Raw genomic sequence first — 144,179 nt, 5'->3', positions numbered from 1 at the left:
TTTGTGATACAAATATTTATACGCTTCCCCATAGCAACAGTGCAGAAAAAAAGCCACAGCTAAATGCTGGGACAGAGATTCCTCTTCTGCATCCTGATTCACTTATTTAAATAAATGGCTGTATAAAACTACAGCTTCTTAATTAGAGTGACTTCTACCCCTATTGTAAAAACATTAAAAAGATACAGAAGGCAGCAACTTAATTCCATTCACGATTCATCAAATTCAAACCTAATTCTCTTATTTTAGAATGGTTTCCTTAAATTCTGAGCATCATCATAATTATACGGGAATCGGTGAGGAATGTAGAAAACTGGAAAGGTATTTTTATTCTCCGATTTCTGCAGGGCTTGCCAAAGTCTGGAAAAAACCCAAGCACATGACTATTAATGATGACTAGATGGTTAATCTGTTGAAAAAATTCTGTACAAGTGGGACTACTGTCATTTATCTTTGAAGGCCCTCATAATTTTAACTGAGCTAATCTTATCCTAGTATTCTCTTATGCTGGCAATCTTATGCTAGTATATTTAAAATATATAATGAAGCAACAAATTTCCCAGCTTCTTCAGTGGGCCAGTGAGTAGAAAAACCTCTTAAAATAGCTTCACATGGTGCCATGGCACATGCCGCCTGGGCAAAACCAGTCCAAATGCAGTCACTCACGTATTTCAGGAAATGAATCATAGGCAATGTGAGAATCCCAAGAGCTGCATATTTCATTTCTTCTTTATAACTTCTAATACCAAAACGTATTTTGCAGTACCTGGCAGCACCAGGCTCCCCTAAGAGCTATCACTTCGGCAAGCAACATGTGGTGGCACCATTAGACAGTGAAATTCTTTGCCAAGTTCAGGCGGAAGAATTTTTAAATTTTCTTTTCTTTTACTGTGAAAGGAAATGTTCCTTTTTACTGGGAAAATATTTCTGTAGGACATCTGAGAAAGGGAGTGGGTTTTTTTTTTTCCGATACTGAGAAAGGGAACTGACAAGGTACATTTTAAGATCACCTTTCCCCTGATGGCCCCCCAACAGGCCCATTGACAAACCCGTGGGACTGAGTTAACTACTCTTCCATCAAGGAGAAATTTCTTTGTAAGTTTTAAGTAGTGTTTTAAAAATATAGAAAGAGGGGTATTAAAAACTTCTCAATCTACTTTTCAAACCTACTACATATGTAATGACAACGAAAAATAATGCTCAGCTGAGGGGTACTAAAAGCCTCTGTAAACTAACCAGAGGCACATAGCTCAGAAATGGGTAGGCTCAAGAAACGGTTCCTCATTTCGTATCACCTGAGGGTTCCTAGTGAAAGGTTTATGCTTCTGTTTTGCAAAATAGGTGGCTGGTGCGTGACAACTGATCGCACAGCCTTGCTCCCTAACAAGCGAGGCTTGGCTCTGCGCAGCACTTTGGACCACGTCTCCCTCCCGCTGCGTGGCCGTACCAACTTAATGGTCTGTTTTACACAGCATGCTTAGCAACAGTAGCCTGTGCACGCAATACGAAAGCGAAGCATATGTTTAAACCAGTATTAGTTTACTGTAGTGGGGCTATAGTGTAGTTTCTTCTAAAATTCTACTGTTAGGAATTGCTCTAAATATTTATCTGCTGTAATTCAATAGATTTGCTATTTCCATTTTATTAAGTTTAAATTTCTTTGTAAAGCACACATAATACAATTAGACAGTACTTTCAGTGGAAACAGCAAAAAATCTTCCATGTGGTTTACAAATAGGCTTCCCAATTAATTAGATTTCACTACATTTCAACATTAAGTTTTCTGAAAGCACTTCAATAAAACATAACCGATACTTTCACACCACAAATACAGTTGCCTACCCAGCCTGGAAATCAGGCTGCTACTTCTGTGTGTTCGCAACCAGAAACACAAATTTTAGTACACAGGGTATGACTGTAGTTGTCAACGACTGCTAACTCCAGTTAGAGGGTCTACGGAAGTCTGATCTCGTTCTTTAGCGCTACGAACAATACTACTTAATATATGCAAGTAAAAGAAATAGCTACAAACACGAACTAACAGAAATATGCAGTAACACCACAGACCTCGACTAAAACAAAACCGGTTCAGTTGCCAAGGGCTTCACCGCTAGCAGCGCTAGGGCTTTGTTCAAGCCGCGGCCCCACTGGAAATTCAGGTTGCTTTGGCACGGCATGAGGAGAACCGTGGCCCACCTTCATTTTCAAACCCTGCGCACGGAGCCCACGGACAATGAGATGCTTTGCACCTCACTCAGCGCAGTAGGGCTGCTTTGAGCGAGAGCACCGTACGCCCCGGCACGAAGCTTCGTTCTGCCCCTGCGGCTGAGAAGCGTGCGCTGCCTTTCACAAACCCTATCTTGCAAATCCATCTGTGACCTTCTTTCTGCACGAGAGGATGACAGAGATAAGCACTGGTAACAGCAGAAATGCTGGGTTATTTCACACATGCACTCATAATCTAATAAAACACTCAACTTTCCTATATGGTTTCTATGGGACAGCCAATGTTTTATCACGTGGCTTACAGTCTTCGCTCTCCTCGCTTCTGGTTGTCTGTTTAATGTTGATTTCTTGCGTTTGCTGAGCTCTGTGTCGAATGCTTAGGACACTGTTATTTTCCAGTTATGCTTGGTCCTGGTAAGCCAGCTTCTAACTACTCTTAATTTTACCGCTGCGTGTGGTAACACCAACTGACAATTCAACCACAACCTGAGGAAAATAATTTTAAAAAATAAAAAGCATTTAAAAGTGAAAAATCAATGAAACCAGGAGTTAATGACTCACAGGTTTGGTGCTTTTCCATATACATACTCAACGTATACATGTTTGTATATATGAAAAACAGACACGTAAATAGCCATATAGTTAAATATAAGAAGACATAAAGGCAGACGTTTCTAATCAGCAACTCCATCTTCCGCTTTTCCTGTATTCACCATGTAGAACGGCTCATTAGCAGTTCACCGCTTAAAGTGCAGTGTTACATGGTGTCTTTCTCACTTTCTCAAATTAATTATAATATGAAAACATGATGGATATATATTAAAATTATTCTCTCCTAATGGTGTACAGTCACCACAAAGGTAGTTTCTTGGGCCTTGAGCTGTTTGCTGACAACTGCAAGAACTGTATCAACTTAATCTGTAAGTACCAGTCAGTTGTAGAAGAGGCAAATTAACACCTACTTTAAAACTCAGTAAGCCTCTTCTGCATCTAATATTTTATTCTGCATAAAAATGTAAGAACTTATTTAATGGAAATTTGTTCTCGTTGATGAGAATGGTGGAAAATTGTGGTAATTTCGTATCTAGAACCACAGACCTTCCCTCAAGGTTTCCGCATGTGGCATTTAACGCTCTCTGCAGGAAATGCAGCTTAAGGACTTCAGTTCTGGGGTAACTTTTAACCCTCAGTTCTGACTCTGACCGGTTTTTCAGCAACCTCTTAGCTGCCATAGCTAGAGATAACTGATGCTTGCTTACAGTAGCAATAAACACCTTCTATACCAGTATATTCCTGTTTATAAATCTACACAGCCAGAATATAACACTGAATGCTTATTTTCAGTACAACCCCTTAAGTCTTCTTGAAAGCTATTGATTTCCGGAATACAGTTTCCTCCCTACTTAAGTAATATGATAGAAGACTTGTTCTTCAAGACTTGTAGGAACAATTTTGCAATTTCCTTATTTAGCAGAGCCAAGACCAATGGCCCTGTGATGCTGCAAACCAGTGAAAACAACTCTCTATAAAGAAAAGCCATACATAAGCATTAAACAGCCAAAATGCAGATTTTTGATGAGGAAGTGAGAAGAATTTTAAACTAAAGATAACAAAGCAACAAATGCTGAATTACATAGCTCTCATGAGAAGGACTCTGTAAGCAATTACAATAGTTTAACTTTCTGAGGACTGAAAAGTTACCAAGCACTGCAACTATTGTTCTCCTTACCTCTAGGCTGCATCTGGAATATTGTGTTTAGTTTTGGGCCCTCCAGTATAAGACCTTCACCAACCCTAGCCATGGGACACGAGACGGGCAGGGAGTTGATGCAGATGCCCTGTGAGAAGAGGCTGAGACACCTGCCAATATCTACAAGGAGGTTAGCAAGAAGATGGAGCCAGGCTCTTTGCTGAGATGCACAGCAAGAAAACAAGAAACAAAGTGGTCATAAAGAAATAAGCCCAAAAAGAAAAAAAAATAGTCACTACAAGGATAACTTAAGCACTGCAACAGGGGCCCAGGGAGGTTTTGCAGCCTCTGTCCTTGGAGGTTTTCAAGAAATGACTGGAAAAAGCGCCAAGCAACCTGGTCTGAATTTGGTGTTGACCCTGTTTTGAGCAGGGGGTTGCATTAGAGACCTTCTGAGGTCCCTTTCCAGGCTGAGAGATTTTTATTGTTGTTCCTACAGGAATTGTGGCAGAGATGTTTGCCCGGACTCTACAGATCTGGAGTGGGAATCTGCTACAACAAATAGCAGGTAACAGCAAACAGCAAAAAAATAATTCTGTTCTTCCCTTTCTTGTGTGCCTAACTCATGACAGAATACCAAGTTAAAAAAGCTTGTGTTAATGAAACAGTAAGTTTGCAAAATTAGTAAGCGCAGAGTCAGGAAAACTTGCAGAATCACCTAATATGTGCCTTGGAGTAGTGTGCCTGATTAATAGTACTGTGAGCCATGGCAGACAAAGCAACCCCATTTGTAGTAGATTTTTTCCAAGACTTTTTTCTGATCTAGTTCACATTGTCTCTGATTTAAATTGCAAAGTATTAATTAATACTCATTACATATTCTTGCTGTATTAGTCACCCTTTGCTGAACCTTATTTTAGTTCAGTAGATAGTACAAAAATGTGGAAATAATAGTAGAAGCCACATTAGGTAGTATCATAGTATTTCTTCAAAAGTATAGCTTACATATTCTGACCCTCAGAACATTTATTTTTCTCTTAGTTTAGTTCATACTTTTAAAAATTCACTTCTTTCACCGTATCTGACCATATAGTTGCAAAGTGAAAGAGAAATACACAAAGTTGAACAATATGTCTGAATGCCTAACAAAGAGTGTGTGCTCTAACCACACTCACAGGATGACAGGCCAGCCTAGCAAATGCTCTCCCCTTCAGCTTAGGCAATTAACCTCTCACCCAATAAGCAGCCAGTCAATACATTTTTGAGTCAGAAACTATTGACTAGCTATGAAAGCAATGATGCAAAAACATCCAAAGTGACATGACCTTGATGGCGTCCCAGAGCAGAGGGATGGACTGCACGGTTCGTCCAGATCTGTCCCCGTCAGTTGTACATTTCTTTAATTTTGTGACCTGGGGCAAACAGACTTCACTGCAATTTAAGGGTGCAGTTTGTCCCTGGGTTAACAGCACGTCAACAATGTTTTAATGATTTCAGGGTCAGCTATGATAAAATTTATTTTCTCAGGAGTTTTGGATAATGTTAATTCCCAGTTTGCAGTTACTAGTTACAATCAAGAGAAAATGGGTAAAACAAACCATTCCTCGTCTCTGAAGCTTAGCAAGTTTTTGCACTAAACAAGATGCCCCTGAGCACACACTTATCCTTTGGAAGAGCAATACCCAGCACTTTCAGAGTTTAACTAGGCCTCTGGACACAAACCCCTAATTTACGGATATGCCTGACACTGAAGTGTAACTGCAGACATAGCTGAGTTAGCCTTACACCAACTGTAATAGCAGTAACAGCCTGGCTAAGAACCAGGTTGCTCAGTACACAGTAATTTACTCCTTAAGCTCACATACTTCGCACTCACCCTGCCTCCTGATTCAGGAGGCACAGCTGAGAAACAGCGAAACCAGCGTCTGAACAAAATGCCAGCACCAGTGGCGAGGGACTCGAAGGCGCTGTAGTGAGAGCCAACAGTCCTTCCTCCTCACGCGTCTGCTTGAATGATTAAGTGCTCGGGTGATGTCAAAACCACACATTCTTCTGAGAGAATATACATTTCAGTCTAACGCTTTCAAGACAAGCAAAGCTATGTGAGCTCTGTGCTTCCATTTTTTCCAGCTTAAGACTCAAGGGACCTGCTGGGTTATAGACACAAGCCTCCCTCGAGTGCATAAACCCACGCAGCTGTAGAGGTTTAGCCCTGCGGAGACCACACATCATCTATTCCAGTATTATGCATGCCAAAACCCACATAGTTTTTGCCAACATCCTTTAACAAATTCTATTGTACGGAAGGCAAAAGACTAGTTTAAACTATTTAATGCCACAAAAAGAACAGAGGAAACATCAAGAGCATGAGCACATCTCCTTGTAATCCGTGCAACAGCAGGGAATAGACTGGGAAAGCCGAGATGGTCTCTCAAAATTAATTATGCCCAACCCTCAGAAGAAGGAAAAAAAAACCAAAAACCAAAAAAACCCCCTCCGTAACGCCATCACTTTCTGGCCACAGATGTGGCCATCGCTGGAACCCAGGCACGCAAAGCCCAACACCTAAGCGCCCAAAGCACTAGCGCCCTGTCCACCCTCTGCTCTGCCAGCGGACACAGAGGCAGGGCTAGCCCCAGCCCTAGCCCAGCTTGCCTGAATAATAACCCAGGCCCACATTTCTTTCCAAACTGGTTAATTTGTGCATCCATACAGAGCCGCACTGAGTTTCCAAAAATAAGTAATAACAACAACAAAGCTCACTCCTCTATATAGGAAATTAATTAAGTAATCAAGATTGGACTCCAGATAAGAAACAAAGAACCCAACTCCAGGCACTGTTTTTGGAAATTTCCGTCTGTGACATACATCTGATAAATAGCATATAAAACATGGAGGGTGCATGGCTGTGCTCTGTCCTGCTACCACACACCAGCCAAAACGCCCTAAGTACAAAATTTCCATCTGTCTTGTAGCAGGCAAGAAACTTCAGCCTAACAAATACGTCGGATGACACCAGAGAAATCAAATAACTGAATGGTGTAAGTAGAACATATTAAAATATACTTGAAGTATAAATCACATGTTTAGAAATTAGACTTCCACACGAAGTGCTGGGCAGATACATAGCAAAAGCAACCACTCTCTTTAAGGAGTTTTTTTTTAAGAAGGGATTTGCCTCTCAGTTTATCGGCCATATCAGCATGGAAAGTGAGTTCAATTCTAAAGTTATTGTTACCACAGTATTCACAAAATAATATTTCATTGCAGTAAAGTAGGAAAAACTATTCAATGTTTAAATTATTTGGTAAAGAAGAACTACTCTCAATTCTACCCAAGAGTTTAATAGGCAAGGAATCCAAGATCAGAAACAGAAGGGACCTGCCAGGCCACCCTACTTGTTTTCCTCCCCAATAGGCTCTCCTGCCCCAATTACTTGTCCTGACATTATAAATTCCAGTAACATTTTCATTCTTGTCTTTCTCTTCAAAGATAAGCTTTCTTGTACCTCCTGTGGGGGCTCTGCTATTACCTGCTATTGCCTATTCACAACCCAGTAAAAAATCATCAACATAGAGCTGGTAACCAATTGCTAGTTACAGTCATTTTATATATATTCTGAAGAAACTGGTTCTACCAATTTTCAAGTGTATCAAAGGCCCCTTTGCAACTACTTTCAGAATGGTTGTGGCACCACTGACAGAATTGCTTCTTGCACCAAAGACACCTGTGACAAGGCAAATTCCCCTTCTGCCAAGCACCCTGCTCCCGGGGAAGACTATGCACACACGGAACAAGAGGCAACTTGCTTTCCATTAATTAAACTCTGGGCTAAGCATAAGTATGGATCAGCTACAGGTATTGATTTGCTTTTAAAAATATATTTAAGTCAATATCTATCTGACCAGATAAAGTCACATACCTATTGAGATCAAGTCAATTACTCAAATTAATTATGGTGGATTTATGGTTTGAGCTGGGTCAGGAAGTTCTTGAGCTAAGCACAGGCCGAGGATGGGAAAATATTATGGGGAAATAATGTTAGCCCTGCTCTTTGCTCTGTCTTAGGCACCTGGTTACTGCCACTTCGGGGTATGGGCTAGAAAACCCATTGATCGGACAACCCTTACACAGATATGCACACGTACACGAAGGACACATACAGCAGCTTATTAAACTTGCCGTTTTCATTTAACACACACAACTGAATTTGAAACGTTACTCTTAGAGAACTACAAAAGATTGTCTAATAAGCACATAGGAGAGTCAGAATAAACTTTGAATTAGCTTGCACAGATACTCTGAAAATGAGTAAAAGGTTAGTTTGGTAGCTTATGACTCTGCATGTCTTCAAAACAAGTAAAATTATAACAGCTGACATAATCCTAAATCACAAGTATAACAATATTTATAAATTACTTTGCTATGCCTGTAATAATTTTAAACAACCTAGCAAAAGGTAAAGGTCTGGTTTCCTTGAAGGCAATAGCAAAGTTCTCATTTACTTCAGTGAAACCAGAATTTCCCTTTACATGCTTCCTAGGTTACGAGTGAACAAAACGCTTTTCCTTTTTTCCAACAAATTAGTGGGAAGAAAACTTCTTTGCTACAGGTTGTTTGCTGCATTTGTTCAGAAGTGATATAGTGCCCGATTGGCGAAGCTCCTGTCCGTCTGTCTGCTTTTTCACTAGAAAAACAAAGTAGTCCGTGAGTTACATCAATGAGATGCTGTACTCATCAGTACTGCCATGCCCTAGGTGCTCTTCCTCCGCAGCCCCCTTTTCAGAGCTATCTGTATTGCTATCAGATGCCCTAACAAAATGCTGTGGTTTTCTCCCTCTAATACTATCACCAATTTCTTTGCAAAGCTTTATGAAATTCTTTTGCAATAAAAAGCAAGCTATGGAAAATTAAAACTATATAATAGCTGCTATTTTCAGGCTGAAGAGACTTGAATTTTTAAACATCTTTGTAACATTAAGACAAACAACGATCTGTAGATATGCTGAATATTAGTGTGTACTCTGTTTCTGAGATCTGCTTTAGTGCCTTGGAACACCCTACACTGTATCACTAGGCAATTACAGAAAAAGATTTTAGGATGAGGTTTCCATTGGAAAAAATGTAGGAATGACTTCTGACTACTTGATTTTATTATTTTCAAGCCTTGCCAACCCTATAATCCCAGTTTCTCTCCGTTAACTTAATTTTTGTGCAAAACAATACATAAAGGCACAAGCAGATTACTTGTATTATATAAAATACATAGACATTTGTAAGAATTGATTTTAATAACATTGTAATTTTTAGGTTTCGAACTTCATAGTAAAACTGTCACCTTCTAAACAAAACTTGAATAATTGCAAAAAAGGCTAAGCATACTGAAATTGTTCTTTTACTTTTTCAACATGAACCTTGTATCTATGTGGCCTTTCCATGCACAGAATAAGTCAATTTTTATACGCTTTGGCATCACTCCTTCTTATTTTTTCTGCTTTTTCATTTCTGTCAAGTATTTTTGCTTTCTTTATTAAAGCATTTTATTCCCTTTCCTTATTTACTCCTTGTCGATTCCCTCTCCTGTGTTCTGCTGTCCTAGTTGTACCCTCTCCCTCAGATTTTTTACTTCTAATTTCTTGAAACTGAGAAACTGCTCCCTTCTGCATCTAAATTCACTGGTCGGCCAGGGTCAAACCTGCTGGCAGAAAAACTGCCAAGAGGACTGGCCCTGGAGGCTGGCAGCTCCCCAGTGGGAAGAGAGCCACACTCTTCCTCCCACCTTCATCATCCTGCTCCGCTTTTCAGGAGCGGTGGGAAGGAAAGGAAGAACAGAGTAGCACAGCACTGATTTGCTCTGAGGGGCTGGATACAGCCTGGCAGCAAACCGAAGCCTAGAAATAAATGTGTTGAATAGATATATACTGCCTCAGTCCAGCCTCTGTTCTAGACTGACCTTCTTCTTTTGCTTCAATGGAAATTAGAGCTAATGGTGCCAGCTTCAGCATGCACTGAGGGATTAACTATTGTGATTCATGTTAAATTGCCACACTAATTCTCTCAGACCTCAAGGCTTTGCTTTGAAATGTTTCTTATACATTGCAAAGTGCTTTCACTGGGTACCCTGGGTTACCAGTACCATCACATCCCTATTTCTCAATTTTAATCTATTGCAACAATAAATATATTATCTAGCATGCAACAACAAATATCTAAACTAATTTCTCTTCAACACATTAGCTGTAGCACATTAAAACTGCCCTATTGCTATAGAAACACTGTACAACGTTACCATTTGTCAGAAAATATATGTTATCTTATAAATTTTATGGTAAGACCTTTATAAAATAGGTTGTTACATCTGTCAAACAAACCAGGTTTCAAAAAACATGCCAGTAAGTGCTGTCAAAGGACTGTAAATAAATGTTTAAGACATCATATGAGTTTTGCATCAGTAAAGTGAGTTAATATTATCCAGTGAGTCACCTAGTTAATTCACTGCAAATTTATGTGATGGTATAAGATGGAAGGTGAACACACGTTTCCACAGATCCTTCAGGGCAAATCAAATATGCAAGCTGGGACAGGACAAATAATTACAAAATATTAACAGGCTGCAGAAATCCATTTTCTGCACTCTGAGCTTGGTAATATGTCAGTGCTCACATGTTCATGTTTCCTTCTTGGCACTGGAAACAGTCAGAAAGCAAAGAGTGAAAATCCCATATACCATTATAGGGCCAACAGAACTACCCACGGCAGTCAGTTACATCCTTTTCTAAAATAATAATTCACAACTGTAGTGAAAGATTTCTTCAATAATCTAAAGCAAATACCTCTCACATACTAAAAATAGAGTGCATCATTTTCCATATTAATAGGAAATAACGGTAATTATTAGTAGTGTAAGGAAATACATCAAAGGAAAAGAGTATGCCCAGTAAAACGAAATGGAATTGTAGGCGGTGGTTTACAATTAGCCAGTGTAAGAGCGCATCTACAAAAGGTACTCAATAGCATCCACACACACAGATTCTCATTCTCTCTGTACCTGTATACTGCCTCCATACTTATATAAAAAAGTATAAAGAAAATGCACACACACAGAAGAACAAATAAAGACTACTTTAACAATGCTAGTTTCACAGGAATGAGCAGTGTCAGTACAATGCTTGTATTTAAAGGGACATTATCAACAATATTAATGGGAGGCTTTTAGGTTTTGGTTTCCATGTGTTGGTTTTTTTTGGTTTTTGTTACCTTGAAAATTCTCTTCCTGCTGCCTTCCTCATTTGTAACCTGTGAAATCTGGAAACTGGCCAATATTGCTACCATAATGTTATGGGGAATTCACACTTCAGATCAGCAAAGGAGTTCTTCAGCAGACAGTGTACCCTAATGACTAATTAGCATTAAGCATTAACTTAAAATATTTTATATATGTTATTCTATATTACTAATATTAGTCTCATCTATAAATAACCTTCAAATAACTATATTTGAATTTTGCAATCTTCTTAACTTTTGATCAAAGACATGTATCCCATTGAAACTGCCATCTGCTGAACTTGCTTCTTGACTTTGATCTTTCTGTGACATGGGAATAATCACAAATACTATTGGGAAAAACATAAATAACACCTTAACAAAATTTTCTCTCTTACGGAATCTGCAGTGGGTTCAACTAAAAAGAAGAAAAAAAGTCTTTGTCCTGTGTTAGTGCATGAGTGAATCTCTTTTCTTGATTTCTGCTGATCAGTGAAAATATAGAAAATACAACTCAGAATTACTAAGATCCATATAAACACTCTCGTATTAGGTGTTTCTGCAACAAACTGGAACCTCCACAGCGGCACTAAAAATAATCTTGGTTTTGAAGCAGATACGAAAATTCTTCTGATTCATGAGATAAGCTTAATACTAATTGATACAGAAAGTAAGCAACTGCTCCCATTAATAGTTATAGCAAAGTTTTAACTGTGTTCACTTTCGTACAGTTCTCGTGGAAACAAAAGGACTGATCATTCCCAGAGAAGTAACTGGATGAACTAATTAATGGTTTGGTCTGATAATTTCAACATCACCAAGTTAAAAACAAGTAAGGGAAACTCTGGGTGTGTCCCACCTGCGGTAGAAAGGTGTCTTCTTACCACATGTGAGCCGAATTTAGTCAGAGTTTCTCAACTTGGCAGACCAGCTAAATTCTGGGTTTGCTCAACAGTACTTCTGTCTTTCATTTTCATTAAGATTTTACCTCACCACTAGTTACCAAATGTGAGCTGGAATGTGGTAAGAACAGACCTTTCCATCTCCCCAAAGATGACCAAGCCTTTTTCAAGAGAGAGGCTGATTAATTTGATAGCATCTCTCAAGTCAGAAACAGGAAGGACCAAGAGTCACAAGAAACTTCTCTATTTAGCAAACATACTACTCCTTTGTATATATAGAGGAGTACTCTTACCTTCTGAAAAAAATCCATTAGCTTAAAAGATGCTGATAAGAAACCCCATCCTTTCAGGGAAACAGATTTCCATAGTTTTTCAATTTATTTCAAACTATTCAAGCAAAGAGGGCACCAACACAGAGCTTCTCCTCAACAAGTCTCCAGCAATCCTGTTTTGTTTCAGGCAGCCCTGCTCTTCCAATAGCAGGCAAAACTGTCTTTAACCATCTAGGCTGCTGCCCAATGTTTTTCAACTCCTCTTTTTTCTTCCTAGGTAACTAAAAGCAGTTCACAGGCAGAACTGTACAAAGCCTTTGGAACCTGCATGGCCAAGCAGACGGTGACCTGTATATGTAGCACAGACGTACAAAAAGACCTCTGGGGCAGGAATTTAACACTTGTGCATTTTTAGAGAGAGCTAAGGCAACAGAAGCCCTAAAGTGCATAAGCCCTCTAAGTGCTACAACTATATAAACACTGCAATATAAATTGTTACCTACCACAGACAGTTCTTTTGTCTCAGCGTCTGACCTGAATCTTAAAAACCTGGGTTTGGAGAGCCATTCTGGCAGATGTACCATCTGCTACATGAGAATTACCGAAAGAGTTATGAAGACTTTTAAAATCCTGCAACTTTTTCCCATCTTTTTCCCATCAAAAGCTATGGCATCAGCATGCACGCACATGTCTGCTAACCTTCAAAATTCTCTCTTTGCATTGAAATTTAAACACCTCCTAATCCATCTTTGAAGGAACTATGATTGGTCACATCCCTGAAAGTTTGATCAACCAATGTAGATGTCATTAGAGCAAGGTTGCCCAAAATACCACCACATTTTTTGCCTAGCTTTTTTAAAAATGGTTTTAGTATTATCTCTGTTTACCTGGGGATCAATTGTAATCAATCGGCTTCTGTCCTTATGTAAAATCTCTGAAGAAAGCACTTGCTCTAGTATCAAAAATTGGGTTTCATCTCTGAAAGGAAAAATCCTTGCTTTGTGATCTTGAATGTCTTTGTTGCTTTTCCCTGGGGTTTTGGGGTTTGCTTTTTTCCCCTCCTTTTTTCCCCTAAATGGAGGTAATGACTCTCTGCACCTCTCCATCCTTTCTGTTCAACTGTCCCATTGATTCATTCCAGACTTTCATCTCGGAGATGTTCCTTTCTGGCTTGTCCTCTTCTTCCAGAATAAGCCAATACTCTACCAAAATTTCAGTGTCTGACAAAGTAAGAATTTCTGCCCAAACAGTACACGTTTTGAGTGTTTCCTCCTCCGCTCTGAGGGACCAAGGAGAGGACATAAAAGTGCAGCAGACCCTTCAATTGAGATTTGCAGTATGTATTGCTCTGGACAGCCTTGCTCTAAGATAACAAGGTAGAAAGTACAGCTATGGCCAGGCCCAAGGCAACACCCCTGCAGAAATGACCTACCATGCACTGCTTGTTTCTCCACACACATTCCAACTAGATCTTCCAGATGAAACAAAAATTGAGGCAGTAGAAAAAAAATTAGTATGCTGGAATATTAATATTATCATTATCTGAGAAGCAGTCAAAAAGAAAAAAAAAATTATTCTAAGAAAAGAAAGGAACCAGACAAAAAATTCGTAGATTGGCCATGCGGCCCTAACAAAGACTCAAGAAGTAAAGCAATGTCAAACCCCCCCCCCCCCCCCCCCCCGCAAACCAAAATAGCCAAACCCACAACAGCAAAGCCTGTAAATGAGGAAAAAAAAAAACCCAAGCCAAACAGGGCAACTAAACTACGAAACTTCAGATTCTCCAAATGCTTCTTAACAAAGCAAATCTTTCTCTTTTCAATCCATTTCACAGGATATATAGCCATAAGCAGCACACATCACACCTATTACTGGGTGAATAACCTAGTGAACTACAGAGGAGCATAATGCTCTGAAATGATTTCTGAAGTTTTACTTGCTGTCAATAGAAAAGGAAAAAAGAAAAAAAAAAGAGTACTATAGTACCTTAACGTATAAAATATCCTATTTGTTTCTAGTCCTGTTTTTCCATTGAATTTTTATTTATTTTACTAAAACTTTAAAACACAATAAAGCTTTAAAAAGTATCTGTCTGAATTTAGTTCTTTCACCAGATATTTTCCTCCTGGCTTCTCTAATTCATTTTATATGAGCTGGCGTCTTAGAAAGCATACTTTGGTATGCAGAGCCTAACCGTACCACTGACACCTCCTGACAGCCTGCTTCTCAGGAACAAAAAGATATTATCTCACCAACAGACCTGCTCTAAACACTGTTCTCTTTTGCACATGAGCCACCTATCACTGCATGCCATGTCACTTTAATTCATGTAACTGTCCATCAGAGAGAACCAATGCTGAGAGTACATACAGGAAAACTTATTCTTTTGTTTAAGCATACAGCTATTTATATAATGGTACGATGCTTTGCAGGTACACAAATGAATTTGGTTTTTATAAAAATTCCCGCTGAATATTGGAGATTTCAGTCTCTTATTAAATAAACACAGAGCATCGGCATAATATTGCTTCTGTAACACAGCAATACCAAGTCTGACACCTATGCAATGATGTATATATGCCTGTCTATAGAAAGCTACAGTATTTGCCCCCTGATTTCCAAAAGTTCCTAGCAGAACTTTATATTAAGTTGACAAAAATATGTCAGACACTTCAGTTTAATACTTATTTCAGGAAGAGAAGGTTAAGCAAACTCCACTGTTGTCTCCTTTCTAAATTACCTCAGAATACATTTTAACACTTTATAATAATCTGTTAAAGGTACACCATCCTGTCCTTTGTACGAATAATAAAAAAAGGTTACTTTCAGGTTGGCAAATACACATTTCTTGCAGTTTTTACAGCATGTAATGAATGAACTACACACTAGGCAATAAGAATCTCAAATATTCCCCATGCTAACTGAAAAGGATGCTGCATACTAATTAAAGACTGACATGCTCTTTGACCCTAACCATCTTTCCTTGAACACAAAACCTCTTGTATTTCCCAAATGTCAACTCTTGCTGCTTTTCCATAGAAGCATCTGAGACTTCAAATGCAGCAGAAATGCTGTGTTTATGATGCATCACAGGAGAATGAGAGAACAGGCAATGCTCACATGTTGACTGTTGCAGACATCCAGGTTAAAAAAACCCAAACATCCTTCATGAACACATCAGGCCTCATTTGCTCCACTTAATGTGCTCCCTATTTTGCTTACATATTGAAAAAAACCTTCATATTAGTGTGACTAACCTTCTTATATTCATTTTTCTTTGTTTAATCACTTCACAGTTCAATCATTTCATAGTTCAGCTGTTGTTGCAAATGAGATGGTCTATAACAGATTTGCTGGCAGTCTGAACTACATGTAGGTTCTGTCCAGAATGGCATTTTCCCCAATCTTGTGCTAGAAACAAATCTGATTTAAAGAGAAAATGCAATGGTAATGAATATATTTTATACATCCATTTCAAGTGCTTTATGATCTAGCATCCTACTCTGAGTTTCTCAATTCTCTAAATATCTGCCTTCCCTTCTTTGTTCTTAATATTTTCACATTTTGTACACACACCAAATGTCACCTTCCAGGAAGACTAACACGTGCTATCCTTACGCAGTTTCACACTGTGGATGCGTATTCCTAACAAAGTACAGCCTGAATACTTCTTTTGCTTATCCAGTACCCAAAGAGTTCATATGTGCCCTGTCCCCTCAGCTAGACTAAAAAGGACTTGGAATTAGGTAAATGGTAAATTTGCATATCAACAAAACACTTCTGACAACTCCAATTATAAATGGGTAGCTTCCTTTTCTCCCTTCAATGCCTGTCCATACGATCATTCACATTGTCGCTGATTCAAAGCTGTATCCTCCCACATATTCACAGTTGATTAGGAGTTACATTTGAGAGTCTTTCAGCTGCACAGCTAACACAGGACCGCCAAGAACAGCTTTGCTTCTGGATGTCTCTGAAAGGGAAGATTTTGGTACTACAGTAGCAAACAAGGGGGTTACTTTTCAGATGTCAGAACCACAGAATTTTCCGTGAGGTCAACACTGTAATTTGAACACTGATGTGTGTACCTGGGTAATTGCAGGCAAGTACCTCACTACAAACTCTAATGACTTGTTCTCCAGTTAGTCTCCCCAGAGATAAGCTTATATTGAGTATAATTATCTCAAGTAACCAAAACATCAAAATAAAATAAAAATTTCAAGCTCAAGTGTTCAACACACGTGCATCCACATTGAAATAGGCATCTGGACAAGCACACAACAAAAATAACCCCACATCATGAATTGACAGGAGGTATTACTACAGAATAATTATTAAATAATTCTTCTTTAAAGCTCAAGCTACTCTCTGAATTTCAGGGGTGGGCAACAACTGTCTCCTAAAATCTGCAACTCTCACAGTGACAGTATGTCACTTCAAAACCAGCTGAATCGGATGTGTGAAGGGCAGGGGCCGTGGAGAAAGGGATCATGAAGTAAATTCCCAGCTACCAGCCAGTTTCAACAAAAGTTTTCAATTTGCAGAGGTCTCAAGGACACTAAGTGCCTCTTCATTTTATGAAAATTAGTAGCTCAGTATGAAGGGAAATCCAGACCAACAGCCCATCACTGAAAACACAGTTGCAACTCAGTTCCCGCTACGGTCCAGCAAGTGCCAGGCTGCCAGGTGTTTCATCAGGCCGTGCGCACAGCTGTATATGGGTTCAGGCAAGACAGAACATAAATCCTGAGGAAATCAGGCTTCATTAGTTCTGCTACTCAGAAGCAGATTGAGCATAACATGAGAACATGCAAATGCAAAATTTTATTGTACAAGAAATCAGTCCAATCTCCTTCACAGTATCTGCCCCCATCCAGGCTTGAGAAAAGTATTTTCGTTCCCATCCCTGCTTACAACCTGCGTTTATCGGAGAGTTCTGCCATTTTCACTGGTCACTCAGCATACAGGTACTGAATTTTCTGATTTCTTTTTAGTTTTATCTAAGAAAGACTGCAAGATGCTGTATTTTCACCCTTTTTGTCTCTAAATGAAAGCTATTGTTCTACTTGAGAGAGCAAGCAGGTAAAGAAATTTTAGAACATTTTTTAAAGAATAAAACTAATGCAAGCATACGACAGAAGGAAACTGTCTACAACAACAACAAAAAAGTCAGAGTAACTACAGCTTACTGCTTTGATAAACTTGAAAACACTCACAGTTTATAGAAATTTAGCTCTCCAAGGAGCCAGGAGAATAATATCTGCCATGGCAACCAAACAGAGCAGTCTTCTGGCACTTTCTGAATGAGCATTTAGGAGGAGATTAATTCAATACTCCAAATGATGAAAGGGCTCTTGAGATCCATAACTGTCTCCCACAAATTACCCTTATTGTATAACTGGATGTTTAGAACAGATTGCACATTATCTATATTGAACTAGAGCTTTCACAGCAAATTTATATGAAACAGATTAAGCCCACATGATGTGTCACACTATTTTCACCCACTCCTTTCAGGGCGTTTACAAAAATGGGTACTTTATTAAATGGATCATTGCAGTTTTGCAGGATTTATTTTTAAGCTTATTTATATTTGGAAGCTACTGTAAGCCTTTTTACTATACAACTTTGAAATTCCTGAAACATGTAAAAGCATAGAAAACTACAAAAAAATTTACAATATAGTATATAAACAGACCGCAGAAAGACTGCCACATAAGTGAGCATTATATTCTTTTTTATGCATTTCATGCTATTTTGAATTTACAGGAAATTCAAGTGATGCATACCTCAATAAATAATTATGCGTCTTCCTACTTATATGTATCAAACCACTTTTTTCATCAAATGCAGCATCTGATGAGCACCAGACAGCTCAATGAAGACAAGTGTCTTATAGAAAACATTTTAGAAGAGTATATTAAACATCTAGCTGCTTCATAAGAATCTAAATTACTATGGAATCTTGCCTCCCAGGATAAAAGTAATTTAGTATTTTGTTTACTGATTTCCTTATATTGCAAACAATCATACTGTACAACACACAAAACAGGAGAAACTTGTAATAAAACAAGATTTATAGTGCAAATGCATTTACAAATGATTACAGCATAAAAGAGCTAGTCGGCTAGTTTTAGGAAAACAGAAACACCTGTTGTCTCTTCTGAGACACTGCAAGTTCTTCTCCGCAGTCTAGCAATGTTCAAGACACAGTACTAGATGTGGCACTTCGGGACATGGTTTAGTCTAGTCTACCCTTGATTGGTTTAGTGTGGACTTGGTAGTGTAGGTTAATGGTTGGACTGGATGATCTTAAAGGTCTTTTCCAACCTAAACGATTCTATGATTCTATGATTCATTTGCTGTATTAAGTGAATAGCTTTCCAGCTGTTTGCAGTTAGGAGTAACACCTGGATGGCACAGATTGTTATGGAGGACATACACCTAAAAATCAGTCTTAGCCAGTCTGATAAAAGTTACTTAGAATCATAGAATGCTTTGGGTTGGAAGGGACCTTTAGAGGTCATCTAGCCCAACCCCCTGCAGTGAGCAAGGACAGCTTTAACTAGATCAGGTTGCTCAGAGCCCCGTCCAACCTGACTTTGAATGTTGCCAGGGATGGGGCCTCTACCACCTCTCTGGGCAACCTGTTCCAGTGCTTCACCACCCTCATTGTAAAAAACTTCTTTCTAATGTCTAGTCTAAACTTGAGGTTAATGATTATAAATAGCATTGATTTGGTTTTGTATTTGGCAACTGAAATGAAAGGTGAACTTTTCAAAAATTTCCAAAGGCCACACATAATTTGTAGTGATAGACAGTGGAAATTAGACATTTAATGCACCACCATTTCTGAAAACCCCACTTTCAGCTTTTGATTACATTATCATACATTATTGCTGCAAAATCCCTACCTTCTTGACAACTCGGAATACATTAAGCAGGCAACAGAGAAACAAAAAGTAGTGAGTGTAATTACAATTTTGAAGATCCAAGACTTACGTAGAACTACCATTTATTTGCAAATAAGACAATTCTGAATTTACACTGCTTAAGTATAGATTGTGCTCTATACTGTATATGGAGGAACTGTGTATCCTGAATAATAAAACAGCATGTAAATGAAGGAACAGCGGTTAGGTTCTAAGCAGAGAAGAAAGTATTCACCTTGCCACTAAACAGTGGGGGGAAAAAAAAAAAATCAGGCAAAGCAACCTCACTCACTGAACATCATCTAACTCATCACAGACGGAGTTAGAAATATTGGGGGGAATAAAAATTGCAGTGAAACCTTTAATGATGATCCAGAGCACAAGGAGCAGAACTGTGGTTTGGCAAGTTCCCTTCAATTTACTACTTCTCACTTTAGTCCAACTTTAGAATCATTATATCATTAATAAACCTTCAGCATCCAAATCGGGATTGATAATTAATGCTGTTTAAGTTTTAGAAAATCTTTCAAAACATTAGGCATTTTAAGCATCAAACATCACCAAAAAAACCCTCTGGTCTAGATCTCTTGAGAGTAGGAGGCTCTCAAATCTAATGGAGTTGGGCTGATTATTCCAGCTGAAGACTTTTGTGCTTCTTGAGTCTTGTAAAAAGTAATGAAGTGAAACAGATTTGTACATTTCACCATTTAGACTCAACAGGAAAGCTACATAGGTTTTAATACCTATATTTTAGAAAACAATTGAGGCTTTCAAAACCCTTATATAATGACAACTCTCAGAGAAGTACATCTGCTGATTAATAAACCTCCAAAACAAACCAATCTTTTCCATATAAAGAGAATTAAATAGGTTACAATTTCAAGTTAATATATTTCCATGGAATTAAAAACTGTAATTTGAGAATTCTGTCCCCAAGGATTTGCAGAAATACTTACATTATTCAGTAAATTGCTTCTCCCCAACAGTACTGCCTCAATATCGTTATTTTCCAAACCTACTCTTCACAAACAAGCTAGACAAATCTCCAAAATGTGTTAAGAATTTTTAATCTACACATTCATGAAATAAAATGTGTAACTAGAGAGCAAAGAATCATTCACAAATGTGAAACTTCTCCCAACACCAAATTCCTCTGTCTCCACATCAGTTGAATCTCCTCTGAGTCTTTATTATGCCTGCATTCATCCCTCCCTCTCTTCCATTAAAAAACCCAACACCCATAAATGTCACTGTTAAAATAATCTTTCTAATTTGTCCCTTTGACTTTATTAACATTCTCTTTGGCTTACTGTTCCTTTGCATGAAACTAACTTCTGACTTTCAGAAGTTTTATAATCCACTCCTCATGCACTTGCTTCTCTCTGACATGGAGAGCTAACTCTTCTCACTGCTTTGCCTAAGAAATGCCATTATTGTTTCCTTGCTAGCACTTCTCCCTCAAAAATCTTTGTTTGTTCTTTCGTATTGCCATACAGGTATGGAAAAGTTCTCCATGAGCACCCATAAAAAGTATCCTGAAAAAAAATCACTTTTGATGTATAAAGAACATTTCATAAAACCATGATCAGGCATTAGTGAGTCATCATGATCACGTCTTCCTAGGGGGCTAAGAGCTCTTCATTAGATCTAACTGTGATTAGATCTGCCAAAATACCTGTTGTTTTGGGGTTTTTTTTTCACCATGTCCTCCAGAGTCTAATTTTTGCTATCATTCTAATATTGTAGTTTAATGTAACAGAAAGTATTAGATAATCTTAGCTGTAGATATCACTACTTGTCTCCTAGAATAGTCACGGTGAGAAACTGGAAACACAGTATGAACTGTAACATATTTAGAATATGGTGTTGGGGAGGGAATATATTTTGTAGGAGTGAGTTCTTCTCATGACTGAGTAAAGATGTATTGAGAGCTGTACTCCACATTATGAAAGTTTTGTAGTTCCAGCTATTCTGAATGAATGTAAAATTTAAATTTAGTAAGATGTTCTCTGAAGCCAACCTTGTCATTTCAACACCTTTCATGTCCTTAGGAAGATGGCTGATTGTTGCCTTGGAAACAAAAACTGCTCTCTAGTGTGTTCATTTCAAGGGATTCAGTCAATTTGAAGTCAAAGTGCTAATTTTATACCTGCCACAGGTGCAAAAGTTCTAAGATTAGAACAGAAACTGTTTGTGTGCAATGCCGTTCAACACCAGTGTACCTCTATCTTTTTTTTGCACTGCTCTTAGTGAACTACATCATTCTTGTGTAATACTCTGCAGGAAACTCAATGGCATACTTTCCCTCTGTGTAAGACGGTGATTATGATAATGGAGGAAACAAACCTAAAAGTGAAAATGGAAAGACCTTTAGGCATAAACAAACAAACAAGTGGATACAAATAATTTTAGTCCTAAGTGTTCTTTAAACTGATCTCAGATATTTATTAAAAAAGAAACAGGATTACAAGCAAAACCACCCTATGCTCTATTTTTAGTCACAGATTTTTTTTTTTTTTAAATGTATCTATGTTTAGATACATTGATGAAATTTGGTGAAATTTGGTATTGGTGAAGATGAGGACTACCACTTAAAAAGACATTCCGTTCATCCATTTCAGTCAAGCCATATTGTTTAAATAAAGCTTAATAAAAGACATGGATAGACACTACCAAGCAGGATCTTTGATAGCGATGGTACATTTTCTGAAGCTCAAATTCATCCTTGCGTTAATGAGCCCCATTATTCACCCTCAAGTAAATTATGACATATCCAATTTTGTCCCTTACTTGGTCTAAATATAAATGCTTTAATTTTCAAGCAGGATTTGCGTTAAGGACCAAGTTCTTAGCTGGTGTTTATCCATCAAGATATTCACACTTTACCCTAAGGGACACTTGTCCCGACATGCTCCCTGTACAGTTTACAGAGAGGGGTGGGTCCCTTCATAGGTTGCTCATAACTCGAAGTTAGGTTTCTGCTCTGAATTATCTTCCAGAGGAGCCTCTTTTTCTGCTTTGTTCAAGGAGCAGGGGAGACTAGCATATCTAAAACAAATTCTCCCAGTATGTTTATATAATATTCAGTGCAGATATTTTAATTATATTAGCTATGATAGCAAAATGCTAGTACTACACAAATACTTCCAATTAGTTATAGGAGTTTAATGCTGTTAAAATATTTTTTCCTCCTCACATGCACAGGGTTCCTTAACTTCTATACCTATCCACTGACTTCAATGATTTAAGGTGTATGGCAAGTATCTGTACATGTGGATATACCAGGCATTAGGATTGTCCTTACACAGTACAGAAATGTTGTTGTTTGTCCAATAGCCAAAGTAGCTAATATCTTGAGTGTATAAAAGCGCATGAAGTTTATCCAGCAGCATGCATCTTCTCAAAACAATATAAGCGTCAAGCTCATTGCATTTGTGCAATGATGCTTTTCTTATTTTAATTGAACCATGTTTGGAAAATAACATTATATTATCTGACATTGCTTACATATTAACAATGTTACTGTAATTTTTTTTTTTTTTAGTTGAGTAGTTACAAAGCACAACCATAGAGCATTCATTCATCAATCCAGCCTTCAGAAACTGTGGTTTCCACTCAGCTGTAAAAGAATCACTGGCTTGACCTTCTTAAATCTGCATTCTTTATTCCCAGTTGGTGAAATTAAACCAGACTCTACTCCCATATTCCAGGGCTTAATATATCTAAAAATTTCTCTGGACCAGCCTAGCCTTTCTAATCAAACTGCAGAACTTCTACCTCAAAAAGACACATGAAAGTGAAAGTTATTTTACAAGAGGTGGAACAGTCATACAGATAAAATTATATTTCCACATAAGCATATGCAGTATCAGGGCTATAAGCTGCACATATAGCCAGAGGGAAAAAAATTAATACTTAAAAAAAAAAAGAAATAATAAATAAAAGTTAAATAAAGCAGCTACAGAAGGATTCCATATCACAATTATTATCAAAATTGTCACTGACAAGCTGATTCAGCATTACCAAAAAACAGTTATAAAGGACATATGGTTATGTACAGACCCATATGCACATGTAGGTGTATAAGGACATGTATACATGCACAGCAGTTAGTGTATTAGGAAAATAAAGATGTACTTCAAATAGAAACAAGAGAATTCACAGTTAACACACATTTCAACATGATGACAAAGGCAGGAATCGCTCATTTTTTCTACTGTGAAGACAATGAAATTGCTTGATTTTTTTATCAATGCGAAATTAAAAATCAAATGAAGCAACATCTTAGGAGTGTGCCATGTGCAACTAACTACCTTTCCCATCACTCCTCCACCTCCCTCAACTTTCAATTTCAGGTTTCAGCATTCAATTTTGTTTGCACCAAGCTTTCTTTCCAAAGCTGCACATTCTGTTCCCATTGAAATGAAGGCCTTTGAGAACTGAGTATTTTGAGTGCTATAACCAAAATGTGTGTCTAATGAGGGTAAATTAAATGCAATTTCATCTAGTTGAGAGGCTGGGAGATTTTGTTCAAATACTGAATATTGTGATGAGTGAAGAGCACAATTCAGAATAGATTCTTTTCTTCCTTAGTTCTTTGTTTGTGTCCTAATAAAATCAATGTAAACAAACTGCCTAGTGGAGCAAGGCTGGCATGGGTACTTAAATGACTTTTTTCAGCTTGTTTCTTTTCCTGGATTAATTCCATTGTCACTGGGTGTAGAACTGTGGAACACTCATAGTGGCAAATAAATGGATGTGTACAGGGACTTTCAAATGCCTAACAGCTGATTAGAGTTCAGGGTGAACTGCAACAAGGCAAAGAGTACATTTAATAAATCAGGTTCATGAAACTCACTGCATTACAGCCTAACAATGCCTCTCCCATGGACATTATAAACATTAAGGTAAGCGAAACAAAGAAATGCAAAACTGAAAAGATCAGAAGAGTGTACACACCACAATGAATGAAGACAAAAACCCTTTCAGAACAAAGCACAATGGACAGAGTAAGAAGAAAAGCAGGTACAAAATTTGAGAGAATAGGGCAGGAAGGGGAGAAGAGCATTCTTATACCAAACAATCTCCACAAACCACATTTATTTCATAGTCAGGGACTCTTTTTGTCAGATAAAGGTAACAGGCTGGTTGCAGACTGATGTACAGAGCTAGAACACTGATCTAACTCATTTGCCCCTTGTTTACCTACAAACTAAAGGCTAAAGAAACATTATTTTACTTTAACTGGTTCTTTAAGTTGTATTCTCATATGGATTTTGCTGGTGATACACTTGACACCCATGATCGCTGTGGCCTGGCTGTCCTGAAGTCCCAACTGGAGAAGGAACCACCAGCTCGCCATTTCTTTATCAATAAGGAATCAGTAAGATATGAAACTCTGTTGAAGCAAAGAATTAGAGCGCAGGCTAAGATGAACCTAGGCTATACATCTTGAAGAACAACCTATTACTTACTACAACACATAAATAATTATTCTTCTTTAAATAACTGTCCACAGAGATATCACTCCCAGTGACTAGCAATGAGTTACCATGTGTGTAAGGTGGAAGAGGTGTGTGTGAAATGTTCCATTCAAACAGAACAGGGACTGCAGGATGGCTTGATGGGGCAATCTTCCTAGACACAGAACATCAGAACAGAGATTTTCCTCAAGGAAAAGACACAAAACTCAGTTTGCACTAACAAAGCAAAAAGGAGTGGCTCACAAACTAGTCAATGAGATCCTAGCAGTTGTGAGGTGACAAAATGTCTTTTATGGCACTAAAGGAGGAAAACTGGCTGCAGCAACTTCTGCCAAATGTTTCTTTGTAGAGTTAATAGAAAGCTGTGATTGCTCTAGGACCAGCCAACAGACCGAAATAGGACAAAGCTTTTCACAGGAGGTTAGTGATTAACATTAGACTGCCAACGGATGGAATTTCCTTCAATTTACTTAGCAAGTCAGTCTACAGGAAATTTTGTTCTTTGTTTCATGGACAAGAAAGTTCTGACCTATAGCTGAACTGCCCCCCCACTCTGGCAATGAATCGTATTAACCCGACTGTAACACACCAGAAGCAACCATGCTGGATATGAACACAGATCCCGACGGCAATTCTGTGAAGCAGGGTCAGGCAGAGGAGGTAATGGAGCTATAGGCTGGACTCACATATCGGCAGAGTACCAGCACAGTCTGAATCATGGTAATGGAGCCTTAGGCACATCCTTTTTTCTTAGGATTTTCAAGACCAGTGTGATTACAGGACACAACATCCAAGAGATGTCTCTAATAAAACATGTGTTCAGTTTAGTTAGATGTTTGACAGGTACAGAGGCTTCAGCTTAATGTGGTGATGAACACCCCAAGTCCAAAGGCAAAGTGTTTCTGCTCCTGGTTTGCTTGGACAGTGACCATCGTAGCACTCTGTCAGCACTTGGCCTCTGGAACCCACAGAGAGGACATGTCATCTGTGTTCCAGAACTCTGGATGAAAACAAGCTCCTTGCAAAGACCCGATGCCATTTGTATGAAGGTATTCTGCCATCTCCCCCATCTCTGAGTGAGTTTTTGAGAGGAGGCTGAAGGATGAAAAGAGTACTCCATCACAAAGCTGAATACAGCCTTTTCAATAACTTAAGGAGAAGAGAACATCTTGTAGAGCTATCATCTGTTGTCTATTATAGTTACTAAATACAGGAATTTCAACCATTTAACCTGCAATATAAATTAAATCTGGCACACTGTCAAGAAGGTGCTGCAGCTATCTGACTGAAGCATGAAGAGTCGAGCTCATACTGCTACCATTAATATGTGCTTCAGAGGGTGGAAAAGGTTCATCATCATCAAACACCTTTCAGTCTTGATCTTAAACCGTGATAGATTAAAAAAGGCTTCAGCAGATTTTCCCCTCACCTTTCTTTTTTTCCCCTGGAGAACTATCCATGCTTTTATTTGCAAGAGAACTGCAGTTAAATCTACAGAAGATTTTACTAGCAGTATCAAAAAAGCTAGGAAAAGCTGAGCTGCTATTCTTTTTTTTTCAAATGCAAAGAAATGCTTATTTGGATGGTATATAAACAGCAGGCCCTTCCTGCTGGGCCTAAAAAACTCTCCACCACATCAAACGCAGTACTGAAACATACTCCACCGCAATACAAGCTTTTGTATATGATCTGCTCTTTTAAACCAATACACACTTAGTCAAAATAAAATTGAATTAATTTCTCATCGGCATTTGATTTTGTTCTTCTTACAAATCATTCTATTACTTTCGAATATACTTGTATACATAATCTCATACAAACATGCTGCCACCGCTGCAGAAATAATGCAGATGCCTGTTTTCCAAGTGTGCTCTCTGTGCTTCTGGGCTGGTTTCGGGAGGGCGGTGGTTGGTTTTGGAAGAGCAGGTGGTGACCTGGAGCACCGGGGAGCACTTATGCAATGTGCTTATACACCTTACGTAACTTCCATATACTGTGAGAGCCAAACCATCTCTGGATATTTGACTATCCGACAGCTCTTCCTCTTCCACTCTTTCGCTATCCGGCTTTTAAGGAGATATTTTAAAAAACTACTAACAATCCTCCTCCCCTGCCCCCCCGCCCAGCTCACAGACACTAATGGCATCACACTCGCTACCGGCAGAAACAGATGAACTCTCTGGTTTTTGACATTTTCATGCATATCCCCTGCAAGTAAACCCAACTTCAGAAAAATCACATTGTACATGCACTACAGCCACTGTTTCACAGCAACAGAAACCCCTGTTTTTACAAATGTTTCTTCTCATTCCTCAATAATAATAAAGTGGATGGCAAATATTAGCCGAGGGTGTTCACTGACGAGGAAGAGAAAGGAAATTTTTTTGTGCAATACTTATCTAGTTAACAAGAAAGCTACAACTTTTGAAGAAATCTTGTGAAAAAAAATTCTTATCAATTGAGTTATTTTTCTTGGCTGATATCAATGGAAAAAAACAAGGCATTTTGCTCTTAAGAAAATCAGTTCTATTTGTCTTTTCTAGGATAGTTATACAGTACATAATGTTTAATTTTTTCAACCATGTTTGCCTATAATTATTTATAGCTTGCAGAAAACAGTATTTGTAAAATAAAGTCTTTCAGAAAACTAAAAGTTTCTAATCACTAAAAGTAATTTGAGCTCGTACATTCTGGTCAACAAAAATTTTAACTCCTAGCACACTGCTGTAATGGAATATCCTCGTTTTGTACCAGTATTATTATATTGACACTGGCAGAATACAAAAAGCATCGGTAATATAGTAAGTATAATACAACTAGCATTCTTCTTAAGTGCCAGCTGTAAGAAAGTAGAACCACTATCTCGTTCTTGCCATTGAAGTTGGGGCCTTAATTGTGAGATATCCTCCCTTTAACCTTGTCAACAAAAACACAACACAGAATTTGAATTAAAAAAGTAGCATTTAGCAGTAGCTCGCCTAGAAACACAGTCAGAGGATACAAGATAATTTGACCTAAAAAAGCTAAGAGGCTTTGGGCATTAAAGCAGCCTCTCAAATGTTTATCTTAGTGCAACAGTTTTGCCCTCAAAGCTACCCGGTATGATTAATGTTCGCTGGAAAACATTATGCACACAATATATGAGTAGAAAGACAGTAACTTTTAAATGCACCTACTCCAGGGAAAGCAGCAGCCTATATTCAGCTGAACTTTTAAAAAACTGCCTATTGTGACTATAAAGATGCCTTTAAGAAAATACAGACAGACATACAGTAGTTACAAAGGAAAGATGTAACTCAACTGTTAGGCAGAAAGCACAGGCTGCAGAAGTCTGGCTATGCATTATGGAGGTGCTGGCCAGAACTCCCTAAGCAAAGTGCCCCCCTTGAGACGCAGAAGATCCCAAACAGCAGATTCAACCTCTTAGTACTTCTGAGTGCTCCTGTCATGAAACAAATGCTTGACCCTTCTACACATAAATACCTCTGATAAAAAAGCCAATATAGCTGATTACTAATGGAGTATTTACTTGAAATTTATAATTAAATTAAAATTTTAGAGGCATAAAATTTTATATGAGTCACACATGAAAATAACTAAATATATTAAGCAATATAAAACCACTCCTCATGAATGCAATATTTTTTTCTTCTATAAAGTTAACAGAGTTTGGAAGATGGACTTTTAAGTGTCCCACTCCCAAGTGATAGAAATGACCTCAGCTATTTTAAGAAACTAAACAATGTCACTTGCCGTGTTGCAGTGTAACTGCTCAGCATACTTCAAGGACACAACAGGCCATGAAATCAACCACCACCAACTCCTGCGTATCCCATCTAATGACAACCACCAAACTGACAGTTCTCAGACTTTTCAGTGTTTGGCAGATTAAGCAATTTTCTATGAGAAAAGGACAGGGAAGTACACTCAGTGCCTAATACCCCACCTATGGCAGCAAGGAACAGATTAGGTAAGTTGATTCACGTACCATACCATAGTGGAAGACCAGAAACTACAAGAACCTTGCCAACTTGAATTTTCCCAAATTTGGTAATCAGTCTGGCTTTCATTGTGATAGCAAAATGTTAACCTGGCCTCCAGGAAAGAGGATTCTTTGCACCAGTTCACATTATTTGGCCATCTATACACAGAGGAAAAAAGGAGTTAGCTAAAGCCCTGAAGCACATGATTTGATTATACTAATTGTCTTAAAGCAAATTTGCAAGCATCATTAACAAGCTAAAAGCAAATCAGGCCATCATGTTTTCCACAAAGCCCGTAAAATAAAATTACAGAAACTCAAATTCACAGATTCCAGAAGCCAAAAGGACCTCTATGATAATTCAGCCAAACACCTCCTCTCATATGTAAAAGCTAAAGACTTTTTCCACCAAACCTATTTAGAATATATTAAGATGTCTGCAAATAATCAACCCATGTCCTTAGCACTGAGAATAATGAGCTGTAGCACTTCTTGCCGAAGGACACTGTGGACACTAAAGCTAAAAATGGTTCCAAGGGAGACAGAACACCACCATGGAATAGAAAAACACTGAAGATTAGTAAATACAAAGAAACTGCATCTGGCTTAGAAAAATCAGAGCTAAACATGACTAAAAAGTAGGAGAGTTTTAGGAGGAAGGACAACACCTAGTTGCCATGCTTTCTTGCTCTTTCCTGGACATCTGTTTGCGGCTGCTGGTAGAGATGGCATACCATCTTTGATAAAAGTTTGGTTTGTCCCTGTCCTGGTTTTGGCTGGGATAGAGTTAATTTTCTTCCTAGTAGCAGGCATAGTGCTGTGTTTTGGATTTAGTAGGAGAATAATGCTGATAACACGCTGATGTTTTAGTTGTTGCTAAGTAGTGCTTACACAAGTCAAGGACTTTTCAGCTTCCCATGCTCTGCCAGGTGCACAAGAAGCTGGGAGGGGGCACAGCCAGAATAGTTGATCCAAACTGGCCAAAGGGCTATTCCATACCATATCGCGTCATGCTCAGTATATAATCTGGGGGGAGTTGGCCGGGGGGCAGCAATCGCTTCTCAGGAACTGTCTGGGTATCGTTCGACAGGTGGTGAGCGATTACATTGTGTATCACCTGCTTTGTATATTATTATTACTATTATATTGTTATTATTACTACTACTATTTTACTTTATTTCAATTATTAAACTGTTCTTATCTCAACCCAGGAGTTTTCTCACTCTTACTCTTCCAATTCTCTCCCCCATCCCACCAGGGCAGGGAGAGTGAGCGAGCTGCTGTGTGGTGCCTAGTTGCTGGCTGGGGTTAAACCGCAACAGTCCACGAGACACTCCCTTTCTAATCTGGTCCAACATTCACTTATTTTCACAGATACAGAACTGCCTACTTTATGTAATGTCTAGTTTCAGCCACTGGGCCACATTATGCTTTTATCAAGAAGGTTAAAAAGTCTCCCGCTATCATTCCATGCACTAGTAAATACAAACATAACAAGGCATCTCTCAACCCTTTTCTTGACAAGCTAAATAAATTGAGTCTTACAAGACTCATATCACTAAATAATCTCCCCTACATTATGGCAGCAAACACAAACTGCTGGTTCAGACTGTCACGTAACTCGAGAATCATTTGTATATGTATTAAAAGAACTGCTGATACTGGAACAAAATGCTTATAAATATACCTATGGTAGATACAGACTTCTTCCCATACACACATCTTAAATGTGCATTAGCCAGAAAAACAATCAGAGCTTAATCTCTGCAGATTTTCCCATCTTCATCTCCTGCATTCTCAGTATGGCTCGTTTCCGATTTCCTAATCTTATATACCAGATTAAAAAAGGCCAAAAGCAAACCTTTGGGAATACAAGTGCTATGGGTCCCCTCCTAAGGAAGCTAGCAGGTTGCTTTGGTGGGCCATACTCAAGAAATGGAGAGAAAAGCAAGTTAAGACTTCTTTCTGACTGACACCCATGCCTGCTTCCAGCAGAGTGCCCCAACACAGGGACACAGTCCTGTTGCCTGATCTGGCATGGGGTGAAAACGGGACTCAATCTCCCTTCCCCTTCACACGCAGAGGCTGTCTCTGCTCCTTCCTTAGGAACTGGACATCCTGTCATGTGCAGTTAAGGGATCAAAGTTTCGGCATTCCTTCATCATTTACCAGTTTCATTTCTTTCAAGTAGTGCCCATCATTGAACAACATACCTCCACCATGGTTACACAAGAATTACTTTCCTTTGTAAATTCATTTACAAAAATGCTTTCCTCATTTACAATATCTATGAACTACACAGACTAAATTTTGCCGGTGCTGTCCTGCTGCGCATGTATATTCAATTTGGAGTTAGAGCGCCTACATCTCTACTAGTGACAGAGGTGGGGCTTTTTGTTTTTACCCATGCACGGCATGTTTTCACAAAGAAAAGCTCACATACAATTCCATGTGTCCCAGAGAACAAATAATGAATTTTGTTTATTTTAATCTTCCAAAGCAAGTAGGGAAGCCCCCCCCTCCCCCAGACCTCTCTGACAGAGTGTCACTCTGGGGGAAGTATTTATCTTAAAAATATGGCCTTTCCTAGCCTACAAGGAGCTTCAGCTACACTACTAGCTCAACATGGGGATGCTGGACTGGATGTCCTCTAGTGGTGCTTTCCAGCCTACGCCAGTCTATGATTCTATGAAATCACACACTCTTAAAGGTCATGTTTAAACATAGTCTAGGTATCAGTCTGGATATTGGTAGAGAAAAAAATTATTTAAGACATCATAGCAAAGTTCTTTATATTATGGATACAGCAAGTCTTAGAAAATGGGTGTTGACACAAAACAGGTATTTGCTAATTATCTGTGAACAAGTAGGTGGTCTCTGTTCTGATACAATAGATATACCTATGTCAGACATATGTAGAGTTTGCAAAAGCTTTCTGATGCACTGGAGTTAAAACAAATAAACACACCTTTGTTGGACCAAGCTGGTTCACAGCCATCTGTTCACTTGGAAGGTTTTCCTCAGCACAAATTTTACTACACACACAAATTTGTGAATTATTGCACATTTTGAGAAGCAGCAAAAGAGAGCAAGTGGACCAAACTGAGCTGCCAGATAACATGCATAAATTACAAGAATGTAAATGAAATATAAATTGATAATTTGTTCTAGAAAATTGTAAGTGGCACAAAAACCCCAAGCCAAAACCCAAATGCTGCCATATGTTGTTCAGCTTGTGGGACCTCAGTGGCTCCTAGGGGACAGTAATTTGACCAAGAGTCAATCACTTGCACCACCTGCCAGGCAGGTGTCCCCAATAAGACACCTCAAGCACCAGAGGCTTTCAAAGCCTGAAACCTCCCTGCAATGCAGTCTTTCTCTGTCTAGCTTTGGAGAAGAAAGAGCAACAATTCCATCCATCCTCAACTAGATGAGAGGATGAGGGAGACGAAAGTTAATGCTTTAAGATAATTCATTGCTAACGCTGAAAGGGTTCACAGAAAAGAGTCATCTTAATGGACATTACTAGTGCAGAGCAGCAGTTGGAAAGCTAACCGCACAAATTGTCACTGCTTGTGCGACAGGGATCCAAGCCATACAGGATGGGGTACTGTCTGTGATGGTCAAGGGACTGGTCTCTGCAATAAAAGATTCCTTATCAGATTGAATCCTAAGCTGTATTTGCAGCAGAAAGCATCAGGAAAGACAGAGCTGGGAGTGAATTCAGTAAGGGACAGGTCAAAGTGTCTGTACAGCATGTCTCCTCTCTCACTTTGCAACAGTCCTTGACTGTACTGAGGGATTTTGATATCTCTTGTGAATTAAGCAAAAATGTTCTGTATCTATCTATACACTGTTGACACTGTTTATGCCTCGTTTATTTGTACATATCTGTGATTATAAAAAAAGCTGTGGCCTACCCATGAAAACAGTGCACCTCTAACTTACATGTTCAGGTCAACAACCCAGAATGAAAAATAGGGAAAATAATACAGAATGAACACAACAAGTGCTAATTTTTATCTTGTCTTTTGAAAATCATCCCTCTCAATACATTTTCAACTAGATCAACTCTTTAGATGCTGGGGGAAGGTACAGAATTAGATACTGAAAGTGCAAGAAGTAATGATCCATGAAACCACCTCTAACAAAGTACTCCATGACAAAAGTTTGAAAAAATATTTGCATAAGGACTACTCTAACATACAAAAAGCATGTGCTACTTAAGTGATATAACGTATTAAAGTTTTCATGGACACCATGCAATTTAAACAAAATTTACACATATAAACCACTTATTTTTCTTTTTATGTTATTCAGACAAGCAATTGCATCTCATTTCAGAACAAAAATTGTCAATCCATATACACTGCAAGGACTTGCCAACTTGGCATGCATCTTACCCACCTCACTGAAATGGCAGATGCATATCAGAGTGCTATTTTTCATACAACAAAAAGTATGAGTATTCAAGGCAGCACTAGCAGGCATACAGATTTTTTCAAATTCAAACTGAATAAAACCCCAGTGGCTCCACAGGCAACTTATCATATTCAATACTTGTTCTTAGAATCACCATGATCAGGCTGCACAGCATGTGCAAAGACTCAGTCATGCTGCAAGTGTCATCACTAGCAACACATGGACATGAACCCACTTTTAAATTTTTGTCCCTTTTTCAGGAATTCTGTGGGTTCCTGCTTTTTGATCTCCAGCTAGTCTCAGAAAGAGTTCTTCCTATAGGCAAGATAACAGAAAAGCCACCTTAAAAAAAAAAAAAAAAAAGAGTTGATTTTCTTTATAGCGGGGGGGTGGGAGGGTGTAATCAGGTAATATTTAAATATCTAAAATTTGATTAAAATCATCACCTCTGAAAAGTTGAGATGTATCCTATTTGCTGTCTTCCTGCTCATAGAGAAAGCTTTCCAGACTCAAGTTTAATTATTTCAATTAAACTAGCATTTCTTTGAAAGGCTTATTGTTCTCACTGGGATCTTTTACGGTGGCACAGGGAAAAGGATATTTAAAACATGATAGGTGTGTAGGAGTCCACAGCTGCTTACAACAAATACTACTTTTTTAATCACAAAGTTCTATTGAGTTCTATAAAGAAAATTTCATTATCAAATCATGGTAAGTGTAATCTTTTGGGATTCTCCTCTTCGGAAGGAATTTTAACAAGACAAGAGATTTCATTTTTCCTCTCGCTCTAGTCCTTCACCCTCTCAGTAACAGGTGCAACCATTATGTAGAAGTCTGTAACTACAGATGCATGAATGTCCTGTTGAAAGCTGGTTACTAGAGTTCTTGAAATGAAATTTCACTGTGCACTTTACACTCACTTGTATGGGAAGTGGAATAGCCTCTTCCCTCATATTCAAACCAGTTCACATATAATTGGGATCCCCTCTGGGTTCTGGAACTAGGAAAGTCTGATGTAGCTGCAGTACTCTTGCAGTAGGAACAAATTTAACCTAGTTTTCATCCTATCCCCTTACTCCAGGCTTCCTTGTGGAGATCATATCTTGTCAATGATCTGGGATGTCAGGCAGAGAGGACCAAACAGATTAATGTTCATTCTACCACCAGGCTCTAGGTCAGGATTTCAGAAAGGTAAAATGGGTTATCTTTTCAGAGAGACTTAGTTGTTACAGAAACATAACTTGATGGACAATTTTACCCCAGCAATTGTCACAGAGAACAATGGATTGTCGGAAAAGAAAATTACACCTGCTGGGAAGTTGGTGCATTGTTTGTTTCTGTTCCCATTAAAAGCATGCAGAAGTATCACTTACCATCACATTACACTCATATCTATTTAAGTTTATATTTATACTGTCAGCTCTCAAGGTTCCATATTTAAAAGTTTAACTTATCTGCAAACCAGACAGACTTGGTGTCATCTCACCTTCAGCTGAAAAGTCACAAATGGGGACACAAAAACCTTCTTCCCAAATTAATAGGCTTTTGGTTTTGCTTTTTTTTTCTTAAAGGATCATAATTTATCTTGGTTTTGCTAACACTTTCATACTGAAAGTAATTTTCAGAAACACACTCTTGAGAAAGGTCCAGCATTAAGGAATTAATGTTTAAAATAAACTGGCAAAACCATGTTTGAACACAATCTGTTCTCCTATGACTGGGTACAAGTCTTTCTATGCTTAAAAAGCTGTGTTATGAAATGAATTTTACTTGCATTATATCCCTGCTGCTACCAAATACATGTGAATGTTACATTAAGACATGTTGAAAGCATTCTGACCATTCACTAAGGAAAAACTGCATTTGCAAAGTTAAATTAACAGGTTTGGACTCTTAAAAAAAAAGAGCCTACAGTAACAACAATGATTAGTAATGGTTCTATTTTAACATCACCTGTGAGTTATGTCTGATTACACAAGCCAGTAGAGCCTATAAAAAAAATGCAGCCACACATTTTTGCTGGAAAAAAATGAGGTTATGTTAAAATTGTTTGGTTTTTTTACATAAAACAAGTGTTTTGTTTCATCTAACTCTGTTTTAACCTAAATTCAATGATTGAGCTCCAGTTTCACCAGTCTTTCCTACTGACTGTCTTGTAAATCTTTGATTCTTTGAATGAAATCTTTTCATTTCAGCTACTTGCCTTTCCTCCTGTCTGACTGCAGCCTTGTGTTTGCTTAGCATTGCCAGCGAGCATGGAACAAGCTTCTGCTTTTATTATCACTGGCATTTTGAGGGTAGTCCTGAAGCTACAGGTAGTCCTTTCCTGAGCCCTCTAATGCTGGTAATTATAGCACTGAATGAGGCAGCAATCCATCAAGTTTGTTTCAGTGTCATAAAAACTGTCTTCAGTTCCCATTTTGCAAGATAAATAAGCAGGATGTTAAGCGCTAACGACTCATGCTCTCCCAATGTTAAATGGTAAAAAAAAAAAAATTGTGTTCTCTTCCTTCCCCATCAAAAAAGAAGAGTAATTTCTGAGGCTCACTGCCAGTTCAAGCAGCTATGTTGGCCCATCACACCCACGGTCATATTCTGAGACACATGACATGTGAGTAAATAGAAAATCTCTGCAAAATACCTTGAAGAGATACAAGCAGCAAGCATAAATGTTGCCCAGTGCAGAAGACCCAGAAGACTGCAGAAGACAGTTAGCAGTATCTCTTTGTTTTGCTCTGAGCTACAGAAAGCTGTTCTCAGAGAGGCTAAGAACTCTAACAGGACAGGGGCCAGATGGGCCAGCACACTCAAACCTCTGGAAAGGACGTGATTAGTGCTAGTGGGTACTATTCCTAGGGGAAACAGCAAGGTCCAGCCATTGCAGTCAGAAACCAGAAAGCTTTGCAATTATTAGAGCTTCTGCAGTGCAGTGAATTGCAATGTTAAAGCACTGAAATTACTTGAAGCAGAAGGTTTTTACTGAAGAGAACAGCAACTTTTACATGCCAGCGTACCTGTAGAAGGAGAGAGAAAGAGTTTAAACTTTCCATATGACTGCACCTAGGCAGACAGACACCTGCCTCTTTCTGTCATTGTCTCACCATCCCTTTCGAAAAGAAGCAAATTAACACACAATCATGTTTTGAAGAAGCTTTTGATCAATGAAGATGATGCAGAAATCAGTCACAGCATTCTTAATTTCTTGCATTTCCTGAAGAGGGAACTGAGACACAAGACCTGTTTTCAGCAAATGGATGACATTGCTGGAGAAACCTTAGTGAATGTCACACCTACTGTTGATTTGGAAAACTTGTTACTCTGCTGGAAATCATTAAGAAGGAGCACTACTGACTCACAAACACCTAGATCTCACTCTAAAGCAATTGAAGGAATTGTTTGTGGGTATTCAGAATATACCACCACCACTAAGCAGTTGTATGCAGATGGCACAACCACCATAGCAGATACTGTATGAAAGAGCAAAAGATCTTTCTCCGCTTGGGCCAGGCTGAATGACTACATGGCTTTATCTCGCTCGGAAAAGAAATACACTGGGGAGGATAAAGGAGGCATATTTTCATGGCTGGTGTTCGATAACCTTGACCCTTTTCACCACTGGCAGTTGAGGAAGGATGACAACTGTCAATCAGCTGACTGGGCCCTTTGCTCACAAGCATGTTCTCCATCTGGAGTCTCTTTCTGGTGGAGCATTTACAGATGGACACCAGATATCCAACAGACACGTTTCTTCAGAGGAAGCACTGAAAGGCTTCACTTATCAGAAGGAAAAGGCATTCCTGTTAAAAGACATTAGCCACCAATGGCTAGAACACCTTAAGAAAGGAAGCTAGAGCACAAGGATGATGGGATTTTATAGATTAGATCCCCCCAGAGGTAAGGGCTGAGGGTGGGGAGGGAACTGGGAAGGGATGCACAGAACCAAAAATAGCCCTCCACATCTGCATTCCTGCTCCAGCTTAAGGGCAGCTTTTTTCTCTTGTTGCTCCTCTGAAAAAGCAAACTCTTGCACTAAAATTTATTTCTCTGTTGTTGCTATCAGGGCTATGTTTATTCTGCTGAGATAATGGAGGAGATGCTATAAGGAAAAACATCTTTATCCAATTTATGTAATTCAGATTTTTTTTTAATGCAAAAGTACCATAAAAAACACAAGCATTTTTACATCAATAAGCTTTTGTTTTCAGAGCTAATGCTGATGCTGTCTTGGTAGTTGCACTTTGTGAAAAGATACACCATTCCCCACCATTTCAAACTTTATTTTCCCTTGAAAAATGGCTACTAGTTATACACCATACTGGAGTTGCTACTCTCTGTATTTCATGATGAGAAAATAATTGCATGAGTAATTACTTTCCCTCGATTTGTCTCTCATTTGCTTTGCCTGGGTCTAGTTTCAGTGCAAAAAGAAGGTATTAATCTGATGTTTGCCTCAGTTGGAAAAAGGTAATACTGGGAAGGTCTCCATACCTGAAAACATTACTATAATCTAGTCCACAAAATGCAAGTTATGCTGTTTAATCCATGGCTGTCTTGTGTTTCTGGAACTTAGACCTTTTATAAGGATAGACTGCTGACCCATCTCCAACCATGAGGACCTTTTGTCTATTCATTAAGCTTTGATCTGTCCAGAAGTTAAAATGTTTATCAGTGTAGCTTTCACTGTCAGTGCCCCAAAAATACTAGATAGTGTCCTCACACTAGTTTTACAGCATTGATCCTCATGTACGCCTATGGTGATTCCTGAACCACTGAAGAATTAACTGACTGTTCCCTTGCTGCTTGCAGGCACACCTACACTTGGTCTCTCTTCCTTAAAACAGGAACTAGACCAAAGAGCATGGCATGCTTCTGCACTTGCAAGAAATAGATGCAACAGCACAGAGTACTGCAAAGCAGCAAAGGAAGTCTTGGGCACCTCACCCCACTTTGCTAGCTAGCTACCTCCCTAAGAAGGATCACGATGCTCACCAGAAAAGGGTCCATCACCCTATCAGCAGACAGTACCCACTTCTAGTTGCCCAGCATCCAGGCTTCCTTCCAGGTGACAAAGAACCTGACAACACTTTAGGGAGTGTGAATGCAATCGCTCCTGCTCCGCTTTCAAAAATCTTGATACATATTCTCTTTAGTCCTCTATTAAAGAGGTCACACGAATTTATTCTCTGCCCCAGCTTCCCCTCCCCCCCCCCTCAATAGAGTCTAACCAGCCTCCTCTACCATTCTTTACACCGAAGAACATCAGGGAAAGTCTACTCATGTAGTACATTCCCAAATTTGGATTCAGAAAGGTTAAAGTATTTTGTCTTGAGTTATGTCAACAAACTTTGTTCTGATACTTCAAGTGTATCCTAACAAAGCATTTTCAAAATATGTCAAATAATTACAACCCATTTGACAGTCCACTCCCTTTCAAAAGTCTTAACACAAACTGTGTTAAGAAATGTTTAAAATAAACATTTCAGAACTTCCTAAAATCCTTTCTTAAAGTTTGAGAACTTCAAAACAAGACTGTAATTCCAATATAAATTTTTTTTTTTTTTTTAATTATGGCATTTTTCACCGTATAGGAGGTTTTAACAAGCTCTAATGATGATCGTTCATCCCTATTAGGGAGCTGAGACAGTGTATTCCCTAACATCCCTTTCAAATAGACACTAACTCAGTCTTCAAATGAATTTCAACACAGAATAGTTACAGTCCCACTGCACCAGGTTAAAAAGCAATTAGCTTAGCATTAATGAAAATGTAAAGGTGCTCACACTGTCTAAAGTTAAGGACCCCAAGCATAATCAATACAACTGTTCAAAGCAGCTGTACTAGGAGATTTTTCTCTCCATGCACTATATATGGAGCCTTAATAATCTGGTTTTGGCATCTTAGAGGTTTAGAGTCTGATAGTGTTAATACCCTTCTAATAGCTACATCCCAAGCCAGCAGTACTCTAAAAGCTCACATGGTAAAACACAAGGGCATACGTGTCTGGATAGCATCAAGAGAGGAATGTGATGCATACTTGCACAGAAGTATATAAACCAGTTTTTCTGTAACATGTGATCCCATGTGAGCCCCAGACTTTTATGTCTGTTTTTTAAAACAGTTGTTTTGGGGAATTTTGTTGTTTTTGCTTGAAAGATATACAGCTTAAATTACCATGATAACTCTCAGCAACGAGAGGAAGAACTTGAAAATGTGCTTCTAAAATAAATGCTGCAGTATCTTTTTGCACTGCCAGTGTATTACTTTTAAATGCAGGTATTTTTCAAAAAACTAAGGCACCAGAAAAAACGCCCAAATCTCTGTATGCCTATGGGATACACAGCACAGTATCAATCAGAGGAAATCTAAGAAGGTGATGGTAGATACTTGTGTTTAAAGTACCTACCAAGGCACCTAAAAACCCACCAATATTCTTCCTCAATCCTGTAGGAAGACTCAAAGTATTATGTGAGAACTGCCAGGGTTCTGGTTCTTATTGGAATTCAGACTAACTTTTCACTACTGAATTAATGAAACAACCCTGAAGAACTCAGGATCGGGCATGTATTATTGTAGGGAATGCACAGACACAAGGACAGGAGATGAAGTCCTAACTGCTGACATGCACACTGATATTCAAAGAGACTCCATATGTATTCCACTTATAACCAAAGGTGACTATTTACTTGAGCTTAAGGTTCCAGTGGATGGCCTAGTTTCGCCTGTCTACAAAATGAAAACAGATAAGTAACAACTAAAATAGAAAAGTAGTTGTGTTCCTTTTAATATTATCTAACCGTGAGATTCATGACCAGCTCCTGGTAACTTCACATTGACATAATAGAGAAAGGCAAAACAAAACTATCAGGCATTAGATTCAACTGTAATTTGGATTTTGTTTGTTATGGCTGACTATGGAAGACAGTGCTGACCTCAGTAGCGATGTTCCAGCATCACACAAAACTGTGGGATTTTAACTAGAAAAGGCAGTGTATTGTTTACAGGCTCAGTTTGTCGAGAATTAAGAGATCATTTTGTCACATGCAGCTATGGTAGGTGTTTACACCTGCACAGAAAGAATATGTTCATGTAAAACCATGTACTGCAGTGTAAAAATATCTGAGCTAACAATAAATAGGTGAACCAGTCTCTGCAGCTCCATACTGAGGGTTCCCCCCCCCCCCAATATGTAAGCTAACTTAGAAATCCTATCTAGCATAGTACAGTCAGAAACTCCCCTAAAGTATGCTGCCATTGCAAAAACAGCTCTGTAGAATCCCAGTATCCTACTGAAGCTAATCCGATTCTTCACCTCTTGTGATCTCCACCACTCTCTCTATGGAATCATTTGTTAAGACAGAAATGTTCAGTAGAAAAATCTAGATCTTTATTTTCCTAAATTGTTTTAGAATGCCTGTTAAGTATATTGTAAAATATACCTTATTTATGCAATAAAATGAGAATATTGTATGGACAGGAAAATAAGGCAACCCTACCTTTCCTTCATATATACCTCGTTCTCAAAACATTTTTTAAAATTTCAGTCTGTTTACAATTTCTGTTTATATTAGAGCTAAGTTAACTGTTTATTTGTGATGGTATTTCAGCAATGAAAGAAATCTTAGTGTTGCAACAACAAATAGCTCCAGGGAATGAAACTATGTTTCATGGAGCCCAATGTCCTTTAAAAGTGACAACACAAACAAAGTATGTTTGTACACACACGGAGAACCGACATTACAAGTTGCTACATTACTAGCCATACCAGAAATTTCAAGCTGTCTGAAAAGGAAGACCATTTTCCTGGTGTTGAGTCACATATATTGGTGGGTTGAAAGGACAGATTAATTGGTTAAAAATTCCAGCTCTCTGTTCCACTTCTTAAGCAGTGATGGATTAACATAAAATGAAGCAGTATCTGAAACACTACAGTTCACACCTCAGTGTGTAGAAGCAAACTGGCAGTGTTTTCTATTCATTTAATACCCTCTGCTGTACACGGTACTACTCATGACTGTTCCACACTCCACTCAGCCACTCCAGCTCTGCCACCGCAACCCATGAGGCAGAGGTGGAACAGCTTTAGCTAGCTAATCTTAATATAATGTAAACAGGAATTTCAAAATCCCCGGATTTACATATTTATCCACCTAAAACAAAAGCAGAACCTCCCTAGTTTATCTTTCCTTCAGGCCACCAACACTTTTCACTGTTATAGATGACAGTTGCTCTTACCTGTTGTTTGAGAGCCTCTAGAGATTCAAATTCCAATTTGGCTAGTTTTATCTGGATATCTCTTGGTTTATCCGGAATTACAAATGCCATGATAAACTTTATTGCTAGTAGCAAGTGCTGGAAAAAAGTAAAAAGAAAAATATTGTTCTATAGAGTTTGAAGCATGGAGAGAACAGCATAATTCTATTTCCAAATTTTAGTAATAGAGGTATAAACAATTATTTCTTGTGACACGTACAACACAGATAGCATACTATAACCACATTAAGCCTCGGCTACTCCATATTTTTTCTATTTACAGTCATTCATAATTTGAATATAGAATAGATATAGTTTGGCTTATTTTCATAATAATCCTACTCTCACTATGTACTATAGATTTCTAATTCAATCTTGTACCTGTGATTCCACATAAAATAATAGCTTTTAAAACGCATTATTGGTGCTTTGAAATTAAATTATGACACCTAGCACATATAGTTTCGTAGTGAAATTTTTACCTATATTACACACACACAATTACATATAATTAGATACAATAACATACATACATGCACACATGTGTGCATATCATGATACAAATGAAACAAGCACATTGTAAAAAATATGAACAAACCTAGAATTTCTGTATTACAGAAGTTATGAAAACCTAAAAGCACTCCTGAGAAAGCATTAGAAGAGAACATAATAAAATACGATCTTTAAAGAAGTGGCATGCTCGTGAACAGAAACTTTCCAGGAAATGGAGAAGCATTCCACATACGAGATGCCAAATTAGTCATAATTTATCACAAAAGATTATAATCTTATTTAAGAGAAAACAAGCATGAGGTTCCGTTTAACCTAGTCATTGACCAGTCTCTACATTTCACTTAAACATGCACCATTCCCCTCATCTCACCAAAAACAACTGTCAAACTGTCCAGCCAGTGGTTTTATTTCTTCATTTTTGTAAAATATAAATATAATCTAAACAAGAATCATTAAATCCTATTTTATCAAGGGCTGAGCTAACAGTACGCTGCATGTTTGCACACAGGAACTTGCTCCTATCTGAGAAAACCCTGACCAATATAAGGCAACACTTAAATATATGTGCTTAACTTTAAGCACATGCTTAGGTTCTGCTGACACAATGATACTCATAGACATGCTTAAATTTAGATTGCATGTCCAAGCTACTTATCAAATTTCCCTGAATTTTTATAAAATGGAACAGATCAGTGCTCCTTTCTGAAATAGTTTGCTGAACTATATGATCTTGATGCACTTGAGCATGTGAATAACAACGTAACAGACCAAAAATCCCTGAGATTGCAGAATTACATGGGCAAGAAGCTATCAAAACCACTACAGACTTCATAGGAGTGGTAGTGAAACTGTAAATAAGCCAATTCCAATAAATAAGGAAGTATTAAAGAAAGAAATCGGATAGTAGTAACAAGTAAGAGAACGACAACAAAGAGCCATACATAAAATTGTTTTTAAAAATGTATTACAGAAAAATAGTTAGTAGCTCTAGGAAACAAACTGTTAGTGCAAGGAATAATACTTTATTTAAAGAGGTGAAAGGAAGGCTGAAAATTAATGTAACACTAATATATCATCAGTGAAAACCTGAACACAGATTAGGTTAATGAAGCAATTAGTATTTCTGCTGTGTAATGCAATGGGTAATATTGCATTATTAAAAAAACCAAAACAGAACAATGTCAACAGTAAAACATTCTCCCACTCATAAAAATTTTGCTTTTCCACCCAAGTTAACAGTGTCTGCTGCTATGGCCCAACTTTTCTTGCAAAAAAAATTATACCAAACAATGTTGGTTTGTGCTAGAAATACATAACAATAAAAGATGTCTCAGAGATAGCACTGGAGGAATCTCTTAAATGGAAAAAGGTAAAATGTTGAAGACAATAATAAAAAAAAAAAAGAGAAACAATACTCCTATGCAGAATAGAGTCATAAGGAATCACGGGTTGAAGGGGAATAACTAATCTACAGATAAAATTGTGGTTTGGAAACAGAAAAATAAGGAGATATTGGAGTAACTCAAATCTAGGTAACAGGATTACGGTAAAATCTTACACTTAAGGCAAATAACTGACAGAACTAGCAGAAATTGAGGGATTCGGACAGGGGTATTTATTTGAAAAGTTACAATGGACATTTCAGTTACAAAAAAGACTCAGTATCACAAAATGTAGCTTCTAGCTGCCCAGAGTCTCACTTTGCTAAACAGAAGAAAAAAAAATTGTATTTTTTGATCACATTAAAGAGCGAGAATCAAATTTTGGAACTGTAATTGGTCAGCCACTGCCTCCTGAAGAGCCTTGAAAACATAAGCCATACTAGTGACTTTACACAGAGACTTCGAAGTAGCTCCAAAGCCAAACAATTTTTAAGAAAATAAATAAAAATTATTTCAAGGAAATGTAAATATATTATGAAGGACAAAGACTGACTGCATTTTTCCCATTTTTGATAGGGGTGAGGAAGAAATAGGAGAAGAGACATCTAGGGAAACCAGAAATAAAACCAACAAAAATGCTGCAGTTAATCCTGGAAAACACTATATTTTTTAAAATACATTTGGAAGGGCAATGTGTTTTAACTACTTCACCAGGCGAAGAGTTTTATTGTTGTATCAACTGACCAGAGCCCAGCAGTTCAGCAGTATTCCAGAGATGGGTTTTTCTGGCAATAGGCTACCCATTACCCACATGTATTGAAAAATGCCTTTGACACAAACTTAACTGTTTGTCAGGAAAGTAGTCAGTCTTCATGCTAGCACAACTCATAGCCTGTGAACACAAGGATACAGCCTTAAACAGAATCTCTGATTCAGAAAGGCTTCAAGCCATAGAGGGCTTGAAAGTTGGAGTACAGATGGGGAAAGTCACTATTTTTGCTTGGCCTACTGTCACCCTCTTTCCTAGGCATCCACTATGGGCCACTGTAAAAAAAGATGACTGGGTTAGACAGACCTTTGGTTACCCCTCAGAACAGCTTTCTTGTGTTCTTTTCCCTCCCATCAAAACAAAGCTTTATCAGTCATAAAGTGCTCAGAACTGTGTGGGATGTCTCTGTGCTTAAGACTGCGATCTCAGAAAACAGGTTCAACTTAACAGACAGCAAATTCAGTTCAGTTCCACCTCATAACTCCCCATGAACCTGAAAAAAGACATCAGAGCAACAGCCTTCCATGGATAACTTCTCCAGCTGTTCCTATTTGCAAATTAGGAGCTGTATTAATAAAATTGGGAAGGTAACTGCCAGATATTATAAATGTGGGTCATATGATTCATGCAACCTCATTAAAAGAAAATGTATCTAATTTTATTAACAGTTTATATTGAGTTTTGGAATTGTCATTTGATCAAGAAAATGTAAATAGTTGTTCAAGAGAAACTGAAGAAAAAGTAGGGAGATGACTGGTTGTCTTCATTTTATCATTCATATTCTGTACGGATTTCTTAATCTTGTTTTAGTATAATTCCTGCAAGTCAGATCCATGAAAAGGAGCCATCTGCTTTCAAAAAATAATTAGTTTAAGAGTACAGTATAAATCACCAGAATAGACAGCAAAACTCTCATTTGCAGTATAAAGTTACATTAATGCTAGTTTGAATATATTATAAAAAGAAAATACTAAAGTTTATCCAAATTTGCTACTGAACTAATGCAAATGTATTTGTCCACTATTAAAATTTCATAGAGTTAGGCTTGTTTCTTTTAGTTTTGGAAGGTTTTTGTTAAACCAGGTTACAAACCCAACTATTATTTCTAACTGCAACCACTAAAAAGTGGTGTTGTTTCCAAGAACATGCCCTTCATAATGATTACAAGAGGACTATTTCACTGCGAGCAAAACCCAGGATAACATTCACACAAGCTGTAAGCTCTCCGATGCCAACAGCAAAGTCCCCTCCTATTTTGCAATCTGCCAAGTGGGCACGGAGAGAAACAGCAATGACTCTCTCCCCCTTGATAAATGCAGTGCCATCAAACTCTTTTGTGGTCTTGTGCCAGGTGCTTAGAGAGCCAGAAGAACTATTCTGTTCTGCAAAGCCACCAACGAGAGTAGAAGCAGCAGCTGTGTTTTGCAGCAGTGGGTCCCCAACCTTGTCTCTTCTAAAACAGAAAATGCAAATTAGGGTTAAATTCCTGGAATTTTGAACAGCTAATTTGATTTCTATAGTGGTCTTACTGCAGCAATTCCTGTCAAAATCTACTCAACTGAAAAAAAAAGGAAAAGAAAAAAAGAACATAAGCAGTAGCTGTGTTGCTGTTTAGCTGATAAAGTACACGCCAAACACTAGCTTGGGGAGACTTTAATAAAATTTTGTATCTAAAGCCTATTTTAGAATCTAATATTTATAAAAACTTTCAATTAACATCAGAAATCTGGACCTAGTCCAGCCTAGAACCAGTACGTACTGTGAAACAAGATGGTCACTGGTTACTAACTCTACGTAGGTAAGAAGCCCTACACAAAAGCCAACACCTGAGAAGGACACATCGCTTTGAACCTCTATTCTCTACTGGTATATGCAAAATGACTATGCCAAATGCCTTTGCAAATGTAAAGGCAAGTATCACTGCAAGATCATGTTGCTGTGAGAGCAGAAGGCAGGGAGATCATTAGATTCTTTGCTAGGACTCTGGACCACAGTATTCTGACATTAAACTAAGCTAAGATCAAAGACTAAGAACAGACCAGAAAATAAATTTCTCTCTTTCTGTGGCAACAGTTTTTAGCTTTGAGGGCCTTGCATCTTTCCGAGAGTAGAAAAAATGCAGGAGGAAAGTAAAAAATAATTCTGTCAAGGGAGTAATACAGGCAAAGAAAAATTTCCATAAAGCTCAGGAAGTTCAATTAAATTAAATTGTCTTTAATAGACAGCAATAAAATAAATTTATGAGCAAATATTTCTGCAATATACATAAAAAGAAAGCATAACCAAACTTTCCTTCCTACTTTTAGACTGAACTGGCTTCGTTACAGACTCTTGCTAATGGAGCAGAATCATCACAGCTGAGGGATTTTGAAAAGGGCCTTTCTTCTGCTACACTGAGAAATGCTGCTTTTAAAACCTCACATCCCACCTATTATTATGGATTTTTTATAAAATGGGAATGCAATCAGCCTTCGTAAAAAAAACCCTTTGATATTCCTTTCAAAATTTCATTTTATCCACAGACATGGCCGAAATCCTGGGGGTGAAGGGGAATGCCAAAAAGGTTGTTATTTCATGTTGGTGCTATTTCAAGGCTTCTTCACATCTCCTGTTCAGCTTGAGACTTTGTCTTCTCTTCCCACAGACTTACAGTCTAGATGCCTGCCCCAATCTGTATGCTCCATCTATCCCATTTATCCCCAAACCAGCATAACCCATCTCTCTCCTGGCATTTTGGCCAGAATAAGCTTTCCCCACCTCCCTGCCAAAACGCCAGGGAAACACGAGGACCGAAGCACAACCTTCCTGCCTCAGATTCAACACCTCTTGCCACTCCAGCACAGTGAAGTCTGTCTCAGCTCTCAGCTGGAATATGCTTGGTACAGGGGAAATGTTCATGCCCTTACACCTGCTGTGCTCCTTTACGTCTCTACAAAGCACATGAAATAAAGATGTTTCAGAAACTTATATATTTGCCAAGTTTGGGCAGTTTTCTCATAGGAGCATCATCAAGCACATTCTTTAGATCAGAGTAAGCCTTCTGTCAACCTTTGCATTGCTGCTTCAGAGCACAGATGCAACGCATCTCAACACAACAGTAATCTTATTTTTATGTATTTACAAATAGTCTGTATTTTTTTTTAGATATTTTCTCCTTTCTTAAAAGGAGGAAGACATTTATGTAAAAATGCAAAACCTCAAAACTCCAAACTGAAAAAACCCCATCCAGCAGGGAGAGTTTCAGCATGCCCCATTAAATTGTGGCTGAGATATAAGCTTCTGTTTAGTTGCATCTTAGAAAATGTGTCAGAAAGCATAAGCAGAGACAGCATTATCCAGTCCATTTATAACTTGTAACTGAAAGTCTGTTTCTTCCTGTTAGATGATGAACACGTGCACACACACGCGCGCACACACACACACAAACCTGCAAAGGCTGCCCAAGGAAAACTGGTAGCTACGTTTCTGACACAACATCTCACAGACCATCAGAAGGGTAAGAGCAGATCTGAAGTCTCCTATTGACCATACCAGCACATTTGTGAAATCTAGCCCCGCTCAACAGGGTGTTTAAGCTTATATTTAGTTTTAAGCATATCCATAAATACATTTATGTTCAGAAAAACATTTAAGCCCGGGCTTAAAAGTAGATTAAAAAAATAATGCCCAGGTCATTTGCTGAATCTGGGTCTTAAAATTCAACGGCTGAATCACAATACATATTTTCATTTCTTGGGGGCGGTAGGATGTGACATGTACTAAATTCACCTGTCTGAAGAGATGAATGCCTGCTTGCACAGAGTCTCCTTACATTTACACTTCTGAAATGGTTTTAATTAGTGCAGAAAGCCTGGTCTGTATTTTATTACCAATCCACTATAAGACCTCACAAGTAGAAATCTACACTGAAAAAGATACCAGGCTTAATATGCAGTTTTGAGGCATATTTCAAACATGAAAACAAGTATTAAGCTGCAGCATGAGAACCAGGGTTTGTTTTGTTACATACATTAGCTGCACTGGCCTCTAGTAGCACTGATACACCCCTCTTTCCAGTTAAGTCTTGGCCTTGTGCCTCGAGACTACTGAATTGGTTTCTTTCAGAAGTAAATTTACTCTAAATACTACAATTGCTTCATATAACTATCACTACTGAAAAAAAGCCAATTCCAGGACAGTGCTCCTTAGCAAGAGACTAACATATAAAACATGAAAGCTTAAAAAAAAAAAAAGTAAAGATAATCTCTAAGGAAGCAGATTCTCTGTTCACGTTTCCAGGAAGTAACTGCAAAAGCAATGGGTTCAGCAAAGCAAAAAATAAAGTTAAATATTGCAAACATCATCTCCTAGTGAGGGAGCTGGTACCTTCTGCCCTTACATGTTTTTGTACTCTCCTGTTTTCAATAAACCTCTGCAAGACCTGTTGGAAAGCAAGCAAAGTAAGCCAGTACTACTTCTGAAACAGTCCTGCTCTTGGAAAGCCTTAGGAAGTATTTAAACCAGATACAACTTTAAACATAAGTCATCAAGGGCAATCAGGGTTAAATAAATAAATATTCTACCAATGCACATGCTAGTAAAGTTGAAAGCACAAGTAATCTGATCAATTGCATAGTCGTGACAACATTTTTGTCTTACGGCACCATTATACTTTCTAGTAACTCAATATTCTTTAAAAACAGATTTTCTAATTATTTGTAGATTATTTCTTACTAATGTTTAAACCACAGCTGTTATATATCATATCATATACAATGAACTGAAGCAGTATCTGGTTTTATTAGTCTTTCTGAAAAGTTTTAGATGCCCAACTGTCCTCCATAACTTTATCCAACAATAGCAATTAAGATGTGAAGCAGCCTGGAAACCTATAGAAATTTTGTCACCGACTTATTTGATGCTGCAAAAACCACTAGTTCTTTATTTCTCAGCATTTACATATCTGTTCAAGCCTTTTTATAGATCTTTTACACCAGTATTTTTAAGCCTACTTTCAGATTACTTTTTCAGGACTTGCTCTGCACTGTTTTAAGTACTTTTTGAGATGCTGAAGCATGAGAAAAGAGGGGCAAAGGTTGGTAAGGTAGAGTGTTTTATTTACATACCCAAGCAACACACTCCCATCTCTCCAGGCAAATTGCCATTTTTAGGTCTATCACATGAAATTAAACATTCAGCAGGTTCTAGAACACCTGCTGAAAGCAAGAATTCTAAATAAAAGAACCTCTGATACCAACCTTGTACACAAATTTCTGACTGACTGCAGCTTGGGGAAAAAAAGTTACCCTAATAATCTTGTTTTATAAACACAGCATATTCTGTGACCCAAAATATTTTATGATACAGCACACTTGCAAAACTGTCTCTATAAAAGTCTCTATAAAACCCCAACATACACAAATGAGTCTTTCAGAAATGTTCTAAGACACGATTTTTCTCACATTTGTTTCATCCTGTAGTCAATTCAAAAGACATGAAAAAAAAAGCATTGTAGATGTAAATTTGTCCTGTAGCTTCTAAATATTTGCTAATGGTTAATTTTGCAGTAACCCAACAGTGTTGAAAGCAGCATGATAATGTACCCATCTCTATGTTACCATTTGATAATCCTGAAATGTTTTGGCACAACCCTTATCTCAATTTATGGCTAGCATTTAATAGGAACTGGGATACAAGTTGCCAAAAGCCAAATTAGCTAATGCTGAATGTAATGAACAGCAGAGCTTTGATCATGCTCTGAAATAAATTCTAAGTGAACAGTGGAAAGAAGGATGCCCATGGAATTAAAATTGACAGTATGATTAATAGCAAGCCATATGAAGTGCCTCTTAGCTGATTGCTAACATTACATATTGGCTCCCATTCTGACAGGTATAGTTTATTGTCAAAATGCCCTCATGTTCCACATCAAGGAAGGGGGAAAAAAAGTTTGCTATTGTCTATTAATCCTCAAAACTTATACTTCTTTCCACCTTTAAGCCATACATTTTTCCCTATGAAAAAAGATGCAAGTAAATTACAGCGCATGTCATTGTAATTACACCTTGTAAGGAATTCTGTTTGTCAGGACTCAGAAATTCCTCCTCGGTTACACGACTGGATGACCTGGGATTAGCAAGGAGATACGAAGCATTATTTCTGCCAGGGGTTTGAAGCTACTGTAAGTCAGTTCAGTGATAAACAGAAATTGTCACCTACTGTAGGCATCACAGATTTTGAGAACTCTTTGCTCCTGCCTCAGCCAAACCTTATTTGTCCTAGTCCAAGCCAAACTGGACTGGTATAAAACCCCAAACTGAGTTTTGTACAGACTCAGCCAGAATATCAAAATGTACACATATGAAATTAAAACCATTACAGTTTAATAAGCCTTACAATGGTTTTCCCAAAACTGTATGTTAGTTCTGGAGATTGTGAGACAATTAACAGACTTGTCAATCTGACATTTTTCTTCAGTTCATGGTAGGAAAAGGTGATATTGCATCTATATTAGAATTCAAAATATTTTAAATGTTGATGTTGTCTGTCGCCTTGACAGCAAGTAACACAAAAAGTAACTAGGGCTTAGTTTTAAGAGCGAAGTTTCAGCCAGTTATTCTTCAAAGATGATATACACCTACTTTTTTACCATTAACTATGAATAACAAGTTATGTGTCGCATTGTACTTACAGGTATTTGTTTATTTCTCCCACAGCTACCTGGCTTTACATCATACAACTCTCTTATGACTCCTTCAAAGCTGAGTCACAAGAACATTATTCCTGCTGAAACATCTGTTCACCTCAACACCAAGGTAAGAACAGTATCTGAATTAACACATTTAAAACAAAACAGAATATTTCATCACACTGCAAATGCATCTTCATTGAATGATTCACAAATATAGTGTAATGCATAGCTTTATTCTATGTTTTCACCCTACTGTAAGTGGCATGCTTTACTCCTTTTTGAAGCTGTAAGTAAATTCTGTAGCACACGGCACATTTTAATCTGGACCAAAAGGTGAATCAGGCAATGTTAAATAACGAACAAAATGTCACGGCCATGACTCATCAGAGAAAAATAATGGTATTGCGATATATCACACAGTAAGCTGCAGATTAATTGTTGTCTCTATTCCTGTGCAACTTTAATCAAAACAAATTAATTGAAATGGGTATAATAAAACTAGCTAATCTGAAACAATTCTGTAGGGAAAAACTAAATTAACAATTTTCATACTGGAAACTCATCACCTTGTATTTTTCCTGTAAAAACTAGAGGGTTTTTTTCATCAGAACAACGCAAAGGCAAATAATCCTTTGCTTTTCAATAAAGGTCAGAAGAAGAGCTTTCCATTCAGCTGGAGTATTTTAATTAAACATTGCAGCAGGTGTTTGGATATGCTGCCAACTTCTGAAAAGCTTTCATAAAACTGTATCTTTTAAAAAAAAAAAAAAAAAAAAAAGAAAAGAAAAAAAGACCTGTACATCCTCAAGCCCACTTCATCTGTCTTTTCTGTGAATAGGAATTCACAAAATTACATACGATTTTCTCTGTTTTGGAACACCAGTACCTGCCCTTGCTATAAAAGAGTTCTTCAAAGCTGTTGGAAGCTGGTCATGCAATTCTCACGTCAACTTTTATGGCCATGGCAGATCTGTGCAACAGAACACAGCCCAGAGTTTAGCCTTAGCTGCTGACCTCCTTCAGCTTGTTGGGAATGTAACTGGTCTGTTCAAGCTGACAAAAAGAGAATCTTGAAGTGCGAGCCAAACTCACTTTTGAGACAAAATACTGTAGTTAATGCAGATCCCTTTGTAGGTCATATGCATGCAATTGAGTTTTTCAGCAATAACACACCTCCCAGTGTTAGCTCTCTGTGCACTCACATAAAAGCAGCCTATGAAACACTCCCAGAACTGCTTACGTTCTTAAGGAACACAAAGCCCATCCAAAGGTGTGGACTCCAGAAGAGAGGTGGGAGGAAACAGAGAGTGGAAGAGAGGAAGAACAAGCTGCGTTCTCCACAGTGGCAGTAAGTGACTCTATCAAGTCATTCTATCAGCCGAGAACGAGAGTCAGAATGTGAATCCCAACATAAAGCAGACTAGAAAGCAGTAACTCTCCTATGCATTGGGATACACACAGCCGCATCAGTGCAGTACTGTTTTTCAGAACTAGACTTCCATCAGCATAATCCAACGCTTACTGCTTGACAAATTCAGTGGGCATCTGGGACATCTCAAAAACCATCACATTTGAATCAGGAAGAGGTTCTCAATTGAATTCTGATATATGAGGAGAAAGGAATATCAGTAAAAATTATAATACAGCAACAAAGACTGTTATTCACTTAGGTTTTTTTTCCAAGACTTCGTAGTTTGGCCTTTGGAACTACAGGCAGAACAGAAAACCAACAGTTTAATCTCAGCGGTGTAACAACTTTGGCAACATGCAGTGAGCACTTCTCATCTCCCTACAAATAGCAAGGCTGAAAGGAAAAAAAAAAAAAAAAAAGCACTACTTACAGATTCAATTAGAATTTTGAGACCATTTGGGAGTCAACTTGCAGCAAGGGCTCAGCATCACTTTGTTGCTATGAAACATTACCACATATGAATAATCAGCCATAAAAACCTGCAGCTGACTCATTCTCTGGCTGAAATTATCTCAGCTGAGAAGGCCACTTTCAATTTGAAATGAATTAAGTAGCAGTTCTGAACATGGCTCTGAAAGATGCCTCAAGCATCTCAAATGGGCAATGCTGAGATGTCAGACAAGATCTTGGACCAGTGACTAAATCTGAACAGCTCCTTGAGTAACTATAATATAACACGCAAGCAGAGACAGGTGGGAAGCTGAGACTTTTCACACATGAACCTCAACAGAGCTGACCAATGCTATCACGGGAATCTGAAAAGTCCAGGGACTGAAGGAAGAAATTATCTGTACCTGTGACTGGTCTGCTACTTATCATTAATAGGGGTAACATGGTACTAAAAATGACTATGTGTCAGCTTCAAAACTCATTCTGGGAATGAGAGAAACCTGTGAAGAGACATTACCTCACTACAGGAATAACCTAGCTGTAGTGAATTGGCCCTGCTGGGAACCAGAAGGATGGCATTACAGAAATATGTATCCTGCAGACCTTGAGTCTTGAACCAGTCCTGGGTCTGCACAGATAGACTGATGAAAAGCAGATATTTATTTCCTGAATCTGGGGACCATTTGTATTTATTCATTTGCCTTATGACCAGACTGAAAAGTGATCCTCTCTCTTCTCTGAGTTAAGGAAATGCTGGAAATGAAAGTATTCCACAGTGCATTTCCTTCAGCTTCTAGATGAAGCAAAAATGCTGCTCCTTTTTGTGCTAAACATGGGTAAGGAGAGTTCTTCAGGAAAAATGACAGAAGCACAGAGAAAGATGAAAGGATGCAAACGTACAAGACTGAGCAAGCCTGGTGCACAAGAGCAAGGCTGTTGCTGCAAACAGAGCGTGCCTTGGAATCGGCTGCGATGCACCACCACTCCGTTAGCTTCGCTGCCCCTGAATAGCAACACGAGGCAGCTTACCATTTCCAAGACCTGCTGTCTCCAAAAGCGACAACTCCTGGGGTGCAGAGGCAGGTGATCACCTCTAAAAATATGCAGTCCTGACAAATTAATGCAATTTCTGTCTTAAAAAGATACACGTTTATAAAAGTGAGATCATTGACAACCATAGCACTTCAAATCTTTTATCCAAACAGACTCCCTCAACAGTCACATGAATCTTCAACTAGAAACAACCTAATGGCACAGTGAACAGGCAAAAACATGAACAAGATTTTCAGGGTTCAAAATGTTACTTTGCTGCAACCCTGCCTTTTTTCCTTAGAAGTCCTTTAATAACTGTTACGTGAGACAAGAAATCACTAAAACATCTTGGCCTAGATTCTTTCTTTTTTATATCCTTGACCAAGTGTTCTTTGATAATCCAAACACACACATCCTTATGTATAAAAGAAATATTCCCCATATACTCAGATTAAAAAAAATACAATGGGAGAACATGTCCTGGAATGTGTGAGGGATCTGGCAGTACTTAACAATTCAAGAACTATCTTCTAATGTAGTAAAATTGTCACACAAAAATCCTAAAAGGTTAAAGTCATGTCAGATAACAGGGTCATAAATCAGTTTTGCTACTTCACACTCTTTTCCTAATATCTCATCTAGCAATTTTACTGGGAGAAGAAATATCAGTATGTCTCAAACACAGGAAAAATATTTCAGTCAAACAGTATTCAAAAGTAAGACCTTCCAGCATGACATAAAAGTATTGTGAGAAAAAAACCTGAGTATATTTTTCTTTCAACCCAGAAGAATGTTAGCTTTCTTTGATAGTACTGAATGATTCTGGGTTAGACAAGGTGACTTTGCTGTATATGGCAATTTAAAATCCATTTCTATGATGAATCATTTTAGCATCACAGATACCTAGCTCTCTCAAGCCAGAAACAGTATCTTTACTAGTCAGCAGACATGCACAATGAAATTATATTGTTCTGCTCACTTCCAGCGTGAACAAGCATATTACTCTGTCACCTCAAACCTGAAAAACATCTGGAACCTTTTCAGAATTTTCAGGGATGACAAATGTAAACTAGAGAAGTACCAAATGCTGCACTGCTTCTGGTTTTGTTTTACATGTTCATGCAGGCAATGATTTCTTTTTTCTTTACTGCTTACATGATCTTTTAAAATCAGTTACCGTGTTTCAAACACTGTATCATTACACATGTATATCACCATATGTAATCCTGGCTCAGGTTCTTAGAAATTTGGAGGTTTTCCATTATTGTTTTGTGTGGAAGGGACTTTTTTGTTTTAAGTAACTTTGCATCTTTTCATGTTACATTTACTTTTTTTGCCTAACTTCTCTCACACAGACAGAAAGTATTAGGTAATATGGTTCAAAACAAAAACATTCAGGGACTACTGACACTCAAGATTCTTCTGAAGATGTAAGCCAGTCTTTAGCATCATTATTCTTCCAAGATGAACACTTCGACTTTGAAATCAGGTCAATTATGAGAGATTCTTTGTCAACTTGGGTTGCCTGAAGCAAATACAAAACATACTTCAGAATTCTAAAATACGATTTCTAAAGGAAAGAACATCATTACGGAAAGGTTTACTTAATTTTATTGTTATAACACCAAAGGAGATACAACAGCAGTTAGTTTTACAGAACAAGATACAGTTGCATTGATCACAGGGGTGCTTTGTTACCCTGTTCTGTCAGAGGTTTGATTCCTTGATCTTATTAAGGACATACTTGGTTGTTAGTAGGGGTAATCCTTCTGACAATGCTTTGCTTTTGAGGGACACAAATTTCATTTATCCATGGCTGGGTTAAAAGTTCACCTCCTCCTTTCTTTCCCTTCTTTTTATTCCCCACCACGCCAGCAATCTTGTCTTCACACGGCCTATTCAATTTTTCTGTTCTTTGATTATTTTTTAAAGCCTAAATATATACAGCTGACCTTTATTTTAATTTCAATTCTCCTTCATACTTTTATAATATTGTCAAACTTATCTCTAGGTGAACTTGCTGCTGCATAGTAAAACTAGACTTTTGTGCACTGTCAGCAACAGGATATGCTTAATAGGATGAATTACTGGGGTTCTCTGATGAATCTGTAACTTGCACAGCCAGTTCTCAACACACTGCCTTTAAAAATGCACTCTAATGACTTCTGTTGTGGACCAAAGCTTCTGAGGTGCTATGCCTCCAGAGCCCTCAACTCTATTCTCTATACATGATGTTATAGTGAGAATATAGCCATTCCTGTAGTGAATGTGCCACCTCTGTGTAATCCAAAAGACTGATGCACAGGACCGCTCATCTGCATCCAACAGAGCAATCCTGGCCCATTCCAAACAGGGGATAGTAACAGCCTAGCTTCTAGGATTATTACAAGAATTAGAAAAATTCAACCATTAAGGAATTTCTATAAATAGGAAACCTAGGGTGATGGCTCACATTCTGTTCTCAAGTGTTGTGTGTCTTCTCTTTCTAGATATTTGAACAACAGCAGCATGTAAAAAAGGTTAATTTAAAACCATACAATTTTCCGAACATATAATGCTGCTTGTAACATTACACATGGATTTGTTTTTCAGAACACATACTTGTCTCACTTAAATGAGGAGAAAGGAATAAAGGAAAGACAACCATTATTTGCTTCAAATCTAACACATATTTTCTTTGCACACAACATTTATGTACGCTCTCTGAAAGTAAGTCTGGTTAGACTGTGTCACTGGGAGAACTGGTATTAAGATCAGGGATTGCTTGCTTTTTTCCATAAGGCAATAAGGAGTTGCAAAATCTGATTTTGCCAATAAAAACTTCCAAAATATGAATGATTAAAAATCATGATGTTGATCAAAACTTTGGGCTTGTTTTAACGTTCTCTCTTTTCCCATGTTACAAGGCTACGTTCAATAGCTTCACAACTAACAGGTTAGAAATGCCAACCAGGTCTGCTATCTGCAGTGCACATGTTGTTACCGTTAGTCAGTAACAGGTCTAGGAGACATGACTACATAAGCTGCATTACCTCTGTAGTACATCATATCTCTTCCTTTTATGCAATTAGATGCTTCCCAGCGGACAACCTATTTGTCAATGAACTGTATTAACTTTTGTTACAATTTTCTAAATAAAAGATCTCCTTTACACAAAGTAGTTACTTTATGAATTCTGCTTTTAACTACTCACCTGCAAAGAAAAGTAACCCCTTGTATCCAAAAGTGCTTACAACTGAGCAATACTCCATTATAAAAACAAGGTTTTTAAATAGACCAGAAGCATTTTCAACAATACTAGCTTTGTTTCTTATCTTGAATGATTACCAACAGGTTCCAGTCATGAGGGGGTAGACTTGCATTCCCTTGCCTACTAATTCTACTTAAGATTAAATAGTGCAAATAGCCTTTGCTACTTATAGTCCATCAGCAGAGCATTCACTCTGTGCCGAAGAAAGCCAGCTGAGAGCAGCAACCTTCCCACTAAACATATGGAAGTGTGCAGTGTGGGTCATGTGCTGCATGAAGACGGGTAGGAGCATAAGGCAGCAGGACTGACATAAAATTCCTCATCTGGTTCTGGGCAAGGCCATTTTAAATCAGTCCAGCCAGATACCTGCATGTTCCTTGGTCCCACACACTCCACGTACAGTGATGACTCAGACCAAGAGCTCATGCTTCAAACACCACAGTTTTGATCAATCACAAAGCTGTTAACTGTCAACTCCAAACAAGCAAGAAGGCACAGATTTACCATTAGAAAAGAAGGATTACTGCTGAATGGTGAAACACAAGTTCATCTTGATGGCTCCTTTTTAAGACTTTGACACTAACAGCAATCTTTCATTTTTCCTGCAAAACTCATTTAACTATCAAGTTCACAAGACAAAAAAAAAAACCTGTACACCACCTCTCCATTCTTGCTCTGAGCACAGAGGCAGAACAAAACCAAAAGTGGAACATGTCTTCCTCCATATAATAGAATACCAAATATTATCAAGGTGGGACAGTAACTTCGGAAATTAAAAATGAAAAGCAGTCCCCTATCACCACATACCTCAGCACGTGAGTTCAGAAATCATATGCTGAAAACCAGTTTCTGAGAAAGTGTCAGCATGCTGTGTTTTTGTTGGCACAACCAGCGGTGCTCTAGTTCTGAAAATCAGGTCAATGCTACTTTTGTACCTACATGCAGATGCTTGAAATCAGACACCTGTATTTTAAAAGTTCTGTCTACACAGTATTTACAGTTTGTCCAAGTATTTGGGTCATGAAACAGACAAGCAGTATTAATAATTATCCTGAAATTAAAAGCTAGACATGCAAAGTAGGATCAAGACTTTCTTTTTTTGTTGAGCAAAAGTAAATAAAATTCACATATGAGATTCTTTCATCTACCTTTAGTCATCTAAGAAATCAAGCATAGCCAAAGCTAGTGGACTACACATCCCCAGATGGCAAATCTTTCCATTCCAAATGAAGGCAGGAATAGCTCTCTGCAGGTGCCTATATATCCCCCTTGCCCATACAGTAGCCTAGGCAACTAGCTTCAGACAGGTATTAGCTTTCGTGTAGCTAAAGGTTAGGGGAGACTTACGTTTTCCAATTTATATAAATTTAAGAGTAAATGCCATAAAAAAATCTCACGAGTTGAATTCAGTAGGAAATAAGTGCAACAGTGCTTGAGTAGAAGAAATATTCCAGAACCTTTTTATGATACTATGTTTCTGCAGAAAAGTCACTTTAAAACATTAAAAAATGTCTAAGTGTAGCTTATGCAATATGAAAAACGATGTACAGTTTCTAGTTTGTTGTGATTACTGAAGCTAACTACTAAATTAGTTAGACTGTTTAGGCTGCAAACTGTTGTACTTAATAGGTTTATTCATGTCGGTGCAGAGGTCACATTTTATAACACAGATCTCTCTGGGACTTCCGTATAGCATTAAAAATAATGTGTTCACTATTTTAATAAGTCAGACTTCAGAAAACCTTTAACCCGTATATGAAACGCAGAATATTAGAGAAAATTTTGTGAACTATTTTTATATAGATAAAGAATGTTGAGACTACAATACTGGATAATATTTTAGGAAAGGTCTTCATACATGTTTTGATGTGTTTGGTGTCAATCATTTTAAAATTACTATATTCTGATTGAAGATCGCTGGATTATCAGGAGATAAACCTTTTTCTTAATTTCTGACTTCTGCTGGGGGGGAAAAAAAAATCACACAAAGCTGTATCTTCACTAACTCAGACACCATTCTCAATGCTACTAAATATGCAATGAAAAAATCAACTTAAAATTTAAAGATACAAACAGCTTTTTTTGTCGTTGTTTTTGCAGAAGATGCTAATTTCAGTCTTTACAGCTGATGAAGTCTCCAGATGAAAAAAAAAGGTGTCATATTATCAGTCACTGAATGGAGGCAGTCTTATACAATGTACTGAATATCCCAGTGAAGAGTTACTTAAATCTGAATAAAGTACTAGGTCATAGGACATAGGATGCTATTCCATGGCAGGCGGAAGCTGAAGTCTAGTAAACCACCCTCTCTTAGGAATGAAAGGATAGTTAACAGCAACAGAAGGCCATATATATTAATCAGAAGCACTGTAACCTCAGTAACATCATGGCTCCATTTAGCTAAATGCAGTCAAATTCAGCCTTTCGGCTCCTGACACTATCATAGCACTGCTAACTGGACACCAGTGGTTAACTGTGAAGTCGTTATATGAATTCATATGTTATCTTGACAATTTTGGTCATAGCTCTGTAAGCCAAGATCCTAGCTTACCATCTGGTACACCCCAAACATTCACGCATGCACCTCAAAAGAAAACCAGGAAGGATGCATTGTTTTGAAGCTTCTGGGATAAAATTATGAAAAACTTCTTCATGTACAATAAAATTACTGACTTCACTCACTTTCCCAAAATATAAAGACCACTTGGCTTGCTGGATCTCCCTTGTCATCACCCACCTATGCAGGCCACTCTATTGCTGAGGAAATAACTGTCTCTTCTTGCTGAAAAGTGAACTTTCATCACACTAGTGAGTCCCCCATCAGCAAACATTTAATCTTGGTTTTACTGGTTCAGCAGCCCCTCAATTACACGGCTGAAGAAAACTCACTCAGATTACAGAAAAGCAAACACACAAAAGTCCACCTTTGCAGGACCAAGGCCCAGAAAACAAGCAATTCATTCTAATTAAAAACAATGACGAGGCAAAGGAATTTGGGGTAAGAGCAGTACTCTGAAATTGCTGAGTAGGTGTTCAGAGATAATTTTCTTGCCAGATGTGGTCCAGATATTCCAGAGCAAAATAGGTAACTTGCAGCATCCCCACACACTTCCACCTATCCTCCCTTTACTCTACCTACTCTACGAACTCCCAGTGCAGACTAGTGCAGTCAAGCCAGTTCCTGGCCTGTATCAGGAATAGTGTGGCCAGCAGGAGCAGGGAGGTGATTGTGCCCCTGTATTCGGCGCTGGTGAGGCCACACCTGGAATACTGTGTCCAGTTTTGGGCCTCTCAATACAAGAAAGACATTGAGGTGCTGGAGCGTGTCCAGAGAAGGGCAACAAAGCTGGTGAAGGGTCTGGAGCACAGCCTTATGAGGAGCGGCCGAGGGAACTGGGGTTGTTTAGCCTGGAGAAGAGGAGGCTGAGGGGAGACCTTATCGCTCTCTACAACTACCTGAAAGGAGGTTGTAGTGAGGTGGGTGTTGGGCTCTTCTCCCAAGTAGTTAGCGATAGGACAAGAGGAAATGGGCTCAAGCTGTGCCAGGGGAGGTTTAGGTTGGAAATTAGGAAAAATTTCTTCATGGAAAGGGTACTCAAGCATTGGAACAGGCTGCCCAGAGAGGTGGTGGAGTCGCCATCCCTAGAAGTGTTCAAAAAATGGGTAGACGTGGCACTTGGGGACATGGTTTAATCTAGTCTACCCTTGATTGGTTTAGTGTGGACTTGGTAGTGTAGGTTAATGGTTGGACTGGATGATCTTAAAGGCCTTTTCCAACCGAAACGATTCAATTCTATTCTATTCAAATGTGCTTTTAAGTGACACATTAAATGAGGAGTCTCATACCTTTTCAGAAAATTTAGGTCAATTTACTGATAAAGACCCCTGGCCATTAGTAATTCCATTTTAGTATTTCCCATCAACAAGTCAAATGTGAATGTTTTAAGCTTCATTAGCCTTCAGCAATCCCAAATGCCAGTTTCTTGATTACCTACTAGGTTGTGGCATAGTACTCCATCTCTTAAACTGGAAGAGGGATTACAGTACTACAAAATCACTTAGAACTTGCATCATAAAATAAACTATTCATATCATCTATTATAAAAGAGCGAAATTGTTCTCCCTGCTATATTGCTGAAAAGAAAGACTGAGGTTAATTCACTTTCCCAGTGCTGTGCAGCAAGTCACAAGAGCAGGCTACGTTAAAATGTTGAAATCTAAGGTTTCCCATTTCATGACAGCTCTATATCTTCTCAAGAACCCGGATGCACAATTACCCCAGCACATCAGTCTCGTGTCCTAAGAATTCCAGGACTATTCTACTTCTTGAGACTGCAAATCACTTTTTTTTTTTTTTAAAAACATTTGTATATTATTAGCTATAACATTATTACTTCAGCACCCAGATAGTTCAGCTGGAGAATCCAGCCTCTGCGTGAGATGTTTAAGACAGTTATTTCAAGTGCTTCAGGTCAATAAGCCAATACTATTGCACTCTTGTAAATGAGGCCAGGAGTTCTCATGAGGTTTTACCAATAACTTCAAAAAGCGTGAAAGGAATAATTTAATATTTCTGTCTTACCTAACACCACAGATCCCACTGAAAAAAAAAGATTTCATTATGTTCTAGGAAACTCTATGCAAATAAAACTCTGAACACATCCAGCTGGAAAATGAAACTCCTCCTACATTGCCATCTTATTTAGTGTTTGCAGAATGCAACAATTATAATTTAGAAATAAATTAATTTTCATACCAAAATTAAAAACAGCAAGTTCACTACACAAATAGTAAAATAGTTTTAAATGGATGTATTTTATTTTCTCATTTCATTATTTTCTTATGCAAATATTTGGACACTGTGTTTAGGCCAAACTCCCTCTCTGTCCCATCACAGCTCAATTTCTGATAACGAGCACTGAGGTCATGAACACTGGATTAGAAAGCAACAGTAGGACCTTTCCTACAAGAATGTGTTGTATTTAAGCTGTAACAAAAACATCTAAAAATACGAAAAGAAATATAGAAGAACAAAATGAAGACAGCAGGTAAAAATGTTGCCTACATTCAAGTTCAATACACAGTGGAAATTCCTTTTTGAGTAGTTCCAGTCAGGTGCTCTGGTGGACAGATACTGTGATGAAGGAGGAAAAGAAGGATCCTACAGTCAAAGCAAAGACCTATTCTGGGCTCGGGCCCACTCATCCATTTCCGCGAAATTTGGAAATACTGCACATACTTTGCTTCTGTAAATGGAGCTCTTAGTTAGTTTATATGATATTGCAAAGTTATTTATCATTTGCAATGTAAGATTCATGGATGAAGAAAATTTGTAAATAAGAGAAAAAAATTCAAAGATTTCATGGGCCATAAAAGTTCAAAGGGAAAAAAAAAATCTACAATTCTGCATTAAATTATCAGAGTAAAAAAAAACATTACAACTGTTCTTTTAACAAGTGACTGAAGAATTAAATTCTAGCTGTTACTTTAAGACTTCAGTATGCATTCTTCAGTATGATGAAAAACAGTAAGAGCTAATAAAAACATTTAAGTTTTCAATTATAGGCACAGAAAAAAATACAAGGTAAAGCTTAGAGAAGTAAACACCTTATTTTCTCACCCATGCACTGTCCCTAACAGACACATTTTTTTAAAGATCTACCTACCCTACCATAAGAAAACCCAATGTAACCATAGCCCTACCCATATCATAAACGTATAAAAGTGTCACAGATATATACAAGCAACTCTATGTGACCTCAATGCAAGCTTCAAGGATATAATATCCAGAAAGTATCTCCCCTTAAAAAGTACAAAGCCACTTTAAAATCTTGTTCTTCACTATGGCTGCATATTCAGTTTGTCTACAGACAGGTACCTCTCAGAGGAATATGAGCATGCCATCAGGTGATGATCAAATCCAGAGCTATAATGCTGATTATGGTGACTATACATGAATCAAACCATGGCTTCATCCAAGTGTGACAGAATTCCTATGAGATAGAAGCTCAGTGAACCAGCACACTGTTCTAAGGAGTAACACCTTTCTGTCTGTCCTAATCTCTACAATAAACACCAGTCAATAAGTCTAGGCTCTCTCTTCACACAGTATGACACAATTCCAAAAAGATAACTGTGATTCTTTCGACAGAAAAAAAGATGATGCAAAACAAACAGCTAATATCAGCCTTCCTGTAGGATCAAGCCAGAATGTTCCCATATTGTAAATGAAAGCTTTTTTCCAGTCTAAACTCACAACTGGCTATATACCAAGCCCTTAACATATAAACACTATCTTGAAAAATATTTTTGTTTTTATCCACCTCACTTAACCTAGTGTTGAACAAAGACCACTCAAGGCTAAAAAGGTAAATAAATTATCCATGTATATACAGATTGAAACTATACAGATTTAACACACATGGATCTTCTGGTTTACAAGAACTATAGCAATGTGCAGCATTCTGTCTTATTCACTGTGCTGCTTATAAAGTGTTTTAATAAGGGGGTTTAATGAAGTTTAAAAAAAACAGAATAGGATATTTTTACTTTAAAATTTACTGATGTTCCCAAGATTTCAGTACTGTACTGCTTGCTTCAACACCTTTGAAAGGTCCCTTACTTGTTAAACTTCTAGGACAATGTTGATGAGTGTATGAAGTACATGTCTGGTGCATTATTATTGACTTCTTATCTGATAAATTTCATTACAATCACATTATCACTGTTAACAAGAAACAACTCAACAACAGTTAGTTTTTCCAGATCAAAGTTACTGTAAAATTTGGTAGAAATCAACTATCTCCTATGGCAGCAGTCTAGTAAGAACTTTCAAAAAAAAAATCATACATGCACAGTGTACAGACTACATTGCTCTAGCCTTCTACTTCTTTGATAAATGTAATTTAAGCTCCCACTTGCAAGATTTTTGAAGCATTAACTTGCTATTTGAATATAGCTATAAGACTTAATTATTTCCAAGTCTGAAAAACTATTCAGACTTAGTCAGTGTTCAATGGTAAACAAAGAACTCAAAGATTTTGTTATGTGGTACATCCCCTTTAATGATAAAGCTAAACACATTCCCTTGGTAGTGACAAATCTTAACAAAAGAAACCATCTTAGGACAGTGAAGCAACTTCTGAACCCGGCTATAAATAAATTACTGTAACCTGGATACCACAGCACTAACACATGTACAATCTAAATCTTTTTTCCCCCTCCTTCAAAAAAAAAAAGCGGGGAGGGAGTAGAGGAAGAGTATATGTTGCTCAGATTATTTGACTGTGTATTCCAGAATGAATCATTTTGTCTGTTGCTCATTTCAATGTTGAGTTATTTCTCCAGTTTGAGACATAAAACAAATGCTTTCTGGTTAAAGGACTTTTCCTTTCTATTTAAATTCTGCCAATCCGTGGGGAATTCAGCAAAGTTTTTTCATCCTCTTCCAGAGGACCTGAGAATAGATGCATTTTCTTTCCTACTTATTTAAACAATTGCAGATATTTATGATCGGATTTATCACCAAAAAAACCCCAAAAAACCCAAAAGCAAACACCTTAAAAGAATAGCGCACAAGTCAGAACTACATACCATAGCTAGAAGCTACTTCAATCCCTTTGACCTTGTCTTCACTGGAGGGAAAAAAAAAGAAAATCAAAAAACCCCTCTGTGCTCAAGCAAATTAATTTAAGGTAACATTCTACTGAAAACAAAGTAGCTTTTGGTCATTTAGGATAAGATGAATGAGCTCATCTGAATTAAGCAAAGACCAGACCTTCATCTTAAAACCTTCTCAGAAGATGGTGAGAAATCATTACAGCATGAGCTGACAATGTACCAACATGGTACATCCCATCCACATGTACACACTACTGATTCAGGTGTTTTGCAACCATTATCTGCACCTTTCAGTTCAAGAAACTGGGGCAGTGAGGCTAGTTCGTGCAACTGACACTTTTCAAGAGGAGGATAACCAACAAGAAAGATGGGAGTCCTGGGCTCCTAAGGTTGCCTAGTATAGCAAATCAACATTGACAGGTGTGAAGACCAAGAACCTAACTATTTTGCGCACTGGTTTTTGTAATTCACTTTATCATCACGTATGTTTCTGTAACAGGATTAATTAAGCCTAGGTGCCAGCACCTAGGACACTGCCTCTCCTGAAGCAATGGTATCAGCTCTTTCGTTGTGTTAGATAATATGCCTTACCAATTTTGCCTCCTGTTCCTCTCATGAAGTCGTCGTCTTTCCCTCTCTGGAAGCACACAAATAAATCACTGTTCCTATCAGGCTAGTTAAACTGTCAATATGCCACTTCAGCACAAACTGAAAGACCAATCATCTCTACTAGACATGATATATATTATCACCATTTATGAGGTCTATTTTACAAAATTACAGGTTAGCAAAGCCAAACAAATATTAATACCCTACCAATGGGGGTAATGAGGATTATTTATTTTTTTCTTAACAATACTTCCATTTTATGTTTTGGTTTTTTAAATCTTTATTTTAAAGAACAGAAGCACTGACCAATTTGAATACAAGTCAGCTGGCCAGGCACTCACAGCCAGCACTCAGGAGATCAGGTGTTCTATTCAAGCACTCACTAGATGGGAATGCTTAATTCATAGGCCAGACAACACCCACTGCTCCTCAGCCCTCTCAGTTAAAAAACTGCCCACTTTACAGTGGGCACATCCACTTTACAGTCCAGTAACTAAGAAGTTCTGTATTTCAAGGATAGGAAAGGCGGGGGGGGGGGGGGGGGGGAGGTCCTTCCAAGACTTTCCTAACTATAAAAATCCCCTATGTTAATATACATAGTTATCCTTCCATTGTATTGTGTTTGATATTCTACTGCAATCCCAAACTACATCTGAAGGTTTCATGTTACACCTGATCCTTGAAATTAGTAAGACCTGTATGGTATGCAGCAGTCCACTGATAGTTTTTGGTAGCAGAATCAAAATCTTTACCTTTGATGAAATCAAGCTAGAATTCATAGACTTTCATGGAAGCGAGATCATACAAAAGAATTACTGGAGCCATAGAAGTATGACCCTCTACTCATCAGAGGGTTTTTTTTTTTTTTTAAGCAGTTCAAAAGCTAATGATACTATCTCCTGGAATAGTCTTGGTTGAAAAGAGGGGTTGGGCTTTGTTCAGGGAAGATGCAGGGAAAGGAGCTTTTATTCCAGTGGAGAATTCCATTACAATTATTATCATGTGTTTATCAGCAAACCAAAATACTCCTCATAAGAATTAGCATCTACCATCTCCTTTTACTTCATTCTTTTGTAATGGAGAAGTAAATATACATACTAGGGCTTTCTGAAAATATATCCTTGACATGCTATTAACAGAGAATAGTCTTTATGAATTATTACATAAAGCGTTAAGTGTTACAGATGCTTGATGATACAAGTCTTGTAACATTAAAGAGGGGGGAACAACTACAGAACTGCATATATGGGATATAATCTACTGAGTTCTTTTGGAATTCATTTGTACATACAGGTGTCAGTCACCTGAAACTATTTTAGAACTTCACATTTCAAAATCCTGTTTCAATTTTACTTCCCTTCACCATGACTTGTATTAATGCTATTGGGACTTTTTTTTTAAAAAAAAAAAAAAAAAAGAGTTTCAGGCTGGCATCAGAAGGTACTTTAAATTTATAAAAGTGCCTCCTGTGCATCCACGTCTAACATGTCTAAGAGGAAACACTGTCAATCAAGTCTGACTGGCAGCCATACAGGTCATGAAAGGAGTTGCATAACCAAACAGTGCAGACAGAGTTATTGTCTTTAGAAAATAATACAGTGCAGCAGGTTTTAAAACAACAAAGCAAATTAGGTGTGTGTAAAATCATAAGTGAAAACGTACCAGACCGAAGGAGAACAGAAACATCTACATACTTTAATCTTGGAAAAATATTTAAGAAGCTGAATATCCCTTTCTTCCTTCAGAAAGACAAAAGAAAGCCAGTACAATAGGGAACGACTGCTTGTTTTGTTTTGCTGCTCCAGTAGTTATAAATGCCATATCTAAGGCACTGCTGCTCCTGCTTTGTTGCCGTGAAGTGACAGCTGAGAAAAATGATGATGCTAGAGATATGTGTTATGAATATACAAATAGGTGAGAGCCAATTGATTCCCGCAGACAAGAGTCTAGACATTTCATTTAACAAGTGCTTTCCCACTCCCCCTTCCTTAAATTCGGCAACCCACCAAACATATAAAGCCTTACCGAATAATACCTCATACAGTGTGCTTCTGGAATTATTCTGGTAAATAATGGTGCAGACATTATTATAGCCTAAACTCACTCGGCAGCTTTAACAGCAGCGTTGATCTCATTGTCATAAAAGAGACTAGTCCAAGGCTTCTGAGCCTACTGGGGCACTGAATAGTTACCTCCAGACAGTCCTGCTTTGTGTGCACAGAATAAATTGAACTATTGACAATGTCATACTTGTTATCTTTTTAACAAGCAACTGTAGTGAAGAAACATAGTGAAAGAAATTGACAGCAAACATATCTACCATACAATATAAAGAGTAACTTTCCTGAGACATTTCCCATTACAACTACTAAAAATTTTAGAACTACTTTAAAATACTATATAAGAGCTTCTGAACAATGCTGAAGTGCCTGTTGCTTTTCTAGGAATTTGGTTATGTTGGGACATATACCTGCTACTGCAAAAACCCCACCATGCAACAAAGGAAAAGGGCTTAAGCGATCTCTTTTAAGAGACAGAAAAAAAAAAAAAAAAAAATATCCTTTTTTTCCTCCTTCTAAACATGAGTCAAAAGGCCAACCTACAATTTACCCGTGTATTACAAAGTCACATATTTAATTCATATCCAGAGGGCATGGTTTCACATCCGTAAATAACATGTTCTTGTAGTGTGTGGACTTTAAACTAAACTGAAAAAAATTAGCATGTAACAGAAATAGAGTATCAAAACTATGGTGCATTTGACACTGACATTCTGGTAGCTGGACAGTGATAAAACTACAGTGGGTTTTTTTTCTTGCTTTCTGGAGCTTTGGGGTAAGCTTTCCCTGCCCCACAACCCAGTAAAATTGTTTCAACTGCACCTGAGAAAATAAGAGGATCTCATTTACAGATAAATTTATGCTGACAATTTCCAGCCATTTCAGTTTTTGTTGTGTTTCTATTGACTTTCTAATAATCCACTTCAATACAAATGTAGTCTTGGTTTTAAGCATCTTTCCAAGTTAATACAAAGTACAACATTGCAAACCCAAAAACGCCATAGGTTATACAATGGCATACTAACAGAGGCTGAACTATTTGAACTGAAATCAAGGACTACTTGTCAACAGTACTCTGCATTCAATAACTACATCAGTAATTTTTAACGAAGTCCTACAGTCACTGGAGAGCACAGTTCTATTATACTTACAAAGGTAAACTTGGGGCCATCACAATAGTAAGGTACCTATAGATAATAAAGAATCCTGCTCTATGTGCCACACCCAATCTCAGAGCCCCCTTGTATGCAAATTCATGAATCCCAAAAGGAAGGATGAGAAGACTGTCTCTATCATGGTGGTCTCATTATTAAGCCAGGTCTTGTTTCTGCAACAGAGCCCTTTTGTTTTTCATGTGTACAGAATCACAACTAAGTTTCCTGAATATCTTCATTCCTGAGTAATGCGTTTGTTTTTATGACACATCATGCTAACGAGAAAAGATCAGAAAGAACGAGTATACAAATAAAACTACCTCAAGAAGGATTTGATATACAGATACAGAGCACGACACAGAAGGTTTACACCATCACCGGCTGTTTTATGCCTGAGTCATAAGTGCTTGTCACCACTAACAATCAATTAGTGCCAATCAACTTACATTAGCATAAAATGTACCACATTAAGTGGATATTGGTTCTTGAGGACATTATAAAATTTGGTTGATAAAAAGCAACAATTTTGATGTAGTATACTTACAGCTTCTGAAAACACGTGACTTATTTTACAGAACCTTTTGATTAAATACACACACCAGTGTGATATAAATTAAACAGGCTTAAAAATGAGACACCCGATAGAGCTCAAGGATACCAGCCTAGTATGGTTGTACCTTTTCTGCAGCAGCACATGAACCATCTCATAACCACTCAGTACTGAACAGAATATTCATCTGTTGATTATTTGGAAGAAAAGTGAAATAATTTCTGGAAAAAAACTTACAGTGCCTAAGCAGCGATAAATTCTGAAAGAAACCAAGATGTTGATGCAAAGGTACTACATCTCTTCACTGACTGCATACAACCAAGAAATAAACTTTTCACAGCAACGAAGTCAAATGCTGTATCTACAAGTGTTCACAAAGATCAGGTACAGAATGGGGGATCACTGTCCTCAGAAGCAGTAACTCAGAAAAGAGATTTGAGTACTGATTAATCATCATTTGAATATTATTCCTTGGACAGCATGGCAATACTGTACTTGACCTGGTAAACAAAGAAATCTGGAGAAGACAGGAAGCGAAATTACTTTGCCTCTGGTACTGATGAGACTAGTACTGAAAAAGCATAGGAAATCTACTGTTCCCTGCTTCGAGAACAATGCTTAAAAAATGGGAAAAGCTTACAGAAAAACACATATGAATGATTAAAGAATCACAGTGACACAGTAAAGAAGCTTTTATTTACCAAGAAGAAAATTACAGGGTAATCTGATTAAAGTATGCAAATGAGATATCAAAGGGAACAGAAGGGTCCTAAACTTAAGGAGGCAAAAAAGAAGAATGACAAGAAATTCAATGTACTCAAATGCAAAATAGGTGATTTTTCTTTTCTTAAATGGCAAGGATGATTTATGCTTGAAACAAAGTACCAAGGTACACAAATTTTGCAACTTGTGTACAAGAGTGCATAATTTTCAGCAATTTTTTTTTTAAAAAGAAAATATACTACAAGCTCAAGTTTTTAAAAAGCGAGAACTGAAAACATGATGGAAGTCATGCCAGTGGTAAGACAACTTGAGTGGTTTTCTGGCTTTAAAACCTGGCATCTTTAGAAATATTCAAGCAAATAAACTACAGCTACCTGAACAATAATTTCTTATGTCCATAAAGCATTCTATGCAAAATACCCATTTTCAAGGTACACCTATACCCTCATGCATAGTACTTTCATAAGTGCAAATGTCATTTGGCAATCTTGTAGCTTATAAAGGAAACCTGATATCATGCAAGATGTTCTTACTATCACTAGTCTTATAGTCTACTCTGTTTATAATGTGATAAACAGTTCAAACCATTAAGTTTTAGACTGCTTTATAAACAATACTTGTAAAACAACATTCTACAGAAGCTGGGCAACATAAGGCAAAGAACTAATTTTAAACCAACAAGAATAACTGGAAAAGTAACATCTTCTTCAAAAGAATTTGACCTGACATTTTGGAAAACATCCAGTAAAGCATTCATCTGTGTATCACATACTCACTGAATTTCTGTTTAGCCGAAAGTCTGATTTAAGAGGTTGTGTTACACATGAAATTGAGTCCCAGAGGACTAAACCAAGAAAAACACTGATATTCAATTTCCTTTCCAGTAATCTCATTTTACTTCTAACTTACTTGAAATCTACTGTAACTCCATTATGTCAACATACCAAATACTACATACTCATTCACTACATACACTCTATAAACAGCAGCAACAGAAAATTAAAACTGCAAAGCTGCCTAATTTCTTTTTTCAGGCAAGTTTTTCCATAACAGTGAAAGAAATGTTTGCAATTTTACTGTAGTAGCAAAGGAACTTTCCTTCATTTTATGAGCGGAAAGTGTCTTGACAGATCAGCATGTCAGTACTAACTAAAGAATTAGCCAAACGTATAAACTCTATGTTTTCTTTCCTTCAAAGTGAAGAATAAAAAAAAAAAAAGCAACAGTTAAGAATCATAAAAATAATAATGAAAACCCCCTAGAAACCAGACTGCTTATGTTTCAAAAGACACATGTATCATCTAATTAACACTGAAATAAACTGTCTCTTCTCTGACATGGGAAGCACTGAGAACAGACTGAAAATGATGCAGTAGAAAGGAACCACTGGGATAGCAGCAGAATGAACAAACAGGCCAAGAATTCAGAAGCTCTCCTAGTAAATGACTCCAAAACAAGTTTAGTATTTCACTTATGTTTTATAATCAATTTTTCAGTAAGATACAGGACCTAGCAATCCTGTTATCACAAAATGAAGTCTGATGATGCAGAACTTTGTTTGCTTTTTAGAGAAGAAAAACAGCTGACCCTGTGCTGCACCAATTTGGGAAAAGCCAGTTCTTCAGATGAAGTATATTTTCAGTCAAACCTCAAGAATGCCACAGCACCCAAAAGCAACATTTCACAGATTTATTTTGAAATAGGCAGCTGTAGAGTAATGGAAGTGGTGGGATTTTTTTTATTGTCCAGTTTTGTTTCTGCTTATCACCCCCTAAAAGGACCCAAGCTTCTCAATGCATTTGAAAAGAAGAACTTCAAAGAAAGGACATCAAATCTGTAGCGAGCACTCATACAGAAGATAAAACACTTCATATGATGAACTGTGAACTTGAGCATAGGTAGCCACCTTTTCCTGAGGGGCTGAATACCAAGAAAAAGTAACAAAGGAAGACGAATTTATCAAACCATTCAAGACAATGTCAATCTCCAGCAGATATCATATAGCCCTTGTAAGACAAAATTACCTTGGAGGGGCTTAGAAAATGGTCTAAACTCAAATTCCACCTGTTCATATGTCAGTAACATCCACCAAAAAAAATCAAGGATTGCATATGTGGGGTTTAACAGGGCTAACATAAGAAAACAATTAACATATCATATATCTTAATGCAGTTAATATGCTGCTGTGTAATAAATATTTAGGTGTACCCTAAAGTCTTTTTAACAAGCAAAGGGATCTGACATTTCCCAATATTCTTCTGAACTTCTGTTGGTAAAATATGCAATAAAGGATGTTTTCAAGGAGGAGGAAAATGTGAGTGGATAAGCACCTATAAAGTGGATAAGCACCTAGGATGCTTTAAAAGACATGAGATTAACAAGACATCCTTTCTTTTGTCAGTTCCCAAATTAAGGGAAGTGATATACTCCCATTCTAGGATTAACTGGCAAACAGGTCAAGCTAGCTGCTTAAGAGACCTGAGAACCAAAATAATGGAAATGTAACCACTTAGAAGAAAAGGATACTAACATCTCCCTACTTTGGAATGAGAGAAACTCGTGAGACATACAGAAGTGTCTCAATATGCAATCAGAGAGGAAAAAAGATAAGTGAAGATGGGAACTCCCTACCAGAATTCAGGTGGTATTGCATGCAGCTATAATTGGTGAAGGTATTTTATTTTTAACTTCACAAATGTGACTTGTCATGGATGAATTGAAGATCCTGACAGCAATCTAGAATAGGAAACAAAGCATCTGTAAATGAAAATTATAATTTGCAAATGCTGCTTCAATGAACAGCTTATTCCATAGAAAGAAACTTTTTGTAAAAGACTTGGAATTTGCATAAAGCCATCAAGGACCCTCCTTAAAATGCCTATGGGAAATAGTTATCTTTTCCTTTCCGAAGCGGGTGATAAGTTTGAGTCATACATTCTGTTCTATATTAAAAGTGGCATTACACAACCATAAAGGGCTTGCCATGTTTACTTTGAGAACATGAAAGTAACTAGCAACAACCTTCATGGGAGTAAATAATTAACACAAGAATAGCTTTAGCCTTTCTCTTCCATTCTTCTTGGTTTAGCAGAAGGAGGATCATTTAAACATCTTAAAAGTATTTTGATATACGAAGTGTCACAGTATCCCTATGAAGTGTAAAGATAATTGCCCAATAGGAAAATTAAGCCATAGAGTTACATCTCTCACCCTGGGCACTCTGCAGTGCTCCACTTCCAGGTTCATGCCATTCTGTGCTATTCCTCATCTATACTTCTCTCGGAACTCAAGAACAGGTTTATTGAATAAATCAGTCATAGAAATGACAGTGTAAAAGGAGACATGTGCAAAATGATTTAACATCTGGAACTGTTCAATCCTTTGGAGAGACTTTTATTGCAAATTTCCAGAGGTTAGCCCATGTAATCATTATGCACTATTTAAACAGACTAGTATTACTACTTTTCCATCTGGATTAGAACTCATCATTTTCTTACACAGCTATAAAAAGTTGCAAGATATCTGTTCAGTTTTTTCTTGCAAGTATTTTCCATATGTTCATTAATTTTATCCTTCAACAATTTATGTTGTTTTATTACCTCTTCATAAGATGTAACTACTAGCAATGCAAGAAATCAATCTAACGCATGCATAAATTACTTGTTACATGGCCCCAACAGTTTACACTGGACTATCTGGATCAGCAGTGCATTTTAAAGATGCACTGAAGTCACAGAACATAAGACTGTCTGGTATTTTCTGTACCATTTCCTTCCAAGAAATCACCAACCTGCAGATCCAGATGTGGAATTGCACTTATTTTGATAAACAAGATATTTTCATTAGTTGCTTTCCCTTGACCAGTTTAACTACTGTCTGCACTCTAGTGCATCTTTGGTTTCTGTAGGCAGTATAAAGGTCTTGGGGTCTGGATCTAGATTTTCTAGTAACCATTTATCCTCTCTTCTAAGCCATGAACTTATGTACGGGGTTCCTAAGATCTGGCATAAGCATTACCAGTGTTACAAAAAAAAGCACTTTAACTATCAGACACAAAACAGGGAGTTGTTGCCTCTACCAACATTAATTTCAATAAAATAAAAATGCATATGTCTCAAAAGTCTCATCTCTGTACATTGATTCAGTCTAGGTTTTTCTTCTCTTGAAGGACACTATTTTCACATAGGGCAATCCATACATCTGTCCACATTCCCCATTCCTTCTTTAAAACTTACCACAAAACCTTAGCTGAACTTCCCTATGGATATCTTCCTTAAATTCATAGGTAATAATAAATAAATAGCAACAAAAATGGATGCATGACACAGATGATTCCAGTAAATACATAACCTTGATTTACATATTTTCCTTTTCCAAACTTCCTACCTATTATCTATCTTTAAACATCCTGTTTAACTATAATGCAAACTTTTTTTGAGATAGAAATACGTATGAACTCACTAAAAGCAGCACAGTGCAGAAATGCTGAATATATGCAATTCTTACTGCCTTGCTGGGTGATACAGTGATTACCACCTTTCAGGCACAAGCCATAGGCAGAGCCTTCCAATACCACATATGAATGAGGCTATCCAAGCATGTTCGCTCAGTGCAGTCATTTTAACCCCCAGCATTTGATAAATTTAGAATGGGAAAAACTATTTCATAGTTCCTTTATGAACTGCTAAGTGGTAAACATTCAGATTTTAAATTGCAGTAACTGTATTTGTGTGTGCGCGTGTGATAGAGATGCTCAGATCTTTACAAAGATTGACAGGTTCAATGCTGGTCTGCTTTTGAAAGCAGACCACAATCCATTAAAAAAATCCATGAAGTTCTTGTCACCTCCATTAGTCACTTTTTCCTATTGAAATAAGATCCATCTGTAAATTATCAGTATGGTAAAGGAGTAACATTAAAGTGGGTAAATGCACTTGATTCTATTGACTTTTAATTAAAATCAACTAATTTTCTATTAAGCTCCCAAACAGCCCTTACACTATCTCATCAGAAGTTTAAATTGTCCTCCTTCTATCTTTAGCCAGGAGAGATAATACTGTTTTAAGAACAGAAAGAAGATAATCTTCTTAAACAGGACGAAGCAATCATACTTAGCTGCAAAACAGCCATGCAGCTCTTAATAAGGCATAAGTCAGCTCTTATGCCGAATTACTTTATATTTTAATAAGCACTGTAGCATATTTAGATAAGAATGTTAAATCAATTGACCTCATACTAAAGATACACATCTTGCAATAAATTTTCTTAATTTTTCTTGAATTAATGCATAGTTAAAGCAAAAAATAATTGTCATCTACAAAGACAAAACTCACATGAAGCCCAACAAAGCATCATTCCAATACACAGAATGAAGTTTAAATTGCATTTGTAATTACTGAAACTCAAGTTTTATTGCTGTTTTGGTAAAATAAGTTAAACTTAAAAGCCCCACATCTGTCAATTCAGCAGTTTCAGTAGTTGCAATGGTCCAAATACATCTTAAAGGTAGAAAAGTTCCAGGCTGACAGTGCAGGCTGTGTTACATAAGAAGCATATAAACACTTCCACAAAATAATCAAATGTCTTTAATTTCATTCAACTTTCTGCCTGGCTAGTCCCTTTTTCAAAACAAAACCCCAAATACTGCATGTCAGAACACAGAACACCAAGCAGACAAGGAAATTAATATGCTATTTTTCTGTTTAAAAAAGAAAGAAACAATGAAATAAAAAAATCACAGTTTCTCATTTCTGAAAACTATTACTTATCTATTTCACTGGTAGCTTGGAGAGTGAGCCATTTCTAGAGATCATCCCCTGCATTGTTCACAAAACACAGACACCAAACGATTCATTTTGTTCTCTGTTCCTCCAAGTACTGTACAGGAGTCTCCGCCTGATATCCTGTGCCTGTTTACTTGAGCAACAGATGTCATAAATACATCATTTGGATCTTAATTTTTAGCTTCCAAAGAAAAAAAGCAAGACTGTTCTGAAGCACAAATCAACCACCGAAAAGTCACACATATACAACAAAGAGCTTTTCAGAAGTATATGTGAGTACTCCAAATTATGTCACACTTGTAAATATATAATGTGGAAAGTCTGGACAATAGTAGTATATTTGCCCAAAAAAGTAATTAAAGCACTCTAAAGTAGTTAAGTTATGCCACTCTATAAGGCCTTGTTCCTTTTGGCTATTCACCATGGACAGTATAAGCTACCACTCCAAAAGCTCATTCTCCATCATTTTTCACTAGACACAGTTGTGTGGCAATATTATGGGAATTTTAGGCAAGATATGGCCATAGCCAGCACTGCTGTTGCAGAGCCCTGGTAACTACCAGATCCCTTGTTGCAACATTCCATATGTAGAGCAAGTGTTAACCAGAACAATCTAATACTAAGAAAGCAGTACCTAAAATCATTCTCTATGGATTTAAGGAAAGCAAGCTTGTGCGTCAGATAAGGTATGAAGGCTAATGTATGTAAGCACTGTATACAAAAATAGCCACAAAAACAAAGGCAGCTGTCACTTGGGGAACAGAGGGAGGAAGGAAAGTAGCAAGAGGGGTTTGAGGTCCAACTCCATCATGAAGGAAGAAGAGAACACAGAAGTTCAACAAAAATCATGAAGCATAATTAGAAGGAGTTATTACTGTAAACAGAGCTTTGATAAGAATAGACAAGCATGAAATTAATTTTAGGGCTGTCCACAGGGAAGGCAGCAACTCTAAAGTTAGAAATTTTCAGTTTATATATGAAAGCACCATAATTTTCTATTTAACATTCGCACCTATCCTAAAAGAAAATGTATTTTAGATAGCCTAATAAGACGTTAAAGATTTCTTTTTGGAATTAATTTCAGTGTATTTATCTGAGTATAAGTTTTAGCAGTATCAGTCTCCCTTTCCAGACCTTGCCATCGTGTTTCCGGCTAAAGGGTATTTTATAGCACTCTCTTCAAAGCCCTAGTAATACCACTTGATACAGATCCAGTCCTCTCTCTTCACTGCATTCCCAAGAAAGCCACATGTATTTTCTTGCCTTACATTTCACTGCATGCTACAGAGACTACAGGAGCAGGTACAGGAGGAATGATCAAGCATTCTAAAAGGCAGTTTATTGTCTCTTAACACTATTACATGTGGATTTTTCCTTTCAAAACCAAACCAAGACTGCCAATACGCATAAAGACTCCTCATTAACTGACATGTTTATGTTGTTGTTAGCAACAAGAGAAAAACACAGGAACATAATTTATTAGAGTAATAGCTGAAGAGGAATAACTCCACTGTAATTACTTATCTCCTTTCAGACATAAGCTACCAAACAGGGTCACAGTAAGGATTTACCCACTGCTTAAGACAGGTATTCTTAATAACGATGTAGTATTTTTGAAAGTTTCCCCTTCTATAAGATCATTGTCAAACTACAGGAAAAAGAACATATTGTAAGGTAGACATCTGGCAGTATCTAGCACAATTTAATGCTTCAAAATATTTACACCAAGCAGCCTTTTTTTTTTTTATAAAAAACCTACTTTGACATGTGGGAGAGAATTATGTTACCACACATAACCATGAATTCATTTTTCTATTATTGAATATTCCTGCAGACAAGTGGGAGAGACCACCAGAGATCTTCCAAACAACAATTTGTAACTATTCAAATGACTATTTGCATGTCCCTTTAAATTTTTTTAGCATCCATTCCTTTACACAAATAAATATACCCAAAAAAGCAGCCAATGCATACTCCTGATCACATACTGGTACAATAAAGAGTACTCTTTTTGAGCAATTCTTCTAAGCACTTTGTGTAGCTTTTATTACAAGCTATTCTTGAATTACTCCTTTTGCCCGTATGGACAGGGTGGATAACCACCAACGCAGTTTGTCACTATCTGACAAGAAACAGCAGTAGAGCCATTCCAACAAAGTTCAGAAATCAAGATGATGATACTGGAGACCAAGAAAATTGCTTGAAAGCCTGTTTTCTGAGATCTCAGAAGGAACCTCATGCATTCCGAGGAATTCAGCATTAAATGTACAAAAACGCAAACAAACTCCACACCTTTTCAGAAAGGACTCCTACCCAACACTTCTGTATGACATCCTACTCAGATCCTACAATCTGCAAGCACCTCCAGCCCTTCCCCAGATAGCCCAAACTCTCTTTTGCCCTCAGGTGCATCTCACTGTGTACACTACCCTTCTCCCCTTCCCATCACGCACTTTGCACCACTGCTCAGGCTTTCTCAAAGCTGTAGTGCCTGGTCTCTGCTGAATGGCACTGCTTGGAGAAAGGCAGTCGTTCCTGCAGAAGCACAGCAGCCATTCCCCTGGCTTCTTGTCCTTCACTCCAAGTTTGTTGTTCTTTTGACTCTGCTTCTGCTCACTGAAACAGGTGGAACTTTTCAGTTCTGCCTGCACAGCTCTCCATGAAAAAAGCCACCTGCCCTGTCTAAAACAACAGACTCTTAAGAAGTTAGTGCTGACAGCAGTGTCAGACTGCAATTACCCAGAAAGCGTGTGGCAGAGAAGCCGTATGTTCGCCCTCACCTTCCGAGTCTCCTCAAACTAGCCCTCCTTCCTTTGCCCTACCCATTTGACAGTAGTTTTAAAATTACAGAATGTGAAAGCTACTTTTAGAAGGTTATGAAAATAAATGCTATTGTGTTACTTGAGAACAGAACATACAAACATCCAACATCCTGTCCCTGGAAAAAAGTGCAGCAGAAAAGACAAGTGGATAATGATAGCTTCCCATAGTGTACCTCTAAGCAAACCGCTGCTTCAGGACTCCTCATGCCAGAGGTTGTATCTGTATCTTTGGGTTAATCTTTTTGTTCATAAAACACTTTGAAAAACGTAACTGAAAACACATCAGTTATTCCTTGCAGCCCTGCTAGAGGGAAACAAACCAAATAAGCTGTTTTCATCAAAAGGCTTTTTTTAACCCTAAAATTTACTCTCTGCATGGATGAAGTACATCCCCGACCATGGGATCCATCCTAACAGTATCTTAAAAATATATACGTTACCTTTAAGCAATTATTGCAAAACAACTTTGACAGCACTGATCAAAGCTAGCATTTCTGTTTCATCATTAGCTTCCTTTAAAAAGAGATGGACTTGCACAACAATGATTTTGTTCTCAAAGTATCTTCTAGATGTTAAGATAAGACGACCAATCTGTGCTTTAATAAATAAATACATTAAATCTGAACTGCAGAGGAAGAGAGCAGCTAAATTAACCCCACTGGGGTTCCCGGCTCCGTTGTTTTGCCCGTTTTGTTTGCTTGTGTGTGATATAAATGTTGAAAAATTTGGCTCAAAATACTCCTGAGTATACACAGGAGACTTGCAGAGCCAGTTCAGTGTCAAGCAGAGGAAGAGGAGAGCAAATGACATCCCGTCTGCTTATGTAATATTTTTTCCAAAGTTTGCTTCCCACAGTTGGGATTTAAAATAGGATCTTAGCTGCATTATAAAAGCAGAGTTATAAGTTCACAAGAACCTTATCATTTACCACAAAATGAGTATGCATCAGATAATGAGAAGGAATACATTAATTCCCCTGTACCAAATCCTAAACCCATCATTACACATTTTTCCACATACTTTTAATCAACAGGAGAAAACATGCCTGCAAATGGAAAATGCAACAGAACACTGGTCTTTGTCAGACCATTTATTTGTGCTTAGGCAATTTTCCCAACTGCTGAGATAATACAGCAATGTATGCAGGATCACTACCTATTTCGACACAGGATTAAAACATTTTTCTTCACTTAAAATGCGTTATTAGTTCAAAGGATCAGCAGCCTAGTTTTACTGTATTGCAAAACAGTGTGTCTATAACAATGAAACAGGTCTTGTTCTGCGTGCACTATTCAAAAAGCTTTCAATATTGACTGAAAAAACTGTTTAAGTGCTTGGATGACTCTCCAAGCCATTACAGACTCACTCTTCTCCATCAAGCAAAATCATTATTTTGCTTATTCTGGCATCACACCTATGTTATTGCTGATCATAAACAGATACCTGTTAAAACTATTTTAAGTCAACTTTCATTGAGTTTATTTTCTGCAGACCAAACATCCTGTCACTAGGGAAACATCTGTAGGCAGGAATGCAAATTATCAATTATGTCTGGGGAGGCATAAAAGAAAAAAAGCCTAAGAATTTAGCTTTGTTTTTCAAAAACTCTACAATTAAAATATTTCTGAAAACTGGTTCCACAGTTCTGCTAGGCTGAAACAGTTTTGGGTTGTTGGTTTTTCTCCATTTAGTGTGTTCCATAAAATCCTCCAAAAATTATCCTTTTATCAGAATTCAGATACATTTTCCAATTTAGTGCTGATATGGACTAAAATCCCCACCTCCCAAACGATAGTTAAGAACTTCTAAAACCTTCTAGCTCCTGAATACAGTTAAAATGCTAACACAGAAAGAATTTAAAGCTCTAAGGCTAAACAAGCAGAAACTGTTTTGAGTTCTGAGTACCTTGGTAAATCAGCAGGGAGAAAAGGCAACTTCCAAGATAGTGGAACGCCTATTATAAATGTTTAGAGCTTGTCTAATCAAGTGACACCAATATGGGGTAACATGTACATTCATACAACTAGGGTTATTTCACTATAACTCCTTGCAGATATTTTTGTTCTAGTACAAGAGCAGATTATGTCACTTTGGAGGCCTGCTAGAATTTTAGTTCATGCAGTATACTGGTATAATTAACGCACCAAATAATTATAGTGGTACCACTTTAACTGGCTCAGGCTAAAACTCAGAAAAACACCCAGATCATCAAAAAGAAAAATCTAACAGCTGCCTAAATTTTGCGGTAATGGTATTTGTCCAGTCAAACTTTATCTCCCTCTCATTTCAAGATTCATTTTGGAACTACAAATATATGTAACATTGGGATTTATCCAATATTAGAAGCTATTTAAAAAGAAGCATTGTGACAAAACTTAATCCTACAAGTACCTTTCACTTAACTAGGTATTTTTTACACATCCTGCATTTCAAAGTTATTTTGGAGAAAGAGCTATGAGGTAACTCTAACTGAAAGAAAAAAGTCCCCCTCTACTGAGCAAAGACCATGAACAATCCTGTGCAGCGTAGCATTGAAAGTAAAGATACTGACACTTTATTCCTGGATGTACCCTAACAAACTGTGTAACATAAACCAAGTCACTACCTTCTTGATAAATATTCTAGCTATCTAATGGGGATCACAGTTCTAAGTATATATGATTATCCAGAAAGAACCAAAAGTATTTCAGGCAGAAGTCAGAGTTCCTCATACATGAGAAACAGTTAAAGAACAATTGCTACAACAAAACAACATACATGAAAACAGATTTAATAAAATATGTGAAGAGCCCCATTCAAACAAAGCCTGACTCATTTTTTCATGCAGTAACACATCAGAAGTCATCAATGTGAAATAACAGACTAGAACTTCCAAAACTTGTTAAAAAACTTCTTAAAAAACTTCTGTTGAACTACCCCTGTGCAGTACTCCCAAAAAGAAAATGCTGCTATTGAGAATGTATAAAGTTGGGGGTTTTTTTCTGTTAACCCTATCGCTGAGAAGGTGTCCTGTGTTTGTGTAGGCAATCACCACTCAGCACAACAGTGTTAAATGCAGTAATGGATGTGCATTATTCACTTAGAAAATGCTAAGTACAAAAAAAAAAAAAAAAAAAAAAAAATCTACTGAGTCAACATGTTCAGAAAATAAAAGATGAAAGATACAGCTAAAAAAATACTGGCAATTTATATTTTAGGGAGATAACTCACGTATGGACTATAAAATTATCTTTCCTATTATAAACTCCATTTTCATAATTAGCTCTGTCCCATAAAGTGGCTCTTCAATCCCACTTGCTATATTTTCACTTTGCTAACAGGCTGTAAACATACTACCTCTCCTTTTTATTAACCTTGGCTAATTAACCATCAGCTTGAAAATATATACATCTGTCTTACAGATGGTTTTTTGCAGTTTAAACAAACTAACACTAGTATGCCACTTTGGAATAATATCATTGTTACACAACTGAGTTAGCCAGAGTTTTAACACAGTGCTCACAATTTTAAATGGCAAATAAAAGCTTATCAGTTAGGGAAAAATAGCTTGAAAAAACATTAATAGACAAAACTGTATGAACTTTTTTTCCTATGTTGTTTACCACAAACACAATCCTGTCCTATCTGCATAGAACTTTTCACAAACAGATTTTTATCAATGTCAATATCATCACAATACTGAAAGGGGAACTACAGAATGCTTTAGTAATCGAATATTAATTTGACCAAATATTTGAAATAAGTGATTTTGTAGTGAATGTATGGAGGTTTCAATTCAACATACATGATCAAACTGCATGTCTAATTAAATACATTGTCAAAGTGTTGCATATGAAGATCTGACACAAAGTTACAAAATAATGTTATGTATGAAAGGGTATTGTAACACATTATTTCCATGTAACAACAAACTTCAACTCTCTGGATTAATTGAAAAGATATACCAGCTAGCTAAATTCACTACACTGCTCCTGTTCAGCAACTCCTACAGTTACTAACGTCATGCAGATTACCTGGATCATGCACTGCATAGTGCCTCATTTGATGATAACTATACGTTTTCTATGTATTTCAGAATTCTAGCCTTCTCCAACTTTTTCTTACAGTAATTTCCTACGCGTATTGGGATATTTTTAAGGTAGTTATTCCAAGATGACCTTTACAGAATTTGAAGGTCATAGGCCCCTGATCCATTTCAAGTTAGATAAGCAAATATGTATGATTTACAATGACTCCTTTTGACTGTTATGGATATAGGCGTACTCTCACAACAGATTAGCAGGGCTGTTGCCTCTGACAAAGGAGTGGAAAACATGAGTGGAAACATGCAGCTAGATCCAGAAAAAGAAATCTGCCTATAGACTTATTGCCAGGGGAAGCTAGCCTGAGCTATGAGTCAATAACGTTGATCACCTTGGGCAGGGGTTGTGTTCTATGGGAGGAAGATAGCATTAGCTGCAGTAAACTGACCAAATCCCAAGTAAGATATTTCTGCTTATTCCATTATGTAAGTTAGATAAATGAAGAATTTCAATTCCTCATTTTCCTTCCACCAATACATGGACTAATGCTTAGCATTGTTTTTACCAAACAACCTCAACTCCAGTTTCCTCATGGACTAATGCTTAGCATTGTTTTTACCAAACAACCTCAACTCCAGTTTCCTAACTCACAAATACTGAAATTTAATTTTGGTTTAAACCAATTTTAAGAACACATATCATATATCAATTGATTATTTTTGTATAAAAAATAGAGACATCCTTATATTGAACATTCTCCTCTGTATGCACACAAGAGAGCATATTGTAATTAATTATTAAACTTTGTGATTATCAAATTCACAAAGCATTTACATTAATTTTTTTCCTTCAGTTACACTTTAGTTGATTCAAGGTATCTGCAGCTAATGTTCTAAAATAACCAGTTTTACCAAGCAACATGGCAATTCACCAGGAAACAAAAACATCATGCAGGGACAAGGCAAATCAGTACCTTCATTTACAATGTGTGAATCCCTCAAGCAGGAAAACCAATTATCAGATAAAAATAGATCAGCACACAGCCAGGACAGCTTCAAGCTCACCGAGGGCTTGAACAAGCACTGACCAAAAAACCTCCAAAACACACACAGCGACAGAAGAGGTTATATAAAGTTAGGAAAGCATACATTTGGAAGTGGTTGCCAATACCTCTCTGGCAGGCAGCAGGAGGCAATAACACTGGCATGAAAAAGCACAAATACAAGAAAATCCTTTAAGCAAAGTAACATTCCCCTCGTATCTCTGGTAAAAGAGAAGTCTTCAAAGAATGCCCAGAATTCAAGGCATCCAGCATTAAAAAGGCCTCTCCTGTGCAAAACAAAGGCAGTGTTCTACTCAGTGTCTTCACCGAAAGAGCTGAAACCTAGATTCAAATATGCACCAACACAGAGATTCAAAACCTGGAACCACATTAAAAGATTTCCAGAAGTCAGAGGATGAAGATTTCGGCTATTAGGGGAAGGTCTGGAACCTCGGATCCGGAGGTGGGTCGGGACAGAATTTTTATTTGGAAACATATATTTACAACTGGCTAACAATAAGAAAACTATCAATGCATTAGAAATTAACACTCAAGGTCTCGCAAAACTATACATTCATTAAGAGACACAAATCACTAACATTAAATCAGTTCTGGATTTACTTTGCACTTAGAGTAAAATCTTGGCATTAACACTGACAATATTAAATTTATTCTTGTTTTTTGTTACTAACGTTTAAACTGTAAATAGTAAAAATTAAAAAATTACTACAGTATGGAAGCCATTTACTTGTGTAAATTGCAGCGTATATTTCTGGAGAGATTTAGAAAGTTAATATATGCCTTAAGAATTGTGGCAAATTATTAACTGATATGCAAATGTTTTAATAATTCCAACCAGCAGGGCTTTGATCTAGTCCTTTCTTTCTCCTACCCTTTGCACATTTATGCACCTGATGTTCCCTTACCTACAAAAAGCTCCCAAGTATTGAAATGACTCATACACACATTTCATTTTGAACTTCTTTTTTTAAAATTCTTTCTCCAAACAGCTGAAGCTGAGAGCATGACAAGCTCTGTCTCCCTCCAGTTCATAGAAGCAAGGAGTATTAACTCAGTACACAGTAGTGTCAGAAACTGTTGCGAGAAGGAAAACCCCAACTAAACAGGGTCTGGTTCTTCCTGAGCTAGTATTTCTGCAGACTGGAGCTGGTTTGCATTCTTACCCATTCCTACAGTTCTACATTTTCTCCTGCAAGCCACTATGGCACCATTCTGCTCCTTTTCTTCTCTCAGACAAATAGATAAGCTTTCAGATGGGGCAACTCTCCTCAGGAATCAAATTAGGTTCATAAACTATGGTGGCCAAACCCGTGGGATATAAGGTGGCCACAAGACAGAAGGATCTGGCATTTTACATCTTTTGGTGGATGCAATCAATCCTTGACTACCTCAAAATGCTGTGAGTCCCTAAAATACACAACCATATGGAATTACCCAAATCCAGCTTGTAATCAGTACCCAAACTGTCATTTATATGGATGAACCTTGATACAAGGAATATATGTTCTTTCCATTTCCTCCAGCAAGATGGGATATTAGCCCTTCTGAATCTCTCTCTCTGTTTATTTCACAGATATTTTGGAGTGGTTTGAGGAAGAATGTTTACGTTATAACATACTGTGAGTAGTTAAGGTCAAACCTGTTTTTTTCCTCCCATCATCTTTTTTATTGAAATGCTCAGAAACAGTTTACATTCCTCTACTCTGTATTTATAACTGTCTCTTCTGCTCTGAAATACAACCATAGGCATTGAGATAAACATACCGAGAGGTTATCTAGTTACAGCAGCTTTTCTTAAAACCCTGCACATCCTCTGCCAATGTGCAACCATGTAATCCTCATCGAAGGGCTGATTTTGGTCCTGCTTTATAGTTTTGCTAAACACATGGATAGTGCTTCACCCCTAACATCATTAAACATTTACTTGTATTTTCTCAGTGTAAGTCTGACTTCAGTGACACTGCATTTCAATAGACAGTTTTGTTGGGCATTAAAACTTCACTTTTTGCAGAGATAAAAGAAAGAGGATATTGTAATTCTTGTTTCCTTTTCATAAATTCCAGTTGTCTAAAACAGGGTTTAGACACATGACCCTGCCCTGCACCCAGTGTTCACACATTTGCTTCTCCCCTTCCCTCTAATAAATCTACTGAACCTCTTTCAAACCAGATGAGACTCTCTTCATACACAGCTACTGGTATTAAATGCATGAATAGGTAACGCACATTCAGTACATGCTGGTCTTCAAATTATAAGCACATCCCTTTTAAGCCTTTATAACCATGTCTCAGACATACTTGCTTTTTACAAAGTTCCTGAAGTATTTCATACAATGAAAGTACTGTCATTCTTTTTATCCAGAAAGCTAGTGCCAAACAGAAACGCCAGGGATGGAGGATTACTGTTCTCCGTGCCATGTGTTTATATTCAGGATGTTTTTACTTCTAAGCAAAGTAGAACCAAACACTTTCTATTTACAGTAAGAAAATTGAAAATCAATATTTGTATCACAGCAATTTGAGAATTTTAAGAATTCTCACTCTTAGACTATATTAAAAACATATGGATAATTCTCACTGAGCTAAGTCTAAGAGAAGTGGCATCACCAACAATAAAGCAGAATCCAAATGAGCTAGCTTTGCATCGACCAGCTCCAGAGACATTTCTGCAGCTGCCACAACAACAAGCAGACGAGCCAGCCAAGAGACCAGAAAAGAAGCCAAAGAAGAGGCCAAGGCTTGGGAGCCAGAACTTGGCATCTGGGTCTCACAGCTGTCAGGGACACTCATGAGAGAAGTCACTGTTGTCTACAGTTTTGGGAAACAGTTCGGAAACAGGAAGAGGAAAAAAACCCCAAATCTTTATCTGCAACTATTAAGAGCCAAGTTAGTGCTGAAAGCCAATACATGCCACCATTTGTTTTGTCACAGCATTGCGATACCTAGCCACTATACCAAATGAGCAAAGTATTATCGGCACAGAAATACAGTTTTGTAGTGGTGTGGAACGTTAGAATTCCAGAGAGATGGCGTCTTTTGGAAAAGAAATGTCAGTGAACAAGAGGGAAATAAGAACTAGACAACTACTCTTTCTTTGTGTTTCAAAATACAAAATTTTGCCTTAAAAAAGATTTTTTTTTTTTTTTTTTTTCCCCAAGGCCAATAGTCTGTCAAATTTTCCTTTAAACTCCCCATTGTGTAATTACTACCAGCACCAGCAAGAACTCTGGTATATAATCAACAGGTTTTTGCCAAGTCATACGTACTTTTTATAAAAAAAACCAAAACCAAAACATATCTAGAGATTACTGAGAAAATATGAAGCTGCACTGTCTACATTAGGGATTCCATACTTGCTAATGACAGACACAAAACTCAGAATGACAACTGCACATCTTAATCGTCATTAAATAGGATGTGCAGGATCTCTAAACAAAAGAATAGAATCAGACCAACAACTCCAGTTTTGCAAAAATATAATTTTAAGTGCACATACATGTAAAAACCCAAAGCCAGTAGCAGTTTTCAGGAAAGCTGTCTCCACAGATTCTATGCTGACAAGCCAAGCAACTGCCAAACAATGTTTAAAAACAAAAAAGAGAGGCTCTTGGAAAGTGCCGAAAGGTGTTATATTCTGTCATTATAACTCAGACTTTATGAGCAGAAAAAAAGAGGATACTTGCACTGGGATTCTTATTGGTGCTGTGAATGAGGCACATTCCGTACTAAGCAGATTCCCAAGGAAATATTTTGCATGTTAGTGTGGACTGTAAAAATGAAGAAATGTGCAGCTGTGATGAAAGTAAAAGAAAAGTAGAAACCAAGATAATGCAACTGATGTCAAAAAATGCATGGCTCTGTCAAAGATGTGTTTTAGGCATAGCTCAAATAAACAGCAAAACTCTTTAAGAACATAATTTGATGGGATATTTTCATTTATTTTCTCCAATCTTTTCTTACTCCTAATCAGCCTCTGTGTCTAGTTGTAGATTGAGATACAGTCTCTCATTTAATTTTCTGAGCTTAGAAGAACTAGGAGTATCAAATTGCTAGTTCATAATATTCTTAACTTTGTAGTCCGATATCCTTCTCTTCAATGCCACACTTCCATATGTGGTACTTTTCCCCGCTTTTCTTGGACCGTGTGAAGCATCAGAAAGCTGTCTCAAGGCAACCTTCTCAAGCACACTTTTCACTCTTATACAAATAAGCCCTCTAGTGGTAAAATAATCATGAGACCTACCATATTCAGAATTTCTATGCGCCTCCTCTCCAGGATAAATATCTTACTCTCATGGTATCTCCTAACTAAAGTTTAGCCACTAATGGCCTATCTGCAACCTCTTCTGAAAGCTATTCATTGAAGATGACAAGCTTACTTTATCTTAAGCATGAGTGCATGGCTTAGTTATTAAATCCAGGGATTAAAAACACAATAATCAAAGAATAGAACTGTCAACAAAGGCACAAAACCAATTTAGCATAATGTCACAGAATTCTCCAGATTTTACTAGTTTTTAAAAAGTAGACTAATACACATATAATAAACTCCACCACGCACTAGCACTTAATTAAACCCTTTGATTACCAGAATCATACATGAATGCTTGTGTTCTTTCTATTCCAAGCTACTGCATTTCCTTTCCTTAAGTATATTTATTCTCTATTTTTAAATATTAGTCAGTGAACTGAAAACAGGAACACCACCAACTCTGACCTATGTTTATAGGAGTGATTTGCATTATGATTGGCAGTGTTGCCAATGCATCAGATATTTTATCTCAAATAGCAGCTCAGCTTCAAACACTGCCAGACTTAACACTGTCAAATATTCCTAAATATTATGTTACCATTTCTTAACAAAAGACTAGCACTCTATCTTAGTTTTAAAATAAAATAGCTGTATCTTAGATCAGCAAGCATGGGTAAAAACCTCCCATCCACATACTTGTCCTCTTTCTTTAACGCAGTAATCCAGCAAATTGTTATTACATGAACAATGGTCCAAAGGGACTGTAGATACTAAAAGAAATTTGCTTCATAGTTCAATCATTCTGAATTGGTACATATTTGCACATATTCAGCAGTTCTAATGTAACAGAATTATCTGGTCTTTGGGCAGATCAGAGCTTTCACTATATTTTTAATGACTCAAGAGCTCACTGACAGTACCTTGGTGTATTTGTAATCTCACATGCTGTTATAATGAAGGAGACCGTGCTGGGAGATGTCACTAATCACCTTCCACAAAACACTGCTTACCTAAGGACACCTCAGACTTACTTTCTGTTCTGAGTAGAGGCAAGCGTAGGAAACCACGGCACACCACCAGCTCACAGAATAGACCCCTATCTTTTCTCACCCGGATAAACCTGCAGCTTGCCAGGTAGAATTTAAAATTAAGACTTCTTCAGAAATGCAAGTACCAACAAAACTCTATGAACACAAAAAATAATTAACTTTTTGGCCTACGTAAACCTTTTTTGTGTGATTTTTTGCCTATCCTGCATGTTTTAACACAGACATGCCCATGCCTTGATAGAACACTAATTGATTATTATTCAGAGAACAGTGGCAGAGAATGAATAACACATTTTGTTACAATTTGATAGCTAGAAAACAAATTTGTTTAAAAATCAATGTATATTTCTGAAATTCCTTGCAAAACCATTCAAAAATGAAACCATAGGGCAGAAATGCATATAACCTCAAACGTGGGTTGAGAAGCAACAACAGAAGTAACTACTCTGACAAGATTGATAGTAGTTGTGTCACTCTCAAAACACTCTAAATCAAATAACTGAATAGGGAAGCACACAGGTGACTGGAAAAGAAAAGCCCTCCAACAGTCATTGTTAGCAACTGTCAAGCTGGAAGGACTATCCCGTGGGGGCCTACGAAGATCTGTGGTGGATCAGACCCTAGTTCAATAGTTTCATTAACAATTTTGGTGATTGAACAGGAAAATCTGCTTAAGAACTGCATATATGATACCAAGCAAGGAGAAATCCAAGTGCACTGAAGAGCATGATTAGAACTCAAGCAATCCCGGAAAACCAAAGAAATAGGCATAATGAACAAGATGAGAGTCAGTAAAAACAAACAGCTACACATTGAAAGATGTATAGCACCAATTCAGAAAAAACAAAAGATTCAGTACAAGGTTATTGCAGAAAAGACAAAAAACCTTTTGACATGCTAAACAGAGCATCACATAAAACATAGGATGTACCTGAAATTTTTATACTCAGCAGGAGTAAAACTTGTACACTTGTATGCGGTTTCAGGTATCATTTTAAAAAGTAGAGACAATCCTGGTAAGAACAAAACCAAGTATTTTGAAATAAAACGACCTGTGAGGAAGAGCTGAGAGATCTGAGTTCATGCAGTTTTAAAAATAGAAGACAGGAACGTCACAGCAGTTGGAAAGTCATCGTGAAGGGAAGAGTGACCAATTACTTTCCTGTACTACAAGTTCTAGCCAGCTTAACCTGCACTTGGGAGATTCTGGTTAAAAGCTTTCTAACTACAAGAATAGGCAGTTCATGAAGAGGTTACTTTGGAAGGCTGAAAACCCTCATGCCAGGAACCTCATACCTCCTGGGGTTGGTCAAGATTACATGATCCTGGTTCAGAGCAGGGAGAAAAGCTAGCTAAGCTAAACTTAAGGGCAGGGTCCACAAAACACTTTGAATCTTCGTTTCCCAATCAGCCAGACTGGGGGAGCTGTTACTGTACCACAGCTCCTCCGCTTTTGAACAGCCACCCATGTTTTCTCCTGATGAAAAACAGAATAGACAGGAGCAGAGGGAGAACAACGCACAATTGAGTCCCAACCTGACAAAGTCAAGCTTTGCCCGAGGTAGACACCCAAACACTAGGTAGCCCTCTCAGGCTTTCCACAGTTTCGACACTGATTTTCCAGATGTAGCTATAATTCTGTAATATAAAGCACACTAGAAATGACAAAGGGACAGTTTATAGCTATAGATGGTAGCATGCACAAAAAATCTAATATGAATTTATCTTTAAGTCTTGACTTTTTGCAAAAAAAAAAATCTAAGCTATCACTGTATGTTATAAAATGTATACACATGCATAAGAACATGTTTGCACCAGCAGAAATGCATCAGTATTATTGTACCAAGGCAATACCTCTACACAACGCACTAACAGAAAATGACAAGACAGGAGGATTCTTCTGTTTGAAAGAGCCAAAGTTGCAAGTCTTCTCACAAACTTAAAAAGAAGCCACAATACAACTTTTTACATATTAGCTACAATTACTTTGTGGTATCAAAAGAAGAATCTGTCTCTTTTTATGGCTTCTAAGATATGCTCCTATCACTCCCTATATCTCTGCAGCTCAGATGTCTTCAGAGGGAAACTGAGCAAAGCAAGGTGCAGCTGCAATTATTAATCCAATGTGACATTGCAGAGGAAGCTGGATTCCCTCCCCCTTTCTGTTCAGTGTTTCTATTAGAAAGGCAATTCTTGCATATAGCTTCCCTAGCTAAAATTTGAGAAATGCATCATACAGCTCTATGTACTCTTACACTTCAGCTTCAGAAGACATTTTACAATGTACAGTTTTTGATCCATTGCTATACAAATTATTTTTTATTTAAACTGTGTAACTACAGATCTCAAAGTTTAATCTACATTGCGGGGGGCAGAAGGGGAGAGCAAGCTGCCATTACTGTTACTCACTCCACCTTCAGAAACAGTTAGGGAGGGAAGGGAGGAGACATGGAAAACAGACTAAAAACTCAGTAGATTTTAAACCTCTCACTTTAAAGATTTGTACCAGAATAAAATTATTCTAATACTGTAACAGAGCATCCATATGAGGAGGTGCACCCCTAACATTTCTTCTTCAGTAACTGTTACTGTTAACTTCTCTGGGTAGTTAAGGTCTTAGTGTAACCATCACAGCACCTGGGGTTCCTTGGAAAGCCTGAGCAACTTGGAAGATTCATAAAAACAGAAAACCAAAATAGTAGAAGGCTCTACCTATACCCAGTTCAGATCTTGCAGTTTCAATTGCACTGATACAAAGACCATGCAGTTGTCAAAGAACTGCAGTCTCAATACTACCTGGGAAATCAGCAGTTACATTTCGTGCTACATGTGGCTTTCAAGATATGCACCAAAATAATCCAAACTAGAAGTCCTAAAAAGGCAGATCCACTTGTTCCTTCTGACATATCCAAAGTCAGTTTTATTTGGCCATAACAGGACCATCCAAGTTTAGGGAAGACCAATTCATGAACCTATTAACATAATGGTACCAGTGTCACTTTTCAACCTGCTGCCTCCACGGGTAGGAATATGGCCACATCCCATTCTCATTACTGGCTGTGCTTTTGACTCTTAAAGGACAGTTTGCAGGCAGAATTTAAAAGTAATTTTAGTCTCCTGTAATTACAGGGAGTGAGCCCTGTATGCAGCACTTACACGAACATGCTATAGTCTGGGTTGTGGACTCCTTATTCATATATAAGGAGTTAACCCTCAAATCCTCGCTATATATACACATTCTATGCTTTTAAAAAAACATAATACACTTTCCCCAGAATTATTTTGTTAAACTGGCATGAAAACCACTGGAAAGATGTCACACATACTTATTATATTTCTGCTGCTTGTCCTTGCAGTTTCTATAACTACACAGGAAATAAGCAGGACTACCAAATGCAACCAGTGTTAGAATAAACTAATACTTTAATTTTTTCCAACATACTATTCTTCAGGATGCATTAATAATTCATCTGTTACAAACTACTCCTCGTATAGCCATCTTTTTTTTTAAATGAAGCCTTTTAGAAGCTAGGAGAACAAGAAAGTACTTGAATTCAACAACTTTATTTGCTAAGCTATAACAGTAAAAATTTAAACCTTTCCTCTAATAAACTATTTATTCCCATTTCACCAGATTTTAAACCAAGTTTCACTTGGAATTTGCAATGGTTATGAACTTCTGAAAAAGAATACACTGACATGCAGATAAATCAATATCAAATATAAGAGTATCTTTTATTAAACTTGAAATATAGAGTTTGCAGTACTTGAGTTTATCTGTAATCCCTATACCACGCACACACACACTCTCTCGCACACACGCTTACTTTTTATCTTACGACAAATCCGCTGACTAAAACTGACCTTGATCAAACATATTATGGTTTATGAATTCTCAGCAGCTTCTAACTGTATCTCCTTCGTATTATTCATTGTAGAGATTTAGCCGATTATAGGCATGCATTAGAAATCTCCCATGACTTCAAAAGGACTGTTCAAGGTATTAGAATAGAAAGCAGCAGCATACCAGGCAGTTTGCACACTGCCACAGTTAATGAAAAATCCCTTTGAAAATTACACATCACTCCACTAATTTCTTCTGATTAGAAGAGTGACATTCTGGATTGACACTTCCTTCCAATACAAGATAAAAATTCAGTGCAAAAATGAAGTAATTAAGCCCCTCTTCTTTTGACATTTACTTTACAGCATGACTCATGACCATCTTCAGCCTGCATTCAATAAAACATTTTCACAGAGACTATTAAAAAAAAAAACCACCTTATACTACAGCTTTTCAGTCCAGTACTGCATTGCCTTGCACAATTTAAGCTCCGAAATCAGTTTTCAGTTAAGTGTGCCAGGTGGTTCTCAGCACTTAAACAAAACAAAGCAAGCAAACAAAAAACAAAGGGTTTTGTTTTGGTTTGGTTTTTTTTTTAAACAAACCCAGATTTTCAAAAGCAAATGATGCTTTGGAGCTTTTTCTAAAGAGGGTCAGGATGGGAAAATCTATAGCAACAAATTTAGATCATTTTAAAATAAGAACTCATGCTGCAAGTTTCCAATAAATGACTACTAATCACATTTAAAACACTGAGTAGGTGTGTAACAAAGTCAACAACACGAATACAAAAGTCGATCCAGAAGGCTTAACACTCCAAACCAGAGTGTTATAAATTATTGTAAAGAAACTTTAATAAAAGCAAATTATTCTGCAATTTTGTAACTGGAAAACATGCAAGCAACAGTATTACATCATTAAGACTCTCTGAAGAGCAGGGTTTAATCGACAATACAGAGGCTCCAACACAGGTATGACTGGCTTTCTCCTGCTATTTGGAGACAGTTTTACTCATCTCCTGTTCTCCACCTCTTTTCCAACTGCAGCTGCAAACCCCACATTTTCTACTTTCGGATTATCTTACCTGCTCTGAGCCACCCATTTTTACCCTCAGTCATCTGAGGATACAAACGACGAATTGGATTTATCCTCCAGTGCTACACAGAGTTTAAAAACCAAACCAATCAAACAAAACATACCACCTTAGACAAAGCAGCTATATAAAACTTTGGAGATGGGAAGAACATCACAGTCCCCGAGAAGGAAGGCTTCTAGTAAGAAGGGTACAAAGAGACACTACTGCAAACTGCATCACAGATGTATGGAAACATGGTATCTGAATCCTATAGCTCTACCTATGCTCTAGGAAATGCCATTATTCAGGCTTGTGCTGGCAGCCATGGATATCACCTTTGCAGAAAATTATTTAAATAAGTTAACTGAATAAACTAATACATTATTTACAAAACAAAATAATTCAGTTTCATGAAATGCTAAGCCAACCTTGCAATGGTTGTGAAGCCAGGAGGCTTTGAATGTTCATACTCTACCTTGTCATTCAACAATTACTAATCTTAATCAAATGGAAGGTAAACAATGAATATTAATAGATATTAACGTGGCTTTTTTCTGGCCATTCAACTTCCAAATGCCAGCAAGGAAGCTGTACATCCTGATCAGGCTTGAGCTGGAAATACCATATTTATATATTAAAGGAAATTTCTTTGTCAGAAATGTTAAGCTAACTGGGTTTTAAAGAGATCTGAAAGTCTGATTCTTATAGAGTTCTTTAAAATGCCTTGTAATTGTCTCCAAAGCTCTGTTCTCTAGTCATCTTCCTTTTTGAGGTTTTGCCATTTTGGCAGCCTTGCACAATCCCAGAAGGAACAGAAAAAGTATTCCTACTCAGTCCTTTCCTGCTGTTTTTCCAGGTTGACACTTCTGAAGCACTTATCAGCATAGTTAAGGAATATGCTGTCTTCCAGAAAGAATTCCTAAGGTATTTCCCCCATCCAACCTTCCTAGTATATGCATGGTTTAAAAATGCAGTAGTATCTACCAGATAAAGTTAAATTCATGAGGAACGGCACAATCCCAGAAGACACACTCATTTCTGCTTCTTAGTGAAGGGACCCCAACATGAGTTAAAGCATTGCTGTGATCCTTCTTGGAAGTTCAGATCTTTCACCGAACTAGCACCTAATATCTTTGTAGCTCCCTGTTCCTACCAACACCTTGCTGACAGCAAGAAGAGAGTATTCCCTTTTTGCTATCATTGTTTCTACTAAGACACCTCCCAGGTTTTCTTTCCCAGTGAGAGGGCTTCTCGTACCACCGATTTCTTAACCTCCACTATGTTACACCCACACTGGCAGTATCCAATTTAGAATTAAAAGTCCTTTCTTACACAGAAAAGACAACTGAAAAAAGAGCAAAGAAAAGCTAGAAAAATCCAGGGTAAAACCAATACACACGACAACTACTTATTAAGCTAAGCATATATTAACATTAGTTGCTTAACTAGCTTTTTACTATAAAATAATTCAAGTTCTTTTGAAAAACTGGACACGCCACTGTATAAAAGCATTGCACACTTTCATACGCAGCTCTGGCCAGCTCATTTTCAGTAATGAGACAGGTCCTTAAAAAGGTTTACACCACAAATCACCAGATCCTGGGAATTAATTTTGAGGAAGCATGACTACATAGTTGGCTATACTAATATACTCTTCCCTTGGCCGCCTCTGCAGAAAGGATTCTGGCCTAGACAGACCCATGATCTGGCCTAGCTCAGCCATTCCTTTGTACATACTCCTAGTTCAATTGGATCAAAAAATTCTGTTTAAAAGAAAAAAAAAAAAAAAAAAAAAGGAAAGCTGTATTTCATACACCAAGTCTGACCTCTACCACCGAGACATGTATTTATTTAAAGATAAAAGTCACATTCTGAATTGCGTCACCCTAAAGTGAGGAATGAAAATTACTGTCAAAATACAGTGCTCTAGTTGGGGTTGACAGAGTAGTAAAATATATCAACACATTTCAGTTATCAAGGTTGAAAAACCTGATGCAATGCAGTGGTTTCTTGCTGCCCTACACATTACTACACATACCCACATATTTAACACATTTCAGTGTTTGTACATGGTTTGAACAGCACAAGTCATTCATCTGTGTGATTATTCTTCAACTTCCAACACAGCAAATTGAGAATATGAAAAAGGAAGGGTTTGAGAAAAGAACAGAAAATAAGGAGGAACAAATTAAAATGACTCACAAATAGGAAAACACACAAATGCCATTTTAAATTCTGAGACTTTCAAAAAGCCACTGGACTATTTAAGAACAGATAGATGTTAACATGCATTTTCATTTCTATACTAGCAGAAAGCTACAGAATTCAACCAGCAACTACAAACGTACTTAGATCTTTGAATTTTTAAATGTTTGTTTTCGTTCTGACAAGCTTTTGCCATTGATCTTTACTATTCAAAGTGACCAAAAAATCTACACGAAATCAGAAAGAATATCTCAAAAGAACCAGTAGATGGCAATAAAAAGATCCGTGATAAGTTATGATTTTGGAAATAAACATAATCCATATTAATGTACAACCAGCAAAATTGTCATTTTTTTTAACCTCGTTGATATGGTCCCAGGAGTCTGGTTCAGTGGCAAGTATTTACAAAACTTTATACAAACAAATCCATAAATCCTCCCAACAACTGAAAGGTTAGAACTCTCACTGAGGTGAGAAAAAAACCCTGAGAACAATCTCTTCTCCTGTTACTCAGAAGAATAAGTTATCTAAAATATTTCGTAACTTTATATTCAAACTAAACCTAAAATTTCAAGAATCTTTTGCAAACTACAATATATAAAATGTGCAGAAATTTGAGTTCATTTTTACTCTTACAACCTTGTCAAACAGTAAGCTAAAGAATCAGTAAACTTTGTTAAGTCTTCATACTACAGTAACCTTTAGAAACTTCCACTAAGTGTTATACCAATGCTATTCAGCATCTTCTGGTAATTTTTGCCAGAGTTTCAGCTTGAAATTAAAATATCAAACTATTTTTATGGCTCACAATTGCAAATCTAGGAATAAACCAAACTGCAGTAGCTTACCTGTCTAGCATAGAATATAAAAATAAAATCACTATTTTGTATGATATTAAAAATGAAAACATACACACCAGATTTTTAAAGGAGGAATTTTAGATATGCTTTCTTATGTGTGTGTATATTACATATAAGTTCACAGCTGAGGTAGAGGTATTCTTGAACAGAAACAATATGTTAATTGAAATCACCAGTGGCTTAGATTAACCTTTTTTAACATTCAGAATTAGTAATGCTGCAGAATTACTTTATGTATGTATACATCAATGAACCAAATAATTATACAATTTACATAAAGTGCATTTTTCCATTTATCTTTCTGTATTTTCCTATTTTCATTACAAGTGCAAGCATAGATAGGTCTTGGCTAGGATATCTGTTTCACTAAAATAAAATACCTGATGAATAAGCTTGCTAAGTATTTTCTCAAAAAGGAACTGTAAAGCTGTCAGTAAGGATTGTACCTTGCCATGAAACATTTCAGAAAGAGAGCCTTATGTATATAACTTCCTAATTAATACTTATTATTATAGCTAAATAATCAATTATTTTTCCTATACATTTAACTGTTAGACATAAATTTAAACCACACATCAAATATTTACCGCTAAATACTACTCCGTAACATTTATACCAGAAGACTGACAAACTACTCAGGTTATAAACAAAACACCCTCATGTAGTATATATGCATGCATATAAGTATGCATATCAGTATGGAAAACACACACTACCACAGAAAAGAATTAGCACATGGGAAGACAGATACCTGGAGACTGTTGACAAAAAAATTTCAGCAGTAAGAAAGTTAAGAGTTGTACAACTGCTCCCAGAATTATTTTCTCTCATTAAAGAGCAAACAGATTGAGGGCAAAGAAAGAATACATGCTGCAACTAGCAGGAAGATATAAGGGGATAAGCCCACATGAAAAGCACTCCTTGTTTCCTTAAAAGTGGCACTGGCAACTTGGAAAACAGACACTGAAAATCTGGAGAGGGCCTGCTGGAGGGCCACCAAGACTACAGGATTGAAGAACCTGACATATGAAGAACGGCTGAAGGAACTGGGCTTGTTCCACTTAGAAAACAGAAGGCTCAGGAGGGTGGGGAGGATCTAATCATGGTCTTCCAACGCCTAATGGGTAGTTTTAGAGAAGATGGAGGTGCCTTCTTCACAAGGATGCACAATGAAAGGACAAGAGGCCACGGGCCACAAGTTGGTTCAAGGAAATGTTTTCTTGACATATGGAAGAGAATTGGTTTTTTTCTTAAGAACAATTAAACAATGGAATAGGTTGCCCAGAGAAGTGGTGGACTTTCCCTCACTGGAAGTATTCAAGTCTTAGCTTAGCATGACAAAGACATGGACAACCTATTCTAGGGTCCTGCTTTCAGCAGAAGGTTGGACCGAGTAATCTCCAGAGGTCCCTTCCAACCTCGACTACCCTCTGATTCTGTATGTGAAACTCTGCAGCTACTGTATTTTACATTAGTACCTGTAACAAACACCGAAATAATTTAGAAAAAGAAAATCACTATATGCACATCTGTTTTGCTTCAACTTTGCACTGTTATAACTCCATTAGTGTCAATGGATTTATATATTTGTGTCTGCTGGTGCAGCCTATTTTTCTCCATTTTTTTTCCAGTTTCTTTACTATGTAAGGTTGACCAGTACGTAAGCGTACTTTGCATATCTGCTAAATCCCAAACTCCTGAATTCTACACAAATAAAGCTGTTTGCTCCACACATGCAGAACGCTATACCACGCAGAACCACACCTCACTTCCACCCTGCCAGAGTCATGTACGTTATTGCTAAGAAATATGCCAACTAGTACTGTTTCTTAAAAAATAAAAATAACACCCCCCCCAACTTTATCAGGAAAAAACAGGTAACACTGAAATCTGTTGCAAAACATTTAAGGATTTTTTTTTAAAGGAAATAAAAGGGAAAGACTTAAATTTTGACATAACAAGCCACCTAAAATTGCTTGTGCTCAGGAATGGATTCAAAAGATCTTCAACAGCAGTCAGAATGCAATGCTTACTGATTTCCAGGTTTATCTAGAAAGCAAAGTACGATGATGCCTATAACCAGATGATAAATATACCTTCTCATCTACTAGAATCAAAACTGCTTGACTCTGGTAGTGTTTCCCAGTTTCTTTAGCACATCATTTCAGAAACAACTGTTAAGTTTACTGCTGAGCTGACTGACTGTTGGGACCATTACATTAAGAGTGCTTAGCAGAAGCTCAAAGAGCTTCTACTGTACAGCCGGAGGCCTTTGATGAAGAAATACACTTAATAAAACGGAACTCTAGAGAAAAGCAGATGTACCAGGCAAGTCTCAACCACCTTGATTTTGGATCAGCTATCACTTTTAAACATAACACCATTAACTTTTCAGCTTCATTAACAAGCTATGATTCCTGCTTTCCAGCCTTTGATAAATGGACTGTCAGCTCCTCCTCAGTAAAAAACTTAAGAGTTACTTCCCTTATTCCACTCCATACTTCTTACAGAACTGACTTTTAAATATAGATCTTCATGAGCTTCATAAGAATATATATATTTCAAATACTTATGAGGACTCCATGAAATCAAATCCACACGGCCCAATTGTTTATTAAGCCATGTAAACATGTACAAATATGCTAGTCCTGTCCTTATGCTAAGGTCCTTATTTTCACCTATACCAGCGCTGATTACATTCTTCCCAAAATACTATTTGTAGACTGTAAGGTAAGATTTTTATACTACAGTGACTACAGCACCTCTGCATAAAAGCTTTCCATCAGTTTACCACCTTTGAGTGCTGGATGCACAATGAGTTACTTTTGGAGATTAGGATACATTCATGTGAAGCTGTACTTTACAGCTATTGCTTCAAAACACCCCAACGCATGTACTGTTTTGGTGGTTTTTTTTTTTTTTAAAAAAAAAAAACACACACCCCCCCCACTCTACTAAGAGCTGTACATACAACTGATTCTTGGACTCAACTTTCAGAGTAGTCCTGAAACTGATTTAACTAGCATTCTTCAAATTTATGAGAGTCTAAATTAAAAAGAAATAGTCATCAGGAACAAAACTCTTTGTCAACAATTTTCAAAGAAAAAAAAAAAAAAACCAGCACTGCAGAATTAAGGTTACACCTTGTTTTAACCCACTCCCCCAACTATTCAGCAAATTTCTTCAGTCATTTCCTCAGTTTGTTTGAATCAGTGTAAGAAGTCAGAGGTGACTGGGAACAGTTTCACACAAGCACAGACATGGGCTTGGAATGTCCCACTTTGCACCTGTGGTTCATACCAGAAGTATGTGTCTGTGGTAGAGCCTGAAGAACTAAACACACTATGGGATATAACTATTTTAAAATTAAGTTAATAAGGGCTTATTGTTTCCTGCTTTAAGGACTTTCACCTACTTCTTTGTTTGAAAACTGCACTTGCTGCACTCAGTTAGCATCCATCCATAAGTAAAAGAGGAGAGTGTCACGATTCTGCTCCTGGTTCAAATCATGTTGCCATGGAAGCAGATGTTGGATTGATGAAAATAGATCAACTGTTCAAAAAAAAATTACTGTTTTAATACTTAAAAAATATTATTAAATGTCATTATTTTAATGTTTACCATTATTTATTATGAAATGCTTAATATTTTATTCTATTTAATTAGCATTTACTTTGCTGATACAATACATATTCCCACCAAAAGTGTAGACAGCAGTAGAGTTAATGTTGTTAATGAAAAAAAAAAAATTATTTTGCATAAATCTGTAAGGGCTGGGTACAGAATGCTTGCAAGAATACCACACACAGTTCTTCATTACATCTGTACTGAGTGATGTCAAATGTCGCCATATAAACATATTTCCATTTGAAGAGTATTAGTATTATTTTTAAAAAGCACTCACATTTTTTGAGAAAAAAAAAAAAATCAGGACACGGCTAATACCTGTGCTTGGCTTTGGCAAGAACAGTGCTTTTTCTGTTTACCTTTGTATCAAACAGGTATATAAATATCCAATTGCGGTCTCAATTATTTAAACCTGATAAAAATATTTAATGACAGCTAAGATTTAAGTAGGTTACCCCATCAACTGAACATGTGAAAGCATACATAGCCTCCTAAAAGAAATTTCTTGTCTTCCTTAACATTTTCACACTGCCTGATGTTGGCAACATTGCATAAACACACCATGAAATTCTCATGTCCACCTGCAGCAAACACCAGAAAGTAAAGCAACACATCTCTATCGTGTGTTTCTGAATCTCAGCAGGTCATCTAAAATGCATTTTTATCAACTCATTCAACAGAATTTTTCGCTACCTTGACACTGATATACTTTAGATGGACCAGGTTTGTCCTAGAGGTTTAAAGTGATGTATTGTGTTTCTGAATTGTTCTTTACAACTGAAATGCACAGTTTAATCATTAGTACAGTAAAGGTGCATAGGAATACTGCCAATGCATGAGATTTGTGCTCCTCTCTCAGTTTAGGGATCTTCCTGTAGATGAAACAATACTTACAGGAGAAATACTCAGTGGTACAGAAGTCCCACAAATTTAATCCAGCACAAACCTACAGCGCTGCCGTGTGTCTTCCACATACAGTTGCTTCTGCCCTGCTCCCTTTCACCAGTGAACTGGGTCAGACAGCTTCTCCCAGATCAATTCCCTAATCTGATTCATCATGCACCAGATAAAAGAGAAGTGCCAGTTTTAACAGATAAGATGGGAATAAATACCCAGGAAACAAAGGCAAAAATAGCCCCATCTCATTAAACTGCCATAAATCCATACTGCTGCTGTTCGTAGTCCCACAGCATTTAGTGATCTTCCCTTCTTTCTACCTTTCGTAATCAATGTTTTAACCTGAAATATGTACAACATAACTACTGAAAAAAAAAAAATCATTTCTGTAACTGAGAACATGTTTAAATGTCAACACAATGGAAACCATCTTCAACAGAAGTGAGAATCATGTTTGTTGTGTTCCTTTTCATATAGTTTTTGAAACAAATTTTTTATATAAAATGTGTTTCACTTTGAAGAACTCTTTTGGACTCCAGAAACTTTATAACTTGTGTTACAAAACTTCCTGCAAGATCGTATGACCTGAGCTATTCTCTGACTCTTAAAAAAAAAAAAAAAACCCAAACAAACAAACAAAAAAACAACACAACCCCACACCAACCACCAAACTCACATCCATGAAGTTGTTAAATATTGTTTAAAATGTACTGAAAGACTGTCCCTCAGGAGACTGCGAAAGTTTTAAATTTCACATTGAACTTTTTGGAATTGTTTATAACCAACAGCATTCCAAAAATCACATGGCTTGTTATGCTGCATAAAAGTACTCTAAGAATTGTATGTTGGTTTTGTGTCTTTGTGTTTTCTCAGACAATAAATAGTTTGTAATAACACAAAAACAGCCACAAAAAAAATTCAAACCAGCATACTTGAAAGTATCAAGCATACTGGATACTTGTGATTAAAACTTTGTTTTAAATATACCTTTTCTGACAAGTACATTATGGGTTGGTTTGGGCTTTTTTTTAACTAAGAACAACAGTTAGAGAAAACTTGACCTTTCTTTAACCAAATGGTTGCCTTTCCTCTCCTCTGGCTCATCCAGCATTAGCCTCCACCTGTCCCTTCATACAATGCAGTTAATTATAGATCAGCAGTCTTCACCAAAGTTACTTCTCAGTATAAGACAACATTTTTGCCTTTCCTTCCCTCAGTAGTAATTTACCTTTTATCTTCAAACTTTCTTCCCTTTATTTTCTTAATCTCCCTTTCCACAGCATTTTCAGATAATTTGAGATACACTGTTAAAAAGGAATTCCAAGAGCTACCTAATTACCATGCTGCAATTCCTGTCATCTAAAGGATTGCGTATAAGCAGAATTTAAATTTAGAGAGAAAAACACTGGTATTCTCCTATGGCTTACCAAGACCCAGAGGTCTGCCTAGAGACCAGGAGGCCTGCTTCACATTAAAACAGATAAGATGGGAATAAATACCTAGGAAGCAAAGGCAAAAATAGTCCCATCTCTTTAAGCTTCCATAAATCCATACTGCTTACACTTAGTCATACAGTTTTCATAGTATGATCTCTCTGGATATGTTGTCCAGTAATAACTACAGCATTACGTTTAAACTGCCAAATTAGTTCACATTAAAATACCTCACTGAGGTTAATGCAAATGTTTACACACAAATAACAGAAGAATACATCAGGCTGTCTGTAGACTCGCAATTCAGTAAACCAGCTGACACTCTGCAAACCTTAAGGCTTGGAAAATGAAACTGAAAGCAACTCATAATTAATTGCATAACCCATAACACCTGTAAAAACAACAAAGTATGTGCTCTTGCTGCACCTCCGTAAGATGATGCAATTTAACAACTACACACAGACAACCCAGACTTTTTGCCACAAGAAAAGTAACCCAATTCCCAAAAGCTAAAATAGCATAATGTTGAAAGTCAAGCCAATGCAATACAAGAAAGCTCCGAAAGGAAGATACATCAGAGCAAAGCCCTACAATCTCATTTATTATACAAGATGCCCATAGTCATCCCTCCTCACCTGAAAAGGAATGACACTCAAGTGTTTACTACATAGAATTGGGAAAAGATGAAACCCAACTGGTGTTACAATCAGTAGTATATGTAGTCATCACACATACTTGTTTCAGATAAGGCTTAGAAGAAACATAGATAAAGATTATGTAGGAGGCCTTTATAAGATATGCTGGGGTCACAAACCAAGTAGAGAAACATCCAGTTCACAAAAATATGGTTATTTTGCTTCTTGAAATAGCACTATTAAATTCTTTAAATAGATGAAGCAGTAATACACAGTACCTTGCGAATGTATGGAAAAGTATGGCAACAACATTCACAGTACATGAAAACACAGAGGAAAAAAAAAAGAAATCAAAAAGCAAGACTTTGGAAACACTTCTTCAGTAGGGAAACCTTCATTTCCTTTTAATATATGGAGGGGGGAAAAAAAAATCTACTTCCTGGTATTATTTCCACTGTTGCTCATGTTATTTGCTAGAAAAACACATGCACTGTTTGAAGGCAGACTTACCTCTACCAATGCCACAGTCAGAATAAGGTCCATTTTTGAGTCTGGAAAAAGGGCATTCACTTGAGGAGACATTCCAATCAGTATGCAATTAGTGACTACTGATATTACACTCATAGTTTCAAAAGCCAACTGAAATAAAACACAAATATATTTATAGTTATGACCATTATCTCTAATTTACCAGTCCCCAAATTGCTCTGGACAATACCTCTCTTCATTAAATCCTCAGAAGGCCCATTATTTTAACTTTTTATTTTCCTTTATCTTTTGAATTCTATGATGTAAGACTTCTTTGGCAAGCAGTTCAGACTTGATCAGCTTTAAGAACAGGCACGCACAAGACCACAACAAGGTTTGCAATACCACAAAGACCATCTGGCAACCCTGAATTTTTCTCTAATTTGATTTCTCTGTGTATGTGTATGCATGTTCTCTGTGAAGAAGTTAAACACTATTCTTCCACAATCCCACAGTACTGTAAAGACCTTGAGAAATTACCTACAGACCATTAACATCCTAGACGTAGGTAACCGCCTACAGATCACCATCTGAAAAATTTAGAATAATCCTAAAGCAAAAAAGTGGACAGGAAAGCAGCCTTATCCCTGTTATCTTCATGACTCATTATCTGAACACATGAAAGATTATGCTCTCATCTACAGTTGTCCTCCTGAATTTAGACTTCTTTCAGGATGAGGGAAAAAATGCAAAACTCCTAGAGGAACCAATAGTCCCAACACTCTGTTTTTGGAGGGTCTGTCTGAATGTTAAGTAACAGGAAAATGTAAGAATGGTTCAGAATGCCTTTCTTAAATCACAACCAGTTACACAAGCTGAAATTTGTTGAAAGAAAGACTTCCACTTAAACGCATGCAACTGAACAAGTCTAAGAAGCTCCTGCCTACAGAGCTCCCACAAAATGCCTGAAAATATTACTACAGCATGACAATCACTTTTGCAATATAATGGTTACTTACTCCAAGGTCCTCTCTGGAATGAGAAAGACTGACATTGAATTGTAGCAATTATCACAATGAATTAGCAGAAGTAGCTTTCTCCTTGACAACAAGCTGGTGACTCAGCTCACCTGATAAAATAATTCCAGTATTCCTTTAACAGAAATCTTTCAGTCAATGCTCTAACTTCCCACATGAAACAGATAACTAAATTTTTAAGTCATTATTTTTAATTCACAAAGCAAATGTATTTCTACTATTGGTTAAAAACCTACACTATAAAAAACCCCCACATGACTGTACCATTAGTGTTATGGTTTTTCAGCCTACTCCCTAGGTTGAAGCAAACTATTCTAGCAAAACCAAATGCTATTAATCTATCTGCAGCTATGCTTGGGACTTATGACCACAACCTCATTTAACTGGTGGTCACACCACTGGTCAATGCAGCTATGTCATCAAGATGTTGGCAGCACAGATTTGGAATAAGAAAATGCATCAGATGTTAAAATGCAATCAGATTACAATTTACACATTTTCATGACTTAATATTAAAAGACTTCTCCTGTAAGTCCACTTCATTAATACCTATGTACATGTCTAATGAACATTGCTTAGAATACTTGGTTTGCATGTTTTTACAGTATGTTTCATTCAAGGTCTCCTGATTTCAGGATGAGAGGAAATGGGCTTAAGCTGCGCCAAGGGAGGTTTAGGTTGGAAATTAGGAAAAATTTCTTTACGGAAAGGGTGGTCAAGAATTGGAACAGGCTGCCCAGAGAGGTGGTGGAGTCACCATCCCTGGAAGTGTTCAAAAAATGGGTAGATGTGGCACTTCGGGACATGGTTTAGTCTAGTCTACCCTTGACTGGTTTAGAGTGGACTTGGTAGTGTAGGTTAATGGTTGGACTGGATGATCTTAAAGGTCTTTTCCAACCTAAACGATTCTATGATTCTATCTCTCCTCTTCCATTTGTTTCATTTGGTACCAACATTTACAACCCCCCTAAATTAAATGATCCACTAGTTTATTGTGCCTTTTCTCTCCATTACATATCATTAGAAAAGCTGTTAAACAAAACTAGAATATGGATCATCCCCTAGAAATTTACTCCAACTACTTCACACTCCTTATCAGGCCACTGCTATTACAGAATGCTAAAGTCTCTGGATGCGACTTAATAGCCTTCTTTCTTTCCAGAAAAAACTCTGGGATTGGAGGAGCTTTACAGGGTTATTTTTAGTCAGAATCAGTTCACTGATGCAGCGTACTTAGCAGGCTCCAAACGAGCTGGTGCTAGCATGATTGCATGGGCAAACAACTGAGGACAGAAAATCCTTAAGCCAGTACTACTAGCATGAAATTCTTTAAACAGACTGCAATGTTCAGGTTGTGCAGAAAGGTCCAGCTCCTGTTCACAGATCCAGGCTATTTTAAAATTAGTCAGCCTGAGTACCAGTAATCACAAGGGCACACAGCCAAGCATGGCTTACGAATGTAAGTACTTACCTATCTTTTTTTTTTTTAAACACTTGCTGAGCTCCATGCTTCTCAGATTGCATCAAATATTACCATTTCTAAAATATGTTGGCTGTAAAGAGTACAGGGCAGTATCTGGCAGCTTTGCTTTGTTGCAGTTGCAACAGGACTGTAATACATATGTATACAAGGACTAAAGGAAGGATTTGCTTTCTTTTCAAAGGCAACTGAAAGACATGTGGTCAAAAACCCTACAAAAAACACCATAGTTGGATAGATAGTATCCTAAAGGCATTGAAGAGAACAAAGTACCTACTAAACTTTAAAAGCATCTGATGGGTCAAACACACAGCTTAAATACATTTGCTGAAATCTCTTTTAAAAGAAATTAATAGAAAAAGAAACACATGAAAATTACCTGCCAAACACCAATATTTGCTGTGGGTTCTGCAAATGGCCGCTTGTAAACTCTACACATCTTTAAGGCATCAGAATATATCTCTGTGATGTTGTTTAACACTGCAAAGACAGCTGCCAGTGGATAAACACATGAGAAAAGACTCACATAGCCAAACTGTAAGAACAACTCCAGGTAATCATCAAAAGTACCCTGAAAAACAGAGCAAAAGTAGTAACAACTTTAACCTACAAAAAAAAAAAAATACATGAAGAAACACAGAATTAACAATACAGTTGTAAACACGCTTCCGCATCCCAAATCAGTTGTTTTGGAATGACTGGTGAAACAACAAAAAAAAAAAAACCATCCAGTTAATTTGGAATTATTCAGTTACTCAAAACCTCTTAGTAAGGGGAGGCCAAGGTTTTTCCTTTTGCTTAATACACTTTCTGCAACAGCCACACTTCCTACCCTTATTACATGAAGTAATTGTATAAACACATTCATCCCAGTCAAGTTCCTGACTATCTCACTGGAACAGTTACAGAAGGAACAGTGGGGGATAGGGAAACAGCATCATGCATTTCAACTGGCAGAACATTCTCCTAAGAGCATTGTGATAAGAAAAGTCCTAGTATTTCAGACTATCCATGAAAGACCTAACCAGAAAGGTAGGCTGGTAGATGAGCAACTCTTCTGGTACTTCTGCTTGTTTAATTCAAAATGGGTAAGTCAGAATTAGTGGCCCACTTAAAGGCTGAAATGACAGAATGTAGCACTGACATCTGAAAAGAACAATTAACACAAACAAAAAGCCCTATTTTGGCAAATGAGCAACACATCTATCACCTGATCTTTAAACTAAGAACGTGGGTACTTAAATACTGATTAAATATTCACATGTAGGTTATTATGCATATTTGCATATTAGTTTTGTAGTATTAATAATAGTTTTCTATGACTGCAGCAGTTATTTATGGAAGTGAAGAACAAAACCAACTCATTTTTAAAGAAAAGGTGCTCAGTGAACAAAGGATGGTGAAATACCGTGAAGAAGATAAACTGGGATGTAGCTATATCATATTTGCCCAGACCCACACATTTCCCTCTCACTCAAAAATGAGATATTAAGAATAAAGACTTGACAGTAACTGAGATTATTACAAGAACCATGTAAAATTGGTTTTGGCTCCATACATCAGACACATGGCTCTCCAATCTTTTTTGCTGGTTATAGCTGCTAAACTGACCACCTAGTGCTTTTTTCCTAGCTAACAGAGAGAGGTATTAGAAGCCTGCAAGCTCAGAAATCAACATGGCGTGGTCATTAGCTGCATTTGCCCCTTGAGCTCATTTTTAAGTTGCATAGTATAGCTGGGTCTGACAAACTGATCTGCAGGCCAGACCCTGAGGAGCTACCTAACTTTTAAAACCACTGAGATTTTTCCACAGAAATGTTTTGTACGAACTCAGAATTTTAGTAAGGTGGGATGTTTGTGCTGGATCACTCACTAGAGTAGCAGTCACATATCTGTCCCTGCTATCACTTTCTCAGACAACTGTTGCAGGCAGGGAGCAATGCTTCCCTTTGTGCTCCTCCTTCTGGTAACTGCACAATATTCCCACTACTTCCTCACACCTTTCTTCTCACTTCCTTGTCCAGTACCTATTGACTTTTAGAACAGCAGAGTATGAAAAGGAGTGTTTCTTTTTCTCCTGCTCCATTTATGACACTTTGTGCAGGAAGAGAGCAGTCTGATAGGATGTTAAAGAATTTCAAAGTGTGCCATTGTCAGCCACAAGAGCAGCACATAAACTATGGCATCAAGGAAACAGAATCAAAGAAATTCAGGGAGAAAATTAGAGGAGAGAAGCAGAAATTTAAAAAAAAAAATGACTGCAGGATGTTTTTACATCTTAAAATGGGTTAAAGGCTGGAGATTTGAAAAGTGAGAGAGAAAGAGGACAAACAAAAAAGAGAATTAGATGTTAAAGAGTAAATGAAGGAAGGAAAAGAAAAGAGCCTGAAACGCAGAATTCTGTCAAGACTCCTGCTAAACTCCTCAGTTACTAAACATAGTCAAATGCTTCCCCCTTGTGACAGATTTAATTTTAGAAATACTCTTGCCTGCTGACAGCTCACTGAGTGCAAACAAATCAGTGGTCTAATATTGTGTATTCAGAAGCACAGCACAAATAAAATCTTTAGACTGAAAATAAAATTAAGGCCTTGAGTACACAGTACGTTGAACTGAAACTGAGACTAGCAGTGGATACCTCCAAGGTAAAGTCATAACTCTACAATTGACCCGTTGGGTCTCGATGGAAAATTATTCAGGGCAGAATGGTACAACAGCTGCAGATACATTTGATCCAGCTCTGCCAAGAAGCACTGGGCAATGTGACTCGAAGACACCACACTGGCTTTGTATGCGGCAGCTGAGAAGCGGAACTCAGCTCAGGTCTTAGAGGTAGAGCTTATTTGGTAAGGCACATCAACACCTGATGCCAATACACAGCTTTTGGAGCTGTGCTGGTCTACTTGCAGACACCACGCTGGACTGTGCTGATTTACCAGTTCAGACAAACACTAACTCAGAGACTTCTACTGTATTCTCTATTGTAACATAGCCATGCTCTCTAAATTTATCTCTCCTCATATAAAATGTGGGAAATACCAACCTTCCCAGAGGAATGCAAAGATTAACATTTGCACAGTTTTTCAGTTGCAAAGGTAGGATGTCTTTTTCCTCTTCCCACTTCATGGAACTTTATGCAGGAAGAGAGGAATCTGATACGGTATTGATATCAAATTTCAAACTGCTATTCGCTAACTTTTACATAAAAGGTACACTATCTACATAAAATTCTTATTCTGTAAAAGTATAAATCACACAGTATTAAGCCTCTTATGACTATGCTTGCGGCATCTGATCAAGCAAGTGGTCAGCCAGTCTGTAAGGCCTTAACATACATACTAATGTCTACTTTGCCAATTCCTTTGGAACTGCAAGTAATGAATTGCACAAAGTCCATAAAATACAATTAAAAATTGCATGGGGTAGGAGGTGGGCAGGAACAGAGCTAGGAAGACAGAGAATGCCAAAGCTGTAGTTTCAAGAAGCAAGAGCTTCCAGCAGTGGTACTGGTTTGAAGAGCTGGTCTCTTCTGCCCTCTCCATTTCTGGCCCCACCCAGACAAGGGGGCACTCTCTCAGGCTACAGTTCAATTGCCAGTTTAAACTAGTATCACTGCAAAACCAAATGGAAACAGAAACAGCCTCCCCCTTCCCTATGACAGGCTACTCATCCTGGTAGCCACCAGGCTACCCTTGGAGATTAAGGGCATATTACACAAATACATCTTCCAGTGACATTGGGCTAGGTAGCTCCAGATTCAGCTGTTCTTTCCTACCATTTCATGCTGGTGCAGCTGGGATCCTGCACTGTATAAGCTTCTTGATCCAGTGCACCACATAGCTGTATAAACAATACTACCAAAACTGATGAAGCTGGAAATAAGCTACTAGACCAGACAGCCAAGAATATTTTAGGTTGCACTAGCTGATGTCTCTGCCAACTACATCCCAGAAAAGTTTTAACTCTTTTACAGTAGTAAAACGTACAAAGTAGGTGCCCATTTCTTTCTCCAGGTTGACTTGTCCAGCTAATGACAGGTCCTTATCTGTCTTCAGAGAACACGTGTGTTTCTTCATCCTCTTCTTATGTCTCTTTTGAAGCCAGTAAGGAAGCAAGGATTCTGCAAACTGATTAAGGATCTGCGAAGTTATCAGCAAAGTGGCCAAGCTCTTAAGTTTAAAAAAAAAAAAAAAAAATTAATAGAACTGTGATAAACCTATGATCATTTCCAATTTTGTGTGTTCTAGTAACACTGTAGTAGTTATACTAGGACAAAAGAAGGCCAGCCTAATAAAACTAGCAATAGCATATGAAAAGTACAGCTGCTCCAGTTCCCATTCTTTGCTATGTGCTGAAAAGGACAGAATAGGAGTTAGATGTCTAAATATTTCGTGGATCTAGACATATCTTGGAGACAGTACACCAAGTCCAATGAAGGATAACGATACACACTTAACCTATAGCAACACCAACAATGGAACTAAACAATTAACTTTTTTCTATTTTTTTCATTCTTCCTTTTTACCTTAAAGCATAGGAAATGTCATGAATGTCATGTCTGGTATAGGTATGTCAAGTGTTTTGCTAGAGATCTCTTTAGAGGAATAGAGTTCTTAAGTTGAAATTCTTGCTCTTTCGTTCGTTGTACTTTGAGCAAAAATATTTTCCTTACACCTGATTTTCATCCATTTGAGTTCAAAAGATGTTAACAACAGAAAGCTGTTTTCAAATACTAACTACAAATTAATTTTGCTTTTATTTATTCTCAGCTCCTCACTGTAGTCAAACTTAATCATTCTCCTATCCTCAAGAGTCTCTCATTAAGAACACTACAGGGAAAACCGGTTTCTAATATAAAAGGAAATTTTCCAGCTTCAGCGGTCTGAGAGAATAATCAATTTATTTGAAAACAGTTCCTCATTTATATGGAGGGAAAGAATTGCTCTACATTATTCTGTTGTGATTCTGCAACTGTGCTAGAGGAACTGAAATATGGAAGCTGGATTTGTAAGAAAATATTAACTAGACAATGAATATATTTCATATATATTTTAGAAAAACAATTGAAAACTAAAGTCCTACTTCAATCTTTTATTTTCCCAGATTCATGAACATTCTTGAGACAGTCCTGGAACTCACCTGCCTCAAAAGTTTCATATCAACCAGCACAAAGGCAATGTAGAAGAGAGAGGCAAAACAATTCAAGAAGTTGAACTGCAATTAGAAATATTTGTTATTAGTACTCAAGAAAAAGTTCAAATGCAGAATACTATCTAACTTAAGAGTTACCTTGACTAAACAGCTTACATGCAAATATAAACTGCCTGTTAAAATTTTCTTTACCATTTTTAAAACTTGGGTCAGAAAAAACTCATTTTCAATATTGGTCCTACTCAGATTTTCATTTGACAAGCTTAATGCTTTAGAAAAAGCATGGTATACAAAGAGATGTGGACAATAAAAACACATCACCTTCTACTTAACTTTCATCTTTTGGCAGTTTCCCCACAGGTGATGCAATAAAAGGGATGTATTAATCTTAATTTAGGGTAACAGGTTTTTTTCCAAAGAAATACTTTATCAAAATATATGCATTGGATATACACGTATCTCTCGATATGTCCAACTGTTCCTTGATGTATGTTAGTTGAGCTTAATGTTTAATCACTTCAAGAGGTTTTCAACCAAGACAAATATTCCCTGCTTCTAAAATGAAACATAATCACAGTATTGTACCTGAAAAAATCATAATCAAGCTCTGAAGTAGGAGAAAATTTTTCCTACTTGCTATCAGTGCTGGTGCTCATGGACGACATAGATAATATTGGGGATTACAGAGACCCACTCATAGGTTGAAAGTGAAACTTGGGGAGTTTACATTTGACATTTTATATATTTTACATAAATTTCCTACAGGGAAAAAGAGAGGGTGCTATTTTTTGAGAAAAGCAGAGACAAAGCTATAAATGACACATACAAGAGTTTTAGTTCTAGAGGTTACCAGTAACCTCTAAGCAGATTTTAAAAAAAAAAAAAAAAAAAAAAAGGGCATGTTGGGCATACACTTCCTCAGAATCAGTGCTGCATCTGGATATACACCTAAAAGAGCTACCAAACATATATGCACACCCAAAAGCTACTTGTTCAGGGCCACAAAGCAAATAGACCAGTATATACTATAAGCTGCATAGGAGCACTGCATAGGAGCAGACTGATGGACATATACCTGCAGCCTCTTCTGACTGGTTGGCTAAGTGTTAGTATAGATGGAAGTTCATACAAGAACTTCTTAAAATACAGGTTTACCACAAAATCTTGCAAAAAGTGAAAGGAATAGTTCCCAGTTGAAGACACGACCACATCAATTAACAGGAAAACTTACATATACAGAATTCTAATGAAAGAACAAATCAATAAAAATAAAAAAAACCAACCCTGCATTATAAAAAGAGGCGCTAAAACAATCTAGTAGATACTGCAACAACAACAGAAATCCTGTTTACTCTGATATTTGGCCTTGAACAAAACTGTAGGTCAGTGAAGCAATGCTAGGAAAGCACTAATAAAACACATGACAAGTTCTTTTTTTAAAAGCTGCTTATACTACATACTTACCACTAAAACCTTCAGAATTAAATGATTCTGATATGAAGATTCCAGCCTGTGATTTTCTAAAATACCAACAAAATTATTAATCAGTAAACAGCAGAAGCACTTATCGTATACTAGACATTGTTATACAAAGAGCAAACAGACATTTTCCCCACAGCTAAAAATTACTTAACTAATAGTTTATGGGGAATAGTTCCTGCAACACATTATGGCAAAAAAAAATTATACTATACCAGTACCTCACTTAACCTGTAAAGCTAATCTGATGCACAATATTGACATACATTTTTGGCTACAACTCTGGTATTTTTTCTACTGCAAAGGTTTTTCCTTTTACATCTCTCTTTCTCAGAAGAGCTGTTTTATAACAGAAAAACCATCCATCATTCTTAACACTTAATAAAATGTGCCTAGTTATTGATTTTTCTTTGGCTGAAAACAAATGCAAAACTAACTGGAATACTTTATGAAAAATAACAATACCAGATTTGATTCAAAACCAGTAAATGCTCACAGAAATATTCCCATCCATCTCCAAGGAATTAGATCAGACCCTAAGCTCTAAAGCAAGACTAGAGTACGTGAAGTTCAACTGATGCATTACTCATTCTAAGATTAAGATTTTCAGTTCATTCAAGATAAACTGTCAGAAGGCGATGTCTGAGGAAAGCTGGTTACTAGAGGGGGAAGGACAGGGAAATGCATGGGAGATTTCCATTTCTTTTCGCTGTTTTGTCAGATTGTAAAGCACTGGCTAAGCAGTGACTGCATGAGGAGGCAGCACGCTAGCATGAGCTGTGTCAACAAGGCTGAAAGGAGAGACCGTCACCTACGGGCCTCGCTTAGGACAGAAGAGCGGAGTTCTACTCCGACAGCGTGTGAAGTTGAGCCTGGCACATGGAAGATGCACTCGGGGGACTGAATGCAATTTTTACTTTTAGCTTTCACTAAATGATCAGTTCTCATGATAAATGGGTACAAGAGGTGCGCTTAAAAATACCCCAGATTGTTTCCTATGCTTTGCCAGTTTAGCTGTTTAAGTCAGCTTAGCTGAAAATATGCCAGGTGGTAGGGGAGGTAGGACAGCCAGATGAGCTCTTCATCCTATTCACAGCATGGCAGCATAAATGCATTGGATAGCACAGAAAAGGCACAAGCTGTCGGTGTAGTGAGTTACATAAATACTGTTGCTGCTGAATATGAAACATCAGCTTAAAGCCAAAAAAAGTCTGGGTTAAAAAAACACTTGGGTTACCTGTAAAAGACATTTTAGTCTACCTGAGCAACACAACTGGGCATTTTGCATAAAGGCTTTTTCTTGCAGTATAGTGAAAAAAACAAAACAAGTTAGTCAATCGAAACCTAGATATGAATTTAAAAGTCATTATTTAAATAAAACCCTTGAACAGTCATAAACGAATGAAGAAATTGGTTGCTTTTACTATTGCTGCCGTCAAGTTGAATTTGCTGAGCAAATCATCTTGCCATGCATAACCAATCCCCACTTCGACACCTCTTTTTATTCTGTCTTCCGCATCAATCTCCCTTTTGCTTAACCTTCCTAAGATTAATTTTCTGGGCCTACAGCTTTAGTAACCTGGATTCTGTCCTGTAAATGTATGCCATATTGAGCTACACAAAACACTTAACTTCCCATTAGCTTTATCTATTAACTTTGTCTGAAATTGACTGCACATGTCTGTAGAAGTGCTAAAATTCAAGATAAATACTAACATTTCACTATCCTTATGTGAGGTTACCAAACATAAGGCCCAATGTGTTAAATAAGTAACACACACAGGGAAAACAAGGCAATCTATTATAACATTCCCAGAGGAAAGTATTCTGATAGGGATGTGAAATATCTGTCGTTATGTATATAGCATACACACTCCCATTTAGTTGTTGTTTTTAGATTTTTGTTCCATTATCTCAGTGCCTCTATCCTCTGCAGAGATATATCAGCAGACTAAGACGTATTCAGCAAACCCAGGTTGTGGATGCAAGCTGCCAGGACAGTCCCTCCTGACACCCACCTCTGAGCTCCCATCCTCACGATCTCACCTCACCATTTTTGCCAGCACTACAGCTGATACGGCCAAAGAGCTAAACCGGGGAAGGGGGACTTCGGCACTAAAGGCAGAGAGGCTGAGAAGGAAGGCAGGATCACCCCTTTTGATGGCATGCTAGACTCGGACCAAATTAAACCAAACGTGAAACTGCAGTCTCGGAACACTCAAAATAAATGTAAGAAGTTAAAATGGCCATCTCTTTTACCCCACAGTAAAAATCTACTTCAGGAAATTTCTTTAGCATTCCATTGAACAAGAACTCACAGTAACGTATTCTACAAAGAAACAAATTCTAAACATCTGGGATTCTAACCTTAAGGAATAATAACTTTCTTACCCCATGATGTTAAGAATTCAGCAGCATACCGATAGATACGGTTCATAATTTCAATCACAACAGCATATATGATACTGGGCACAAACAGCATCAAGCTGCTGAAGTTAGACTCATTCTCTTCATGATAATCCAGAGCCCACTGTTCCAAGTCAAAGTAAATCATCATCACATGCAGTGAGAAGTAGAGGCAAAGGCACACAAATGGTAAGGACACCAGATAAATCCGCATCTGTCTCTTAATACTTGAGTACACTGGTTCCTCCCTCCCAGTGACGGGATTAATACCCAGGACACCATGGAAGCCTGATCTTGGTTCTTCAAACTGTCGTTTCATCAACAGCGTCCCCCAACGGTATGTCATGATGGCACAAATCCGTTTCCAAACTTCCAGTATCACAGTGGACCAGAGCAGGTTGAATGTGGCAAACATCACGTATTTGTCATAGTCTTCCCATGCAAACACATAATAAGGAATCCCAATGACAGCCATTGGAATCAAAGCAAATGTGAAGTACTCTAAGAAGCCAAAGTAGAGAGCAATGGTTTCGCCAAAGTAGCAGCGTATCTCATCTGCAGAGAAAAAATAATCAATTAAGACTACACTTAACATAGATGTCAGTATAATATCAAACTTGACTTTACATGAATCCCTTGGCCTAATTTTTTTTTCTAAATGACACAATGAATATTACCGCTTTTTTGTTCCTCCTTCTCCCATGCTCCAAAAACTCAGAAGGTCATTTGAATTTTTTTAATGTTTTATATATATATATATACACACACACAAACATATATATATATTCAGATCGTAGAGAAGTCAAATATCTCAATACTTAGCATATCAGCATCAGATATCCAGAGGGAAAAAAAACCAACCAAAACACTAGCATTCTTGAAAACTGAATCTATCAATGAATGGCTAGGATGCCATGGAAAACATTCAGCATAAAAACAAACTTTAACAGTGAGTGACACCTAACTTCTGAAGCTTCTCACTGGTATACGCAGACCTGGGAAACAAATTTATTTCAGCCTGCTCAGAGCCAAAAAAGACTAGTGCACTTTGCCTGGCTTCAAGCAACCAAAGGAATAGATGGAAAGGTGTATTGAAATCTTAAATCTTAAACATGTCAGATAGCACACCCAGACTGAGACATTCCCTTCAGCAGTATTTGTACAATACTTACCTTTCACACAGGAGTTCACTTCTATAGAGGCTAAATGCTGGAGTAGAAATTAGGAAGGACCCCTGGTCTTCTCACACAAACTGAAGAGAAGTTTCTTCTCCAGAAGAAACCCTGCACTTTATTTGTAGTGGAGTAAGTGTTCACATACCTAAAGGTTGATAGCCAACTTTGACTCGGCCATACCAGCTGTGACGGAGCTTTTTCAACTCTTCTCTATCATGCAGCGGGAAAATCTGAATTAGAATACCACTGGTCAATAATCTTCTCACTAGGGGGGGGAAAAAAAAAGGTACCTAGAACTCCTTCAAAGAACAGTGAAGTTGATATAAGCAAACAGGCTACATTATGTACTTAGCAAGCCTAAAGTTACTTTGAAATAAATCTAGCATTTAAATTCTAAAAACAAATAAAGTGTCTGCATGTTAGTTAAAAATTATCCATTACAGAGACCAGTTCTACCTATTCCTACAAAGACTGTGCTGCCCACTGGAAGAGAAAGAGTAACTTTTTTACATCTATTAACTATTCCACAGGTTCGCAATATAATCAACTGCGGCTTGAATAACAAAAAGTACTACAGGTCAGAACTGAAACACCACGTGTAGCTTTGTGGGAACAGGTCTGGCTCTTGCATTTGAGCAAAGAAAGGCATAACAAACCAAACTGACATAGCAAAACCAAAATACTAAACTGAAGAGCCATTGTATTAATTATGGGAAAGATAGGGAAAACATTTTTTAATTATAATTTGATACTAATTCATAAATTACAACACATCTTCATTGCAAACAAACTAAATATTCCACAATTTGTATTTAACTTTGTTATGGAAGGCAATACTACCTGTGTTGATAAGCAATTAACAAACTGCTCCGGAAATTACAATCGTAGAAATATTAAAAAAGAAAATCAAAAACAGGAGAGGGAAGGCACTGGAAGTTGTGTGATAGTTTTTTACCATTTCCCATCAGCATCTACTTGACATAACTAGAAAAATACCTTAGCTATATAAAAAATTACCAGTGTAAACTCATCTGACATCTACATTTATTTACATGTCTTGAACCACTGACATGCACAGATCTGTTTCTTCAATGACCAACACTAATGAATAAACACAGTAGTATTAAAAGGACATACAAATATTAAAAGATAAACTCTCCTAACAAACTGTAGCATCTCTGCCAATGAACTAGTTCCAGCTACCATAAAAATAGCACTTGCTCTCCTTGCTTCATTCTCCCATGAAAAGGAAGAGCTCTTGAAGCAAAGAGGAGGATAAAAGAAATCAAATTAATGAGACAAAAATTCCTTCCTTCGTACTGTGAATTTTATAGCTCTGGAACACTGTTACTCATCCCAGTACTTTTATACGGAGACAATCCAAGCATATCATTATATAATTTTTTAAAACCAAATATTTTTGGTACTAATTATGAAAATAATTAATGGGTGACATCAGTATACATTAATATTATCCAACTGAAGAGAACATAAGGCCAGAGTCAGCCTCACAGAAAGACTCAGGTTGGAAGGCCCTCTGGAAGTCATCTGGTCCAACCTCCTGCTCAAAGCAGGTCCAGCTTAAATCAGGCTGCTCAGGGCCTTGCCTAGTCAAGATCTAAAAGTCTCCTAGGACAGAGTTACCACAATCTCTCTAAAACCCTGTTCCCATCTTTGATTACCATCATTGTGAAAAGATGTTTTGTTAATATCTATTCAGAATTTCTCTTGTTGCACTGTGCATCCATTGCCTCTTGACCTATCACTGTGGAGCAGTGAGAAAACAAAGTTGATTAAAAACAGTGAGACTTTAATGTCTGAAGGATTTCTCTTCACTGCAGGAAAATTAAGTTTTTTCACTATAAACACTATCTTACATCAGTGAGTTACAGGCAACAAACTATACCGCTTACCAATTGATTTTCCTGGATACAGCTTTGCCTGAGGATATCCAGGGATCATTTTTTCATCTTTAGCTCTCAAATTTTCGAGTTCATGTTTGATGATATACTGACATTCTGCCATTGTAAGGAAATTGTGATTGTCATCTAAATCAAAAAGAAGGTAATATGAAATTGTGCAGCATAGGAAGATAACCCTGGCAGCAAATAACTATCAAAAATTACTAGAATCAGAAAAAAAAAAAAAAAAAAGTTGTGTGACAATTACTGTCAACCAACATCTATTACCAAAAACTCCGCTTTTTAAAATAAATGTCTTGGGAAGAAGTTTTCTCTAACTGGCACGTGTTGGCCACTGCATTTTTGACCACCCAGGTGAACTAAGAGAACAAATCACTCAAGAGACAAAGGCACCCCTGAAGTACTAATTGCTGGAGGCTGGGATAGTATACCAGCAAGTACTACATACTCTTGCCCTGCTGAAAGACTCTTTACTTAGGCATCCACCATTTGCCAGTCTCAGAATCTCCACACCCCTTTCTGCCATACAGTTCCTGAAATATTTTCATAACAAAAGACAGTAAGATGTCAGGACAAATCTCCTTTTCAGTAAGCATTTCACACCAAATATCACAGTATCTTGCTCTTTATTGCCCATACAACATAATGATAAGCCACTTGAGAACTAGTTCTGATAAAAATACAGAAATCAGGTAAACCACTAAGAAACCTTTCCAAAAATCCCAAATTTTGAAGAGCGACAGCAACAAACCTATTGTCAACCCCATCAATTTATCATGAAGGAGAGTCTGATTTCCTTGAGATAATGACAAATTGATTATTTTGATGGCCCTAAACACACTAAGAAGCTAAAACAGCAACAAATAATACAAAGAATAAGAATATAGTATCAGTTAAATCGGGGAACTATTAATATTAGTAAGACAACACAGGCTGCAGGGTTTCTTTTGTAAATTATATACTTTTCACCTCATCTAAGCATGGTCAGCTATTTTATCCTCTAATCAGATCTGGGCAAAACTAAAATTATATTAGTGTTTTAAAAAAATAAGAGAGACCAGGAGACACAGCAAAAATTATCTTTGAGATTTACAGTAGTTGGAGTTCCAGCTGCTACTAGAGAATCTGTTAGCAATGACAGTCAGATTAGCATTAAGAATGTAAACACATGAAAGAAACAGAAATGGCACCTTTGCAACTGACAATTCTTCTCAAGTCTTCCTAATTTCAGGAAAGCAAGGTCACAAAAGAAAAGACACGGCAACAGTTATTACACACAGCAGCAGTGTTGAATAAACTGGCATCAAAAAACCACCAAAACTCAACTTTATTATTGTTTCAGACAGACCCAAGAACCTTTATATTGAAAATGTGGTGAAAGGCATCACCAAATCAGGCACGTGAAAAGCATTAGCAAGAATAAGCTGGAACTCCAATATTTATCTGGAGAGCAAAATGAGTTCTGCCACTGTAGGGGGTTAAATACCTTACAGGTAGTACATTTAAAAGAAGATGTTACTGTGTTGGCACGCCCTCCAAATAAAAGAGGAAAAGGAATGATTTCACTAATCGTGCCCAAATTCCATTGAATGGCTCTGTAGCGCTATTTAATTATTTAATTCTGTTTGATGTGTAAATCCAATAGAGTAAATGTTTCTATTTTCTCCAGCTAATTATAAGATAATAAGCCTCAAAACTGGCTCACAGAAATTAAATTGCTATGTTAATTCATAACATTGATCGTTAATCCTGCACTCATGTTTATCAATTATTTTTTCTTGTCTCATTTTCAACAAAAATCTTTCATACAAATAAAAGACTATTTGCAGCATACAAAAGCATAAAGTAAAACACAAGCAAAAAGCGAAAACCATGTGAAAGAAAAAAAAATTTAATTTCATTATATGATCTGAACTTCCATAGGTAAAAATGAATATTTTTTGATGGTTTGTTCTTCCTATTTCTGTTCACTGTTACCATTCCAAGGAATAGAAAGACCGTGAAAGATTTAGCAGTGTAATTGTTAATAATCTTTAGCCACAGCATTTGCAATGACAAAGACCCCTAGAATTGCTTACCTGCAAAATCTTTGAAAGTTTTTCTAGTGCTGTATGTAAAAGTTCTCATGGAGTTATCATTACATTCCTTCACCAAACCAACAGACTCAGCTCCCAGCAACAGTCTTAAGTGGGAAGCTCCAACAAGATAAATATTTTCATTTCCATTTTCTGTGACCAATGGTTTAACCAGCAGTTGTGCACCTTTAAAGTAAAGAAAGGCAAAGTAAGAAAGAGAATACATAAAAATTACATCTCAAAAACCTAGTATTTTAGCATCCATCATGTTGGACCTAGTTAGCAGCAGCACAGAAGCTGCATCTTTTTAAGGGCACAAAGAATTAAGGCTACAAAGAATTAAGGCTTCAACAGCACCTGACATGTGGTGTTCTGAATCCTGCAGGGTCAACCCACTGATTTAGCCCTGTTTCTGTGGAAGCACTCACAGACAGTGAACCAGAACAATGGGGACAGTCTGGATCTACTCCTGTCATGCTCATATCACGTAAGCAATCAGTGCTTCTGCAAACAGTCCCACTCATTTTAAGGAGACTAGGCTTTTGAAATAGAAACAAACATCCCTGGCTTATTCCTGACTCTCTAACAGAGGCCTGAACGCAAGTTTGTAGTCACAAATCCAATAGCCACGGAAATATTGCTGACCATAAGATTAGCTACAACAGTCATAAGTAATGCCTTTCTAAAAAATGTTAAAAAAAAGTCTAAGGAACAAATTAATTAGCCTAACTTCAATTCCTGGAACTATACTAAAACAAGTAATGAAATATTGTCTTTCTAAGAGCCTACAAGCTAGCAAAAAGATAATTAAAATCCAACATGAATTTATCAAGATTAAATTGCTTCCTGCTAACTTAATTTCATTCTACAACATGGTACCGAATCTTGTGGACAGGATAGTAGATGTGATGTGTCTTTATTTTGGCAAGGCTTACAACACTCTCATAACCAACAAGAGAAACATGCTCTACACAATTAATACAAAAACTGATAGCAAAACTATGTTGAAAGACAGGTTATCAGGGTTTCACTGCAAAAACAGAAGGATTCTAGTTCAACAGGCATATGACCTTAAGCCGGTATTTTCATTAATAACTGGGTTAACAGGGTTCAGTTATCACATTTTCATGACACCAGCATGAAGCTCCACTCGTACATAAAATTAAGCAACTTCAAAAATGCAAAGTGGAGTGGGACTGGCTAAACAATAATTAAACCACAAATTACTTGAAAACTAATTTTCTGTATGTCTTCATATGATGATGACAGCCAATTTGATTTCAAAGTGTTACAGAAGATCATATTGTACTCACCTCCATTTGCTTTTTTGTCCACAATTCGCTTAGTGAACCACTCTATGGTTTCCTCTTTGGTGCCTTTTGCAAGCTCAATTACTACCAGAGGCCTGAAGTCAGGCTCAAAAGTATCCAAGAAAGACCAGCTTTCCGCCATCTTTTGAGAGCTTGCTAAGTACAAAAACAAAACAAAAATGCCACCGTTAAAAATATTTGGTATCAATCGAAAAAACACAAAACTTTACTATAGTGACTTACATAGGTCTGTGCTTAGCAAAGTGGCAGGTGCCCATTTCTGTGGACCTACCGAAAAGAGCAGTCTGAGTAACCTCTCCAACTGTCACTTGGCAAGATGCTACCAGTCTTTGGTGGCATTTATGTCCTACTCTCTAAGTAGGAAAATTGTTGTTGCTATGTATAGCAAAGTACTAGTGATGAGAAAGCAAATAAATAAATTAAAACAAAGTAATAAGGAGAAACTAGCACCAAAAACAACAGCTTGCAACTTCCTACAGTGTATTCGTCAGCAATGAAAACATTAACAGAAGAGAACATTAGTCAAACAGATATCTAAACCCAACAAGCTTCTCCTGATAAGTGTGCAAACACATTATACATTAAGGAGGAACCTTCTCAGTTAATGTTGTGAAGCTTTAACCATACCAAGGAAACTTATACCACCCTGGGTAGGTGAGCAGGACACCCATCATATAGATATGTAGATTATGCACAAAGCACTTAAATGACTTGTTGAAGGATATAAACCAAGTGTTCTGTGACAAAGTCCAGCTGCAAAGCGTTGAGTATCAGTGTATCTTTATATGTAAATAATCCAAATGATCTAAGTGAACCTTTATAGAATCATTTAGGTTGAAAAAGACCCTTATGATATCTAGTCCAACTGTGAACCTAACACTGCCCAGTCCACCACTAAACCATATCCCCAAGCACCACATCTACAGGTCTTGTAAATACCTCCAGGGATGGGGACTCAACCACTTCCCTGGGCAGCCTGTTCGTTCCAGTGCTTGACAACCCTTCCGGTGAAAAAAAATATTCCTAAGATCCAATCTAAACCTCCCCTGGTGCAACTTGAGGCTGTTTCCTCTCATCCTATCGCTTGTTACTTGTGCGAAGAGGCCCACACCCACCTCACTACAACCTCCTTCCAGGTAGTCCTAGAGATCGATAAGATCTCCCCTCAGCCTCCCTTTCTCCAGGCTAAACAACCCCACTTCCCTCAGCTGCTACTTTAAATCTTGTTTGACATTGTGCCTTCCAGTTTTATATAAATGATTCTACAGAGATCATTGTATCATGCTTCATAAAGCAACTTAGAGTTGTTGATATAAAAAGATAAATCTGGTAACTAATCTACTCAGCTTAAAAAAAAAAAACATTAAAAACCCAAGTGAAAAACCTATCACAGACTGAATTTACTGAATTTCAAATGGAGGAGAAGGTTTGGGGGGTGTGTGTTTTTTGCTATTAACTTCACTGAAGAAAGGATTTTACCCACTGCCTTTAAGGAGTTTCCCCCCCTGCCCCGTTCAAAGACTGAAATTACTTAATTTCTAAGTAAATTGCTCTAAGGATGCAGTTCAGCTTTTCTGACAGTGATACTTGTGTGATTCACAAAGAAATCACAATCTCCAATATTTCATATAAATTCTACAAAATACAGTGATACTGTAAACATACACATATCATAATAAACAAGTCCATTTGCTTTTGACTGGCAAAAAAAAAGCTTGCAAGCCGAATTTCAGTGGGGTTTTCGGTTACTTTCACTTGCCAGTTCACATGCACACAATTCTGCAGCATTTGGATTTACAGCTCTGAACCCAAGTATGTATGCCTTTAAGAAATACACTAGGTTAATAAAGTATTATAAAACACTTTAGATACAAATCTGCACAAGCAGAATGAATCAGACAAAGGAAAACATAATCAGGGATAAGGCAGCGTAAATGCGATTGTCGATGAACGATTACACTGTCTTGACAAGTCACTCCACCTTATTGCATCACTTTCCATGACTGGTTTTATTTTTTTTAAAAAAGATAATGCCTGCCAAAACGGGCGTATCGCAATGTCTAAAGAACTTGAAAAATGAAAAGAACGAGATAATTATTAAATATTACTAGTTAACAATATCACTTCACAGAACAGTTATCTCCTGAAAACAGCCTTTGTATAAACAGCAGACTAAACTCGGTAAACTTGGCTCCTATCATTTATTCAGAGTCATCGTGCTTGGCATGGGGACTAAGTAAGATTTGTGATTCTTAAGGCTTATTAGTACTAAAAACTAGAAAGGGGCTGAAGCACCCTTCCCACCTGCGTTTTGTGATTTCCTACCCCACAAAGCTAGCCCAACGCATAGCGTTGTGGCGTGTAACTTGGCCTCTTCTTTCATGCCTACAGCGTCCCTTACCACAGACCCAGAGGCGTGGGGAACAGAGGCGAAAGAACTTCTAAGCCCCCCCCCGGCCACTTCCCAGTCACGAAGCCGTCGGGCGGCCGCCCAGGGCGGTCCCCAAGGCCGCCCACCCCTCGGGGCAGAGGGAGCTGCAGCCCCTTCCCGGGTGCGGCTCGCACGGCGGCCGTGCGGGGCAGCGGCAGGCTCGCCGGCAGGCTCAGCGGCAGGCCCGCCGCCCGGCTGCCACGCAGCACGGCGTCCCCGGGCAGCCAGAAGCGGCAGCGGCGCCCCCGCCGGGAGCGCTTTGAGGGGACCCCGCCGCCGCCACGCTGCGCCTGGCTCTCCTTTTATAGGTACCGGACGACCGGGGCGGAGAGAGGGAGAGGGAGCGGCCCGGCCCCGCCGCCAGCCCGGCGGGTGACTCACTCCCTCACGCCAGGCCGCGCTCCGCCGCCGCCGCCGCCGCCCCCCGCCGCCGCCCCGACCCCACCGCGGCCGCACGAAGCGGGCAGGAGCCCGCCCCGGCGGGAAAGGGGCGCCCACAGCTGCGGCGGGCACCGCGCCGGAAGCAGGCCGGCTCCCGCAGCTGAGCCGCTTCCAGGCCCGGCCCGGAGCCACCCCCGGGCCCGGCATCCTCGTGAACGCCGCCGGGCGAGGGGGGCCTGGGCGGTGAGGAGGGGCGGCCCGGCGCTGGCTCCGCGCCACGGCGGGGAAGGCCGGGGTGGGCGGGAAGGGCCGAGGCTCCTCCCCTCACGGCGGTGGCGCAGGCAGCGGGAGCCCCTTCCCGCTGGGTGACGGCCGCCCACTCCCCACTCACCGCCGGCTGCCGGCTCCACATCCGCAGGGCAGGGCAGGGCGGGAGGCGGGCCGCGGCCGCAGGCAGCCGGCCCCGGCAGGAGCGGCCCCGGGCGGCCCAGCGTGCCCCCGCCCACCGGCGCCCGCTGGCCACGCCCCTCCGCCCCGTGGCCCCGCCCGCCGCGGCGTGGTCTCCTCCTCCCATTGGCCGGAGGCGGCGCTGCCGCCCCCCGCGCGCGTGCTCACGGGGCAAGCGCGGGACGGCGGAGGCGAGGCCTGTACCGGTGGCGGCAGGTGGGGGGCCTGGCGTCGTCCGTCTCTCCCGTCTCTCCCCTCCCTCCCGCCAGCCATAATGCTTTCAAAATACTTTTAGTACAGTGGTTTATCCACACTGCTATGGACCATGAGCTCTCGCTTCATCCTTTTTTTTTTTTTTTTGCACCTTTCCCTTCTGGAGCTCGAGCTAAAATCCCTGGACTAGTGTTATGTCTCAGCATTGTTTTCTACAGGCGAAAGAGGATCCTTTTGCATTTTGCTACCAAGGTTTCTGTCGAGAATGTAATTCCGTGTGTCCGTTTGTAGCTGAGAAGAGCAAAGTGGCCGCGGAGTAGGGAGGGCTGAAAAAGGCGGGCTCGCAAAGCGCTCTCCCCTGCTGGGCTCGTGGAAGGCGTTTTAAACCAGGTTCTTCAAATATTTTGTGGACAATATTAGGGCCTTCAGCGCTTCTTGCAAATTAGGTGAACCTACAGACGCGAGCAGCGCACACAGATCTAGAGCAAGTACAGAAACCGGCCCTCAGTGTCCGAAGGGCAGCGGCTGGGAGTTGCAGGGTGTTTGCCTCTGTGGTTTACGCTGAGTAGGCGCACGCCGCGTTGCCTAACAGCAAATGGCTCTGAGCTACTAAGAGTGGATTCATAATGGCTCGCCGGGTAAGGCGAGACTGGTGCAAACCAACTGGCCGCAAGGCAACTTCATTTTGGCTTATCCGCTGGAACTGGGAACAGACCGCAGGAAAAAGCCCCCAGCGTTAGAGGTTTTTTAGAGCCAATGTATAGACCCCATACAGAACACAATAACTGCCAGAGGGTAAGCTTTATCCTTCCTCCAGCATCTGGCTATTATTGAACATGCACTTTTCAGCGTATTTGGCAATACATACAGATTTAACATTTGTAAATTTTACAGTGAAAAGTTTGGCATGCTATTCTGTAGCCGGTATAAAATACCAGTTTCTGGTGATGAGTTTTTCTATTATTTATAGCCAATAAAGCAGTGAGGGACTAGGGCATCCCAGAAAATGGAGAGATGTGAACACTTGAAATTCAGGTACTACAGACTGCAGCGGGGAGTAGCACAGTCTGTATTAACTAGTTTGGGCAGAATGTATTAGTCAGACTTCTTCAACTGTGTCTCAGTTTTGTCCAGCTCCCAGTGGCCTAACCATATAGTTATTCACCACTGAGTATCTCTGACTGTGAAAACTCTCATTTCCTGAAGAGATAATGTGGCAAAAACAGATGTGGGTTTAACAAAAGGGATTTTTTTAGACACACTTCATCCTTGTGTTTTGCATGTTGCAAGTTTCCACTTCCAATGCATTTCATGAGTATCCAGAATGTCTTCATGGGCTTTGGTCTCTGTCTTTTAGGAGACCTCTGGCCACCTTGGCCTGACATCTTCATTCTGCCAGTGGTTTACAAAAAAAAACTTTACAACAATCTCTGACACCTTCATCAATTCTGAGCTTTCAGTGGAGACTTGCCATTATCCAATTACTTTGGCCCCGTGCATAGAGCCATTCAAGATCAATGTCTTTTCTGGTATCAAATTCATATGTTCTACTGGATAGGGTCATTGAATGCCAATATTCCCTGATGGGACCGTCACATTTCCTCAACGTCATCTATCCACTAGGTGTCACGTTCTTGCTATGCAATGAATTCTGAACTGTTACACTCTCTTTCTAAAAGGTTCACATTTTGCTAACCACACATAAAGGTTAGCACACAATCTCATGTTCACAAAAAGAAAATAGGATTCATAAGTAGGTGGTGGATGTGTCCACAGAGTAATCTGCATACACATACACTGCTGGTGCAGTGGGAACAGTCTGACCATGGCGGCAAAAAGTAAATTACCTTGTGCCAAGCACAGCATTGTAGTGACTAGACATTTTCCATTAGCAGGATTAGCTAATTTAAAGATGGATCAGGTATGTCCACCCTAAATTGTAAACTGCTGCACTATCACTACAGCTAAATATAAATCACAAGCTTGTATCCATTTGTGACTGTAGTCGTCTTATGATTCTGTTAGCTGATTATAGCATTTTCATGGTCTGTCTCTGTCAGTCACAATGCAGACTGTAGCCAGAGTATAATGGATAAGCTGTAGTAAGGCAGACAAAAAAAAAAAGAGAGACAAAAAAGAATCCATCAACATTTCAAGAGCAGGGGATTTTTTTTTATTCAGTGGTTAACGCTCTTCTCCCTGGACTAATAACTGCCACAGTACTTAACTACATTAACAAGCCATTAACCTACTGTGAAGTGAAATTCTTTTTTACACCTGGATTAAACTATGCTGACATTTTGGGTATAGTTCAGTGGCTGCTGAGCTCATCCAGCATCTCACTGCTACTAAAAGGGTGAGATCTCACTCCCAGTCCACCATTACCATTTCCTTCTCCCTGTGCCCTCATTGCCAGCTCTAAGGCTCTGCCCCATACTTGCACCAACTCTGGCACTCACCAGATCCTTCTCCGAGCCTACTCAATTTGCTCCGCAGAAAACTACCCCTTTTTGGCTGTTTTTGCTTTGTTCTATTTTAGTGATTTAAATAAGCTCAGAGAAAGGCTAGATAAGATCAAGAGCTGGCACAAGGTAAGCACCTTTCCATACAGCAAACCTTATTAATTCAAACACACATAGACATATGCATGGTATGATGACCATACTTTATATAGTCACATAAATGAGATTATTGGCTCTTATTTGAAGTCGCACATAATAGTAATCATTCTCTTAAGACTTACCTTTACCTAGGTTTTGAGGCATACTGGAACATTCTGTTATCATAAAAGTACGGAGCAATTAACAGTAAAATATGCTTTCAATTCAAAAGCTAATGACATATTGGTCTGAGTGTAAAATGGATGATGGGACACCTAAAGTTTAAGACTAACATGGTAATTGCATTAAATTTTTTGTAATTAAATTTAAATTGGTGTATTTGTCAGAGTAAGATACAGTGACATTTTACCAATCTTCAGTGGTGGTTTTGGTCAGATTATACAGGATTTTTCAAACAGTGTAATAAACATTACTAAAATGTTTTTACCCTCCTGCAAGTGGAGGGGAAAATATTTTTTGAGTCACATGTGGCACAATTTTCACATCAGTGTGTTCAGGCAGTCCAAGCATTGTTGGGGTGAAAGTGTGGAAGCTTTGATTAATAAACACTGAGCAATGAAGCTGATCAATTTTAATCTGTAAGGTACAAGGAAGACACTTCTCTTCCGTTTCACACTGTGTCTAGCTGATTAGAAAGATCTAGTTTTATCTCAGGTATCTATTCTCAAATTAGGTCATCAAAGAGCCGAAAACCCTGTTCTGTCAAACAAAATGGAAACAGCATAAAAGAGGAAGATCAGCCTGCCTAAGCCTGGAAGAGGTAAGATAAACCACTCTCAAATTATTAGCCAGAAGGAGCAGGTAAAAAGTAAAACATCTGCAGAAGATTTTAATCATCATTTATAAATGAAGTGAATTAAAAGTCATCAAGATTCAAGTTTATTGCACCTGGGCAGAACATACTTGGTTTATTTGTTAGTCCATGGCTAGAAACAGTACTGCACAGTCAATTAGTTAATTGCTATTAGTTACTAGATAGCAGAATTTAAAACATTTTAACAAAATGTGCAGAGACTGGATTAATCAGTAGCCATGATGCTATGACTGGGGCTGTGCCCCACAGAGGTCCCTGACTGCACCATTTGACGTGGCCTTTCAGGAGAATGTGTTTTTCAAAGATCTGTTTTAATAATACCTGTGCCTGGATTTAGGAACTGAGGGAAGATTATGCTAACTCTTGACTAGGCTGCTAAATTAGGATCATAGCAGAAAGAGCTTCACCAAGGTTTGGGAGAGGCAAGTTCAGGAATTCAGTAAAAGTCCTTTCAGCCACTACCTTCAAAGTAACGCTCACCAAAGATAACGACGTGATAAATCCCCTTACAGTCCTATTCTGAGGGCTCTCATTATGAATGGGAATGGCTGTAGGAGGGCTGAAGAAGTTAATGATTTCAGTTGTCTTTCACCCCTTGTGCCTGAATTCAGCTGCTGTTCAGCTGCTGGACAACCACAGCATGAGGCTTTAAGGCAAACCAAAATCAGAGAGCAGGGATTCCATCAGCCATTCCAAAATACACCGGATGCGCATATGGTGATTTTTATTGTGTTTCATGAAATATTTTATGTGTTCTTACAGACAACTTCATGAAAGTACCTACATAAAATGCAGATACCACATATTTATATGTCGATTTTACTGTAACTTTTCAGTAACTTGAAGCATAACTTGGGAACTGGTCTTTTATGGAGCTCTTAATTACGAAAAGATGAGTTGTGTAAGTTTTTCTGGCTGATTCTTCAAACTGTCATAAATTGATTTCTCTAGGGAAATACATTGGCTTATCCAGTTAGGCAAGGGCTGTAGCACTGGCATACTGCTGGCAAAACAATGATGGATTTGACAGCTGTTCAACAGTTTTAAATCTAAAGACTCTGAGATCTGTTTTCCTTTCATACAGTATACACTGTTGTGTTGTATGATACATTTGCAAGTCTGTATATAATTTCTTTGTTTACTTACTATGCCCTAGTATGAATTGTACATCTGTTCATTTGACTGTTCTCACCATTGCTTGGAAAATGACAAAACTAGTTAAATCCGTTAAACTACAGATATCCTATTTCTGTTAATTGCTATTTCTAAAGGCCCAAGCTTGTCATTATTACTGATGTCAGTCTAATTTACATACTACATCTACATTCTCAGAAACATAGCTTCCCCTTCATTCTCGGATGATCCCCAATTGATGCATACAGGTATATACTTACCCAAGACTCTAAAACAGAAATAAAAATGGCAAGCCTTGAATAAATCACTCTTCATTTTTTACCCAAAATATAAATGTGTTCACTGGACGTTGCAAAATTATGGAACTTGTCCCCTTAGAAACCAACAACACCAAGAATAAAATATTGAACTCATGAAAATAGTACCATTTGAAATAATCAGTGAAATACTGCAAAGCAATCACTAAAGTAATACTGGCTATTAAAGAAAAATTGGATGAGTCAAAAGAGAAAGTCTTTTGCTGTGATCTCTTCTACAGGGCTGGCAAGCAAAGTACTGACAGAACAAGGAGATGTGCATATGCTGTTGTTAAAAGACTGCGTGTGCTGATCTAGTTCAACATGTAGTTTTGGTATCTAGTTAGTTCCTTGAATGCAAAGTCTGGTACAGTTTTTCATCTGAGTCCATGTGGGTCCCAGTGCTGTCATCAAATGTTCAGAGCGTGGGCTAATAAAGATCTGTGGTGTATTCTGGCAGTTCAGGGGAACACAAGACACTCAGTGAAACTAAAAAATTTTTACCTGACCTGTCTGCTATAGTCATACATTCAGAAATACCAGAGACATAATTGTAATTTTAAAGAAATTTTCTATAAGTTCTAACTAATTAGAGACTGGTATATTATCTTTATTAGTATCAAGTGGTCCACTTGAAATTTAGTACTATAAGTCTGCACAGAAAAACCTTGATTTTATCAAGGTGATTGAATTTGTCTTTTATTTCTGTAGTGTGTAATTCTATAATCTGATTTGAAGCACACTCAGATGTATCAAACCTAATTTTAAAAAGTCTTTATTTTACTGAAAATCATCTCCAATCAGCAATTAGAAATGCAATGTGGTGGAAAACAGGAATCCTATTTCTGTTCTCCTTATTTAGTTCCTTCTGAAGCAGATGTCCAGTGCTTGTCAAGATGGAATGGCAGAAGAGTGTAGTATTTGCCCCATTTTAAGCCACAGGAGGGACTGCTCCTTCATGCTAGTAGTACAGTGAAATAAGCTAAGCAAAACATTAAATTAAAAAAGGATTCTCCATTCTTAATATAAAATGTCAAGTCAAGTGAAAGTCAAGAAAAGATTAACAATTAATATCCCCCTTAAAAATCTTTTTCCTGGTGGATCTGAAGTCATGTACTGAAAACAGAGTACGGAATGCAAGTTCCGTTTGGGGTTTCTTTCTTTTTCAGGAAAAATAAAATTGTATTTTGGTATTATGTTATATAACCAAGAGTCTGTGTTCACTTCAGATTTAAGGGGAGTGACAGTTGTCTGGGTAGAGACACTCTCAGTTAGTCCAGCCGGGGTGTCAGTCGGTGTATTTAAAGCTGCATGTGAGTCACAGTGAGTCCCCCTAGTATTGCATGTAAGGCCTTAGAACTCAAGGGAACATAACACCTTATATGTTACTGCAGTGTTGGGGTAGATTTTCCAACCTAAACGATTCTATGATTCTACGGAGGCTCTACACGAAGACGACAAATGAAGGTTTCTCTCTTCTGCGTAGGGCCATGCCTTGGAGGTGCACACCCTGGCCATATCCAGCTACGTGGCAAGAACGCGCTCCCCCAGAAGTCACGTAAGGTAGTGTCGCGGTTTAGCCCCAGCCAGCAGCTAAGCACCACCCAGCCGCTCGCTCACTCCCCCTACCCCGATGGGATGGGGGAGAGAATCGGAGGAGTAAGAGTGAGAAACACTCCTGGGCTGAGATAAGAACAGTTTAATAATTGAAATAAAGTAAAATAGTAATGATAATAATAACAATATAATAATGATAATAACTAATAATATACAAAGCAAGTGATGCACAATGCAATTGCTCACCACCTGATGACCGATACCCAGACAGTTCCCGAGCAGCGATCGCTGCTCCCCGGCCAACCCCCCCAGTTTATATACTGAGCATGACATCGTATGGTATGGAATAGCCCTTTGGCCAGTTTGGATCAACTATTCTGGCTGTGCCCCCTCCCAGTTTCTTGTGTACCTGGCAGAGCATGGGAAGCTGAAAAGTCCTTGACTAGCATAAGCAGTGCTCAGCAGCAACTAAAAACATCAGCGTGTTATCAACATTCTTCTCCTACTAAATCCAAAACACAGCACTATGCCTGCTACTAGGAAGAAAATTAACTCTATCCCAGCCAAAACCAGGACAGGTAGGCAGGCGCCCAGGGCTGGGACACACCACGGCGTGGGCCAGCAGCGCGGCAGAGAGGCGTACCTTTCTTGGCTATCAGAGGCAGCCACAGCTGCTTCCCAGGCACGTGGGACTGACGACTCTGAGAGAAGCCGCAGCGCTATACTAATAGCACCAGTTCCCTGTATGTCCTGGTTTCGGCTGGGATAGAGTTAATTTTCTTCCTAGTAGCTGGTATAGTGCTGGAGGTTTGGATTTAGTATGAGAATAATGTTGATAGCACACTGATGTTTCAGCTGTTGCTAAGTAGCGCTGACACTAAGTCAGGGACTTTTCAGCTTCTCATGCTCATACCGACTGAGAAGGCTGGAGATGTACAAGAAGCTGGGAGGGGGCACAGCCAGGACAGCCGACACCAACTGCCCAAAGGGCTATTCCATACCATATGACGTCATGCTCAGCATATAAACTGGGGGAAAGCTGGCTGGGGGGCTGCTGCTCGGGCACTGGCTGGGCATCGTTTGGCGGGTGGTGAGCAACTGCGTTGTGCATCCCTTATTTTGTACATTCTTTTGTCTTTATTATTATTATTTTACCTTCCTTTTCTGTCCTATTAAACTGTCTTTGTCTCAACCCACAAATCTTACTTTTTTTTCCTCGATTCTCTCTCCCATCCCACTGTGGGGGGTGAGTGAACAGCCGTGTGGTGTTTAGCTGCCTACTAGGTTAAACCATGACTCTGTACAACAGCAGGGAACTAGGTGGGGAAGGCTAATGTTGAGGTGTGGGGGGATTAAATCCTCTATTGCTTTATTAAATCCACACCTGCGACGGTATCTATGATTCTTTCTCACTTAACTTGTCTGCCTTTCTGGACCCTGTGGAAATGCTGGGAAATAGTAAGTGACTGCCAGCACTCATTTACGTTGTCACTCTGAAGCTGGCAGCTTACTGACAAAAGTGAGAGTAAGAAGCAGGTCTGATCCTGCGTCCCTGCTAAGCCAGCTCGGCTGAACTGAAATCCCATCTCCAGACTCAGTGAGATGGTTTCAGGCGTCCACAAGCAGTCGCCACGCCAGCGTAAGCGCACCGGTAACACACACAGTCAAGACACTCCCTCAGGCACTTACAGATGGCTGAAGGTAAGGGCTGAAAGGCTGCCCTTCGTGGTGTATGGCAACCGTGTTTAGAGAGGTGGTTCTCCACACGGCAGATAGGTAGGACCTGCTGGAAATGAGGATCTTTGTGCGTCTGGAAATACGAATCTGTGCAATGACTGGTAGAACAGGCTATTCTGGGCCCGTTCCTGCTTAACATGGTTGTGTGCTCTGAAACCACTGAGAATGTATGCAGCCGTAGGGCTTTATCAATTCAGAGAGGTTTGAAACTTACACTAACCTAGGTTTGAAACACTCTGCTCTAAGACATTCTGGGCATTTAACATTCTTAAAAGCGGGGAGATTGGTAAATGGCAGAATTAGGATAAGTACTGGCAATATTAGATGATGTAATTACAGTATCTCACACTGAATGTAATGATCTACTTGGCAGTACTGACACAGCATGCTGTAAAACTATAGATATCAGCATCATCTAGCCAGAAGAAAGACATGTTGTGAATATACTTAAGTTTTCCATATCCCTTGCTTAGGGAACTGTTAATAAGAAGCAATATTGAGTTATCAGATACATTGGATTTTTTCCTTAATCATTAGCAAAGTAATCAGAAGATCCCTGTCTGACATTTTTAAAGAGGACTTTAAGATTCAAAGGTGAAAGGCGTTTTACCTTCAACAGACATTTGTGCCTCATTTAGTTAAATGGTCTTTCAGGAGGTCTAAATATACTCCTGGGATTTTGTTGTATGAACAAAGTAATGTTGTGTGATAAACACTAAGAAAAACAACATGATAAGTTTGCCAAAAATGTTAACATTGATTAAAAAAAGGTAGAGCTCTTATGGTAAGATGTAGTATTATTTATGCAATATTATTTTAATGATTTTTGATTGATGGACATTTTGCAGATTATTCTAGATATTGATATCTTCCTGGATTTTGTTGTCTAGATCTGTAATAGTTGTTTTGTTAATTTTTTTTTTTTAGTTTTTTGTCATGGGGTAGTTATATTTAATTGTTGATTTATTCACTATGTGTCATTATTCAACTCTCTGAAGGATGCAGTGGATAATAAAGCTAGTTCACCAATGTTTTTTTTTAATTTCAAAAGCCATATATATTTATTTGCTATTTTAAATACAGGACAATTTCAACAGCATCTGAACATATATTAATAAGGAGGAAAATGGTAAAGAAATTACAGTTCTTTAAAAGACCAGAAGAAACAATACCTTAGCATTTAACTGACCTTTATTAAAGTTTCTTCCATACTAGGTACCAAAATCAAGTAAAAATTTAATCAAAGTAATGTACCCAGTACTGTACTGTGTTCCATATGGAATCTGCTCTTGCACAACTCACACATACATGATTTTTTTTAATGCAATTTATTTGTATTGACTCCACTAAGTTCAGCCCATGCAACTAAAGTATAAACTTTTATATTTTTGGGGCTGCACATCAGTGCTCTGACAGATCTAGGTGAGGAACTGGTTCCCCAGATAGGTTCCTCCACACTTCTGTTACCTGAAGGAGTGTCAGCGAGATACCCCTGGGTGACCTTTCAGCTGCCTCTCACAGAGATCATCTGCATCATCTACTGCCACTTGACACACCCTTGGGTATCAAAAATATCTGCAGAGGGCTGGCAGATACACTGCAAGACTGATGATAGATACGCAGCTTTCTGAAGCAACAGCTGGAGGAGAGGTATACCACATAGCAACTAAAATGGTATTATACAGCTATGTTTAAGCAACTTAAGCTTTTTGCTTCTCTAGTTAGGTGGGCACTTTATTCTTTTTCTTGAGAGAGCGGTGTTCTGCATCAGCCTCAAAAGCCAACAGTTCTTTACACAAGATGTTACCCATCAAGAACATGTTTCTATACGTTACTCGCTGGCAGGGCACAAGAAGCTGAAAAGTCCTTGACTAGCGTAAGCACTGCTCAGCAACAACTAAAACATCAGTGTGTTATCAACATTATTCTCATACTAAATCCAAAACACAGCACTATACTAGCTACTAGGGAAAAAAAAAAGTTAACTCTATCCCAGACAAAACCAGGACAGATTGTTCACAAGCATATGCAGTAATTTTCTTTCACACAGCCTACAGTAACGTCTTCATGTAAGTAACATTTGGTAATACTGTTAATAAATGGAATGTCCAAGTACTTAATTCATTTCAGGCATATGCTTCCACAACACATCGCCATCAATTACTGCTCTCTTCACAGAATTCTAACTCCTTGATTTCTATTATTTCTCCAGCAGTACAGACCATAATGAAACTTTGGGTGCACCTACAAAGAAAATACACGGAATTAAACACTCACATCAGTGTGATTATTTAGCCACATACCAGTAAGCATATGGAATGTTTTGACAAGAATAAACTTTAAAAGTTTCCCCTTTCTTCTCAGAATTGCTCTACATGTCCGAAACACCCTACACAGCAAAATCAAGATGTGCCTGTAGCATAGGGAGGTAATGTGTGCTATCTTTAATCCAGTCAGCACAGTTACAAGTAGCAGTGAAGATGCAGCAGCATAGGCCAGACAGCACGTTATTTAAATCAGAATACAACCCATACAAAAATCTAGCAACATGCTCTGAACCTTCTTGTACATGTTTTTCAGCTTCCAGCAATCAGTGACAAAAGGATTGAGATGGGGTTTCTATCTGGACGCTATCTTCAATGGCAACCAACAGACACCTGCCATTACCCTACTTACTCCCTTTTTTATAGTACTGGCTCCTCAGCCTCCAACAGCATCACGTTCCACTATTTCTGTCACGTGAAAAAGTACTTCCTTCTGATTTTTTTTTCATTCATGTTTGATTTTTCATGTTATATGATTCACAGGATGCTCATAATTCTTGTAGTGTGAGATTATGTGAATGCTTGCTTCTTGTTTACCTTTCACACCATCCATTGCTTTAAAGATTTTTCTTGTGCTGCTTTCCATCATCACTCTTCCAGGCCAAGAATTCTAACCTATTCAACTTCTCCACACATGGTAGCTATTCTCTACCTCTGAAAGTCTCTGCCACCCTTCCCTTCAACTTTTTCTTGTTCTAGTCTACTATACCTTTTTCAAAATGGTATAAGCAAAACTCCATACAGGAGTAAGAATGCTTAAGCCCAAATTAAAATGCTTTAGTTTATTCCCGTTGTATACTTTTACTAGCCCAGGACTAAAACAAAAAGATGAATTCATGTAAGGCGCTCCAGGAATTAACTTGCAGCTACAGTACACATAAAAAAAGGAAATTGAGTATTTCCCTGTTTCTCTCTAAATATTAGTATTCCTATAAGTTATGTAGTGATTGGCCTTTACTCTGCATAATAGTGTCATTTTTGTAACCGACTGTAAAGAAAAGCAAGAATAGCAAGCTATTCAATGTTACACAGGATACACTATACATAAAACAACAGATCTGCAATCAAAGACAAAAGTTCTGCTGAAACCAGGGTGCCAGACAAACCAAATACATTTAAAAACCTGAAAAAATATTCAATAACAATCCATTTGTATCGCCCAAAGCACAGAAAAAAGCCAGATGAAACCAAGTGCCTCACTTACAAGAGAGAAGCGTATCCAAGCAACAGCATTAAGACTCAAAAGAAATAGGTCATGTGAAGAGAAGCACTAAATTTAGTAATCAAATGTATATTCAGCAGCAAAGATAAAGAAGGGTTAGTGAAACAACTTCAACATCAAGAAAAATGAAAGAAATTAAAAGATTCCTGATCAGAACATTTTCTGAAGCTGGGAGACATTTGAGGCAAAAGCTCTGCACTTGGTTGCAACAGTGCAACTGAAAAGAAATTCCGTGACAATTAATGGAGTTAAATTTGTATGAAACATAAACTAACTCAAAGCAGCTTTATCCCAGAAGCTTGATAAGAGCTCTAGTTGATTGGGTCTCTGTGCACATGCAGATCGAAGTCACGATGTGTTAAGAAGTTGGTACAAAAGTACGATGATGAAACTTACTGACATCACAGGGTCTTGCGGGCAGCCATTAGGATTTGCTTTTGATCTTCACTAGGTCAATGACAAAACTTCCCAACATCACACAGAATCATACGCTTGGTTTAATGAAAAGGTGTGACCACAGCTGCTGTTGGCATCCCATCTGGTTCTAGTCAGTTCAGCTGAAGAACTTGTTCACCAAGGAGCTTACCTGGAGGTGTGTCCTGGTTTCGGCTGGGATAGAGTTAATTTTCTTCCTAGTAGCAGGCATAGTGCTGTGTTTTGGATTTAGTAGGAGAAGAATGTTGATAACACGCTGATGTTTTTAGTTGTTGCTGAGCACTGCTTATGCTAGTCAAGGACTTTTCAGCTTCCCATGCTCTGCCAGGTACACAAGAAACTGGGAGGGGGCACAGCCAGAATAGTTGATCCAAACTGGCCAAAGGGCTATTCCATACCACATGACGTCATGCTCAGTATATAAACTGGGGGGGGGTGGGGTGGGGTGGCCAGGGAGCAGCAATCGCTGCTCGGGAACTGTCTGGGTATCGGTCAGCGGGTGGTGAGCAATTGCATTGTGCATCACTTGCTTTGTATATCATTGTTATTATTATACTGTTACTATTATCATTACTATTTTACTTTATTTCAGTTATTAAACTGTTCTTGTCTCAACCCAGGAGTGTTTCGCACTCTTACTCTTCTGATTCTCTCCCCCATCCCATCGGGGTAGGGGGAGTGAGCGAGCGGCTGCGTGGTGCTTAGTTGCTGGCTGGGGCTAAACCACGACAAGGTGTGAGTGACAGCTAGCTGTCTTGAGGTGCAGATGTGGTAACACTGAGAGAATAACTCTGTTCCACAACCAGTTAGGAAAAAAATGATACTCCCTTCCTCCACGAAAGATTTTTACTCCATTTCAGAGACTATCCTGTTAAATCCTTGAACGCTCATGGATGGGATTTGTTGTAATAGTGGAGTTTCTGGAACTTCAGATGCACCAGCTCTGCCGTTCACAGGAGCCATTTCTTCCACGGCTGAACCGCACGTTTTCCCACCTTTGGACAAGCTCTGAACTCTGTGAGCGCTCCCTGCCCAACACAGAGGCAGATCATACAGCTATAATTGATAGTAGCTGCGGGACAGCTGAATGAGGACCTCAGCTGGAACTAAGAGACTCACAGCATCCAGGAAAGGAAAGGGCTGCTTCCACAAGCAGCCGGGTCACTCATTCTTTCCTCCTCCTTAGCTCAAGACTCAGCAAGAGCTGTGCTCGCTCCGGGGGTTCCTGCCTCTCACAGCAACAGTTCAGCACCATTCTGTTGCTGTGGGAAGCAGCAGTTCCAAAGCTAGCCCTCTCCTGAAGTCCTGTCAGAAATACCGGTGGGAGAAAGAGCCCTTTTCCCTCAGAAGTGATAGCGTATTTTCATCCAGAAGGAAAAAAGTCACAAATACAGCATACATGCTGCCACAGACCGCAGGACTTTGAGCACTATGATTACATAAATACATATTTAATTTTTAATATAAGCTCATTCCGTAGGTTTGCTGTCTCTAGGAGTAGCCATTGACTTTGCTCTGTGGGAACTGCTGAAAATAGCAGTTCAGAACAGAATTATCTAATCATGCTAAATTTGCATTTATTTAGCAGTAACTGACACAGTAAAAAATGCTGGCTGAAATCTGGACAAGCATGACAAGGCTGGGGTAGGAAGAAAGATACATGGTATAAAGGGTATCACTGTGGTTTGAATGCGAATGCAAAGGTTGAGTATTGTTTGGGATGGCAGCATGTATCTATGTGTCATCAGCACCCAGCAAGCAAACAGAAAAAAAGCCACAGAGAGCAAGAGAAGCAGCAGTTGTGTGTCACCAAGAGAAAGTCAAAAGAACAAACCGTAAGCAGCCGATCTTCCTCCTGTTGTTTGATTCTTCCTCTTTTCAGGGAAATAGGACATTGTGTACATTTCTTGTAAACAAAAACAGTGCACCACAGACATAACTGGGTTCTCTATCACTGCGTTCCCCAATTTAAGAAAAAACTCGCAGGGCTGAATCTGGCCAGTGACAGGGGCTACAAAGTAGAAAAAAAAAAAGTACTTTTAAACGGAGTTTAAGCAGTTACTTACCTTGACTTTGCCTTACAAAAATGATCTTGATGTTAAAAAGGCCAAACTCCAAGGAGAGAAGTATTTTCCACTCTACTACTACTTCCTACCAACTAGAATCAGTACAAATAACAAATATTTCTTTTTGCCTTATTGAGCCCTAATGATTTATTATCAAAAGAGAACAAAAGAAAGAACAATTTCTCTCACAAGAAGAAACAGCAATTAAAAAATTATAACCAAACATGCTTACTGACTTTACATATTGCTTTCAATATTTTCTTCACACATATAAAGCAAAATACTTTACTAGTAAAGGTAATTATTCTTTACTCATGTTGTATACATACATAACTGGGACTCAACATGGCTGGAAAACTATCAGCTATTTTTATGAATCTGGTTAAAAACATTAAGAATTTATTCTTTTATTTCAAGTATAAAGAAGTGTTAAAAACCATATTTTTAACAAAAAAAAAAAAGCCTGCAGTATGAAATTATTTCTCAAGAGTAATGACTGGAAATTCTCAGGTTCAGAGCTTACCAGATATGAAGTACAGTACCCACAAGACACTTCCCATGGCAGATGTTTGGAGATTGTTGACCAGTTGTGTATTACAACATAAGTTTTAAGGTTAAAAAAAGAGATGTAGTCTTACATAAAAAAGAAAACTCCGAAACATTGCACAAGTTTTTATTTACAACCAACAGGGTTAGGATGAGATCAGGATTACACCAGAGAAGTTGCACTGTGTTTCACAGATAAATTAACTTAACTAGGAGCAGGATTATGAGGAGAATTTTTGGGGGTTGAAACCTTCAATTACTATCAAATGGAGTGGCATGTATTCCAGGACATGAGATGGGACAATGTTTGTACTGGTGGACAGGATCCATTTTTATCAAGTCCTGTAGTGATAGGACAAGGGGCAACGGTTTCAAACTGAAAGAGGGTAGATGTAGATTGGATACAAGGAAGAAATTTTTTACAGTGAGGTTGGTGAGACACTGGAACAGGCTGCCCAGAGAAGTTGAGGATGCCCCATCATTGGAAGTGTTCAAGGTCAGGGTGGACAGGGTTTTGAGCAACCTGATCTAGTGAAAGGTGTCTCTGCCCGTTGCAGAGGGGGTGGAACTGGATGACCTTTGAAGGTCCCTTCCAACCCAAACCATTCTATGGATCCCTGCCCATCCCAGTCCATTCTGCAGCCACAGCTGGCCTTGATGACATTAGCAACAATAGAAATATAGGGCTGAAGTGTCATCAGAAAGTCATATTCACAGCCTCCCTGCCTCCAGGCAGCTCCCCTACACCTACTAAATTTCTATTTATGGAGGATACGATATGTACGTAGCCTGTTCTTGATCCCAATGACAGACCCTGACCATACCACTGGCAATCTTTTTTTCCAGTACCTCTATGCTTGAAGAATGTTTATCCTAATGTTTAACCTAAAATATCCTGGTTGCAATTTCTGCCCATCGTGGACATAGAAAACAGGCTATTTCCATCTCATCAGTAACTTCTCACAGTTTTGTGGACAGTTGTCATTCTCCTACTCATCTTATTCTTCCCTAATTAACCAATCTGAAATAATTCAGTATTTCCTCTAGGCCCCTTGACATTCTGGTTGCTCTCCAGGTGGTCCACATCCTTCTTCACGTGCAACATCCAAAACTAGCTTTACAACTGCTAAGCAAAGCAGCATTCCTTGCCAAGTCTTGCAAACTCTAATCCTTGTAATATATCCCAGCAGGATACTTATCTTTTTTTCCAGTAACAAGCCATGGTTGACTCACACCCAGTCTGTGACTACTCAAAGCCTGAGTTACTATTGTACAGAACTGCTACCTAACCAGTTTTCCCTACCAGCTGATTATTCCTGCCGAGGTCTGCAGCTGTTTTGGTTGACTAGCTTCCCATTTTTTTGATATTTCTAATTGAAGATAATTTTTTATTCTGTCCCTGTCCTCCAGCATACTTACTCCTTCCCAGTCTGATACATACATTAATTCAATAAGCATTTTCGCTTTTACAAGCATTCCTCAGGTCACCAGATTCTGGATCTGTGCAATCCAACTTGATACACATTTCCATTTTGATGCAGAACCACCCTGTTACTCTGGTGTTCCAACAAGCTTTGCACACACCTAGCTGTAGCTCAATGTAGAACACGCTTTATTAATTTGCTTATGGGAATCACAGGGAAAGGTACCTGAAAATCAAGACATACCACATCTATAGCTCTCCTCTATCCACAAGATATGTCATCCTGTTGTAAAGGCAATCAGATTTTTGAGACATGATTTCTTGCTGATGGTTACTCATCTCTATTTTATTTTTCAGGGGTGTACAAATATATTTATTTGTTTCACTGTTTTTCTAGAAATTGAAATTATTTTGCTTAATCCATAATTTTATATCGCCTCTTTTGTCTCCTCCCTCCCCTTCACCATGGTTGTCACTTTACAGCCTCCCTCTATCCTACCTAACATCCATAACTTCTCAAAGACATTGATTATTGACGCTGAGATTCTGTTAGCAAGATCTTTAAATATGCTAGGAGTTTAAGTATGCTAGGACAGAGATACAGAGAGACTTGAGGTCAATTTGAAAATACCTGACTTAAGTACTCCACCCTTTTCTTAACTGAGGCTAATGCATTAGTTTCCTTATTTTACTGATCTTTTGTAGTGAAGTCTAGAAGGTACTGCCTTCCTGACACCTTTTAGTTTTCTCACTTTACAGTTAGAGAACCCTTTCTACCTCACACAATTAGTGGGCTTTTAGAGTGATGTAGGGTTTTTTATTTTGCTTGCTAGTTGCATTTCATTTCATGCTTGCATCTTTTTTATTTTGTTCCTACATGCTTCTGTTTCATTCTTAGCCCTAACAGCCTAACCCACTTTCCTTCCCTATAGGTTTGTTTCTTGAGTTTGAGTGATTTAGCCAAGCTGGTTTCCTAACTACAGTTGCTGATTTCACTTCACAATGAAAACCTGTGTTTATGCTCTTAATATTAGCAACTCCTGTGAATTCACTCTTTCTTTTCCATTTACCTGCTATACAAGGTTCCCGGGGGACCGCTGCCTTCCTCTTCTCCAAGTTCATTGAAGGCTGCCCTCCTGAATTTCATGGGGTTCATGCTGATCCTACTCCTCATTCTGGTCCTGCAGATCACTAACTAAATGCTATTTCACAGACAGTCTCATCTAATGTTTACCCTGACCTTTTTGGCCAGTTGTGTCTTACTGGTTGTAATCAAAACTAGGATAGCCTCATTGCTCCGTGTGGACTTCTCCAGAAAGCCTGGAAGACTCACTTGTCTGCAGCTTGTGTGTTCATGTAGGTAATCACATTCATAGCTGAGGAAGAGAAAACAGAAGGTCGTGGCATAAGAGACACTGCATAGATTACACGCCCTGTCTCGTGCAGCTGAATGTCTCATTGACACAGGTTCTCACAGCTGGCATATATGACCCTGACAGACACAGTCACAGTACCCTTGGCTGGGAGCACCCTTCCACCCACCTGAAACCATGAGACCTTGTCTCTCCCCAGCACTCCTGTATCCAGGAGGGAAGTTCAGGTTAATCACATGAGCATCGTGTACTCTGGAATGGCCAAGTATGACAAGGTGGAAGTTCAGCCTAGCGACACAGCCTGTCACGGCCTCAGCTGTTGCTGATACATCAATAGAGATGTACTAGGCACTGCTCTTCGCAGTTCACTCGCTTCAACAAGGCCTAGTGCAAGGTCCTGCACCTGGGACGGGGCAACCCCTGGTATCAGTACAGGTTGGGGGATGAAGAGATTGAGAGCAGCCCTGTGGAGAAGGACTTGGGGGTACTGGTGGATGAAAAGCTGGACATGAGCCGGCAATGTGCACTTGCAGCCCTGAAAGCCAACCATATCCTGGGCTGCATCAAAAGCAGCGTGGCCAGCAGGTCGAGGGAGGTGATTCTGCCCCTTTACTCTACTCTGGTGAGACCTCACCTGGAGCACTGCGTCCAGCTCTGGGGCCCTCAGCACAAGAAGGACATCAACCTGTTGGAGCGGGTCCAGAAGAGGGCCACAAAAATGATCCAAGGGCTGGAACACCTCTCCTATGAGGCCAGGCTGAGAGAGTTGGGGTTGTTCAGCCTGGAGAAGAGAAGGCTGCAAGGAAACCTTATTGCAGCCTTTCAGTACTTAAAGGGGGCCTAGTGGAAGGATGGGGAGAATCTTTTTAGCAAGGCCTGTTGTGACAGAACAAGGAATAATGGATTTAAACTAAAGAATAGATTTAGACTAGACATAAGAAAGAAATTTTTTACAATGAGGGTGGTGAAGCACTGGAACAGGTTGCCCAGAGAGGTAGTGGAGGCCCCATCCCTGGCAACATTCAAGGTCAGCTTGGACAGGGCTCTGAGCAGCCTGATCTGGTTAAAGCTGTCCCTGCTCACTGCAGGGGAGTTGAGCTAGATGACCTCTAAAGGTCCCTTCCAATCCAAAGCATTCTGATTCTTGGAGCACTTAAACTTCTCTTGGCCTCCCCGTAGCTGACTCTTGCACACAGTTACACAAGTTCCTACCACAGTGCTGTGGGCGCGGTTTCAAAATGGTGCTGTAGAAGCTCTAAATACAAACCCACTCTGAGATGTTGTAAACAGCAACTCAGTCAGGACCGCTATTTATTTTGCTGACATGACATGACCCTGGTGAAGTAACCAGCAAAACTTCTTACAACTCTCCTCAACTGCACCACTTTTGTTCAGGTGCCAGACTCACAGAGGCTCATTTGCCCCACCCATTCATTTGAGGACCATCCCCTCAC

At 38.2% G+C, this 144,179-nt stretch overlaps 1 protein-coding gene and 1 long non-coding RNA gene across 2 annotated transcripts in view; both read right to left on the bottom strand.

Annotated features, from left to right (window-relative positions):
• Nucleotides 1-2,324, bottom strand: part of LOC142592918 (uncharacterized) — a 5,157-nt gene extending 2,833 nt beyond the window's left edge. The window contains exon 1 of the long non-coding RNA XR_012830836.1: nucleotides 2,068-2,324. This is a non-coding gene — a long non-coding RNA (uncharacterized LOC142592918). The remainder of the gene's footprint in view (nucleotides 1-2,067) is intronic.
• A 37,892-nt stretch (nucleotides 2,325-40,216) lies between these two features.
• On the bottom strand, nucleotides 40,217-124,921 carry ANO10 (anoctamin 10). The gene is given in 16 exon segments (XM_075705003.1): nucleotides 40,217-40,343; nucleotides 40,345-40,406; nucleotides 40,409-40,472; nucleotides 40,474-40,505; nucleotides 41,405-41,521; nucleotides 103,692-103,820; nucleotides 106,546-106,737; nucleotides 110,153-110,335; nucleotides 111,306-111,380; nucleotides 112,782-112,837; nucleotides 115,188-115,757; nucleotides 116,523-116,642; nucleotides 118,291-118,425; nucleotides 120,378-120,560; nucleotides 121,688-121,840; nucleotides 124,909-124,921. Coding segments are annotated over 15 exon segments (2,184 nt in total). The 5' UTR covers nucleotides 121,827-121,840; nucleotides 124,909-124,921.
• Between the last annotated feature and the right edge of the window lie 19,258 nt (nucleotides 124,922-144,179).

This window comes from Pelecanus crispus, chromosome 2 (genome assembly GCF_030463565.1).
Source record: "Pelecanus crispus isolate bPelCri1 chromosome 2, bPelCri1.pri, whole genome shotgun sequence".
In the NCBI taxonomy this organism is placed as follows: domain Eukaryota; kingdom Metazoa; phylum Chordata; class Aves; order Pelecaniformes; family Pelecanidae; genus Pelecanus; species Pelecanus crispus.
Note: the sequence above shows the minus strand (reverse complement) of the source record. Positions and strands in the feature narration are given on the sequence as shown.